This window comes from Mercenaria mercenaria, chromosome 17 (assembly GCF_021730395.1).
Source record: "Mercenaria mercenaria strain notata chromosome 17, MADL_Memer_1, whole genome shotgun sequence".
NCBI classification, from domain to species: Eukaryota; Metazoa; Mollusca; class Bivalvia; order Venerida; family Veneridae; genus Mercenaria; species Mercenaria mercenaria.
Genome location: NC_069377.1, coordinates 7,277,015 through 7,421,193, shown reverse-complemented (window position 1 = coordinate 7,421,193; position 144,179 = coordinate 7,277,015). Strand labels below are relative to the sequence as shown.

General features: G+C 35.3%; 5 protein-coding genes across 12 annotated transcripts in view; 2 read left to right on the top strand and 3 right to left on the bottom strand.

The window, feature by feature from the left end:
- LOC123537423 (carbohydrate sulfotransferase 9-like) overlaps positions 1-2,592 on the bottom strand; it is an 8,891-nt gene extending 6,299 nt beyond the window's left edge. Inside the window, exon 1 of the mRNA XM_045321137.2 lies at positions 2,460-2,592. The gene's annotated coding sequence lies outside the window, so the exon portion shown is untranslated. The remainder of the gene's footprint in view (positions 1-2,459) is intronic.
- Positions 2,593-7,870: 5,278 nt separating this feature from the next.
- LOC123536859 (carbohydrate sulfotransferase 9-like) lies at positions 7,871-11,896 on the bottom strand. The gene is made up of 3 exons (XM_045320338.2): positions 10,591-11,896; positions 9,835-9,968; positions 7,871-9,225 (listed from the first exon to the last, which is right to left on the bottom strand). Exons 1-3 carry the CDS (start codon positions 10,691-10,693, stop codon positions 8,164-8,166), a joined length of 1,299 nt encoding a protein of 432 aa, XP_045176273.2. The 5' UTR covers positions 10,694-11,896; the 3' UTR covers positions 7,871-8,163.
- Positions 11,897-33,152: 21,256 nt separating this feature from the next.
- LOC123536648 (carbohydrate sulfotransferase 11-like) lies at positions 33,153-70,428 on the bottom strand. 3 transcript variants are annotated; one of them, XM_053528904.1, is made up of 4 exons: positions 70,228-70,428; positions 35,616-35,755; positions 34,629-34,783; positions 33,153-34,219 (listed from the first exon to the last, which is right to left on the bottom strand). In XM_053528904.1, the coding sequence occupies exons 2-4, from the start codon at positions 35,716-35,718 to the stop codon at positions 33,158-33,160; spliced, it is 1,320 nt and encodes a 439-aa protein (XP_053384879.1). In that variant the 5' UTR covers positions 35,719-35,755; positions 70,228-70,428; the 3' UTR covers positions 33,153-33,157. The 3 variants fall into 3 exon arrangements, with proteins under 3 accessions (XP_053384879.1, XP_053384878.1, XP_045175919.2); XM_053528903.1 differs by lacking the exon at positions 70,228-70,428 and adding an exon at positions 48,550-48,689; XM_045319984.2 differs by lacking the exon at positions 70,228-70,428 and adding an exon at positions 42,515-42,669.
- Positions 70,429-73,296: 2,868 nt separating this feature from the next.
- Positions 73,297-85,619, top strand: LOC123536455 (uncharacterized). The gene is made up of 2 exons (XM_045319653.2): positions 73,297-73,418; positions 80,868-85,619. The coding sequence occupies exon 2, from the start codon at positions 80,897-80,899 to the stop codon at positions 82,295-82,297; it is 1,401 nt and encodes a 466-aa protein (XP_045175588.2). The 5' UTR covers positions 73,297-73,418; positions 80,868-80,896; the 3' UTR covers positions 82,298-85,619.
- A 4,470-nt stretch (positions 85,620-90,089) lies between these two features.
- Positions 90,090-141,971, top strand: LOC123536193 (ETS-related transcription factor Elf-3-like). Of its 6 annotated transcripts, none has more exons than XM_053528901.1 (8): positions 90,090-90,221; positions 137,979-138,124; positions 138,570-139,188; positions 139,384-139,632; positions 139,999-140,223; positions 140,417-140,689; positions 140,945-141,137; positions 141,410-141,971. In XM_053528901.1, the coding sequence occupies exons 2-8, from the start codon at positions 138,101-138,103 to the stop codon at positions 141,528-141,530; spliced, it is 1,704 nt and encodes a 567-aa protein (XP_053384876.1). In that variant the 5' UTR covers positions 90,090-90,221; positions 137,979-138,100; the 3' UTR covers positions 141,531-141,971. The 6 variants fall into 6 exon arrangements, with proteins under 6 accessions (XP_053384876.1, XP_053384874.1, XP_045175091.2 ...); XM_053528899.1 differs by lacking the exon at positions 90,090-90,221 and adding an exon at positions 109,240-109,419; XM_045319156.2 differs by lacking the exon at positions 90,090-90,221 and adding an exon at positions 112,371-112,510.
- The last annotated feature ends 2,208 nt before the right edge of the window (positions 141,972-144,179 follow it).

Sequence of the window (144,179 nt, the reverse complement as noted above, 5' to 3'; positions counted from 1 at the left end):
GCAAAATACTGAAGCTGATGTAGCCGCTGTAACTTCAGACAAAAAGTAAATGAGCCGCGCCATGAGAAAACCAACATAGTGGCTTTGCGACCAGCATGGATCCAGACCAGCCTGCGCATCCGCGCAGTCTGGTCAGGATCCGTGCTGTTCGCTAACGGTTTCTCTAATTGCAATATGCTTTGAAAGCGAACAGCATGGATCCCTGACCAGACTGCGCGGATACGCAGGCTGGTCTGGATCCATGCTGGTCGCAAAGCCACTATGCTGGTTTTCTCATGGCGCGGCTCAAATGCTTCATTCAACCGCAGCCACACCCTTTAAAGGAGTCTTAACGACTAAGAGAATAACAGTCTGTAAAAGTGCGAGAATGTTGTCGCAAACCGAAAGAAACAGTGCTACTATGCCCTAAAGAGGATCACATGAGGATATTCAGAGAGATGGACGTAACACATACTATTCAACATCCGGAAACTCCAGAAAAAAACCAAGATATGAAACGACATCTTCGTTTTTGGAACTGCCTGATTCTTTAGAAAATGAGATGATAAAGCGAAATTCCATTTTCAGTTGTCGCACAACTGCCATCAAGTAAAAGAAAAACACTCTAGTTTACTTTTTTTGCATATTATATTGTCTTACTGCCAAAAGAATGCATACAACGCTATGGCACTTAATGGAACTGACCTGATCGCCATCAACTAAATGAAATGATTGGTTGAGATGTTAGTTTTCTCACTGGTGTGAATGATATATCAATTGCAACTGGGTGTATTGATTATAACATCGTTACAAAACCCAGAGCCTCTGACACAATAACTGAACAATGTGTATTCTTCATTTACTTCCCAAAGGATTCTAGCATTTTCATTGTTTAAAAGGCGGTCACGTGGTAGCCGCCTATATTTCTGTGAAGGGTCAGTAGAATTTCATAATAATAATCTTTATTAAAGTCTCATCCATATACATTCAAGTTATAAATAACATTTCAAGACATGGACAGTGTACATGGCCATTCCAATCGGAAATACAAGAGACTATGATATACAAGTATAAAACTCGTCACATATTTAAAATATCACAAAAACTCTCATATTTCATACAATATACATCATTTATATTATGCACATAATTACAGATAAAAATGAAAAGTCAAAACTAACTTAAGAAGTGTTCTAAAATTACTGCTCATCCCCAGTTAGATCGAGGATAACCACATTAGCAGTTACTTCTACAGTATAATAAAAAAAAGTGTTAGTTTATGTAAAAACAGAATGACTATTTACATAAGTAAAATTGTCTTCTTTGAAGAATTAAAAAACAGGTTTTGGCTAAAATTCTTGATAAACCATCATTTGTGAATAAATATTTAAGTTTGTCACCACTAGATATGTTAAAAAAATTTGGAGCAGAAACTTCAGCTTGTTCAAAAAGGGTATTTCTCAGATCATTATACAAGCCGACTATCCCTTAATACCCTAGTCACACATACGGCACGGATAGCTACGCTACATTCTAGTAATGCATGACTTTCATTTTCAATTGTATTGACTACAAAATGGACAATAGCGTCTGTCAACAGGCAGACTTTCGTATCTCCCTGTCTCAATGCGTAGTGGGGCAACTCCACACCTAAATTTACACAATGCAGATCTATGACTCCTAGACATAGTAGATGTGCAGTAATTCTCTACACAGTATTCTTGCTTAAAAGTACAGTAGTTTCTAAATTTATTTCCGCCTCTACCAGAGGTATCAGTATTAGAGTTTATTTTATCTAACCACTCAACTTTGTATTCATTAAACATAAAACTTTCAACACGTTTAACAATATCATGCTTAGAGATCAGTCTAGTTAACTCGGAATAATGAGCAAGGTCACAATGAAATAGCTGTTTACGTACAAAGAATAACCAATTTTTACAACTTTTTCATGTCCGTTTAAGTTAAAAATAAATGGTCGATAAAACAAAACAATTATCGGGTCCTCAATGGAAATATATAGGGTCAGTATGATAAATACGATCACTCGGCTAACGTCTCGCCCACTCTCCACATTTATAGTTTCAGTGGAGGGTCAACCCCCAACCCCCAACCCCCTCTCCCCACATTTATCATGTCAGTGGAGGGTCTCTAACAAACCAAGTTAACCAAGTAATTAATAATAACTGATTGACAGTTCAAATGAAACACCTAATAAAACTAACAAAGACAGATCCCGGAACCTAAATGGCGTTGGCAATAAAGAAGTTATTAAGACGAAACGTTCAAAATTTACGCCTTGGTAGTTGGTATATTTTGAAAAGTTTTTTTTTAAAGACTTATACATAAATAGATTTTTTGCTGTTAGAACTAATTTTATCATACACATAAAAGACTGATATTTTAAACAAACTACTCTACCATTTGCTTAGTAGTCATCTTGATTCATGCCCTTATAAAACGTAAGATTTAGCACCTACCTTTTGCTGAAATAATCTTTTTTTCAAGTTTTGCCAAATTTCGAAATCTTCGATCACATTCACCTATGAATATATGTAGTTGTACATGAATTCTTCAGCCGTATGATATTTACTAGTCTGAATGAAATATACGTAATTTGCTTGAAGTAGTTCAAACAATTACAACAATTTAAAAATCGATACTTCTTTTTCGAATAGGGAAGATTTACCTGCGGAGAGCACCTCGGTTAAATACAATTATTATCCCTTACCTTTGGTGTATGGTGGCTGATTTCTGCCATTTCATGTTGGTGTGTTGGCGGGGCGAAAACACGACAACACGAAAACACGACAAAATCCTAATTTGTCGAGTTTTAGTGTTGTGTCGTGTCGGCGGAAAACACGAAAACACGACATATTTTACGCGAAAACTCAACGTTTAGAGGGCGACGACACGACAAATTTATCTGTCGAGTTTTCATGTTGCCGGGTATAGATATGTCATGTTGGCGCCCTTTATTTGTCGTGTTTTCGTGTTTTCGCCCCGCCGACACGAAATCACGACAAATACCTTATTTGTTCATGAGAGGTAATGAAATGTGCAACACCTCTCACGCCCCCTAGCACCGGCTTAAGCGGAACTCTATTACACACATGTTGAATGGACTCCATGATCCCAAAGGACCAGAAAATATAACAAAACGAAACAGATCTGTCCTTTAAATCTCTAAGCCGATCAAAAAAAAACGATCATAGTTTTTGTTGTTAATATGACTCACGTGATGTACATGGCAACATAACGAACTTTAAATATGCAGCAGATTGGCTATTTGTTATTTTTTTTTATTTAAAACTGGATAAAGTAAAAATTGTGATGGCTGCGCTAATTTTTTTTAGAATTCTCATTAAAAAAATAAATATTTCTGTCAGTCATTCGTATTATTTTATTGCTTCTTTCATTTGTGTTATTTTATTTCTTCAATTATTTGTATAATGCGGTACGCAAGAAAAAGAACATATCGCTTGATATTGTGCAAGATCCGCGTTACCACATATTAATCAGTTACCCTCAAACAGAACCTACAAGCAGTGAAAAATCCTTATACTTCAGGTGTCAAGACAGGGTAGTCCCTGAAAAAAAATTATAAGCTTATTCAGGAACTTCCTGCTCATGTGAAACGTACTATTTGACCAATAAATTGCTTTCAGTTCTAGCTAACAATTTTAGCGTCCAACATAGATATGAGTATCATACTGGCATAGTAGATGTCAGTAAAATACCTCTGTGAGGCTACGGGTGAGTTGCAAGAGAGATACTCGACTTAAGTACAGTGTTTATTTTACTTTTCTTGTCAACTGAGGAAGATCCTTTATCGAACATATCAAACACTAATAATACTTACGTATTCATTTTTATCCATGTTTGACGTCGTGGGAGTGAAATAAATAAATTTGATAATACACTAGTGTAATAAAGCCTTGACGTTGACGTTGACGTTGACGTCGTGTATTGATTGGAGACGTTGGTCGCATTTACATGATCTATAATAGGTAAAGAAAGAAGAAATTTTGATGTTCCAGCAGGAAAAGCTTACATGTGATAAAAAGAATATTACATTTGTGTCTTTCCACACTGAATTTATTAAACTCGCAGAGCCTCGCATTTTATTATTTTATTCAATTCGTTTAATAAATTCAATATGAAAAGACACTCATGTAATATCCTCTATAAAACTTTAGATGGTATCAAATTCGATTGCGGATTTGGCTCATTTGACTGATTGAACTATATTTTTTACCTCTAAAATACTTACAGTACATCTAAGGACCCGTTGCGTTCATATATGTTATGATTGTTGTAATCAAACAAAAAATTAGAAAAAAACATATTTCTATCTGACAAGAACAATTTAATGACTTTAGCGACACTAATATCTTCTTGCAAATTCTGCAGCAGGATATCATTCTTTTATATGATAGCAAACCTTAAATCAAATCGTAGAAAATTACAATAAAAACATGATAGGATTATGATTGTACAGCAAGTGAAAGTGGAACGGCACACATCGTAACACCTTTATAGTCATACACACAGCGTTTTGTTCTCTCTTTCACAAAATACTTCCTGCACTCTCAATGCTTTTTTCTATTGTCGAGGGATCCACTGCGCATATACAAGTGATACTAAGTATTCTCTGAGCTACAACTGCAGCATCCTGTATTTGTATGCTTCACGTCGGCGTTCATGAAGAATTGTGTCTTCAGTACTCCACATTCTACACAAAATCTGATAACTTTGCGGTAAGCCGCTTCTTCTTCCGACTTCGTCAGTTTTACAGGTTACTCCACATTCTACACAAAATCTGATAACTTTGCGGTAAGCCGTTTCTTCTTCCGACTTGTCAGTTTTACAGGTTGCGTTGAGCTCTCGTATGCATGAAACGAGTACTGTTCAACAACTTGAGATGCCACTTACTTGTAATTTCGAAGCATGACGTCAGTAAAATTTACGCTGACTTTAGTGGAAATATTTCCACTATGCGTAGTTTAATACATTGTTGCGCCGTATGGCTTGCGCCGGATACATAGATAGAACCTCCATTAGAAATTCAAGGAGTGGAGTGTTTATAGATTGAACTTGAGCATGTTATCGGCCGCCTTATTCTGACTCACATTAAAAACTCTGGAGGACTAGCGTTTGATACTAATATCGCCGACAGTCTGATATCACTGGCGATTTAGATATTAACCATAAACACAAAAATGTTTAGATTATCATTACAGTATAATGTGACACAGCTTATCGGAGAACCAACCCAATTCACGGAAACTTCACATCTCATTGATCTGCTCTTGTATGATCCTCAACTTGTGAAGTATTCGTCTGGTGTAGGAGAACCGTTCCATGAACACAACTTGACGTGTCCTTGGCCCAATTTCTGCTGTCTGAGATGCTCTAAAACCCGTCATAAATGCTTTAAAAATGTGATTTTGGCTTGAGCGCGATGACTTATAAGAGCCTAAAATAAGGAGCATATACTTTTAATTGTAAATCTCTCTTTCAAGAAGATAGTGATACTTAAGCCTCACACGTAACACAAGAATACTTAAGGAACCAGAAAAACCCATACCACATAAAACACTGAAAACGGAATTCTGGCTGAAGGTCAGATTAAATAATTATTTCCATCTCTCAGAAAGCCATATTCTTTGCTTTTGAATTGCTTATAAATTTGATATATGTCATAACATAACACTCTTTCTTCTTTATTAAGAAAGAACATCATTTTCAATAATTTTTCAAATATTAAACACTGCTGAAGAATAGTGGAATATTCATTGAAAGTATTGAAGGTGTATGGTGTAGACATATTTCAACGGATGAACAGTAACCTTTTACTGTATGCATAAGTGCAGGGTGTTGTGGGAGGGGAGCACCACCTTTTGAGTGTATTATATGTTTCCTTCTTATTGATAAGAAAACATAGATACTTTTATCCTAAAAACTCACTAGAGTTCTGCATTTGACTTTTGAAATAATCATCGATGGTGCCACTTCCTACATGGGTCTACCACAATATTGAAAACTCCTACTCAAAATATTTTTTTTCAAGGATAATTGGACATGAACATTAATCCTAGTGAAACCGACGGCCATATTTTAAGTGTTGAAATCCTCTTAGAATTCGGGATTTCGCATGATTTTTCGGGGAGGACCCCGTACCCTCCTCATACAGAAAGCTTGCTACACTTTTCAAAAAATAAGATGCCCATTTTATTGATAACAGTTCTCAGACAGACAGAAAAAGTGAAATAGTACTATTTATATTTTTGAACTCTTTATAATAAAAACAATCAATTAAAATACATATTTTCTTCTGGTAAAAAATGCAAAGCACTTGACAACAGAGATTTCTTTCTCTTAAAGTTCAAATGAATGCAGGATTAACCCGTTTGAAATACCAACACTCTGCTGGATGTGATTCCCCTTCTCGCAGTCTTCCCCCCCCCCCTCATCCTGACCCCCCCCCCCCCCCAACTTTTAAGAAGAATCCTACCCTCACCCCACACCCCGCACAAACACCTCATGTTATGCTGTCCATACACTATCTAATTCAGGGGTGCACCAACGCACCAACCTAATTAACGCAAACATATATTTTGGAAAGCCTACAGTTCAGACCTCTGAGCATTTAAACCTAATACCAGTGGTTTTGTATTAAAGGTCCATTACTAAGAGAAAGTGAGTTGGCAATTTTTTTCATAGCCAGTCAATAGACTTCTGCAAGACACTAAATAATGAAGATTGGCAGGTCAAAATTTACAGAAGGTCTTTGGAACTCAAAGAAATGTATGTGTATTATGTTGAAATTTCAATGAATCGACAGAATGACCCCCCAGGTCTTTTTAACTTTCTTCATACTTCATAGAAAAATAATTGTACATATACTGCGATTTATTTCGAATTTCTACATACCAACTTTCATTTTCCAATAAAATGAAATAGTTTCTGTGCTTTTTAAAAGAAATTAAAATGTTCACTTTCCTTAGTATTGGACCTTTAAGCTGAAGTCCAGGAGACTCACTGTCTGTTAGTTATACAAACTATTTTGCTTCCTCTCCCTTTCTCTACCCACCAGACTGCTTGTACTTTGCGTGGAGTCTAAATAGTTATGACTTTTGTTTTACCTAAATGCAATCATTTAAAAATATAGTTGAACCTTTATCAGATATTTGTTCCTAAATTAACATCAGATAAGCCACACAAGTGCGTACGGGATGCTGTTTTCATAATTACCTATCAGGTCCAAAGGCCTTGGCCTGCACGTGATTTTCACAGGCATAATTTATTATATCAATATTTCCAAAATGGGGGATTATATCTTAAAATGTACATCAAAATGTACCAGAGCTCTAAGAATCTCCCGGGGAAGCATTCCACCGAACCCCACAAAATTATCCCCCAATATCCATATTTTGGCTGACTATGCCACTTATAGCTCATTTATCTTTTAGGTATCAATCATATAGTTTGTGTATATGTGCATAAATAGTAGATTTTAACCATTTGCTAAAGTAAGCGACTGTGTGCCATATTAGAAACTATAATTTTGATTGAAACTGCTTCTTATTAACAAATGTAATCAAAGACACTTGCATTAAGCTATTTCACGTGTACTTATTCAAGCAAATTACTCAATACAAAACATATTACTTTATCGTTTTTATTAGGTTTTGAACAATAACAAATATTTGGAAAAAGTATTTTCTTTGGTTTACTCTGAAAAAAAAATTCTGACCTCCAAGTCAGAAAAAATCTGACTTTCATAGAAAGCGGAAAAAATTCTTCTCTCAAGTAAAGTCCCAGCCTCCCCTCTACTCCCCCAGAAGTTCAAATGGTCGCCCCCCACCCCCACCCCACTAAAGCAATTCATCATACCAACTTCAAATCATTGAATGTTGGATTTCATACTCTCTTTGATAACACAAATTGCTTCAGATACCAACGTTACTTTTAATCACAAACTTTATGACAACAATAAACGACTTCCACACATGGATCTCAATCCCAAGCATTAAAACTACAGAGGACGAAGAAACATTAATATTGAAATCATTAACATAAGGTAAGGCGTCTTCCACGTTCGCATGTATGTGATCATCAACGCTTGATTTACGCTTATCTATACATGTACATGGCTTAATTGCTTACTTTTTATAATTTTCAAGAAGCTACGTTCAACTGAAATAATATAGAGGGACTTTTTTCATAATCAAAAAGTTCAAAGTCTTTCGCGTAAAGCTTTTGCAGTTTCAACAAGTCATTAATAGGCACACCGCTCCAGAAGTATTTGAACATATCATTTTTTATTTTTTTCCGTTGAAGAGTCGTGGATGACTGTCTAGATTCCTTTGCACGCAAAATAATATCGCTAAGTTTTGTTATCTTTTCGTTAATTAATGAAACATCCAGAGTATCATTTCCAATGAGACCTCTAATTTGTAACTTCTGCCAGGCACGCAGTACAGCGTCTTTAAAAGACATGCAACTTCTATATTTAGAACGAAATGAAAATGGCTGACTCAGCGTATCTTTTATTGCATCTTCAGCTGCAGCGTTCTCTCCATTTTCCCAAAGAAATGACGCCATCTTTGTTAATCCAAGTTTATTTAGAATTTGCGAAGAATCTTTTTGAAAATCTTCCATTTTTCCAACGAAATCATACTTCATTTCACATGGATAACAGTTTCTTTCCATTTCAATCCAATGCGGATCAATATTTGTTCTTGTCTCAAGTGTATGAATAACGTATTTAATAAATTCGAGAAATGTTATGTCATGACCACACACAGTTTTAAGTTTTTCCCTCCGAATTCCTCTCGTCAGATAAGCCACTTTAACCCCAACCGATTTCCAAAAATAAGGATTCGGGGCTAACATCTTGTCTACAAAGAACGAAAACAGTCTATTATAAGGATCTCGTGTGAACATTACTTTGTATGATGTTGTAGTAACATTCCTTTTCCATATAAATTTTGTAGCTGGGTAATCTTTGTCGAAAGGAAGTTCATATGGATTTACAAGTTTTGAGTATTTCTTCTCCCTGTCTATCATAAACACTCGTCTCCAAAATGTCGTTCCGACCTTATAGATAGGACAAAAGAGTAAGGTATTGTTTCTGTTAAATCGCGTAGTAAGTTGGATCTGCTGTTGTAACGAGTGATACTTATGACAAACACTTCTTATTCTAGCTGCATTTCTTTCTCCATTTATGCTGTACTTAATCTGAAAAAAAATCAGTTATTTAAACAAAACGTGATAAAAGCAGATCCTTTACATTATTCATTAGGACAAGAAAGTCAGCACTATCTATGATAAGATTAATCAGAAAGTCACTTTCTTTAATTATTCTGTGGTAAAATAACTCAGAACTTGTTGAATACGGTCAATTTGTTATGATAAGTTTCCTACGGCAATGTAAAAACGAACATAAAAATTGATGATGTTGTTAAACATGTTTGATCAGTTTCCTAAAATTGTGCAAAGGTAGATGCTGCTTTCATTTATACTATTATTTATGATAAGGTAGCTTTACATGTAACACCAATGATCAGACTTTACGAAATAGTTTTGATATCTTTAATAAGAGGAAGTTGATGTTAATTTCTGTTAATCATTGGACACTACATGCGTGTGATGCTACATTAATACGCATTTGTTTTAAAGTTGCTTTAATTAAAAGATGTAAAGAGATGAGACAAAACAATTATTTATTAATTGTTGTGGCTTCGTGCATGTAAAATTATTAACATGTGTTAAGCATACTATTACACGTTTCATAGTAAAAGTCTACTTTGCGGAAAATTATAAAGTTGAGAAATTAATTCCACTCACAGAATCTGCCAATGTTGATCTTACTGTTTCTGGAAGTGATGTTACCGTCATATTGAAAAATGCTACTTGGCGAAACTTTGTGGACGAAATGCGTCCTAAATTTTGTAGTTTACGCACGGGTGTCGTCATTTGATCTAAAATGGTAAATGTGAAAGAAATTTTTACATTTGCTGTTAACATATTAAGCTTAGAAATGACAAAGATTTACAAGTGAATGACTTTTAGGAAGCACTGTCTTGTTGACTGAAGTGTTGAAAGTTAGAATACTAGTTTGACAAATAAATTAAGTAAAATAACATTCCATTTACGGACATGCAATTTTTATTTCTAACAAATAATTCATTTTACAGGGGTGCTACAACAGATAGAATGAGTTGTCAGTTATAGTGCCACAGGAAAATGGTAGGTAGATCATTTATTACTTTTGGCGATAAAATTTTATGTCATATCGCGATTTCTGAATGTTGATGGTGGAGGAAGTCTTCAGGTGCCTCTCAGTATTACTTCAGACAGTAGAACTAAAGACCTACTTCAAGATAAGCGGATACTTTAATGTGCGACTTACAGTTGTTTCTTATAACAGAATCTAGTGAATGTAGAAAATAATCAGTCTATTCTATCAAAAACATTTCTGGTTTGTTCATTTTAATGTATTGTTTTCTTACTTATCATTGTACTTCCATAGATATTCATAAACATTTATATGTATTTTCTTAGTTATGAATATTAGTTTGCTAACATTAGCATATCATTTACCTTGTGCGATGAATATAAACGTCAGTGCGAAAAGTAACAGGGGAAACAACTGTTTCAATCTCTTCACCAGTAATAGACAAACCTGTATGACTTCTCTTCCCATACTTCATACAAGTTTTGTCCGGTTTTCTGAAAAATACAAAAACGCAATATTATTGTGTCATGCTGTTTAGTGGAAATGTAATGTAGGGTAACATACGAAAATTACACACGCAATTAATAAATAATGAAAAAAAATATACAAAAGTCATACTATAATTTTCGTGAAAATATCTTGATATTTAAGTAGGCACACAGGGCTATATTTTCTGCTTTTTAAATATATTTATGGATCATTTTGCCACAAACCTCTAACACCTGGGTCTCTTCGAATTATACATGACCCCCCTCCTCCCATAGTTTTTTGTTGAGTGTGCGGCTTTGTAAAGTCATTTGCTTGGTACGTTGAATGGCATAACAGGCCCGAACTGATCATAGCGCTCGAGTCCGTTATACAAATTTTACAATCAAAAATGAAAAATGATGTAATAACACAAATACTTTTTTTGCAAACACAATGTCAGTGTTATGAAATTATATTCTCCTGCACTTGCATTAGACTTAATCATTTGTTTTCCAAGTAAGTTATCATTAAGATGTTGGAATATTAGTTGTGTGTTTAGGCTCGGAATTTCTGTACCTGGACATGCCTAGCACTTATGCATTCTCCTTATTTTATATAGAGCATGTATACTTATCATGGAAGCATCAGCATCATTGCTTGGTCTATTTTGTTTCTATCGATTTTAGTTTATATTGATTTTCTTGTCCTGCTGTCGTGATGCTTATGTTTCGTACAATATGCAATGGTATTTTAAGAATAATCTATCGTAATATTTCAATAAAGTCATGGCATTATGTCATTTAATAAGCACTGGGTCGGAAGCAACAGATCACTCGTACTGAAATAACATGATTGTTCGTATTTCTGTCCTACTCATAAAATTAAGATACCTAGGTAAATTACATGCACATTGCTACAATGTGGTCTGTGGCCAAAAACACTGTAACATGATCATGGGAAGCTCTGTTACTTTATGCTCTGTCAAAAATATACCAAGTTGCATCAACACCTCTCAAGTACCCTCATCCCGCCACTAACTTTGCGCTAATTGGTGTTAACTGGTTTTAATTCAAAGTTAAAGAAAATGAAACATTTGTCATATTGAGATTTAAATGGGAATAACTTTATGATGTTAAAAGCATGCTCTAAAATTCGTGAGTTCATAAACCAAATGTATAGTGAAAACTAAATGATATGATTTTGTTGACAATTAGTGGCCTATATGTTCATACGGGCTATCTTTTGTCAACAAAATTACCGAGTTTTTACGATATAATGCTTTCGAACGTATAATGATGAATATCCTGCACGCATGTTCCGAAGAGTGAAAGTTAAAAAAGGTATTGAGTGTATGAAAAAGCTTTTACGTTTACTGTCATCGATTCTGGTTCATTGTTGTACCAACTATAAAAGTGTCCAATACCAATGGCAGTAAAAATATCAATTTTAATTCCAATATCAATGTGCAACTTAAGCAAACACTTAACACTTACAAAGTGTATTGATTAACAATGACAGCGCAAATCCTGAAACATTTCAAAAGAAAACTAACCAGTTTGAACCAGATTTTATAATAAATTCAGACATGTGAAATTTTCAGTTTTCTGTAATTTTGCTAGACTTAAACTGGCACAAAAAATGTTTAAAAGAGTATGCCTAAATGCCTAAAACAAAACTGCAAATAGTGGGTAAAATGAAAATAAAGATGATAATGTTATCATAATATTAGTTAGTAGAAAATTATTCTGAAGGTTTGTCAACCAAACACTGAGTTGTACGTTCCTCTTGTGTTTAGAGTATTATAAAGCTATAAGCTGACTGACTTTTAAATATGCTCCGAAACATTCTGCAACAAATATGCAAAATCGCTATTAAAGTACTTGACCCCTTCTACATTCTGTAAACAATATATTTACATATTTGCAATACAGGAACTACTGAAGCACCATTAGTATTAGATTCTGTAGTTCATTTGCATACTGGAATTATAGGGATTTCACAGCCCCTGTGTATCTGACTTTTTTTTAATCAGAACGTGGTGTTTTATGCTGTTTTCACCTTGGACATTTGTATAGTTATATATCTTGATCATGTAATAACAGCAATTAACTCCTTAGAAAAAATTGACATTTTCAGACATTGCGGCGTAATACGAATTCAAATTATTTGCATTTGGAAACCATTTATGCTCTGCAATATAGTTTATGAGTATTTTGAGACCTGTTTAGTCCAGAATTGTGGAAATAAAAATCCATAATACCACCATCTTTGACAATTATAACAATGGGATGTAAATCGCAGTTCAGATTGAATATTGATTTATATTAGGAATACACATGTTAGTGAAACCATTTTTTTAAAAGTGAAGATGATATTTCATAGCTGAGACTTAATGGTAAATCATTTTCTTTGGCTGGTGACTTATTTTAAATTAAATTTAAATGTACTGGTTGAATTTTTTAAGCAACCCGTCTACAAGATTTTTCCATTACAGCTTCTTTTAGTTGTGGACCTATTTTGCAAATGTTGGTTGTGTCCAGTGCTTCCAAAGGATCTTCTTATAGATTTTATTCTGACCTGAACAATTGTGACTGTTTGTTAGATTCTGTTGCTTTAATTTACAATAGTATCAATGTCATGTGCAATGTAGAGCTATCTGATGATTTAAATACCCGTACACCCGCAAATCCAGACTACTGTACCTTCATAGCCGATTTTACCTTTGATCCTGCGTGATGATGTTGTTTATCGAAGCGTTGTGTACCCACGTTTGCGTCTCTCAGGCTATGATCTGATGGATCATATAATTGTATTTGAGTCATTGTATTTTAAGCCTTATACAGTTCATGAGCTAAAAAGTTTTCATCAGCCAACTGTGGTATTGCATTTACTTTTGAAAAGATTGCTACACCTCAACATGAAAATGGTTCTGATGATAGTGACCATGCAACGCCAGATAGTAAAAATATATGAATTAATGATCTTAAAGATGACAGATAACAACTGACAAATTATTAAGTATTATAGAAAACATTGTTATCAAGAATATCAAATAACCATTTAACTAGTTAGGAAAATCGGTATGAGTATCGCAGATAATATATTGGAATTGTACGTATATCTTATTACAGGTATGATTAACAATTGAAAGTAGCAATGTTGTAGTGCTATTGATTTGAGTGAAGCATTTGATAATGTAGAAAGAAACAAATATTTTGGTAGATAAACTGATTGAAATTTGTGTTAGAGGTAAAATGATAACTGTTATTAAAAGTATGAACACCTATCTGAAATCTCGTGTTTGATATAATGACCTTTTCTTTTTTCTAGGTATTTGAATGATATTGAAAAAAAATCTCAGTTTGAACAACAATTTAATGCAAATTAGGTACAATGTGGCAGGCTTTTAGATAAAATACGATAGTTTTAACTTTAAGACTTCCAAGGTCTTTTATACAAAATAAGCCATGATACATCGTTTGCTAGAATACAAACTTCGTTGATATGTGTATTTCATAATCTAGCCATTGATGTTACTCCTGTGCCATGAATACTTGTGTACTTTAAAACGTTTCTGAAAAATCACAGACAAATAATTAAATTCTCCGCAAGAGCTATCCCAACACAATTGTCCTTCTATCATAATCCCATTCTATCTTATCTTGCGGCATTTTCTTGTCATATTTGGCGCCGCGCATGTCATTTATGAAAACTATGTGGTATGTTTTTGCCAGTTACAATATCATGAAAATTAACGTATACTACTCTTTAAATCTAATACTTAATTTAATAATTATTATCTATACTTATCTTATGAAATACTTATCTATAATTGATCTAACTTTACCTTTTGCCTTTCTTTTTAGGACCTATTTTGTAGCCTGTTTTGGTAAAAAAAGTTTCTTAACCCGTCGTGAACCATCCAGCAATATGTAAGTACTATTTGTATAAACAATCGCTTATCCACAAGACTGTACTGGCGAAATAAAACGATATTAATATTCTTATTAATATGAAATTAAATTTAAAATGTGAAAAGTAATTCCATATCAGCACAATATGATTGGACACTATGCACATTTCTTCCTGTATCACTGTGAGAAATGTTTTATTTTGCTTCTGTTTTATCCAAAACAAGTTCCAGTGTTAAAGTTTTAACTCCCATGGTATTCTATTCAATTAGTTAGTCAGGAGAACACAGAAGGAATTTAATTTCACACGAAGATTCATCTGTCCTGTCGTGTCTCAATACAGCTACAGAATCTTAAACGACGAAAGCCTGATCGATTTTGAAGATAGAGTTTGTCTTCTATTGGAAGCACTAGCAGTTTTGTTCAATTATTAAATCAACCTGACGGGGGAAAAAGATGTACATCACAATAAAAGTCAGTAGCTTTTCATTTCGATGAAATAGCGTCATTTTAACGACAAGGATATTGAATTTCTTGGTAAGATAATTGCTAGTTGTAACGAAAGTTGCTTGGTAGATAGATATAAATACTATTATTCTTGTATGCCAGACATGGTTTTCTCGTGTCTTGCCTTGTGCTGGAAAAACTCATCTGCCACCACGGGATGTAAGATGACTCGTGCGCAATAATTTATAAATGAATGCATTAATTCATACTCTACAACAAAAATATATTATTTTACTTTATTTTTTTCTTCTATTAATTGAAGAAAAAGGCATACAGACGCGAATAGAAATGTCTGGCTTTCGGGTAACTGTTTTGCTGTAACCGTGACGCCTAAACAGTTACTATCGATACAGATATTTCCATCCGTACCTTCAACCTTCGAAAGATTCTATAAGATGCGAAGAGTCCGTGAAATTAATACAATGCAAAATACGTTCTATTCTTTGTGATCAAAAACTTTGCTTTTTAAAATATGAGAAAGTTGTTGTATCACTACTATCACACGAACCAAAGATTATATTAAGTTTCCATCCTTTTCCTAAGATTTATATGATAATACTTCTATTCTACTTCTAAAAAATCCACATAGTCTTTTTATCAAGTGATTTAGTTTCACCCTCTGTTGCGCTGCTATTATACCAAAATTATGATCGGAACGAGTATTTCACCATGTGTTTACACAGTCGTCAAATGTTTGAGCCAAGTAAATAGACTTACTACATTTTCAAGTGGACATGTTGTTTACTTATTAATATAGTTTTCATATCTTGATCTATTATAAGAATCGATGATGCAAAAGATCAGAATTATGCCGCGTTACTGAATTGTTGTGTGACTATCGTGCTAAGCAATGTAAATTGACATATTCTGGCTTGCGAGTAAGACTTACCATAGTGCTTTTGACAATTACTGGTCGTGTCAATGAGGAACATTAGCTTGTTACTTCCCTTGAAAAGTTGTAAGATAAAGCGCAAGGATAACGAAATATTACACTGGTCCCTTTCAGTTGGATTCCTCTGACTTTTTTGTTATAACCTTTATCCAAGATGTTGCGGTTGGTAAAAATAAATATGCTTTTTATGTGTAGGTTTCTAAATAAAAATGATTAATCAAACCTAAATTAAGCAGAGGACCACTAAAAGAAAACCTGTCCTTAATCATTTTCCAATTCAATGAAATTTAGTATAGATATTGCTTTTGAAAATTACAAAGAAGTCAACGATAAGAACAGAGGAAGGACCAATCTACTTCTTGGACATAATCAGGGGAAGTAACTGACTAATGTTCCCTATTATTTATTCTTTCAACTGCGTCTGCTTTATGTATAGTTACAGATCAAAAGTAGGACAGAACGCGTAAGCACGATGAAAAAGGGAAAATGTTGACCTTACTCTCCGCAAATTATACAAGCTGTGTTAAACACGACAAAAAAGGAGGCATGTCATAATTTTGTCATTGAAAATTAAAATCATTGGAAAGTCTCCTTTCTTTTGATCTTGAACTGAGACAACGAGAATAGCCAGGTTTAGACCTAAGACGATACTGATGAAAAATAGGGAAGTGCTAATATTTTATGAAATAAAATAATTGAATTAAGAATATGCTATTAGGCGTAAACTGTACTACAACATTTAAATCCTTTTTGTTCCATTAATCCCACTTCACAATTACAACTTTTTTAAAAATCCTATTTTTCCTACTGAAGTCATGTCACCAACTACAACATCTAAATTCTATTTGTTCTACTAGAACTATATCACCAATTACAACATTTAAATCCTAAAATCAAGGATAAATTTCCAACAGGGAATGCCTCCCCAAATAGCAATCGCAACCGTGCACACGACCAACGCATACAAAGAAAGCACACGGGGACAAAACGAACAAATGAAGGAACATGGAGGGGGGGGGGGCAAATACAAACCGTTTTATGGTGCATATCTAACCTCACTCTTACCCCCACCATGTTCCAAATTCACGGGACAATGTAAATGAAAGTATCTCCCATTAGTTGAATCCGACTAACACAAGCAATGGCAACAATAGGCATGGCATATAGAACACAAAAAAATATTCTTGTAAATTTATATAAAAACCACAAAAAAACGCATGTTCTAAATGTTTTTGCAGGAGGCAGAGCATCAAAAGAAACACCTTCGGGCCGGACAAAACAAGTCGGAAGACAGAAATCAAAACAGTTCAGTCCCGGTAGGATTGAACACTTACCTTTCATATAGTCCCCCACCCCCACCTTCTTCCGTCAGGCACAATCAATGAGGGAAGCGTAGCGTACAACTATATAAGGTTTGAGCACTAAATATACGGTGTGTCAAAACAATTGCGTAACAGCCTTGACCCAAAGCCACTGAGAAAAAAACCTATATCATTTAAAGTTTACGAATGATAAGACTTAGTGTATTTTTCATGTAACTGATACAAAAATAACCCAACTGCAAATTATATTATATTATTCAGAAAATGTAATTGAACAGCGGTGAATTGAACTTATATATATATTTTAATATCCCAGGTCCATTTTTATGTGGTCCATTTTCATGTTATGGTATTATTATTGCTTTTACCAGAGTAAGTAAGTATAATTTGTTTTTATGTCTTGTATTTTCCCTTGAAAGGTAACGGCTGGTGAATAAATTTGATCATACCGTTTGAAAATAATATTTACATATCCACTATACAATACTTTGATAACAAAACAGTCTCTGCTGTACATTTAACATAAGTAAATACTGTAGACAATGTATTGTATGAAAAGTGTACATATCTAAAGGGTTTAAACAAATATTCGTTGAAAGCGTGTACTATTAGATAATAACTTTTATTCATAGGTCGCATTTTCAGCTATGTGTTAGTCCAACAGTATTTAATGGAGCGATGTTTCCAGGCGTTGTCGCGTTTTGTTGGTTAATATCTACATTGACAGAAAGAAAAAGAAACTTTTATTACAAACAAAAATGGTGTAATAATATCAATTGTAGCTTTTCTCTGCACGCGCGATCTAACGTCAATCGAAAAAAACTTTAAAAAAATAACAAAAAAAAAAAAACGCCAAAAAAAAAAACAACAAAAAAAAAAAACAAAAAAAAAAAACAAAACAAAACAACCAAACAAACGAACAAAATGGCGTTATTCGAAACGTTTTTTTTTCTCAGCTGGACACCCTAAATGTCAAAATAAGAAAATAAGACTACTAAATTTATTTAAAACTAAATTTTATGACGTTAAAAATCAAAACTGCATCGAACCTCTTTTATGTTTTTCCTTGACTTAAATACGTTTTAATAAAAACTATAAACTGTATTTTTACCGAAAGGCGAAATACAATTTAACGTGGGCGAGGTTGTTCTATTTACATGTTGAAGATCGATATTCTAACCTATACTGACTTTTTATTTTTATTTATATTTTGACACTCATGCAAAGCAAACCATTTATTTTTTTTAGCAAGCTGTTGTAAATATTTTGTACGACTGAATGCTGTTTGTGTGTTAAGACAGGTTTAACCATACTGGGGCTTCTTGCGAACAATCATGAAATCGCTTAGCGCGATTCTTGGATTTGCAACACGTCCCGATGTATTTTATACCCATTTAAACATCTTCAGACATACATTTACTTCCCATTCTCGAAGCCGCAGCAAATAGCTCGAATATTCCTTTGTCATAATTAACATAAAAGAAAATTTGGCATTAGTCATACTTTCAACTTCGGAAGATATTCCTTGTAACTGTATGTCCTCGTTCTAGAGAGCTTATAATATAACACGTTGGACAGTGTGTCTATTAAGGGACGGGTTTGGTTTATTCCTGGAATAATAAATCCACAAACTTTAAGATTTAGAAGGAACACTCAGAATCGGTAAGTCACACTTGACTGAGTAACTGACCTCAAAAGCTGTTGTCATTACAAGCTGGCCAATCAAACCCTGTGACATTAGAAATAACCTTTGACGTTAAAATGTTTCTTTCCTAATTGATGCGACTCTGGCATTACTAAACACGATGGTAGGAAAGTGGAGTTGTTGCAACATGACAAACATCTCATTTGTCACAAAGTTTAACATACGTCGTTACCTTCGAATGCATGTTAAATATGAGAAAACAAACCCCATTGCGACCCTCTCATTGTGCGCAACAAATTCATGAATCGAATGCCCGGATGTCACATTCAATGTGTACAGCCAGTGTTTCTTAATTTTAAAATTGCCGTATTTACTCAACTCATAGTGGTAACGGATTTACACTGTTGTTGGATTTAACAACTTATGTCAGCGTAAATACTGTGAAAATAGCGGACTTTACATTTTTTCAGGCAGTAGAAAACAACATGGTACTTTTTCAAAATTTTAGTGTTTTTTTTTATAAACGCACGCTTTGTGCAACATGTGACGCCCCGGCGCTTAAATGGGGGGATACGAAATGCCAATATGGTAGAATGATCTTGTCATTGCGTCCAATCCTAGGGTTCCACACACTGATGACCAATATTTAAAACAGACATCGCAACCAAAATTTTACAAGATGATCAACATATATTTATATAGATGTGCTCTAGAAGGAACTTTTGCTATGCTTTAGCTTGTAAGTTACCAGCGAGCAAAATGTGTACAATCAATATATAATACAGCGAAATAACAAATTTCATTCTGCAGATAATATGAAACTAAGACATTGCAAATATTGATAATAACATTTATATAACAAATATTGCTTTCTGTCTTGAAGAAGAGCTTAAGATGAAAATAATTGAAATTGCAATCTTATCCTAGTAAAACATAAAGAATCGAATATAACAATTGCGGGGAATATAATCATTAGAACAAATAAGAATGATTTATGAAAAGAACTCACTCTATGCTGTGAAAGGTAAATGAACCTTTAAATAGTGAAAATACAGTTATGCTATTACTCACATTTTATGCAATTATGAATAAACTAATATACAGTAATACATGTTCAAAACAGTTTAATCATTATCTATTCACATATAAATCAGTTAAAACAATCTAGTCAGTTGTAGATCTAACATTCTATCAATACATTACCAAGAATTGTTAACTTAAAAAGAAGAAATTTTTAAATTATATTTCAAATGTTATTATGTAAATAATTGTATTTTAACTTCAACAATAAAATAAATAGAGAAACTTGACATACCTAGAATAATAAACCCGCAAACTTTAAGACTGTAAAATCACAATTTATTAATGTAGTATTTCGCCAAAGTTACCAGCGAGCAAATGAAACTTTGACTGTAAATGCAGTCCTTTTATGGAAAAGCTTCCAGGAGAGTTACTCAACTGCCAAACAGTCCAAACAATAACAAGAAGGAAATTTAACCGAAAAAAAAAAAAAAATCGTAAGTAGCAGTCTGCTATGTTGCCCCAAAAGGCTTTAGTTCATTTTAGAGTGATAAGATTAGGAGGAAATGTCAAAGGTGCTAAAAACTAAAGTCTGACCAGCTATCAGTGGTAAACATACATGTTGGCTTCTATGTGTGATAAATGTTTAAGCTTGATTTCTACAACAAAGATGTTTGACGGATGTTTGTTTGCTTCACAAAAATACTTTGATTGAAATAAATGCAAAAATGTGTAAAATGCAAAGCTGCATACATGTCTACGATCTTACTTTATAGTTGAAATGCTTTGCATGCTTTTTCTCAAAAATCACACGGTCAATGATTACGACACATTAATTTATATGTCTGACCTAGTAACATATTTACGGTCATTATAATTCTACACAGAAGCGCGTGCAAATATCCTAACCAATCAAAAACTTAGATACTGAGTGAGGTAATAAAATTTTCTAATTATAGACTAGGTTACGATGAATAGATTCTGAACAAACTTAAACGCCGATTCCTTCACCTTTTTAAATAAAAGTTGTCCTCTACTGATCACGTGTTTTTATTATTATTATTATTATTGAAATGTGAATCTCATGTTTATGTTACATTATGTACTAATAAACTTTGATAATGTGGCAGTTGACATCAATACAATCGATACTGTTTATTTTCCAATACAGGTAAAGCCAATACTTGCTTTATAATGGATCTATGACGGATTATCTTTGAACACCCCGGGACTTATTCGACTCAACTGCCACATTATCAAAGCTTATTAGTACATACTGAGAATTTAATAATAAACTTGATTGATTGATTGAAATGAAAAACAAAAGAAAAGGAATTATTACATAAAAAATACATAATAATGCATGAAATTTCATAACAATTTTCTGCATTATAATACGTATACAAGTTATGGGATTTCAACAGCTTTAAAGTGATTATATAGAGGATATTTGTTTGTTTTGAGTGAATATGGCATATATATAGAAGTGAGAAAATTCAAATATTTTCATGAGCGCGTGGCATATATCTCACTGAGAAGTGAGAAAATATTTAAATGTTCTCACTTTGAGGTGAGATATTCTACATTCACAAAAAACAAACAAATTTTCTTTTTATTTATTTCATGCTTAATTACGTTGAGGTATGCATTTCGCAACAAATTTTAATCTCAGCGCGGAAACAGACGCGCTTAAACGAACATGACGTCAGACGTGATGTAACGTTAGAAAGACGCACACGACATAAAGTTCCATTTTATTTTATTTCTTGCTGCATAACGTTATGAAATTCTCATTAAGTAAAATAAATTGAATCGAGAAATATACTATAAAGAACAAAGAGAGACTACAATTTTCATCCTGTTTTATGCAAATAATTTAAATTAAAGTAGGGTTATATCATTTACAGTGAGTGATAGATCTATGCAGCGAGTGATATGGATTATATCTCACCGATAAATCACAGTATTTCATCAGTTAGCATAAAATATTTACATTCGCCTAATTCTTTTCCATTGAAAATTATGACGTTCATTTCGTATGAACAGCAAAAGGAAAGGCGCGAAAGTTACGTCATGGCTGCTTAGTGATAACCGACCGCTGTTTTGACGACGTCCGCGTGTAGTCAGGGAGAACGTTCCTTAGATGTCGTCGCAGTTGTTCCGTCTGGTGAACAGAATGGCAGGGAAGCTGATTTTAATGTTAAATGCCACAAAATATGGATTTGCCGATCAAATTCTGTCGTTCAGCGCGATTCATGGATTTGCCGATCCTATTCTGGCGTTCATTTCGCATGAACACCGAATAAAATCATTTCATTTCTTAAAAAATATAGACTATAACAAACAAATCCCTTCCCTAACTGCTTCTTATACACATTGGTAGGATAAAGTGAATGATTTACTTGAAAGTTAACAAAACCGCGATGTTTCGACTGGCAAGCTAACTGTTTATGATACATATCGATAACTGTGACAGATTTTTGAAGAGCGCTAACACACCAAAACGACAAACTAGCGCCTCAGTACAACAGCTTCAAAACAGTGAAATTAATAGAACAGATTAAATACAAATTTAATTTCAACCATTTTTTTTTCAAATTCAAAGTTTCTAAGGCTTATGTCTTGATGTTTGGTTAATGTCGACAAATTTTAAGTGAGTCCCATATCGACAAAGCGCGGTCTTGTTTTGATAAATATTGCCTTATATCTTGTAAAAATAGGGCAAGTGTAACATTTTAAGGCCTATGCTTTTAATCATTTATGGAGTATTAAACTCTATTCCCTTCATTTGATTTTGTGCAATTTACCTTATACATGAAAAACCTTTTCCAGTGCAGTAGTTATTTCGAACGGTCATGCCGTTTCATCCATTATCATCCGAAGTCCGCTTTTTGACTTTAAATAGACCCACCTCAGTTCATATAGACTCTGTAGGAAACGGATAAAAAAAACTGACTTTTTCAAATATAACAGATAAAATGAGATATTTTCCGCAAAAAATCAAAAATTCGATACCCCTAAAAATGTAGAAAAGTTATTAAATTTTCGTTATGTGCAATTTGTTTTAAATTTTATAATGGTTTGTTTGGTCCTTTTTGCATTTTAGTGTGTACAGTGAACATTTCTTAAAAAATTCTGGCATTTTCCGCCGTTATCCGTAAGTACTCGGAAGCTGTTACGGAAAATATTGTCGTCTGCTAGTCTGACTTTGGCGGTACAAATTGTTATAGATTGTAGGCAACTTCACATTGACAAAAAAAAGAAGATTGTAATTAGAGAATTTAAAACAAATTAATTGTTGAACTCAGAAACGCCGAAACCTAGATCCGCTGTCGTTTAAAATAACCCTATGGAGGATTTAGTCTTCAATTCGCAATTATAAATATACAAATGCTTTTAATTTTCATCGCAAAATATACTTAAAGCAACTAATTCTCATGTGTTTCCGTAAAATATAGTCTGTCAGTAAATGAGTTTCAAAGCATTCTTAAGAAATATAACGATGATTAATTTATTAATTTCCAGATACCTATATTATTTTTTGCCGAACGATCTGGAGACTTTTTATTGCCGTGGCGGTCCGGGTTCGATCTCCGACGCGGTCATCTTTTTTTCTTCATATGGGATTTTTTAATAATTTTTAAACAAACAAACAAACAAAAAAAAAGTCATTTTCTATTATTCATAATATGACCAAACTTTAATTTGAAAGATAGCCTTGATGAACTGATAATTCTGCTTCTTTCCGAATTCTTTGTATATATTATTCTGTATTCTTAAATTAATGCATGTTTTTGGTACATTCTTTAATCATTCGTTTTAAAAAATTGCGATATCTATTATTTGATTTAATTGTAACAAATATCTTAAAATTACCCTTTGACTTTTATTGTGTATTACAATATTGCTTAGGGGTAAACAATATCCGGTCAGTGTTTTTTCAAGGCGGGTCATAAAAGATATGTTACCCCACTTATTATAAGTGAGAGCTATTTTTATTGTTTTATGGTTTTTGCGTTGTTATATATGTTTTTCACTTTCTTCTGTCTTTATATAGTCTTTTCCCTTTCTTTCATGAAATTTGTTTTTACGATTTTTACCCTTATTTCATAAATCGTATGACAGTAGGAAGAATCAGTACAAATTTAGAATTCACATCGTTAATAGAGTTGTTCCGTAAATATTTACTGAGTAAAGCTCTTGGCCCAAGTTTCACGAAAAAAATTAAGTTATTACTTAGTTAAGTCTGCTTTTCTAAAATTGAGATATTGATGAAGTTATTGTTATTTAATGTTGATTATTTCCTGTAACAATATATTTATAGTTAAAGTATACTATGGTAGTAGTATTTTTCAGCAGTACTTATTCATGTCACGCAAATATGATATTTCTATTTAGGCACGAAATAAGAAACTAAATCCTTACCATGCTAAATTACAATAATGAACTTGTCTATCTTTCAATTTGGACATTACTAATAATTATGAAAAGGGTGCATACCAAAAAGTTACTGGCTGAATGGCAGACAGTGTAGATCATGATCAGTCTGCACGGATGTGCATGCTGATCATGGTCTACACTGATTTCAAAGGAAGAACCAATCGTGTTCAGCATGGTAAGGGTTAAGTATTTAGTTTTATTTCTATATTTCTTTTTCTTTAAAGCGACCGGCTTCCAGATCGTTCGACAATAAAATACTTTTTAGATGTCTTGAAAAAAATGCTATATTTCTTATGAAGGCTTCAAAACTTAATTACTGACAAACTTTATGTTATAGAAATACATGAGAATTTGCTGCTTTTACTACCTTTTGCGATGAAAATCGAAAAACGTTAGTGGTTTAGAATTTTGAAAATATTTTAGAATCAAAAGCTCATATTCTAATGTTCATAATATGTGAAAGAAAGCGCGTATAGAGCAAAGAGCTAAAAAAAATAAATTGTATTTTATACTTCTTTGTATAGAGGAAGTATATACGATGTTTAGATAACATATTCATATTCTTGAATATTTATTTTATTTACAGACAGTTTCTTGTGCGTAAATATTTCTTTTCTGTACATAGATATACGTTAGCATGATGTTTCATGTATTAAAAAGAAAGTAAATCTATGTGTTCGATGTATAAAATGTAACGATTTCATATTCTTAAATATATTACTTTTATTTGACAATTTATAAAGTATTATATAATTTTTCGACTTCCGTATTTATAAAACAAAGCTTAATCAACTTCATTTTGAAACAAAAAATATTATAATTGCTTAAATTCTAGCAAGGATATCCCAGAATCTGATCTGATTTCCACTTTAATAATTACCAAAGCTTCATTCAATTCAAGTACATCGTTTAGCAAACCGCCCGCCTGTAAATGCATCAGATAATGACCAAAGATGTTGATTATCGATTTTTCCCCCGTGTTACTACAACAACAACAATTAGTACGGAAATCAACGAATCCGTCCGATAGCGATGATATCGGATTATTGGTTTTATTGATTTTTATGATGGGTAGATCTGTCCCGCTTTATCGGTTTCGAGATGTTACTAAAAGCTGGTAATGCAGATCAAATGTATACCATAACCCCGGTGAAAAAAGATATACTCTGCATGCCCATGGCGGTGTATTGCTGAGCTTTATATATATATAACCTATACTCAAACGGACTAATTAACTGATGTCGTGCGTGGACTATTGTCATATACAACCAGGATGTGCTTTCTTCTATAAGTATTGTTGCATAATAGATAGTTTATTCGAAGTGTATTACACAGTGTAACTTTTACGTTAAATACTGTCTATCAATTAAAAAACGTTGATACTTTATTAATCTTTAAAATATCTCATTTTCTTTAACATGAATTTATAGATCAATAAATATCGAAAGTGTACATTATACCAACAAACTTTTAATCGTCTAAATATTTCCTTATAAGTTAAATAAAAATAGAATAAACCTTTCTGCATTGAAATGGATAGCTTCTCACTGCCATTCAAAAAATTTACTTTTCGGATTATCCTCTACCGTTGCTTTTCATGATCTGATATTCACCCTTTTAAGAATGAGATTTTAATTAAATACTAGTACCCTATCATAATGTCCGGCTATTACATAATATTGTTTTCTAAATTATGTCAAGACTTACTCCCCGCGAATAAGTGGTATTCCTCAAAGTAATTATTAGAAAATTTTTATCAAAAATAATATTGTTCGTTTTTGATAATATAGTTTTATACTATAAATCATCCTTTAGTTCTTTGTTTCGTTTCACTTTATGTGATGTATTTAAATGTATTTCCATATTTTATATAAAATATGTAAAATGATATAATACAATTATATAGAAATGTTTCCTAGAGTTATGAAATTTCGTACATGTAATGTAGCGTCAATGCAGCTTTTTCATAAGTATGCGCCGTTGAGTGAGGAGATTTGAACACTTTTTCGGCGTTAATGTCTGAGCCAACTTTGACCTACACAAACAACCAATAAAATTTGTAAATTTATAATTCTTCGATCGATAAAACAGCGGGACTGGACAGAAATGAATACATGTATACTTTTAATTGGCTGAAATTAATACTGTTTCACAAAAAGTTTCGTTACATTTCAGCAGAGTATTACATATATACTGTAGATACTGTCGCTAACGACATTTGTCGGAGATGCATAATAGGTTGCTATTCATATACGTAATATTGGAGTAAATGTTTTAGCGACACGAATCTTGAAACTACAAATTTGTATAACTATTTATGTATATGATAAGTGACGGTCAATGTTAATGAGCATAACCTCCTCCTCCCAAAGAAACAATCCGCTTATAGACAGTTCAACTCATGCACGAGTCTGCTCTACGATTTGCTTTATAAAATAGAACGGCAAGAGGTTACAGCACTAATAGCTATAGACCTTAGTGCTGCGGTCGACACGGTCGACCCTTACATTCTCATTGATGTGTTGAATATTCAATATGGCATTCGCGGTTCAGCATTGAACAGGGATGATTTGTACCTGCGACCGCGTAGCTGATGTGTAAGGGTGGAACAAACATTGTCATCTCAACGTGAGCTGAAATGTAGTGTTCCGCAGGGAAGTTGTTTGGGCCCCTGGCTCTATCTGACCTATGCGGGAACACTTTTTGATATTTTGCCACCATCTATCTCCTTCTTTGGATTTGCGGATGATCACACGGCCCTTACACGTTGCAGACCAACAGCAATCCCAGAAGAGGCTGTAATTCACCAACCTCAAGATTGTGCTATTGTTGTCGGAGATTGGATGAACAAAAATAAACTAATGAATGCATCTAAAACAGAGTTTATCATGTTTGGCAGTCGCCCACAATTGAGTAAGTGTAACACCAAAGAAATTGACATATGTGGTGGTAAAATTTAATTACAGAATTGTATCAGATATAAAGGCGCTTTTCTCGATGATACCCTAAATTTCAAGGAGCATGTAAAAAGAACGTGTCAAGCTGTAATCTTGAATTATTTTAATTAAGATCAAAGGTATTCGTAAATATTTAACTAAAAAAGCCACAGAAGTTTTAGTTCTTTCATTAGTGATTTCCCACCTAGATTATTGCAACCTTACTCTCTATGGAATCACTCAGAACGAACTAAGTAAATACCAACGTATCCAGAATATGTGTGCTAAACTTGTTCTCGGAATAGGTGTGATAGTGTATGATCTACACTGGTTACCCATCAAGGCAAGAATTAACTTTAAGATTCTTACTTAGAATAGAATCTATGTGTACAACTGTTCTGTTGTAAATGCCCCTCAATACCTGATTGATCTGTCGTCTAGTAACGTCCGAAAAAGCACACTGCGATCTTCAGAATCATCAGCAAGTTGCTATGTTGTTCCTTACAAGAGAAAGACATTCAGTGACAAGTTTCAGCACTGTCGGAGCTAAGCTCTGGAAAGAACTGCCTTTGAACCTAAGACAAAGTGTATCAATGAACATCTTCAAGAAACATTTGAAAACTTATTTCTTCAGAGATTACTTTAAATTACTTTAAAATTATAGAATCTAGTCACAATAGTGCAAATGACTATAAGGATCTTACATGCCTGCCTGTGTAAGACGGGGTTTTCCCTACCCGAGGGACAGTGTGGAATGGAAAACCGAGCGTTAGCGAGGTTTTTTATCCATGCTGTCCCGAGAGTAGGGAAAACAGCTGTCTCACACAGGCAGACATGTTAGATCATTTTTCTTGCCTATCATGTTCAAAATAGACCGTTGAGACAAATAGGGTTTTGGTATTTCCTGACATTATTTATAAAGTTTATGACGTCACAATGGTACCAGTACTATGTGACGTCACCTTAGTGCACGCTATTTCAGACAAGGTTTTTCCTTAGGGAAAGACAGGAATATCTATCCCCAGCGCGTGCTTGGATAAATGTATACTTTCCAGGATAGGTAGGCAAGAAATTGACATGAATCCATAAGAGTTTTTGTCGATTAATTTGATGTGATGTCTGTCTATTTTTAAAAATCACTAGCATAAGGATAATGAATTTCTGTAAGTAATGTACTATAACAATATGTTTTGTATTTTAGCTTTGACGACTGATTATTTGAGGAGGCTTGCATGTGTTTTAATGTAATAATTGTTGATTTATTATCATTGAACTGTTTATTATTGTACAACGTCGCTGAGAATGATTTTATAGGTAGAAGTAGGCGTTTAAGCAAATAAACAAGTTTCAAGTTTCAAAATCCTGACGCTTTACAAAAGAGTTCGAATATTCCTTTGAAATTTTGAATTAATAATGCATTTCTGACCTTTTTCGGTAGTAATCCCACCAAATAGACGGCATTTTATGATTCAAAGTCATATCAAACACATGCATTTATATTTTGGCAAGAGGTAATTCCTTTGTTATGAAAACAAAGCGCGGGCTATACGGCAATCCAACATTTTCAATAGTATTACATTATATCCCTATCAACGCGGAAATCATTTTTGAAGATATATACTGTTTGATGTACAGATGTCCATATCTTAAAAGCCACTGATTAAAAAATTATGCCTGGACCAGTGGGATTGCTAGTTCCATTTCATTTATCTTTGCCGCATTATGTGAAACCGCAGTTATACGACATCGTTTATAAAGAAAATTATTCAGTACAAAAATTGGATTCTAAATTATGAAAATAAAAAACTGAAAGTATAGTTTGGTATTCTTTATCAAATAATATTTAGAAATAAATCACGCCGTCACTTGAACGCTTGTTTGGTAAAAAAAACTTTTTATTTAACCTTATTTTTTATTATTCTTTCATACACAACCAGATAACATCATACTATTATCAAATAAAAGATTTCGGTCATTACATTGAAATGGATATATTGTTCGACTTTTCTTTAAGGACTCCTGTGAGTACATAAGGGATTTAAAAAAAAAACCCACCTATATATTTAAAACAGAAAGAAAACATAATGTCCTAATAACCGCATTGTGAAACTGGTATCTCAAAGGGATTGCGCCCTGTCCCTATTACGATCACAAGTGACCGTTGCATATATGGAGGTTCGGAAAATGTTAAGGTCACAAACCAGATATCAGCAACAGAAACTACAAACAAAATCTGCATGAAAAACCCACAGGAGATAAATAGCATCAAAAACGATTCTAATTTTTTTCTTTTACGTATAAGTTATCATAGTTTTGAAAACAACTTGTATACAAGTTTTAGTGAGATTCAAATCAAAATAACATACAATCTTTCGGCATTTAGAAAAAAAAATAATCTCTTGAAAGGTTCTTCTTGAGCGTTCCAGACTTTCAAGAAAGAATTTAAATAAATTAAACACAAACTACGCGTAAGTTTGACTTACGTACCTTTGAAAGTTAACAGTCGTCCCAGAAGTTAGAATTCCGTCGACTAGTTTAATATATATCATTCTGGTATACGTTCTTTTCAATTTATTTTCTATCACGTAATTAAATGTTTATAGCATTCGAATCGCAATATTTGATTTGTATTGAATGCGATTTTATTAGATATCCACTTTGTGAAATGAAGTTTCAAAACATTTTACAAAAGACCCATTAACATTAAACCAAATAGGTTATATTCAGTTTTGTTTGTGTTGGTTTAAATAGATTTTCACACTGCTTCAACACGAAACGGCGGTCAGTTTAAAACTACTCGCCCACTGTTTGAGTGAAAATTTTCAGCATGTTCATTTTCCTCCAAATACGACAAAGAGTATATAATATGGCACCGCAAACTAAATATGATAAAGTGAGTGAAAATAAATGTTAGATAAGCTAAGAATAAGCTAGAAAAATGTTAATTTTCTTTACTATTTCAAAAACGTTTCTTTCTGTAAGTGTTTGAAATTATATAATAGATATTCAAATATCGATCTTTAAAATAAACAGAAGAACGTTAAATCTTTATTTGTCTTCCGATACAACACAGATTTAGAATAACCTTAAATCCAAACAAAAACGCATACTCGAGAAAAAACAACTAACATTGAATGTTATCTTTTCTTATAATCTTGATTGTTTCAATGTATTTTTAAGGTGGAATAGCACTTTGTAACACTATCATATTGTAAAGTTTCGTCCTTAATATTATTGCACCAACGTTATTTATAAATAAGAAAATAAACTCTTTTTTTTCTTTTCTACAAATATGCATAGTGGATGTATATATTATTAGCATGGTCTTATTATTGCATGTCCACATGTGTGTGTGTATATATATATATATACACACACACATGTGGACATGTATATTTGTTTTGCAATAATAAGACCATGCTAATAATTTCATCCTAAAACATACGGCTTTTGAAATAAGATACCGGTATCACATTATAATACTTTCTTCTTCAAATGTCATCATTTTATAACTTAGGATATAAAAAATAATTGACGGCCATATTGTCAGTGTTAAATTCCTTTATGATTTCAGGATTTGGCGTTCGATTTAGCCATACAGGCGTGTATATGTTAGCCAAAAGCATCGCTACCTATTTGGCCGAAAGGCTCGGATCCTCACCTGATTTTCACAGGCATAATTTATTACACCAATAATCTGAAATAGGGCGGGAAGATTATATCACCAAAATATACGTCAAAATGCAGTTTTGTTCTGCATAAGGCGATTTTTTATAATGTAGAATGTTATAAAAAGAAAACAGACAAAAGGTTTGCATTTAGCTATTTCATGTACTTTAGCAAAATGCCCAAAACATAATATATATCCTTTCAAAACATAATATATACCTTTATCATGTTTATTAGTGTTTAAATAAAAGAAACTGAGAAAAAAAAAACAACACAAATATGGCCCTCTTATTCTGAAAAATCTGAATTTCATACGAATCCAAATGATTGCCAAATAATTTGCACTAAGAAAAATCCCAGAACGCCATTCCATCACCCAGGATTTCTAATGGTCGGCCCATTATTCACACACTGTGTATTTTATACAGTTTTGTTATGCAGTGTGTATACCGAGATGTTGTATTTTACTCCATCAACGTATAAGAGTATATCTTTTTGTATCAAACTTTTTTTCCCCCTGATAGGCAAGAGGGCAACATAATGCAACACACGTTTTGTTGGAGGATTGTCTATACTCCAACGTTCCAAATCCTTGACCACAAATTGACAACCACTCAACAACTGCTACTTCTATGCAATGTCTTAAACCCTATTTACTTGGATGAAAAAGCCTGTTTATAGGTGAACATTTTCGAGTGAATACCGCTTCTCATTTTTTCCCTGTCCATGGTATTTCAATGCAATGGAAAAGAAATGTATTTATGTTACCTGTAATACAGGATAACACAGTCGTGCATCTAAAAATCCTCAAACTGTTTTTTGTTCAATCTTCTCATATTTCTAGATATTCGTCTCATTCTTTAACGCATGTATACATATGGACAGCAGAGACTTTTCTCTTCCCATTACTTTGCTTTACCAACATATTTCACCTTTTGAAATTCTTTGCATTTTACCTTTACTAATACATCATCAGATTTTTTCAAATTTCACTAACATGTTGCAATTTCTTAAAGGGAGTTTCTTGATCTTAATTTTGCATATTTACATTTCAAATTGCTGATCACTGACAAATTAAGTGTCTGCTTAAATACGTATGTTGTAATTATGTGTACTCTTTCCTGATAGGGGTAAAAAGTGCATTGTTTACAGGATATAAGTACATGGTCACCTAAACATACAATAAATTCCTAGCGGAGTTGTCTCATTTCCCCCCAAATATTTTACCCAAGATCATTTTGTTTCGGCTCAAATAACTCATTTTCAAGAAACTGATCATGTCATTATTTTTTCAGATGGTGCACTTTGCAGTTTATTTCACATACCGGTATATCTGAAATAAGTTGTGGCTACTTTTTAATTTTAGTTACACTGTCAATTCCTTCCAACTTTTATTAGTTGCAACTTAAAATCTGAGAATAAGACTGTTGCCATAGCTGCCATTGGTATTTCCGATCAAATAACAGATAAAATTGCATATGTATGCTCTTGTTCTTTTTTGCTGTATGTGCTCCGCAAATTTTGTCATATATAATTATTGTGCAATATCAGAGTTATGTGACCTAAGGATCCGAGTCTTCCGGTTCGCATGGATATGATCACTATTAATTAATGGCCATCCATGGACATTTGTTGGGGTCAGTATGAAAAATGGAGAGCGAGACGTTTATTATACGTAGTACACATATTTCGATGGATCTAATTATCGATACGTTTAATTGTCCACTTCTTTTAAGCAAGACCCAATATTACAGGGGCCAACATTTTACCATCTTCAACCTGTGAAATACTAGAATCGTGTGGGAGGTAATAACCGTAATATGATAATATGATTTCCAAATTTTTGATAAATGTCCAGAGCCTAAGCGAACGGCAATGCCAAAAGAGAATCAAATTATTCAATTTCGAAAGACAAGACCAAGACTAAGATGAAGCAACCAATTAGCTTTCACGTTCAAGTCAATCTCTTGTAACGAAGAAACATACTGCGTTGCTAAGATTTGCTCTAGAAAATGTAAGGATAACTAATCATACTTTTACACACTTGAGCAACATTTGCTGATATGCTTAAGTACTTTCATATGTTTGCTGTGTACGTATGAAGATGAATTAACATCGAGTCTTAAGAATCTATTTGCGACTGAAATAATATAGAGGGACCTTTTTCATAATCAAAAAGTTCAAAGTCTTTCGCGTAAAGCTTTTGCAGTTTCAACAAGTCACTAAAAGGCACACCGCCCCAAAAGTATTTGAACATATCATTTTTTATTGTTTTACGTTGAAGAGACGTGGATGACTGTCTAGATTCCTTTGCACGCAAAATAATATCGCTAAGTTTTGTTATCTTTTCGTTAATTAATGAAACATCCAATGTATCATTTCCAATTAGACCTCTAATTTGTAATTTCTGCCAGGCACGCAGTACAGCGTCTTTGAAAGACATGCAAGTTCTATATTTAGCACGAAATGAAAATGGCTGACTCAGCGTATCTTTCATTGCATCTTCAACAGCAGCGTTCTTTCCGTTTTTCTCAAGAAATGACGCCATCTTTGTTAATCCAAGTTTATTGAGAATTTGCGTAGAATCTTCTTGAAAATCTTCCATTTTACCAACGAAATCATACTTCATTTCACACGGATAACAGTTTCTTTCCATTTCAATCCAATGCGGATCAATATTTGTTCTTGTTTCAAGTGTATGAATAACGTATTTAATAAATTCCGGAAATGTTATATCATGGCCACACACTGTTTTAAGTTTTTCCCTCCGAATTCCTCTCGTCAGAACAGCCACTTTAATCCCAACGGTTTTCCAGAAATAAGGATTTGGGGCCACCATCTTGTCTACAAAGAATGAAAACAGTCTATTATAAGGATCTCGTGTGAACATTACTTTGTATTGTGTCGTAGTTACATTTCTTTTCCATATAAATTTTGCAGCTGGGTACTCTTTGTCGAAAGGCAGTTCATATGGATTTACAAGTTTTGAGTATTTCTTCTCCCTGTCTATCATAAACACTCGTCTCCAAAATGTCGTTCCGACCTTATAGATAGGACAAAAGAGTAAGGTATTGTTTCTGTTAAATCGTGTAGTAAGCTGGATCTGCTGTTGTAACGAATGATATTTCTGGCAAACACTTCTTGTTCTAGCTGCATTTCTTTCTCCATTTATGCTGTAATTACTCTGAAAACAAATTAGTTGTAATTTAAACAAAGAAATATTCAAGCCTTCATAAAATATCATTTGTCATGCTCAGAAAACAGCGCTATCAACAGTTAGATTTAAAGATTCAAAAGTTGCTGCAAAAGACAAGTTTTGAAGATACATTTCTTGCAACAGTGGAAAGGGTAGTTTATAAAGTTTCTATAACTTGTGGAAAGCTACTTGCTGAATAATAACAGAATCAATAAAAAGATAATAAGATACGTGACATTACTGTTCGGTTATTGACAGTTAAAGGGACAGCAAACATACTAAGTTTAAGTAATTCAAAATTGTGCTTAACAGGAAACAGGGAACACACCACTGCTTATTTCAAAGTGAAAGTCTAAACTGCTGAAAATTAGAAAGATGAGAAGTTAATTCCACTCACAAAATCTGCCAGTGTTGTTCCTGTTGTTTGTCGAAGTGTGTATGCCGTCGTGTTAGAGGATGCTACCTGAGGAAACGGTTTGAGCGAGTTGTGCCTCTGTATGACATGCGCTGACTTTCTTGTTTTGAATTTACGAACGGATGTCGTCATTTGATCTAAAATAGCAATGGGAACATTAGCATCGTTTACATTTTACAATGCACTCGTTATCAATGTGTAACAGTCATGCTACAGTGGTGTTGGACAGACAGTTAGTAACTGAAATTTTGAAAAAAGATCAAGCTTACATATTCACTCATTATCAAGGTTAACAGCCATGCTACAATGGTAATAGAAATACCGAATGAAGTGTCAGTTACAAATACATTAGCATAATGTTAGAGCTTACAAATGAAATCATTATCAAAGTGTAAGTCATGCTGAACTGATGATGAACAGGCAGAATGAGGTTTCAGTGACAGTGTGTGCGTGTGTGCGTGCGTGCGTGCGTTCTGGTTTAATGTCTTTTTCAACAATTTTTTCAGTCATATAAACAACGGTGTCTTCTTGTAATAGTGAGCACAATGTCCAACTTTATAGTGCTGCCTCACTAGAATATCACGCCGTAGACACGTGGCATGGTACCCCACCCAGTCACATTATACTGACACCGGGCTGACCAGTCCTAACACTATCCCCTTAATGCTGAGCGCCATGCTACCATTTTTACGTCTTTGGTATGACGCGGCCGGGGATCGAACCCATGACCTCCCGCACTCGAAGCGGACGCTCTATCACCAAGCTACCGAGGCGGTTTCAGTGACAGAGACATTGGAATAAGGTCAGAGTTTACTAATGGAATCATAATCAGTACTTCAGTCTATCGAGGTATGTTTGAATATGCAGCATTTTTTCGAAAAATGATTTATTTTATTGAAAACATTTTCGTATACATTTACATGTTTTTCAGAATTATGACCATTAGCATTTCAGTTATTGCAGTTATACCTTGTGCGATGAATACAAACGACAGTATAAATATCAGCAGGGGGAACAACTGTTTCAGTCTCTTCAGTAGAAAGAGAAAGACATGGATGATCTCCCTTCTCATACTGCATACAGGTTATGTCATCTAGCAAACCACTTTCCTGAAAATACACAACGCAGATATATTGCATAATAGTTTTATTTTTATGTTGTTTAGTTATCTATTGAAAAAGGGAAGGTTAAAATTTGAAAATTTCACTAGAATATAACACACTAATTTCACTGCTCTGGTTAGAGGAAGTGTTGTGTACAAGAACCATGAGGCGTAAGAAATTTGTTTGTTTCCGGTATCCCGACCTACCCTAAACTTTCGGCCCGACCCTAAATGTTTTATGTCCTTGGAGAATTTTTTTTCAACTTTTTAAGAAAAAGTTGCAAAACTGCACTTTTTATGCTTTAAACATGGTCAGTAACGTTAAAAATCAACTTACTGATGATTTAAAGGCATATTCCCTTATTTGTATTCATTTTTGACACAAACATAATTTTCGAAAAGTTTCACTTAATAAAAAAATCCCCCCAAAATAATTCCGACCTATCTACCCTATTTTTTTAGCTTGTCACCGGAAACAAAATTTTTTTAGGCCTAACTCTGCCTTGCTGATGTGAGATATCTCCCTGTTTTGATTTGATCATAACACTTTTGGCTCGACAATAACAACTTCATACAAAGCAAGAAACCATTGACCGGAAGTACATTGTACAAAAATCACAACTTTGTATTGTTCACTTTCTAATTATTTCATCTGGTACAATTTAATCTTAACCCTTTTGTTCGAAGCATAACTCCAAACCTTTTGCAGGGATATTGTTAAAAACAAATGACATTTAGAGAAAGTGTGCAAGAACTAAACCACTACCTTGCTTACGTTTTGAATTGTATCCCTATTTTGATTATGACTTAAAACTATTTAATTGACAAGTCATTGAGAGAAAGCGTACTATACAATAACCATAACTCTACCTTGCTTACTTTTTGAATAACCACCTTTTACTCAACATCTTCATTTCACACTTTCTTTAACTTATTACAATGAGGGGACACTGAGAGGAAGTGTAGTTTAAATTTCCTGTCAACATATGAAAGGAATAACAATCATGGTAAACTGCAGTCTATTTACATCATAACTATATGCGTACAAACTGAACACCGTATGTTTGGATAAAATCTGTTCTTTTCTGTAACTAATATACATAAAGTTCATTATCTCAAAATTATTTTCTTGCCAAGATTTACAAGAAACATTTGCTTCGGCAGGAGAATGGCCATGTCCTGCACGACTTTTGTTAATATATCAATTCTATTTGCAACAATGACAAAGCGGTATTGATTTCATAATTACTGGACAAAGCCTGAAGAATTACAAAGTAAATAATCAATTTGAACTGGTCGCTTTGTATGATGGCCTTCGAACACTGACAGGTTTTATTTTGCTCTAAGTGTATTCGACACGTTCGAAAATCATGCGCCTAAACTGTATACAAATGTCCAAAAAGCGTGTCTGAAACAAAACTGGAAAGAGCGTGGGTTGGGGGGGGGGGGGGGGGGGGGGGGGGGGGGGGGGGTTGGTGGAGAGAGAAAATGAAGACATTGCATTTTGAATTGTTTCTAAAAAATTGCAGAAAGAAGAGTTAATAAAACATTCACAACAATTAACCTAGCTATATTGTCCCTTCTATCCCAGTACCATCTCATACTATTCCAAGACGTAGGTGTTGTAAAATATTGAACATAGTGTGCTCATTAAAGTATTATGAAAATAGACGGATATTACTTGGATTTTCTTGAATTCATCTTACTTCAATTTTCCTATTTTTCTAATGTACCTTTGGCGTAAAACGTTTCTTACCAAGTCTAAATGTCAAAGCATTGCATGCAGTAAAACCTGGAATTAAATTTGTCTTTTAAGCACTCGTTTATCTAAACGGGTCCGTATTATGCTTGTTGATACAGGAGAAAATAAACAAGAATCAGTTATAAGTATAACATATCCAACTTTAAGATATAAAAAGTAATTCCATGTGATCACAACACGGTTGGACTAGTGTATTTGTCCTGTATCATTTGGAGAAATGCAGTGTCAGTTTCTTCTGTCATATTTGAAAGAAGCTCCAATATTTAATTTTAATTCCCATGACACTCTATCTAGTTAGTCAGTAGATTACACACAAAGAAAAACCTCCCTTTGTTTAAATTTCACACAAAATTTCAGTCCTGTCCTGTCCTGTCTAAATTCAGCTACAACTACAGAAACTTTATGGACGAAAAATTGATCGATTTTGAAAATGGAGCCAGTCTTCCATTGGAAACAAAATCACATGCAGATTTGTTCTCCTAATATTGAATTAACGTTGACAAGGAAAAATGATGTACATCTCAATTAAGAAACAGCCTTGAGGTCTTTCTTTTAGGTGAAAAATGGGACTTAAAATAGTGTGTTACTTGTAAGGATGATTACTTGTTATAATGAAAACTGCACAGCGGATAGGAATACATTCTGTGTAGATGTGTTGCATCTCGATAAATTGAAGAAATTGCAATGTTTCCATAGAAAAAACTAAAACGTGACTAAAAGAAAACGATTATTTATGTCTTTCCGCATTTAATTTATTTGCATCGTTGATTAAGGATAAAATGCTCAGCAGAATTTCGTTTAGTACTATTCTACTCAACTTGAATTCAGTATGAAAAAAGATTCATTCTCATATAATATTCTCTATGAATTACTTCTATTACAGCAAGCAAACACCAGATTATCCAATATGAAGATAAATTATATCTAACGTTTCTACATTACAAAATTTCTACTTCGTCACTTTGTTTTTTGCAATCGATAATTAGACTTAATGAAACCCCATGAACCTGAAACTTGCAAAGACAGATTCCACAAAAAAGAGAATAAAAATGAAAGAAACACAATGTGTTACTATTTTCACAAACATATGTTATCAAAAAAATCTGTATTAAGATGTTCAGAAAAATACCAGTCCTCTTTGAATCTAACCTTAACTGAATTCAGATACAATGAATATACGTTTTGCTGACCGTAAGGTTGGAAGCCAACTTGTTCAAAATTCTAAGAACACTGTAACAGATAAATTGTCAAGCCCAACAATACAAAGTATTGTCGCCAAATGTTTGAACCAAGTAAATACTGACGTATTTGTTCAGTGCGTAGTTATCGAACTGTCCGTTGTTAAATGATCATAATGTTTACTTATATAAAAATGTTTCGTGTCAATGAAAAGAATTGATGATGAAAAGGATCAGAATTACGCCGCATTACTAGGCCATCAAGCTAAGCAATGTTTACTGACATATTCAGTCCTAAAGGACAGACTTCTCCGGTTTCTTTGAAGAGTGTTTTAATATTACAAGCCACGTTAAATTATCTATCTGATCATTACTTGAGTTGTACGTTGATATAGAAAAGATTGGGAAATATTTCGTTAATGACAATGTGATAAACAACATATACATTAGAATCTGATGATTTTGTAACTTTTCGGAAACGAAATATTTACTTCTTGTATCAATAAAATTAGCTCAAGCGAAATGCTTTTGTTTTGTTTGTTTTGGGTTTAACGCCGTTTTTCAACAGTATATCAGTCATGTAATGGCGGGCAGTTAACCTAACCAGTGTTCATGGATTCTGTACCAGTACAAACCTGTTCTCCGCAATTAACTGCCAACTTCCCCACCTGAATTATCAGAGGTGGAGGACGAATGATTTCAGACACAATGTCTTTTATCAAATCGAATGCATACCGAATATGGAAAATATTTTACCATGTATGCTCGATTTCATCGAAATCGGTTGATTATTGTAAACCTTTTCATTATAAGTATTGAAATATGTTTTAATGTTTTTTGAAAAGAGTAATATCAGATACTTTTTCCCTTTGTCGCAAATTTCTGTAGCCCATATGTCATATAAAGACTTATTTTCAAACCAACCCAAATATGATTGTAATTCAATGCATAACATAATTGTATGTATGTTTAACAGTGACCAGCACACCTGTTCTACGTAACTTCCCCACATGGATCAATGCCGGATGAAAAAACATTTCTGACAAAATATCTTTCATCAAGTAACATACACCTCTCCTTGGGATCGAATTATCCTTACCAGCGCTCTTCCTTTGAGCTATGTGGCCGGGTTAAATAGGAAAGAACACGAATACAAGAAAAAGAAATGAGTTTTGCACCTTTTCACCAAATCATATTAGCTGAACTGAAGTAACACAAATTATTTTGTCCCTGCAAATCAAAATCGTTAATATGTCGTCCTTCTTAGAAAGAAAATACTAATATTAATTATCCTCTCTGCCATTAAAACCATGGAGCGAATTACGGTAATTGTTACTACAAAAAAGGGGGCTGCCGACTCTATTAACAAACTAGATAAATTATTAACAAAATAATGTAGACGATACGTTTGATAACTTTAGATACCCTGCTTCTCAAAGACTTATACCGACGATAATGATAATGATCCATGCATCTGGCTGTAATTATGTTATTATAATTGTGCAATATGTAATCTAGAACAGGATATTCTTTTTTTAAAAAATAGAGCAGTTGTTACGCGTATGCTGATATTTCTGCGAATATACTCATTATCTAATTGAGCTAAATATAGTAACAGGTCATACATAAATTTGTTTCTCCGCTAGTTCGTTGAACAACTCAAATTGAATCCAAACTTTCGGATGATTTAAAGGCTGGGGAAGAACTATAAAAAGAGTTCAGGTAGAGAAATGGCCACTCTTTTTGTGTACAGTGAGCAAGCAACATCAAAGGTTTATATCAAAATTTCAAAGAAATTAGAGAACAGATCTTTTTGAAATTTTGCACAAGTCTTCTTCAGCACCATTGTTATAAGTTTTGAAAAGAATATGTTGAATGATTATCTAGAAGTGTACTTTCCAGAAAAAAAATATGTGTTGTCTGCTACAATATTTGAATTTACCTCTCAGATGATTGGCAGCTTCTCCATTGGCTGAGAGCTAATCATGAAACAGCAGTTGTATGAGTCACACTCTCTACGTATCATTTGACATAAGCATGGGTGAAAGTTAGAAAAACTGAAAATACTGAAAGAAATATCTGGGGGCCAGGGGGCCGATAGGCAAAGCCCTGGGTAGGGGTCCAGGGGGCAAGCGGCCCCCGGAAGCTCCTGAAATACGGCAATTTCCAAGTACTGTACAAAGCTTTTCCTGATAAGTAGAGTCCTCTGTATTTCAGTTTTGGAGACTTCTGCAAACAACAATTCAAGACCTTATTTTTCAAAAATTAATTTGTAATTTTTTTATTTCCACACTATTTCACAATACACAATGCGATTACATTCAAATTCTTATTATTGTTATTGTTTGTTGCCTCACTGGTATACAGTGATAAGATCTGTCCTATAAGATTTTTCTTCTAACTTTTGGCAATGCTGTGTGTTTACGTATGTGCCACTGGTTATGGGATGTTGTTTATCCACCCTGTCTTGCATAGATTCAGTGTTCTTAGTACCACTAGATAAGGCGGGAAGTTTTCACATGTTTATGAACATGTATTACTGAATTACATAGAAAGCTATATTGTCCCAAAAATTATGGCTTTCAGGAATGGAAATTAAACAGCTATCTTCTCATTTATTGATAAAAATACACAGCAATGCACTAAGTCTTGTCATTTTTTTGTAGAAAAATTTAAACATTTAAAACATACTTTTTTTAATGGAACCAATTAGTAAATTTAGCCTATTCCACCATCACTTGCACAGCATTTTGTTTACCTTCCATTTGTCAATTGAATGGCATTTATCAAAATTAAGGGACATTCTTTTCTGCTGTGTATCAAGTTATTTCTGTATAGATAGGGAGTTAATACATTTACTTGAGTATTAAAGAACACAATGCAACGTTTTTGCAGTTACTTGGTGATGTAGATGGGACTTAAATTGTTACAGCAAGGAAAGAAAAGAATATGAGGCAATAACTACATTATACATGTAGAAAACATTTTTTTGGAAAAAATCACATAAATCCAGTGTTTGGTAAAAGAAAAAACAAAACTGAAAAACATGAATTAGATGCTTTTAGAGATCAAGCAGACGAATTCTGTGTTTACATGATCAGATTACAGTCGTCTGCTGACTCTCTCATAGGTAGTAAAGCTCCTCCCCTAATGCATATATGCTTAATTGCCTGCCGGCCGGTAATTCACTAAAAAATTCCCGGCCTTTAATTAGCTACGAAATCCTGTGTGGTAAGATTTTTAGTTGTTGTGAACAGGTCAATGGTTCCGTTATATAACAAAAATATAATAAATACTATATAAAATAAAAAATAAAAATACCATTAAACTCAAATGAAACACTGCTATCCACCTTGTGGAAAAGAAAGGAGAAACAACATGTTATTCGCATAGAAAATCGAACTAGTTTAAAATCAAGCGCCTGAATAAACTTATACTTAATATTTATAAGTTTCACTGTGAAAATACATGATATACTATTGCATTTTTAAATTACTAAACCAAATAATGAGCAACCAAACTTCGTAGTAACAACACACCATTTCAAGTTGTACTGCATTATATAGCATATTCTGTCGATAAGCCATCGTAATTTTCGAATAATGTGTGTACTTATAATCTAATATAAATAAACATGTTTCTAGAGCAGAAATTCTTAGATTCTTGGTATCTAGGTATCTCGTGTAAGACCGAAACCGCTTAATCGCTTAATTTTCTCCCTCCTATACAGATTATTATGTTATATGTAAACTGTGCTGTAAGAAAGTTACAAAACCCTATAGCAGAAGCACTTAATGAGAATATAAAACTGCAAAACAAGTCTTACTCAAAAATCCACTTCCAATAATATCCAGTTGTATTAACTTCTCTCACATGCTACAGTAACACGTATGCTACATAATGGTTGAATGCATCTGCTAAATTCCACTTTATCTTATAAGAAACAGACGTTTTCTGTTCTAGTTCTTTCCGCTTGAACTGAGATCACGGAAAATGATAAAAATCAGAGTTATGTTGATAAAACCTTGGAAAGATAAGGTATACATTTAAGATAAACGATAGTTTGAATTCAACAATTCTAAGAAGATTAAACCCTTGCTTCATCTTTCTACTGTTCTTAAAAGTCAACTGAAGGTAAGTTAGATTAACGACTTGTTAATCATTAATGGCATTGCCTTTTTAAATATCTCATAGGTTGAATAGCATATTAATAAAAAATATCGGCAAAAAAAGTGATCAATGTATTTAATCCTTTTCCCTGGACAAAGCCTGAAACATTACAAAGAAACTAATCAGTTTGAAATGGTCGAGTTTTATGGAGACCTTCGGACACTGAAAGGTTTCCTAGAAGCCTTTTCTCTGATCATATTCGACACGTGCGAAAAACCGCGCATAAATCATGCGCTAAAATTGCATACAAATGTTCTAAAAGTGTGTCTAAAACGAAACTGGAAAGAGGAAGGAAAACGAAAATGAAGACGTTGCATTTTCAAATGTTTCTCAAATATTGCAGAATGATTAGTTAATAAAACATTCACAAGAACTAATCTAACTATATTGTCCCGTCTATCTCAGTACAATCCCATACTATTCTAAGATGTATTCTTATCTTCTCTGGTGTTGTACATTTTTGAAAACTGTGTGCATGAAAATAGACTGAACAGATATTACTTGGATTTTCTTGAATTCATCTTACTTCAATTTTCCTATTTTTCTAATGTCCATTGCGCATAAAAAGTTTCTTACCCAGTCTTGATCCATCAAATCTGACAAAACAAATGTCAAAGCATTGCATGCAGTAAAACTTGGAATTTACATTTGTCTTTTTAAGCACTCGTTTATCAATCAGTCTGTATTGTGCTTAATACAGGCGAAATTGTTTAATAATTAATTTTAAATATTTTGTTAGCAAAACATTTCCAACTTAAGATACTAAAGTTGTTCCATGAAATCACAACATGGTTGAACACTATGCGTATTAGCGTCAGTTTCTTCAGTCATCCCAATATTTCATTTTAATTCCCACGATAGTCAGTAAATCACACACAAACACACACGCACACACGCACGCACGCACGTACGCGCGCACACACACACACACACACACACACACAACTCCACAAAATTTCACCAGTCCTGCCGTGTCTCAATTCAGATACAAATACAGAACCTTAAACGTCGAAAAATTGATCGATTTGAAAATGGAACCCGTCCTCCATTGGAAACATAACCACATGCAGTTTTGGTCTCCTAATAATTAACATTGACAAGGAAAAATGATGTACATTACAATAAAGAAAGAACAGTTTTTGAACACTCGAAGTATTTCTTTTAGCCGATTTAACGTTTTTCATGGGACTTGGGATTTGGAATAACTTGTTAGGTTGAGTGCTTGTTATAGTGAAAATTGCACGGTGGATATGAATACGTCTTGTTTTGATGTGATGTGTCCCGATAATGTAAGAATTTACGATGTTTCACCAGAAAAAAAAGCTAACATTTGATAAAAAGAATATAAGATTTGTTTCTTTCCGCATTTAATCTATTAGTGTCGTTGAATAATTTTAAGAAAATTACCAATCCTCTTTGTATGTAACCCTAACTGAATTCACATACAATGAATATACGTTTTGGTGACTCTCAGGTTGGGAACCACCTTATTCAAAATTCTGAAAATAATATAACATATAAATTTTCAAGCCCAACAATACAAAGTATTCTAAGTATAGTCGCCAAATGTCTGAACTATGTAAATACTGACATGTTTGTTCAGTGAGTACTTGGTGGAAAAAAATATCGAACTGTATATTGTTAAATGATCGTAATGTTTACTTATATAAAAATATTTTCATGTCAATGATAAGAATCGATGATGAAAAAGATCATTACTAGGCCATCGTGCTAAGCAATGTTTACTGACATATTCAGGCTTAAAGGACAAACTTCCCAGGTTCCTTTGAGGAGTGTTTAATATTACAAGCCACGTCAAATTATCTATTTCGTCCAACTAATTATACCTTGAATTGTATGTTGATATAGAAAAAATTGGAAAATATATGCGTAATGACAATGTCATGTTTGCAAATAAAACAATATATACATTAAAATCATTAAAATCTAACGATTTTGTTTTCGAAAACGAAATATTTGCTTTTTGTATCAATAAATTTGCTCAGGCGAAAGGTATACCGAATATGTAAAATCTTTTGCCATGAAGGGTCTCATTCATCGAAGTCGGTAAATTATTGTTACCTTTTCATTATAAATACTGAAATATGTTTGAATGTCTTTTTGAAAAGAGTCATTTTTTCTCTTAGACGCAAATATGCCAGATAAATAAAAAGTGGAAAGCAACAGGCCGCCCAACACGACATAAACGAAAATGTTGCTGGCTCAGTTTGATTGAGACTGTTCAAGTGAAAGCTACCGTCCACACCCTCTAGCCTCGGGTTGAGCACAACTCAACATTTACACATGTTACAAGTACCGGAAATTAATTTAGAGACATCCGCAGATGTATTCATACGGCGGTGCACATGGAACCTTCAATGATGGTCAGAGTAAAATTCCATGAAAAGCGGGGTCAGAGTAAAATTCCATGAAAAGCGGCGTATGTTCCCCAGATAAAATAATGGCTGTGCCCTAAACGAGAAAACAATTGGCAGAACTAAACAAACTGGAACTTAGAGAAGGGAAAGATTTAGTTTCAAACCAACCCTAATATGATTTTAATTCAATGCATAACATAGTTTTATGTATGTTTTTCTAAATGCGTTCAATATATTCATACATTTATATATAGGAAGTGGATGAAAACGTTTAAAACAAAAATGTCGTAAATGCAAATAGGAAGATCGAAGAAAGAAATGAAGAAAAGACAATGCAAAAAATACGGATAGGAAAAGCAAATAACAGTTGATTTACAATTCGAAGAAGGAAGGGTATATTGTTTTGCTAATGTCGCTCGGTCTGTATGTAGACCGATCCGTTTCCGGATGATAACTCAAGAACGCTTGGGCCTAGGATCATGAAAATTGATAGGGAAGTTGATCATAATCAGCAGACGACCCCTATTGATTTTGAGATTAGTAGGTCAAACGTCAAGGTAACCGTGACCCGGAAGAGTTGAACGGTTTCCGGATAATAAATCAAGAACACTTACGCTTAGGATCATGAAAGTTGATAGAGAGGTCGAACATGACCAGCAGTTGACCCCCATTAATTTTGAGGTCAGTAGATCAAAGGTCAATGTCACAGTGATACAGAATAGTTAAACGGTTTCCGTATGATAACTCAAGAATGCTTGAGCCTATGATCATGAAAGTTGATTGGGAGGTTTGTCATGACCAGCAGATGACCCCTATTGACTTTAGGTCAGCAGGCCAAGTCACAGTGACCCAGAACAGTCAAACAGTTTGAGACTGCTTGGGCCTAGGGTCACGATACTTAATATGGAGGTTGGTCATGACCATCAGATGACCCCTATTGATTTGAGGTCAGTAGGTCAACGGTCAAGATCACATTGACCCGTAGCAGTATAACTTTTGTGTATAGTGACCAAATAATTTCTTTTCCTTGTGCAATTACTGAATGCTTCAGGGGTGGGGTGTGTGTGTGGGGGGGGGGGGCATTTCATGTTCTACGAGCTCTTGTACCCGATTAAGATATTTTGCAATGTAAATTATATCTTGGGCAGTTAAGCGATTTGGCATTGTTTTTAGCATTCGTATAAATTCATTTTACTTTTATCCATCAGATGCAAAAAAAAAAAAATGAATTTTAAAGCTCAGATATAAAACATTTATGCAGTACATACTGTAAACATTTGACATGTGTTTACAATAACACCTTTCAGAAATGAATAGCCAGGATGGTATTTCTGGACCATCAGCTTAGCATTGGATTTTCTGAATCTCAATGATAATAATGGGGTCATCCAAGGCTATGGAGGGAGCGTTAATGGGAGTTTTACTGTTTTAATGTATCCGAAATAATATGAGTGATTTTCACCCGGTAAATATAACTGACTTTGACTGACTGTCCTGGTCAAGAGACCTAATTTTTGGAAAATAAGTGTTTATAATGTTCAAACGGTCGACCTATTGCATAGAACTGAAGAATGAAGTAATCTGATTTCTTGGTAGTTCTTGGTAGAAAAATAGAGCAAGTTCAGTCTTTGCTGAAACAGAAGCCTAAGGATACAGTTCATATAATACATTTCCTTCGTGTTTTTTTTTCATAACAGAAATTCACAACTTGGTGATTCAATTCCTCTATTTATGAAGGAAATTGCATAAAAATAGCATTCTGTTTCTTTGAAGGGTGGTCTATAAAAGTGTGTCGCAGTTTTGTAATGAATGAATCTATTCTTGAATTATATCACTTTTAATTAATTTTAGTGAGAAAAGAATTGGAGACTCAAAAATAACTGATGTCTGTGTGAAACTCTGTTTTGGACAATGTAGACAAAACTTGTGACACTCTTCGGTTGTTCATGGGACTCGGACTGAAGATCACATTGCACAATTTTGGCTCCGGTGAAGTACTGATGAGAAATTTGAAACTGTTTGAACATAACATGAAGATAACAGTAGAGTTTTACACATTTTGCTATCTCAGCATAATCTTGATGCATAAAATCTTCTTAAAATAGTTGTGATAATTAAGTTAATGGCTGCGGTTAGACTTACAAAGTCTGTTGAGATCAAATAATCTGTAATAATGTTATTTTTTTCCCTTAATACTGACACTAATATTTTCTCAGAAACCTATTTTCTCTCTAGGCTCATCTCAACACTTGGAGTCAGAGATAAGAAATATTGTACATTTTTCAAGAAATTGCTATAGTAAAGAGGATTTTATTGTAGAGATATTTGCTTTAAAGGACTCTAAGGACTGATGCCAGTCTAGGCTGCGGTAAATTGTTTTTTCTGTTTTGTGCCTTTTTTCAACAGCTTTTTAGTAATGTAACAGCAAACAGTTAAACTTACCAGTATTCTTAAATTCTATACCAGCACAAACCTATTCTACACGGATCAATGCCGGAGGAAAAACAATTTCTGGCAAAATATCTTTCATCAAAGAACATACACCTTTCAATAGGATCGAGTTAATCTCACAAGCGCGGTGGGGCTAAATAGAAAAGAACACGAATACAAGAAAAAGATAGCTGAATTATAATAAAAAAAACTAACACATATCATTCGGTCCATGCAAATCAAAATCATAAGAAAGTCCCTCTTCTTACTAGAAAAAGGGGTCTATTAACAGATACGTTTGATAACTGCTTCTCAAAAACTTAAATACCGACGATAATTATTCATGCACCTGGCTGTTATTATAATTGTGCAATATGTAATACTCCGACAAAAGAAACAAAGTGGGTAGTGAGGTGAATTTTATATTATTCACAAACTCGCACTTCAGATAGTTCTAGACTAGGTTGTACTTTTTAAAAATACACTAGTTGTTACGCGTATGCAGATATTTCTGCGAATTTACTCATTATCTAATAGAGCTAAATTTAGTAACAGGTCATACATAAATTTGTTTCTCCTCTAAGTCGTTGGACAACTGAAATTGAATCCAAACTTTCGGATGAAGTTTAAGCTCCGAAATCTGTTGTAAGGATTTCGGTTGCTGTGAACAGGTCAATTGTTCCCATAATATGAATGAATATGTTTTAGAGCAGAAATTGGTAGATTTTTGGTATCTAGGTATCCCGTATTAGACCGAAACCGCTTAATCGTTCCATTTTCTCCATCCTATACCGATTATTTATGTTATATGTGATCTTAACTGTGCTGTATGAAAGTTACAAAACCCTATAGCAGAAGAATTTAATGATCATATAAATCTTACTCAGAAATCCACTTCCAATAATATCCAGTTGTATTAACTTCTCATACATGCAACAGTAGCACGTATGCTACATAATTGTTGAATGCATTTGCTAAATTCCACTTTATCTTATCAGAAACACGTTTTCTGTTCTAGTTCTTTCCGCTTGAACTGAGATCACGGAAAATGATAAATATCAGAGTTATGTTGATAAAACCTTGGAAAGATAAGGTATACATTTAAGATAAACGATAGTTTGAATTCAACAATTCTAAGAAGATTAAACCCTAGCTTCATCTTTCTAATGTTCTTGAAATTCAGCTTAAGATCTATGACTTTTTATTCAAGGCTTAATTGTCATTTTAAATATACCATAAGTTGAACAGAATAACAGCATATTAAAAACCATCGGCGAAAATATGATCATAAAATTCTTAACAATGTATGTAATCCTTTTCCCTGTTTGTGTGTTTAAAGACCGAACGGATCCCCTACTTCTCTCTCCTCCACCCCTCCCACGTAATTCAGCAACTCCCACTCATGACACATATCAAAACTTTAATTTTCTCATCTGACCATGACATTTTCAAATCTTAATGTGCATACGGCAGCTGAGCTGCTATGTGGAAAATGTGTATAAAATTTAATACTCAGAATTAATGCTTTATTATCGTGTCTAGGACGCATCTGTCTAGGGATCATACCCCGCTTTTCGCATCTAGGGCGCTTCAGTTGAGGGATCCCACTTCGACCCTTGCATCTGCGGCGCATCTGCCGATAAAATCCACCTCGTATCTCTCGTCTGGGGCGCATCAGTCGAGGGATACCACCATGCATCTCCTATCTGTTGCGCATCTGTCGGCGGAATCCACCTCACATATCTCATTTTAGGCGCATCATTTGAGGGATCCAAACTCGCATTTCACGTCGGTGGCGCACCAGTCGAGGGATTCCACCTCGCATATCTCGTCTTGGGCGCATCAGTTGAGGGATCGCAACCTGCATTTAATGCCAGTGGCGCATCAGTCGAGGGGTTTCACCTCGCATCTCTCTTCTGGGCGCCTCATTCGAAGGAGTCCACCTCGAATGATACGGAAATCCTCGACTGGTGCGGCCCAGACGCCAAATGCGAGGTATCTAAGAGAATGCCTCCATTACAACAGCTTACTCTTAAAACCAATGTTAGACAACAAAAAAGTATGCATTACCATTTTGATTTATCATGTGGGATCTTTCGAATATAATATGTATAGTTTTACATACCTCTATGTAGAAAGCGACTACCGGTACTACATTTACACAATGTTTTAATAATTCCACATCCACAAAACGAAAAAAAAAACACACAAAAAAAAATAAAATAAATAAAAAATAACTCTTTCTAGCATTTAATAATGTACAAAAATAGAACACGTAAATTAAATGTTTTATAATCTGTTTGTTTACATGAAATGATATATTATGATTCTCTAATACATGTTTACATGTATACTAGATTCTATGTTATATTTACTTTAAGTGCTAGCGGAAGAATATACAATACAGCGCGCTTAATTTGTACAGATGTGACAGTGGCCCCATTCAGAATTTAATCAAACAACTAATGGCAAAAGTATTAATGCAAACAGATGTTTGTAATTATAGGAATGGCGAGGTGTTGTTTTTTTTACAAAAGAGTCCTTTATATCTATCAGATTTATTCTAAAAATGAGCCGTGCCATGGGAAAACCAACATAGTGGCTTTGCGGCCAGCATGGATCCAGACCAGCCTGCGCATCCGCGCAGTCTGGTCAGGATCCATGCTGTTCGCTAACAGTTTCTCTTATTCCAATAGGCTTTGAAAGCGAACAGCATGGATCCTGACCAGACTGCGCGGATGCGCAGGCTGGTCTGGATCCATGCTGGTCGCAAAGCCATTATGTTGGTTTTCCCATGGCACGGCTCAAATATAGAATTGATATATTCTACTGACAGTATTTTATTTACTATTTGTTCAATGGATGAATCCTAGTTCAAATTACATGTATATCTTCTTTACAGTGAACTTTTTTTTCGTAAATTTATGAATGATGTTTATCGTTTTACTAGTCTAATTAACTGGTACTTAGAACTGATTCAGGTCTTTAGTTTCTTCACTGTTTATAAACATTGATATATATAAAAAAAACTTGTTTTTTTCAAGGTCTTTTTTTTTTCAAAATTTTAACTTTCAGCCATTTTTAAACTATATACGATGCTTAAAGATTGAAACAGCTCCCAATTCCAAGCAAAAACACAATTATCATTTCTTTAATCATGTGCAACATTAACTAAAAATCCTCTTAGGTTTAAACAAGTTTAAACATTACAAGTTGTAGATATTGTAAATTGTCAATTTCAGTATACAGCTGCCCGAGATCACGTGCTTATATAACACTTATTCAATATATGGGAGAAAAAATCCATGGCAGAATGGAAGCGAGTTTCGGTCATATAACGCATAGTAAAAGCAAACATTGACAGCAGGAAATAAAAGAGGCACCAAGTGCAAAAAGTGAAGCTTTGATGATCACCCTATATCGTCAAAATATGGACTGTTAACAAATTAAAGGTTACATGTTTAACTCTATCGTAATGAAACTTGGTTTGAACGTTTTTGTTAATGATATATCGGAAGAGTTTGGAGTTAGACCTGTAGAAAACCCTTGCTTACACTCTAAATTTTCTACTTGATCTACATCAAACCTCAACAGAATGTTTGTCTTTACGAAATCTAGATCAATATGATTATCTAAAGTAAAATACTAGGTTACTAGGTCAAGTTCATAGAAAACCCTTAATGGCATGCTTCTAGAAGTCATATTTCTATTTTCACTTTTCAAAAACTTGTTGGAATATTTGTCTGCAAAAATCTACAAGGAGTCTGAAGTCATACCACCAGGAACCTCATAATGAATACTTTCAAGACCGTATTTTAAACCTGATCTGAAAAGAACCATGTTAGAGATTTTATCTTTATGAAGCTAATTCAAGTTTAAAACTAGTACCTCTTGGATCAACAACTAGGTCGCTATATGCAGGTCCAATCTTTGAAACTCTTGGTTATACACAATATCTGAGCCATATGAAACCTAGCCAGAATGCTTGTTTTTACGAAACCTAAGAGAAGAAGCCAAAAACTGGATAATCTGTGTTCAAACACAAGGTCAATAGGTCAAGTCGTATGAGGGTCTTGTTAACACAATAAAAGCAGATGAAGGTTTAAACGTTTTTCGAAACCTAAAAAGGAGCCAAATGGTATCGGTTCCCCTTGTTATTTTAACAAAAAAATTTTTTTTATTTGGGTGTATTTGTCAAGGTAGCAAAATATTTATGATTATCTCAAAAATAATTCTAAGCTCTTTTTAAGTTTTTTTTTTCACCTTGGCCTTTTATTATTCTTTTTTTATATTTGCATGTATAATGTTAGTGAATGGTTGAGAGGTGTTGTGTGTGTGTGGGGGGTGGGGGGGGGGGGGGGGGAGATTGGTTCGGTAAACAAAGGGGAAGAGATAAACTGATATGATGTCAATCTTAGGGGGAATCTTCATTATTCGCAAAAAAACTTTTCTTGGGGAAAGAGGCCAATAAACAGCCCGTGTTATAAAATAGTCCCAATCAGCTCGTACTTGATATTTCATTTCTAATGTACTCAGAATAGGTCTTGACTTGTAGTGTCAAATTTATGTATAAACTTAATCCATTTATGCTTTTATATCAATCTAACGAGATACATACTTGTACTTTGTCCAGAGCACTTAGGAAGTTATATTAAAATTATCCCTCTTTATAAACTAACGTATTAACCTTTAGCCTGCAGTCGGCAAGTGGTTCTGCCTGTGCGACCAGTGCAGATCAAGATCAGGCTGATCACGGTCTGCACTGTTCGCTATTCAGTCAGTAAATTTTACATGAACATCCCTTTGAATAATATGTGGTTCTGCCCAAATTGAATGATGGACTAGTCTGTTTTTTAAAATTTAGCAGACTAAGGGTTAATTTGAATAAACTGCTTCTTCTTGGTCTTATACGATGATGTTAAACTTTTCTCATATTTGATTGACGTTGTGAAAAAAACTGTCACTTTTGCCTTTTTAAATACTTTATGATATTTTATTTGTTGTTTTAAAGACTTTTTTCTGCCTTTCACTGTCGTTGTTATCCTGTTTCCTGTCTTACATAATAAGCTGAAACAAAAATTTCTCTCTTTCTCTCATCAGTTTGTGATTCTTCGTTATATTCCCTAAAAAGGAAAATGGTAGAAGTAGTGGTAAACAGATCCAGTAATAGACAAATCGAAATTCGCATAAAGCAGCCGCTCAGTATATGGTATTTAATAGTACATATGTGTACGTATTATTAAATCGAATACTCAGTATTCAAACACAGCAGTAAAGAACACTGGCACCAGACCAGAAAAAATGCCTCTGTACATTTTATATCCTACCTCTAGGTATTCTATAAGAACCGGTTCTTATAAAATACCTAGGGTTAGGGTATAACATGTACAGAGGCATTTTCTTTCTGGTCTGGTGCCAGTGGTAAAGAAGATAAAAATATAGATCTATATCAGTCGGGTAAAATATTAATTCAGACATTCTATATTATCATTCAAAATTGTGTTAAGATTCTGTTTAACAGGCCATAATGAACACTTTTCAGAACTTTGCATTTTCTGCGATACGAACATGGTTCTAGTTCCCGGCAGTAGATAAGATGTTTAACTATCATAAAAATAGAATCACACTGCCCCGGATGGGCTTGCGGATGAGTTCCGGCTTACCATCTCCGGATGGCTCCGGATGTGACAGATAAAAAAGACGGTTATGCAAATTTGTTAAGTTATAAATCTCTAATGCAGCCGTAACAGAACCTTAATTAAGGCCTATTATAACCAGAAAAATACCGTAATAGCTCGTATTTTTTACCACAGCGATTGTCTTCCGGGCAGTTGCGATCTTTTATTTGTTACGATCTTTTCAGAACTGTTATGAACTTATTACGGATTCCTTACGGATATATTATCCGTTTCAAAATTTTGAGCATGTCCAAAACTTTCCCCCAGATGCCTCCGATTTCTGAACGGATACACCGGATGATTTACGAACGAGGAAGGAGTTCTACGGATGTGTTACGGATCCTATCCGGAATTTATTCGCAAGCCAATCCGGGGCTGTGTGATTCTAGCTTAAGATAAAAAAAAAAACGGTATAGGCATTTACGGAACGGATACGCCATAATACGTTTTTCTTGCAACCTACTGTTTATAAATTCTGTCAAAAATACGGCTTATTTTTTATAAGTAAATACGAACAGGCAGACAAAAATCCATATTGTACCTTTCGTATTGCATGATACCGGACTACTTTCATTTAATATGCATAACCTTACAATATCGCATATATTTTAACATCGATAAAACAAAAAGACAAACAAGAAGGCGAAAGTATATAATAAAAGGAAAGTTATAGTAGTTAGATCTGGGACGGATGGATGTTCAGATGTATGAACAGGAACAGTATTGCTATATATGCCTTCCAATATCACGGCAGGGGATGGGGGAATAGCAAAACATTCTCAATAAAGACAAAAGAAACTGAAGGTTGCACATAATTTGTATTTAAATATCTAAGAATAAAGAAAGATAGTTTTATCAAAATGTCAGTAGGCGACTGGAATTATGATAGTGATCAAATGTGAAATATGATTGACTTATGACTGTATTTACTAAGCATTGAAGCTTGCTCCTGACAATCGCAGAAAACATTTTATTTTTTTTTATATTAGGGTAAATATATATATATAAAAAAAAAATAAACTAGAATGCGTCTGTAGAACACAGGGTGTGCCTCCCACTGGTACATTTGTCACAAATAAGGGGAAATAATTCAAATGTTTGCAGTCTTAATGGGGTATAGCCTAAACAAACATTTTATGAAAAGGATTATTTATTCTAGCCAATACTTTTTGAGCTATGAGCATCACAAACAAAAAATCAACTATTTTGACTATTTCAAGGGCCATAACTCTTTAATAAGCGCTAAGATTCTCAAGAGGAATGCCAAGTGTGCAAGGTAACATTACGATAAAAACTCTAGCAAGGTTTCATGAATTCACATCAAATACTTTTTTCAGCTAAGCACATAATAAGGTGAAAATGTGCATTTTTTACTATTTCAGGAGCCATAACTTTAAAAATAAGAAAGAAGCCAGCCAAAAAATAAGAGATGTGCAAGTTTATATCATGATAAAACCTCATGCAAGTTTTCATCCATTTATATAATATACTTTTGAGCTAGGTGCATCACAAGATGAAAATGTGCATTTTTGACTATTTCAGGGGCCATAACTCTAAAAATAAGGGACGGAGGCAGACAAAAAGTAGGAGATGCGCAAGTTCATATCATGATAAAGACTCATGCAAGGTGTAATCAATTTATATGCAATACTTTTTTAGTTAGACGCGTCACAAGGTGAAAATGTGCATTTTAACTATTTCAGGGGCCACAACACTGGATATAGGGGGCTGACCCACATGAAAATAAAGGAGTTGCGCAAGTTCATATCATGATAAAGACTCATGCAAGGTTTAATAAATTTATATTAAATAATTCTCAAGCTAGGCGCGTCACAAGTGAAGATGTGCATTTTTTACTATATCAGGAGCCATAAAATAGGGGGCAGACCTTCATATCATGATTAAGACTCATGCAAGGTTTCTTGAATCTACATCAAACACTTTTTGAGCTAGGCGTGTCAAAAGGTGAAAATGTGCATTTTCGACTATTTCAGGGACCATAACTCTGGAAATAGGGGGTGGAGCCAGACGAAAATTAGGAGGTGCGCAAGTTCATATCATGATAAAGACTCATGCAAGGCTTCATCAATTTATATCAAATAGTTTTTTGAGCTAGGCGCGTCCTGAACTTCGGACGGACAAACAGAGACACGGACGCACAGACACACCAAATCTATATGCCCCAACCACTAATGGGAGCACAAAGATGTATAATTTCATCAACATGACAACGAGAGTTATTCGTCATTCATTTTGCATTATCATGGGAAAGAGATGAGTGAAATTTCAATCCGTTGTTATGAGTGTTACTGAGACTATTACAAATGTAATGGAACTTCTGTTGCAAAGTATAACTATTTTATCTACTCTTAAACCGGATGTCAGTGTCGACATATTCACTTTTGTTATAAAATATTTGAATATTGGACATAAAACTGAAACAACACAAACCATATTAATTCTAAAATAATCTCTTATGTCAATGTTTCAAACTGTTAAAGGAGGACTACAGACGACAGAGTGTATCGATCTGACGGACAAATAGGTTCTTCCATCCGATGTAATGAGCTATAGAGTCGTTAGTAAATCGTAATGCAAAATAGATTGGGACATTATTGTTCTTCTTAATTAAAAATATTGACATAAAATGGCAAAGCCATTAGGGAACGTATATATTGAATACAGCCGGTGAATCGAACGAAATCGCTTCAAATTAAACTGAAGTTCTGTTTAATATAATGAAATATTTATACCCTGGTGTAAAAACTGTGACCGCGAATATTATAGTCAAGAAGTAAAAGGTTTTAGTTACAAGTAAATTTACTCCAATCAGTTGGCATGCGAAATTCTTTAGTGATGGATTGACGAATTATCGTTTGTTAATTCACCATTATACTGATATCAACCTTTTCAGTATAATTTTTGTATCAGGCGATACTTATCTTCAAAATTAAAATAATATTTTTAAGTTATTAAACTAAAACAATATCCAGATAACGTGTTGTAAAACTTTCAATTTTCTTCATACAGCTTTACAAAGTCTTATGCGTCACTCCCAAAACAAAGATCAAATGAGCAGCACCATGTGAAAACCAACATATAACATTTGCGACTAGCATGGATCCAGACCAGCCTGCGCATCCGCGCTGTCTGATCTGGATCCATGCTGTTCGCTAACGATTTCCCTAATTGCGACAGGCTTTGAAAGCGAACAACATTGAGAATGGATTCTGACCAGACTGCGCGGATGCGCAGGCTGGTCTGGATCCATGCTAGTCGCAAACGCACTATGTTGGTTCTTTCACGGTGCGGCTCATTTTTTTGTAGTTTAACTATATAACGGTAGTATTGCTCTATTAAGTGACAGGCTTAGTTACAACTCTCGCTTGGCGTTTAATAAATGTCACAAAAATATGACAAAATAGAGCAATTTCCATATATTCCTTCTTCATAAGTTATAAAGTCACATCTGAAATAAACCCATAACCATGTTAATTACAATAATTCATACGTCGTTTATTTATATATTTATTGCCAGATGGAACGTAAAAACGTTGTCAGTTAATAAGCATATCCAATTAACATGTTTTAAGGTTAGTTACAACGTTATGATGATGCGTTGCCACGCTAAGGTTACTTTACTGACAAATATAAACGTTTGATAAAAGTGGCGAGATACAGTGATCAACCTCAAAATATTACCAAGTTAGAGGGTAGGAGTTCATGTTGACAGTCCGTGAGCGCTTTTGTTATGTCAACGCATGCGTGCATGCGTATGTGCATGCTTTCGTGCGAGCATTTATGTGTGCGTGCACATGTTTGTGCTGTTTTTTCCAGTAAAAAAACTTTGTTGTAACCTATCCCACAATCATAATATTAGTAAATACAATAACTTCCACGTACATTCTTGTAGTTTCATCTTTATCACAGAACTTTAATAAATTGAGATATTTCGTTAGCAGTGACTATCTGATTTACAAAAGACACATTGATACTATAACAGTGGGGGAAATTGTCCGATCGGGCAATTCGGGAATTCCCCTAACACCTTGCCCGATCTGGAAATTTTGCATCAAAAATTGCCAGATCGGGCAAGAAAATGGCCCATTTCTATATAACTTAGAAAAAAATAACCTGTGCATAAGGATATTTGACCTAGAGATGATCTGAATGCACGTTTCGTATCACAAAATGTATATCTAAGATCCTTCAATTCAAAATGTTTTTAGTTGTCCAGATTCTGAGATATTCAGCCTTAAAAAGTACCAATCCGGTCAGTTTCAATGCATTTTGTTCACTTTCCCGTTTTGGCAACTTACTTTCCATATTTGGAAAGTGACTTTCCCAATCAGAAAGGTGAATATATTCTTAATTGTGGGAAATGGCTGGCAGATTCACTAAAAATGTGGCACTGACATTATGCATACTGATTGAAAAATTACAAAGGAAGAATGCATTCCTGATCAACGTAATATTAACAGTAAAGACATTAAAAAATTAGACAAAATTTACAAAAATGAGCAATATGCAACTACTATGTCCTACCGTCGAGGGTGTGTTTCTTATGTGAAGAATTGTAGTGAATGTTATCGCGCATTAAATGAAGCTCTGCCTAAACAAATGATAGAAGCATCTTGAAGTACAGATGACACACACTATGATGATAAATGTAAAATCGACATAAGAGGTAATATTATGCATACACAATGAACATTTTTGGTAGATCTAGTTCAAAATAATTATTTTAAAATACAAATCATAAATTAAAATTCTTGATAGCAACGGACATGAATTTGAATCGCTTGATTTGATATTTGACTATTTAAAGAAGCATGTTCAGGTAAAATGTATATAAACCGCCTCGGTAGCCTAGTGGTAGAGCGTCCGCTTCGAGTGTGGGAGGTCGTGGGTTCGATCCCCGGCCGCGTCATACAAAAGACATAAAAAATGGTACTAGCAGCTTCCTCGCTTGGCGCTCAGCATTAAGAGGGTAGTGCTAGGACTGGTTAGCCCGGTGTCAGTATAAAGTGACTGGATGGGGTATCATGTCACCTGTCTATGGCATGATATTCTAGTGAGGCAGCATATAAATTGGGCATTGTGCTCAGTGCTACAAGTAGACCCCGTCGTTTAATAGACTGAAAATGTTCAAAAGATTAAAACGGAACACACAACCACCAACACAATTTAGAAGTAAAATCATTGTGATTTAATAAAACAATAGCCAATAAAATAGCATATGAGCCGCCCATGAGAAAACCGACATAGTGCATTTGCGACAGCATGAATTCAGACCAGCCCACGCATCTGCGCAGTCTGATCTGGATCCTACACCTATGGATGGAAATTAGAGGCACTCTTAGTGAACAGAACTGATCCTGATCAGCCTGCGCCGATATTTCAGCATTGTCACAGGTCCTTCAGCCTAGTTCGCCAAGTCAACATGAAAGAGAAGGTTCAATCAGTTACGTACATTGTATCTGCCCTTCACCGCCTTAAGAAAATAATTGACGACATTCTGATAAGCACAACATTTAAGTATCCAGCTATACACAACCAAATGCACATTACTGTAAGTACAACTACACCATGTACACTGAAAATAAAACTGTTTTACTCACTCTAATTCAATTTTGCACCAATTTGCATATGTGCAAATGTTTTTGTTCATATTTGCAGATTGAGCGTTCTGGTGATAGAACACCGCCGAAAACTCTTGCGACAATGCCTGGTCAAACCATGAACTATAATGAACCCATTTAAAAGAATAAAACATTTATAGAAACTTACAAATTGTTTTGCTGCAAAATACTCCCTGGAAGTCACTTTCCTGATTAGGAAAGTTAATAAATTTCCCGATCTGGAAAGAAAGTTGCCAAAACGGGAAAGTGAATTTTTAAGGCTGAATATCTCAAAATCTAGACAATTAAACAAGAGCTGTCACTAATGGTGACAAATGCCCCCGCAGCGCCTTGACCTTTGACCTGGTGACCTTGACCTTTGACCTGGTGACCCCAAAAGTCAGTAGAGGTCGTGTACTCAATAAGTACTATCAGCATGTGAAGTTTGAAGGTCCTGGGTGCACTGGTTCACGAGTAAAGTGCCTTCATGCAAAAAGTTAACGTTGTGACGAACGAACTAACGAACGAACGGACGGACAGTTGAAAACTAATATGCCTCCCTTCGGGGGCATAAAAACATTTTGAACGGTAGGATCTTAGATATACCCTTTGTGATACGACACATGTATTCAGATCATCTCTAGGTCAATTATCCTTATGGACAATTTTCAAAGGTATATAAAAGTGAACCATTTTCTTGCCCGATCTGGCAATTTTTAGTGCAAAATTTCCCGATCGGGCAAGGTGTTAGGGAATCCCCTAATTGCCCGATCGGACAATTTCCCCCGCTGTATAATGTATTACAAAACTATTTTGGAGTTGTTGAGCTTTTCTAGAGTTGTTTCACACGAAACGGCGGTCAGTTTAACAACCAGTGTCTGTAGTTTAAATAAAAGCCAGCCGTCGGGCGACTTTAGATGAATCCCTTGCAGTCAAGACGCACGCGTCGCTCATATATTTCAACTACCTGATGAGCCAATTGGGCCGATTTGTTAATGTGATTAAGTACAGTAAATGTAACAAAGTACTCACGTTACGGTATCTCTGTATCAATGCAGTTTCCCTCAGAAATGTAATTCCATAAAATAATATTTAATCTCATTTCCTAACTAAATTGTGAATGTTTGAATGCTTGTCCTTTTTTTACCATACTGAAGAATTGGGTGAAAATCGATTCTATTATCTTTCCTTGTTTATCGAGACAAATGATTTTCCATCCTCGGCCTGTGGCTTACAACCTCTTATATGTCCCAGTAGCTTTTTATACAGTTGTAAGAGGATTTAATTGCTCAAAAATTTAATCTTTAGCATTTTAATTTTTGATCCGTAAAGTTGCCACACACATTAACATTTAATGCACCAACAAAACCAATGCTGAAGTTAAAGATTTTTTGTTTCGAATAATATTATCAATCTTTCATAACATTTAGCTTTGCATTTTTATTTGAAGTAAAATCAGTCGGTATGAGATGCGCAATGATTTCTCTGCATAATATTTCTGCCGAACACAGTGATATGTCCAGTCGGATATTCATATCTTACCGAGCGTAAGCTATCAGACTTGTATGTCAAGATTTTCAAACCTTTTCTTTCATCGATGTAACTCATTGCTGACTTGGAGCGGTCTTCTGCGCATGCCCGAAAGTGATTATCCGTTCTAGCGCACGGCAAAAATTTGCATATTTTTGCATGTCCGCATGCATTTAGTGTACAATATGCATACAATACTGACTGAAGGTTAGGGTTAGTATCACCATGGTTACAAAATATATACATTTAAGATATTTTCGTTCAAATTTAGTTAATCCGGTATGTACCGGAGACTGTAATTTATACCGGCGCTCCAAGTCTGCATTGAGTCACAGTCTTCTTTCATTACTGATGTCCTATCTAACCTTAACATAAATAAAGCAAACGGGTCGGATGAAATAAGTCATCGCATGTTAAAGGAAACACGTGAAACAGTTAGTGTACCATTAACTATTATTTTCAATAGGTCAATTCAAGAAAACATATATCCGGATTTGTGGAAAGGTGCACATGTAATGCCTCTTTTTAAAAAGGGTGATAAAAATATTGCATCAAACTACCGTCCTATATGTCGATTAACTGGTAGACCGTCGAATGGACTGGAAGAAAACCTGACTGTTTATCATACATTGCTCCGTTCTTGCGATAATCACTATTTCAAAAAGTTTAACATAAAAGTACACTAAATACTGTCTAAAATCAATGGAAGCTGACAACCGATAATGTCTCACTGTCGTCCACTAAACAGAGTTTTAGCCGTTAGTGACAAAAATGACTTGGAGAGCAATGAAATATCGACTGCGGCAACATTTGTTCATTGAATTGTTCCATATTGACAGAAATATCATATTACCCTTGATTGTACTAAATTCTGTCACCACTAGCCTGCTGACTAACGAAAAAAATGCTGCTTAATCAAAAATATTTTGTTGCATTTAGCGATCATAATAAAAGATGTGATATATAAGCACGCTTTATAATAGAAACAAATCTATAACAAAAATGATCAAAATACTATGTACACTCTACTAACATATCACAGCAGATCAATTCTTGTAAAGCGGCTAATGGCTACAGTAATAAATAGGAGAATTTCCATTGTGACTATCCAAGGTATTTAGATTAACGAACACATATCGCAAGTCATGAGTATTATTTATCTAACTTTGCATTTTTAACGTTTCAAAAAAAAAACAAAAACAAAAAAAAAAAACATTGTTTTGCAATATGCAAATTTACAAGTTTTAGTATTGTTATATTTTCTGGTGAAGAGCATTCAATTTCCCTGTAACAGAAACCGATTGTGAAGGGTGTCATTACCTCTCGTAAACAGACTCGTGGAATTGAGTCTGAATTTATTATACATTTAACCTTCAGAATAATTTCTAAGAGTCATGAGGACATTATAAAAACAAATTTATGTATGAAAACTGACACGATAAACTACTCTTTACCATATTAAACGATGCCATTATTTTTCATTGCACTAACATTTTTCTTGCCCATTTCCCCGTTTCAACATCTAGTCTTTGAAAAAATACTCTTAATTAACCTTGTAACATTTTAATACTAATTAAAACTTTGAGATTTTTCTAGAAAAAGAGACTCTGTTAGTACCATAAAGTCTTCCAGGACAACTTTGTACAAACTGATCTTTATTAGTTTGTTTGTTTTGGGTTTGTTTTTCAACAGTATTTCAGTCACGTAACGGTGGCCAATTGACCTAATCACTGTTCCTGGATTTTGTACCAGTACAAACCTTTTCTCCGAAAGTAACTGCAACCTTTCCCACATGAATCAGAGGTGGAGGATGAATGATTTCAGACACAATATCTTGTATCAAATCGTCACAGTAAACATACGGCCCGCCTGAGGATCGGACTCATGACCCCGTGATTCATGAATAGGCGCTCTCGCTATTGAACTTAGCGGGCGGGTTAAACTGATCTTTAGTTAGTGTTTCATCACTTGTATTTCTCATGTTTTGAAAGCGCAAACCATCATAAAATCAAGTGGATCCGTCGCAAAAGCAAAAAAAAAAAAAAAAAAGAAAAAAAGTTGGCCATATATTTACCAGGCAAAACGTCGGCACCGTTATTTGAGAACTAATCTCGAGCTAGCCCGAAGATCGCACTTTAAATTGCGTAAAACATAGTTTCAAAATACAGTATTGAGCTGGCATATCATTTAACGTTAGAAAAGATCCCATGTCGAGCTGTCACGACTTACAACATTCAGCGTGGTCGAGCTGTCACGACATTATAAATTTTTGGAATCCAATGTCCTGGTGTTCTACTGGTTTCAAAATACATTAGGGGAAGTCCATATTGATGAAACGTGTTACTGGCTCACGGTGAGAATAATTTTCCAATAGAAGACTGAATCATCATTTTAAAACCTGAATCCATGTTTAAATAAACAGTATTATGCAGAATAGAAGCTTAAGTAGACACCAGTAGATTGGCTCCAGCAAACCATATGGAATTTGCAGACATCAAGTATGTGGGCAGTAGGCTGTATCCTTATAATTATGTAAAGAGATCGGTCGAAAAAGAACAAATATGAAATTAATATTTTTGCCAAGAATGCAAACTAGGACTTAGAAGTATCCCCATTGGCCCGGTATGGGTTAACATGTATTTGGGAGGGGCAAAGGTCATTGTCTATTTAACTTGCAGATATATATTGGATTTATGTATAGTGCCAGTAGTATACATAACTCTGCAATGCCATCGATATGGACTCTGCTTACGGGTTCCATGCTTATCCCATTTGTAAAATCCATATATTTTTCGAAGTTGGTTCAAGCATGTTGCTATTCGTGGATAATGTCATTTTACATTATGTATGTACATTTGTAACGTATTTTGGCAGTACAATTTCAGAATGCATTCTGACCACTGCCTAGCGACCGGTTGAATTTTTGATACTATCACCAAACCTTGCAGCGTTTATCACAACGCGGTCGAATTTGTGTACTGTCACCAACCGTGGCAGAATTTCGATACTATAGTCTTTAGTATCAATAAACTTTAGTTCCATTTTGTGGTGTAACAAAGCTAAATTTCGACCTGGCATTGAAATTCGAGCAAGTTAGAATTTAAAATCGGACGCGCAGTTCGTGCTAGCTCGAAGTACAAAATTCCAGTTTTCCAGCGAGCTCTAACTCAAATTAAAGCTCGGAATTCGGTGTTTTTATGCCCCCGAAGGGAGGCATATTAACTTTCAACTGTCCGTCCGTTCGTTAGTTCGCCACAATGTTAACTTTTTGCATGAAGACACTTTACTCGCGGACCTTCAAACTTCACATGCTGATAGTACTTATTGAGTACACGACCCCTACTGACTTTGGGGTCACCAGGTCACAGGTCACCAGGTCAAAGGTCAAGACGCTGTTTGGGCATTTGTCACCATTAGTGACAGCTCTTCTTCTTCATTATTTCATTTTTTTCTTCGAGTTTGCTCAACTTTCAATGTCAACGTAATATTTGAGCTTTAGAAAATTTAAATTTCGATCTTCGTATAGGCCCGACATATTATACAACCTCATAATTCAACTTTTTTAAAAATATTTTATATCGATCTTACGACAGGCTCAAAATTTAATTCAAGCTCGCACTCGTCTTAAGTTACTTAGAGGAAACCACTTCCAGTCTCGAGGCACCTTAAACCTTGACCTTTGATTTACTGACACCAAAAACAAAAAGGACAAGCAACAGGGAATCATTCTATCAAGCTAGAGGACTGTGTACCTATGTAGGGATAATAAACATTTGTTTTGTGTATTAACGTCTGCAGAAGCCCGCGGGATTGTTTGTGACCGAGACCGAAGATCCAAGAACAACAGAATGGTAATTAAAAAAATGTACCTGAATCGTAAAGTCATCACATATGAAAACAATGCATTTAGTCGTGGTGTAATGTTTTTTATGCAAGAATAGCGACAATACACGTTTGTTTTATATATTAACGTCTACAAAAGCCCATGGGATATGTTTGTGACCTCGACCTTCGGTCTCGGTCACAAACAATCCCGTGGGCTTCTGCAGACGTTAATACACAAAAAAAAAACGTGTATTATCCCTACAAGAATATATTCTTTACGTCTAGTAGTTAATGAACGGTCATTGTGACCTTCATCTTTGACCTAATGACCATCGCAACAATAAGGCCATGAGCAATCAAAGTTTGACAACTGTAAGTCTAAATTTTTTTAATTATTGCGCAGTTATTTGCGGAAAACAGGTTTTTAATGGTACAGAATCCAGGAACACTGGTCAAGTTAACTGCCCGCCGTTACATAACTGAAATAATGTTGAAAAACGGCGTTAAACACAAAACAAACGAAGAAACTATTCTGTAAATCATGATTGTTATTTACATTCAGCATAGTGTACTGATACAGCCTTGAAATGCAACGGCAGTGTTGCGCTATTAACTGACAGTTGTAGTTAAAACCATCAATTTCATGTCATAAAATATGCATAAAATATGCAAAAATAAGTTTAGATAGTCACTTCTGAAATAAACCTTTGATTATTATGTTTAGGCAATGGACACGAAATTAAAATCGCAATTTTCCATACGTTTACATACTACCACATCTTTTTTTGACCTCCTTCTGCATAACAGTAATTTGAGCCGCGCCATAAGAAAACCAACATAGTGCATTTGCGACCAGCATGGATCCAGACTAACTGCGCATCCGCTACTCTTTGACTGAGGCTTTTCTACGGTGTTCCGTTAGAGCGATTGTTTTTTCGTCCTCAGCCCTATTATGTGGTAAGATGTGAAGACGTAAAGACAAGATACGAAGACGCGATGATACGATACGTAATGGCGATGGAAAGACGCGATATCAATATCGCAATTTCGCAAACACGCGTTTGCGTTTTCGCATTTTATTATCGCACTCTGGTACCTCCGACATACGGGCGGTTTTACGAAGTTACGATATTTAATATTTTTTCATCACGAATTCGAGTTTTCAAATCATATAGCATTTTCATTACTTCGACCTTAGAATGATATTACAAAAGTCCAATAGAGCGATTGTAAAATCGCTCTTTTGCATCATATAAATCAGATGGAGGGACAATACCGCAATTCTTCGGTGCGAAAAACACAAAAACGCGATGCAAAAATGCAATATTGATACCGCTGCCTTATAGTGTTTTCACATCGTTTTATTAGCTCATCTGATTTTTTTTTTTAAAGAAGGATGACATTTTGTCATCACTTGATCGACGTCGGCGTCTGCATCGGTGTCGGCGTTGCCTTCTTAAGTTTTGTGTTTAGGTCTGCTTTTCTCCTAAACTATAAAAGCTATTGCTTTGAAACTTGCAACACCGGTTAAGCACCGAAAGCTGGCTCTGTACAGCAAGAAACATAGCTCCATCTTGCTTGTTGCAAGAATTATGGCCCTTTCTGGACTTAGAAAACCAGATTTCTTGGTTAAGCTTTGTGTTACAAATAACAAAAATGGCCGGCTGAATGTAAAATGGATGATTACTTAAAATATTTTTCAACGAACAGTTCGTAATAGAAACGAATGCAGAATAATATCTGATTTTCACTACTTACATTGTACAGAATTCCAATCGTATAAAAAGACAAATGGCAGGAATAAATGCTATAATTTCCTCTGTCGCACGATTTGCATCATTATCCAAAAGGACACAGTTGATTTGTACTTAAGTCTTGCTTAACTTTTAATCCTCAACGTGGTAAACTAGTTATTTTGTTATTTGTTTCCGACTGTTTTATATTTACATTATACGCTGCAGTGTTTCTCTATTAACTGAGTTAGACGTGCATCATTGTGAACATCTGTTCCCTGTTAGTAAAATGTCACAAAATAGGCGAAAATGACAGAAACAAATGATTATTATATGAGCCGCGCCATGAGAAAACCAACATAGTGGGTTTGCGACAAGCATGGATCCAGACCAGCCTGCGCATCCGCGCAGTCTGGTCAGGATCCATGCTGTTCGCTAACAGTTTCTCCAATTCCAATAGGCTTTAAAAGCGAACAGCATGGATCCTGACCAGACTGCGCGGATGCGCGGGCTGGTCTGGATAGGATCCTTGCTGGTCGCAAAGCCATTATGTTGGGTTTCTCATGGCATGGCTCATATGTAGTTATGTACATCATATCTGTGATAAATTTGTAATAATGTAAGAGTTAATAATTTCATTCTCAAATTGCGACCTGGGTCATAAGAATTAGCCAATAATCAATTATATCAAATTAACATATCTTAAAATTTAACGTAAATGTCAATAACACAATTTTGATGTACTTATATTATTTTCACTGTACAATAAAATATTGCTAAAGAAACAATGATGCCTATAAGTTGAAAAAAGGGGGATGCAGTATTGTTTTAGGACCATTGTGTCTGTGTATCTGTACAATAAAGTTCCGCTAAAGCAAGGGGCTAGGAGACTTTGCTGTGCTGCACATTTTTGTAAATCTACGCGAATATACTTTTATTTTGCTTGGTAACGTTCTATGTGATTACATATTCGAGTATGTTAAATCGGTCCCCTTCGGCCCTAACGGAAAATTGATTTTTAATAACGTAGGAGAATGCCGAAACCTCATTTAGAGGATGCGTAAACAAAAGTAAATTGTTGATTTTCTTTACTGGGCTCATTACCTTGATAATGGCACACAAAGTGTTCAGTAAAGGTCAGTAACAATCAGTAACAGAATGTTAATTCTAATATGCTTATCTGTGTTAAAACGCTCTTACCAAGAATGACGTCACGTTAACGTGCGGTGACGTCAATGATTTTGTTGCGACCAAGAAAGAGCGCTTCTATATCTTATCTACAGTTCTAGATTAAGGGCATATTGGAATCGAAATAATTAATTTATAGCAAAGCCGCGTTTTAACACTATTTATACACCCGAGCGGTAATACGTCGTACAAATAATTTTACGAGGGCGACGCCCGACGTATAACCCTCCATCGTGCATAAATAGTGTTAAAACACCTTTTTTTTGGCTATAAATTATCACTTTTCCTTTCTATGCAAGATCATAAGACACTTATAGACAAGTACAGCATATGTAAGTATAGGGAAAGATAACTGATATAACAAGAAAATATACAGCTTTGTCAACATGTAAATAACTATGCAATAAATGGAAATAAATTGCACGCAATTGCCTTTATCGAACAGCGACAACATTACAACGAGAATTATGGATTTTTTGTCTACAAAAGTGTTACAATATATAAGGTATTTAGCATCATCTGGTAATAATCGATATACAACTTTACGGTCATAGCGGTGTGAGCCTCATAAAAGATGTATTATTCTACTAAAACACCAACAATGTCCGTTTGCATCAAGAACCGCAGACTATACAAGCCGTCTGTTTTGAAATTTCAATGTCATATAATATTATGTCCGGAGCAGTGTTAATTTATATAGAATGAACTTGCATGTCAGTTATAAACTCATCGAACACAGTTTGACGGATTTTGCAGTGTCCTAAAGAAGTGATATACAGGTTTTGTAAAGTAAAAGCTTTTGCATTGCATGGATTCGAATTGCTAATTGTTTGATTTATTAAGACACAACAACGTCCGTTAAACCCACATTACCAGGAAACATAATCAATTTATACAAATGCAAACTGTAAAAAATACCAAGTTTTGTTTGTGTGTGTGCAAAGTGTGTAAGAATTGTAAAATTAGTTATTGTTATATATGTAAATGGAAAATAAAACAAAACGCTGTAATTTCAACTATCTAGGTATCATGGAAAATGGACACGTATTTTGTACAATATTTTCATTTCGGCTTATCCTATCTAGGTTGTAAAATTGAACGTTTCAGTTTAAATAAAGAAAAGGATACCGTTTGACTTCCCTGATTGACGTGGGTTCGAATCTCACTCGGGGCGTTGAATTTTTTCATGCGAGGAAGCCATCCAGCTGGCTTACGGAAGCCGGTGGTTATATCCAATTGCCCGCTCGTGATGAAATGTTGCACGGAGGGGCACCTAGGGTCTTGCTCCACCATCAAAGCTGGAACGTCGCCATATGACCTATAATTGTGTCGGTGCGACGTGAAACCCAACAAAAACAAAACAAACAAAATCTTTTGACTAGCCTCAATGCCATATCAACACTTGTTATACTTTTAACAAAAGAAGATAAATAACATTTTATAGCACGCCATTTTTAAAAACTTTTTACTGTTTACTTTTTACAATTCGTTTCGAAATATTATAGGGCATATTGAAAAGTTAACTCAAATTTCCTTACTATTTATCCACAAACAATCGCCTTCAAATTTTAATGTTGAAAACGCTATCTTTGTCATTATTTTAAAAGTCAGACATGTACACACAACGAGATGCATTATAATAAAAGTAGATTATCTGAGCACCAAACTTAACCTTTGCAGGAGCATTGACAAAATGTTCATTAACTACGTTTTTCAATGCATTTTTGTGACAGTTTGCATATTTAATATTGTATTACTCTATCTGCAAAAAAAAGGATAAAACTTCACATAACATATAATTTTCCTGTTTTAAGACAAGTGAGAGGAAATTGCGCTGCGTAATGCAACGACGCATATTTTTATAATGCAAAATATTTTGACAAGTTGACATTGAAGTTGCGCGCGCAATTTTTTAACACACACACACACACACAAAAAAAAAACAAAAACAAAAAAAAAAAAAATAAAATCGGTATAACAAGTCAACAATTCAGAATAATATCCTACCTGTTGATAGCGGTCTATTCGTTTAATTTATAGGGTTTTAAAGTTAATATGATATAGACAGAATGAAAAAGAATATGTCGTTTACACTTGCATGATGGAAACTGTTCGGTCATTTCTCAAAAGGTAACAGGTACTAGGTTTTGAAAAATGTTGTGGCAGATACGATGTGATATGTTAAAAGTACAGAGATTTGGAATTTGTGAGTCGGAGGTATCGGCACATATTTCAGACATGCTCCAACTAACCACCGATGACGGGTAACCGAACGAAACTGCCTCTCTTCTCCTTCAGTAGCAAAATCTTTGAACTGTTAGGCAACGTACATAAAGCATCACTGACAAATGTTCTCAATTTCGAAATGTTTGATATAAAACTAATCACTGAGAAAATTTCAAAACACTCTTTAAAATTAGGTTTTTATGGATCAGAGTTCAGGGACCATAAAGTGAGGTTTGGCACAAGTAAATTAGTTTACTTATTAATCTTTCAAGATGGACAGCATCATTAACTGTTAAAAGAGGTGCTTACTAAAAAGATACTGACTGCAGATCGTGATCAGACTGCACGGAAGTCGCAAAGTCAGAATTAATCGTGCCCAGCATGATAAGGGTTAAGTAAGTTTATAATCACAGAGCACTGGCATAAAATCCCGCCAACTATAGTGCATTTTATTTGATCTGGTAGGGCGGGGTTTCGCGACGCTATACTACATTATTATGCAAGGTATGTAGAATTTTAGTCGTTAGTTACCAAAGATTACGGAATTAAACAATTATATTGCTCTACCTATCTTGCTCGTATTTTTGGTATTACCATTGTTTGCATCAGTCAGAGATTAACTCCGCCCCGCCAGGTCGAATAAAACGCACAGTAAAAATATAGGAAAATTATGACGCGAAGATATAAGGAAAAATATTATTTTATGAAACCGTACATATAAGAAACAAATGCAGAAAAATAACTGATTTTTCCTACTTACATTTAACCGTTTTCTAGATTACACATATCCTAGTCGGTTGGAATAAATGTTAGAATTTCCTCTGTCGTGCAATTTATATCATTATCCATGGTATTTAGATGGAAAATACAACTGACTGACACTTAAGTCTAGCTTAAACATTAAATTCCTATGGTGCAAAATAGATATCTAGTTGTCGAGTTAGTTTTTTTTTGTTGGTTTATATTCACATTATAACAGCAGTGCTGCTCTATAAACTGGCATGCATCGTTACAACTTTACGTTCCCCGTTAGTAAAATGTCACAAAATAGGCGAAAATAACAGCCAGCAATTTCCATATTTTTACTATAGGTAATTATATACATCACATCTGTGATAAATATGTAATTATGTTAGTATTGATAATTCATTCTCTCTGGTTAGTACTTGTATTTATTGCGACCTAAGTCATAAAAAGTTAGCCAGTAAATAATTATATCAAATTGACATGCTTAATAACTTAACATAAAGGTCAGTAACATAATTTCTTTTTTTGTAAAATAAAGATAATGATACAGAAACAATGCTTCCTATAAATTGAAGAAAATGCAATTCAGGGATGTTATTGGAATCATGATGTCAAGTCAAACTCCTATGCAGTGATCTCCCTTGCAGCTGCACCAAACGAAATTGAGAGGTAAAACATATTTATAGCGAACTAAACAGGCAGAGGAACTTTTAATAGGTGGAGGCGCCAGGGTTTATATTTTTAAACTTTTGAAACAGTTTTAACAATTATATTCTCATAGCCTGCAATTATTGTTCTTGAGATCCGGTGTGTTTGACGGTGTTTATACTGTATTGTTTTCATGCACATATATTTATGCTTTATTTAGTTGCCTTTTCAGTGACAACAAGCTTACGCTTAATACGGTATAAGGTTCAATTGTTGCACATGAAATAATATCAGTGTATAGGTGTTTAAATGCATCTTTTCATTCTAGTTAAAAAATGCAGCGGATAATTATGACAATCTTGCGTGACATTTGTTTAACATATCCAGTGGTATTTAAGCGTTTTTGTTCGCATATTTTCACTTTTTAGTAAAATTCTGAAATGAGCCGCACCATGAGAAAACCAACATAGTGCGTTTGCGACCAGCATGGATCCATACCAGCCTTCGCATCTGCGCAGTCTGTTCAGGATCCATACTGTTCGCTTTCAAAGCATATTGCAATTAAGAGAACCCATTAGCGAACAACATGAATCCTGACCAGACTGCGCGGATGCGCAGGCTGGTCTGGATCTATGCTGGTCGCAAATGCAGTATGTTGGTTTTCTCATGGTGCGGCTCAAATGTCTAACTGACAGGTAGATCTACTCCTGTTTAGAGTGGTGATGCCATATTTTTAAAGATCACCATCTGACCTATTGCAAATAGAGATTCAGGAAAAAAAGACTGTGTAAATCAATTACTTATACTAGAGAAAGTGATTTAAACTTTGTTTCTTACTTATTATGAGTGAATCAATTACTTATAAATAACAGTTAATGTGATCTAAACAGTGTTTCTTACTTATTATGAGTGAATCAATTACTTAAAAACATTAAGCTTCTTTTTTTCGTCGCACCGACACAATTATAGGACATATGGCGACTTTCTGGTGGTGGAGGAAGACCCCAGCTGCCGCCCGTCCGTGCATTAGTTCATCACCGGCTGGCACCTGGGTAGAACCAGCGACCTTCCGTAAGCCAGCTGGATGACTTCCTAACATGAAGATTTCACGCCCCGAGTGAGGCTTGAACCCACATCAGTTAGGGGCAAGTGATTTGAAGTCAACGACCTTAACCACTCGGTCACGGAGGCCCCATACTCATTAAGAGATTATACAAGTGAAAGTGATCTAAACTTTATATTTATATACAATACTTACAAAAAATGGTAAAATAATTCCATTACAATCGTACACAACTGTTACAGGAATATAACATAACGGGATAAAGTCAAAAACCAGTGTGCTTTACCTAGAAACCTCGTAATATTCACTTTTTTTATTATTCCCCTACAAGCTGAAAACCGTCTTTGAAAACTATAGGTGCAACGTGAATAGAGATCTAGATCCTTAGTTCATATTGTGTTGCAATGACTTCAATTTCAGATTTATTCAAAATAATATATGAGCCGTGCCATGAGAAAACCAACATAGTGGCTTTGCGACCAGCATGGATCCAGACCAGCCTGCGCATCAGCGCAGTCTGGTCAGGATCCATGCTGTTCGCTTTCAAAGCCTATTGCAATTAGAGAAACTGTTAGCGAACAGCATGGGTCCTGACCAGACTGCGCGGGTGCGCAGGCTGGTCTGGATCCATGCTGGTCGCAAAGCCACTATGTTGGTTTTCCCATGGCATATGTGTATAATAGATAACTAAAATCATACGCATGCAGTTAACATAAAACGGTTATACATGTAAGATAGGTATATAAATAAAACTAAGATTTTAATGGACACTGCACACTTCGTTTTCGCATATCAGGCATTCTCTCATGTTCTTTAATACCTGGAAGAGCAAATATATATAAAATACAAGCTCTTTTTTTCCATTAGGATCGCTTCACTTTAAAAGTAGCATGGGTATAATAACTATACAAAATTGGATAACATTTCTAAAAATCAAAGGTACGTCTTTTAATTGGCACCCGATATGTGGCCTAAGATAATACGGTATATAGGTCGCGCAAGGTGTGCATTTGGGGCCATTTTTGCCTCAAAATTTAGTGTCTTGACACCGGAGTTTTACTAGGCAGGCTGAAAATGTCACATAATGAAGTGCTAAGTATATGCAATACACCCATTCAACACTTCCCTCCCTGGAATTTTTTTATGATTTTTTTTTTTCGCACTGGTATCTCGGTTTTTTTTTTTGTTTTGTTTTGGGTTTAACACCGTTTATTAGCAAAATTAGTCCTCTTATATACTTTTCTTTAAACTCCATCTGTGAATTACGAAACTTGAATACTATGACACTTTTCTTGCTTATAAAAGATAAATTCGTTAATCTGAAACATGGGAAATAAGCATACCCATGTTCGTTTAGACAACGTATTTGTATTACGTCCCTTTAAGCAATCTTTTATCCGGGTCAGGGTCAAATTTGTAATATATTGTCGCAAGTTTAGATTTGATTTTTGTCGCATACAATGAGAATTGATAACAACTCTGTTAGATAAAAGGTAGGTGAGTTTAATCTAATTAATATGTTTATAGCAGTATTGAAAATATACGTTATGCAGGTATGTTTTACAGGTATACGCATGTAGTTTATGCAGGTATGCATATTGACAACAGTGTACATATGCATGCAGGTATGCATCAAAACAATGTCTTTGTTAATTTGCACTCATGCAAGGGATATTTTGTGTAACCTTTAGCCTGATTCTGCTTTTGCGTCCTATTCAGTCACCTTTTGAATAATTAATGGTACTGCCCAAATTGATAAATAGACCAGTCCATTTTAGATATTTAGCAGGTTAAATGTAGAATAAATACGTGTTGAATATCGGTTTTAGGGCAATCACAGGTGTGTTGCATAAATTTACGGTGGGTAGGCTAAATACAAAATACATGGCATATTTCACGTTCCATTACCGGCATTTTGTCAACATCCTGCATGGTAAGAAAAACTACGTATTTTCATTGGAGTTGAACGTTTTTTGAAAAGCGATAGAAACTAGAAAAGTACTGGCCAAAACCGCATAACCACCAGTGTGCCCATACCACGTGACTTTGACGTCACTTTATGGCTAAGACGGCAAGCCAAATTCCGTCGATTCGATTCTTCAAAGTGGCGTAAGTTCTTTATTTCTTGATCAAATATGACCAAATCAAGCGCAGGCTAAGGAAAAAAGTGAGTACTTCACTCACAAGTAAACGGTTTTATCAACAGATGAACAGTTTTGGCCTGAAAACGGGAAAACTGTTTTTTTAGAGAAAATGAGCATGGTAAGACGGCAAGCAAGGGCCCTTTTTGACAGAAAAACGGATGATTGTACACATCAGAGGTGTCGCACGTATTACCGATTCACAGGAATCTAATGCCGGCTCTGTTGGAGGCCTTAATTGACAAAAATGTAGCCGAATTATTTAAAAACTTTTTAAAAATCCAAAATATGCTAAGACGGCAAGTCCGCTAAGACGGCAAGTCATTTTTTTTAAAGTAATATCGTCTATGGAGTCGCACTTCTCTACAAGCGGTCACTGGATGTTTACCAATAGTAGATCATTCTACTTCTTGTCAAAACTATAGGAAAACGTCAAAGAACCGTTATATAAGTGAAGTCATATGATGTTTTGAACTACGTTACATGCTTTTTTTCTCTTTTTTTTTGTACAGCTAAATTGTGAGGCTTAATAGATAAATTAAACGAGAATTATGATTTGCTCTAGCAGGATTGGCATATAAGTGAGAACTGTTCTAGAAAGGTTAAGAATTCAAAAGCTACACATGTATACCATCTTGGATGTACCTCTGCGTGTCGGTCTTTAAGATTGAAGTATGTTAAAGCGTTTCGAAAACTAAAGAACAAATATACAGTTGGCAGCAGGCAACAACAAATAATACACATTTTTTTACCTAATCAATACTACTTTATATGTTCACAAGTCTGTTGTACATATGTTTGAGTGAATGTTTTCTTGACAAATCGTTATGTATTAAAATAAGGCTACTTATTAAGAAGAGCCATTTTGTCGACTTCCACAAATCAAAAACACAATTTTCAGATATATAGAATAATGTTTTGACAAATAAGAATCTTATGCTTAACTCAGTCTATAAGCAAGAAGACATGCTTTAAAAGGTATTTCTATGTAGCTGTGTTCAAAGTATTGAGTAGAATAGAAAAATCTTATTTTTTTCCACAAAATTTAACACGATATCACATATTAAAATAGAAATGGAAACTCCACAGGTCGCTCAACACAACAAAAACGAAAATGTTGCAGGCTCGGTTTGATTGAGCCTGTTAATGGATGGTAGTGGAAATGCATGCTACCGTCCACGCCCTGTAGCCCCGGGTTGAGCAGAACTCAACTTTTACACATGCTAAAATAACAAAAAACAATTTAGAGACATCCGCAGATGTATTCAAACGATGATGAACATGGAACCTTCACGTGATACACGTGTTGAGGCGTGTAATTCCATGAAGAGCGGCGTTTGGTCCCCAGATAAAATAAAGGGTTTGCCCCAAACGAGAAAACAATGGGCAGAACTAAACAAACTAGAATTTAGGAAGGGGATCTGAGGTTATGGAGCCTGCGTATCACAGGAACAGTCAAAAGACAAAATTTTCGTACTTTCACAATTCTTGGAGAAAGGGTTGTATAATTCTACACATTTCTGCAAAATCAACTTCTTGTTTAGCCGAGCCTAATAAAATAAAATGTACTGATGTCACGACTTAACGACCTGTTTTCTATTTTAAGTAATCTTGACACCAAAACGTTAAAAATGTTGCAACCCTACTTCTTTAATTCATGGGTTGTTGTCTTTAAACTCCACTACCTTGTTAAAATGTTTGTACAAACGACCGACCCTGCTACAACAACAGTAGAAGTTAGTGGGGTCCGCCAAACTGGAAACTAGACCTGTATCTATCTCAAGATCCTGCTGTTTCGACTTCCGTGCAGTTTTGAGATAAGAAAAAGAACCATACACATGAAAATCATCGAGAGAAGACGCAAATGCCCCGTTGATATGCTTTGATTCAATTTTGCTTAAAAGAAATCAAACAGTTTCATTTATCGGGCACACATACTTAGAAACTTCACATCAGGCAAACATCAACATTTGATATACTAAGATAAGATTTATTAATTGAGTCGGAAAGTCAAATTACAAGTAACGTTAGCTCTGATGAGATTTTTAACCGACTAGAAATTCTCGTTATGTACTGTTTTGATTCTATTTTGCTTCATAATTTATTTTAAAAACTCTGTAACTTTTACTCTGTTTTATTAACGTTTATCAAAATGACAACTTTCATGTAAATTTTTCAATTCAATAACAATTATAATAATCCGGGACTGAGGTAATGTTGTTAAATGTCATAGTAAAGTACCCCTAACATCTAAATGTATTCAGGACATGTTTCCAAGGAATGTCAATTATTTATCTTTTAAGTATTAATATACGTTATTACATTAAATATCGAGACAAATATGTAAGTTAACCAAACGTATACTTGCATCACGACCATTTTCCTTAAAGCCCTGCTCCTGTCCTACCTTTTAACTTGAATTGTCACTGAAAAAGCATGAAAATCCTGACTATGAACAGTGACGTCTGTCAAAATAGAGTCTATTGTATATGAAATTCTATATGAAATACCTGTGGTTTTGCGTGCTTAAGGTTGGCACGTGGCCGTTAACTGTTACCTATTGTAATCATGGGTTGCATACACACAAAAGAATTTGAATAGCCGCGGAGCAGGGCTTTTACCTGTAACGTGTAGCTTTCCATGTAACAGTGGAGCACTGTAGCAATTAATATACTACATATAAAATTATTTATAAAAAGGAAATCTTAAACAAATATTTTGACTCAGCCTTACAGAGATATTAAAACAATTAAGCAAAATGTTAAATAATAACTAATATGAATCAGTCGTTATAAAAGCTGTACAAAAATAAGGGTAAAATAAGAATAAAGGGAAGTAATTCAGAAAGAAAATCTATTTTTAAATTAAATAAAGCAGTTTATCATTTAACTTACTCCTACACAGTGATCTCCCTTGTCATTCGAATCAGGACAGGTAGAAAAAATCGCATACAGATCTATATCCTATACAACTAGAAAAAATGATTCAGATCATAATTATGCTGTTTTATTACTGACGAGTGCATTACGTATTAAGGCTAAACTAGAGAAATCTTTCTTATACGTTTTGAACTATTTTTTTCATGGCATATTTTTATGCGCTTCGGTCACGTCTGAGGTTTTTCTGAATTGTTTTAAAGGAATACACCTCCGCTTTTCAACTTAGTCATGCTCGATGGATCAACAGACTTAAAAACGTAATTTTAATACGAAATGACGCATTCTTTAACCTTATTGTATTTACACATGTATGAAAATATCAACCGACTGTAGAACAATGTTCAGAAAACATCAATAAGAATATCTGTCGATTAGCCCGAAAAAACGGGCAAAAACCTTACTGCGGATTAATGTCTTTCAGTGAAAATGGTTAGGCTGATATTTTTGCAAGTTCTGGAATACGGTTTATTATAGGTCTCAACCACTTCGTGGGTTCAACTAAAAATCAATTTAGCAACATCCGATGATGTATTCATTCGGCGATGCATATGGTAATTCCAATGATAGTGTGTAATTCCACCAAAACGGTGTATGGTCCAAAGTTAAAATAATTGTTTTGCCTTAATGAGAAAACAGTGAGGATAAACCGTTCATATCTCTTTTGCCCAGCACTAGTGATTTAAGGAGAAGATGAAAGATGATCAATGAATGTCACTGAACTTTTATGTAAGTGTTCATTGAAGGTTCCATGTTCACCGCCGTTTGAATACATCTGCGGATGTCTCTAAATTGCTTATTGTACTTTTAGCATGTGTAAATGTTGAGTTCTGCTCGACCCGGGGCTAGAGGGCGTGGACGGTAGCATGCATTTCCACTGCCCTCCATGAACAGGCTCAATCAAACCGAGCCTGTAACATTTTCGTTTTTGTCGTGTTGGGTGATCTTTAAAGTTTCCACTTTTCTCTATTTTATTTCACAAGCATTGATAAAACATAGTAAAAATGTTACTGACGGACGGATTGATAGAAGAAGGATGGACGGCCTGTAACCACGGAAGTGTTGAATTACGTAAGTTGGTGCAACCAGGTATATCTAATAAAAATGACTTGCCGTCTTAGCGGACTTGCCGTCTTAGCATATTTTGGATTTTTTAAAAGTTTTTAAATAATTCTGCTACATTTTTGTCAATTAAGGCCTCCCACAGAGCCGGCATTAGATTCCTGTGAATCGGTAATACGTGCGATTTCTTTGATGTGTACAATCATCCGTTTTTCTGTCAAAAAGGGCTCTTGCTTGCCGTCTTACCATGCTCATTTTCCCTAAACAAAACAGTTTTCCCGTTTTCAGGCCAAAACTGTTCATCTGTTGATAAAACCGTTTACTTGTGAGTGAAGTACTCACTTTTTTCCTTAGCCTGCGCTTGATTTGGTCATATTTGATCAAGAAATAAAGAACTTACGCCACTTCGAAGAATCGAATCGACGGAATTTGGCTTGCCGTCTTAGCCATAAAATGACGTCAAAGTCACGTGGTATGAGCACACTGACCATGGTCTGCAGCTCATACTGCTTATAACAATTGACTTCAATGAAAATAAGCAGTTTTTCAAAATTTTCTTTCCTCATTAATCAGAATATTGGCAAAATCAACAAGACTGTAACGATGTGGTATCTGTTAAACATATACGTAAGGTGTACCGAGACGGTCAAGTAAAGGTCACTAGCGTAAAAATCACCCATTTATTAGAATCCTTACAAATCTTAATGCATGTACTTTAAATCCACCTATTTTTTAAAAGGGTCATGACCTAAATATATAAATATGCCTATTAAAGGACTAATTAAGCTATTACCTCATTGTCCAATCAATACGTAGAATTTAAAGATAATTCTACATACTTATACAAATACAGTCAAACCACTTCATATATATGATCAATACAGTAAAACCTGCTTCTAAAGACTACTGTTTTGTTTTCGTTTAACACTGAATAGTGAAAACGACTGGATTTACTTGTGTTTAGCGACTGCCTTTCAACAAAGACCACGATTTTCCTTTTCCAAAAGTCGACCTTTGCACAGTGGGTGTGACTTAGACTAGCTCCTAGACTATGATATATCTTTTTACATTTTTATGATTGAATGTAGTGAACTGAGCCAGTCTATATCCTATGTCCACCATAATTTCAACATCCGTCCTGTGTGAAAATCTCTAAAATAGACTGGCTTTTGTCTCTATGAAATTGAATTTGTCAAAAAAGGGAAAAATCTAGAAATATAGTTATTATCAGTCTAGTGGCTAGTCTAGGTGTGACTGTAAATATTATTGATATGATATAGCAGGAGTTAGTTTGCAGATGGGTTTAACTGTAAAAATGTTTTTGACATGAAATCTGGAGTTACTTTGTTTATTTTCAGTTTCATTATGCATTAAAGTGTTAAAACATTTGAGCCACACCATGAGAATACCAACATAGTGCGTTTGCGACTATGTTGGTTTTCTCATGGTGCGGCTCATTTTACTGAACTTATAAGACACAAATTTCTTTGTGATCTACTTTATGCATGGTCACCTTTACCATATAACTGTTGTCTCCCCTGTTTCGATTTTCTGTCATAACGGTTTTGAGGTCTTCCTTCGAATCGCACGAAATGGTATAGGGAGAGTTCAATTCATTCTGAGGAATGTTAATGATAAAAACTGCTGCATGTTGTTTTAAAAAATAACAATAGAGAGTATTTTATCATTTTCAATAAAACGTACTGAAAACAAAAATCACGACATTATATGGGTTAAATTCGCCACTTTTATATTACGGTCATTTTAGATGTGTAGGCATCATATTTCTTGCTTGACCATACCTGTTTCTGACCTTTATATCTACACGTTTGTAATCGGTAATAACTTACAACATTTTATATTTGTTTTCTGTAAACTGTTCAATACTTGTTTGAATAAACAAGTTTAAGAGATCAATCATTATTAATAACGAGTTTTCGTTTGTTGATTCGACCCTTCTACATTTATAGTATAAACTCCGTAATTTGGTTTTATTGACAAGCTTTATTTTCAAAAAAAAAATGTTATGAAGTTGTCTTATAAAATTCTCTAAATAAAAGACAAACTATTAGCCGTTTATGTCGATATTGATACTCAGTTAGTAGGTTGTATTGTTGTTCACTAATGTTAGACATCAATTTAGGTTAATTTTGAGCTTGTGTTGCCAATAACTTTGCTTACCCCCCCCCCCCCCCCCCCCCCCCCCCCCCCGCACCCCCTCAGTTCTTTTTATTGTCCTAGACAACTTCCATCGTTGCATCGTTTCCAAATAGCTTTTTTTACTGTTATGTCTGTTGTTTTGTGTTAATTGTGCAAGTTTCACTCCTTTTACATTAGTTTCAGTATTACAAAAATATGAGCTGCACCATGAGAAAACCAACATAGTGCATTTGCGACCAGCATGGATCCAGACCAGCCTGCGCATCCGCGCAGTCTGGTCAGGATCCATTCTGTTCGCTAATGTTTTTTTTAAATTGCAATAGGGTTTGAAGGCGAACAGTATGGATCCTGACAAGACTGCGCGGATACGCATGCTGGTCTGGATCCATGCTGGTTGCAAATGAACGATGTTGGTTTGCTTATGGCGCGGCTCATATATCTTCTTGATCCGAACATTTGAAGCACTCCGTTTGCTATATCTTTGAACTACATGGTCAACTTGCAGGTCGTCTGCATTGACTTGTGTAACACCAGTTGCGGTTACTTTTACTTTTGTAATGGCCAGAATCATGGGGCGCACTTATTTGCCGTCAACGTGATTAGTTAACGCCGTACAATTTGCGTTCTTATTGTCTCTTTTCAGGGTGTAGCTTAACAGGTTAGAATACAGTCATGGAAAATCTGCAAGAGAACTTGGAATTCTTCTCAGATGACGTCAGAGACTTCAAAGACGCACTTAATCAAAAACTTGATGACGTCGAAACTAGACGTGCACAGGAACGAGACAAGATCACGCGCATGACGAATGACATGAAAATAACCATACAAAGAGTAGAAGATAAACTTGTTGCCGAAAACTATTTACTGTTTTCTCAGTATGAAGAGTATTTAAAAATGAGTATTGACTCATCATCACAAATGGAGAAAGAATTATCTGCCATCCGGTCTGAAGCAGAAGACGCTGTACTTTCAGGCACTAAGGATGAAACCAAAGAGGGAATATTACTTCACAAATACGATTCTTTACAAGATCGACTTGTTGCTCTTCAGAAGGGTGCTGTTCCGCCAGTGTTCAAGCCTGTTAAAGAAGATTTGTTGGTTGTAAAGAGCATGGATATTGGCACATTTGAGCATAACGAAGCACAAAGTGAGCCTCTAACAATAGCTTTTCCCTCCCAACGCGCTGTGGATGTTGGCCATTGTTTCCTCACGGGACTACTTTGGATCAACAATATGTTTGTCGTATCAGACAAGGCAAACAAGAAACTTAAGTTCTTCGAAGAAAATGGAAGTTTTCTTGGCGAACTCTTGTTTACAAATGCACTACCTTACGGTGTCTGTCATATTAAAGATAATTCTTTTGCCGTTTCATTGCCAAAAGCCAGACAGATATACATAGTATGCATACAAGATAAAACTGCCAGAGTACTTTCCAGCTTCCAGACATACGTGGGGTATGCTGGTTTGTGCAAAGGCCTTAGGGTAGGCTCGATGATTGCAACCATGGCTTCAAATACCCCAGGAGAATCGCACGTTGACATCATCGGGTTTAGAGGCGAAGTCTTTCTTTCCTTCAAAAATGATCCACAGTTAGGCCTTCCACTGTTCAAATTCCCGAGATACGTAGAAGCATTTCAGGGGGTTCTCATCATATCAGACTGGAGGAAGGATTGCGTCATTTTCTTGCATGTGACAACCGGAAGTATTCTGAAGGAGTATCGCGGAACACGTGACCACCCACTGATTAATCCATATGACGTTAGCTTGGACGAACGCGGAAACGTCTACATACTAAATGGGAAAGACGGCAGCGTTCACGTTGTTGACGTTCAGTGTAATTTGACAGACGTCATCAAGGAGACGTCAGAGCTGTTGAATCCCAGGCTTATCGCTTACGATGATGCAAGTGGACGTCTTGCTGTCACATACGGCGCAGGCGATATCAAAACGTATCATCACCGCGTTCCGGTGCCCGTTGAAGTAGAACCGGAATCACCGCCGCCGCATTCACCATCGTTTCTGTTGCCTCCAAAGTCGGATGCTCATGCCCGTTGTCCGTCTCCAGGATTTTAACATAGAAGAAGGACGTCAGTGAAAATAGGCCCAGAATCTCTGCAGACCTGTTTTTACGATATCAAGTTCAGTTTTTACACATGATGTGACAGATTATCTCCTTAATTAACTGCCAACAAGAGATTTCAATTTACAAAGACTAGCTACTTTTTTTATCGGTCTTTTGAGAAACATTCCGCTAGTCTGCGTCAGTAACAAAGACATTGAAGCCGCTTACAGTAACTAGTTTATCATTTTAAAAAAGAAAGTGGCAATGCAGTATTCAAAGATCATCTGCCAATGAAATCAACGATCTGGTGATCCATTATAGATCAAATGAATTACGTTGCCTTTTAAGGAGCCGGTTGTAAAATTTGATTCACACTGTAAAAAGGCTGCCGACAGTATAGCGTCTTCATGCTGAACGCTAAACACAGTGATAACAGATAACACAGCACAGACAGTACTAGACATAAACATATAAAAAGCAAGATACTTTTATAAATGAGAATGGCGCTGAAGAAATACTCATTGTGCTATTGATAATGTTATTAGTTTGTGACTCTTTTTTCCGGAAGCGTACAACTCCGCTTAAAATCGTTGTTTTATAATTATTTGAGCCGCGCCATGAGAAAACCAACATAGTGGCTTTGCGACCAGCATGGATCCAGACCAGCCTGCGCATCCGCGCAGTCTGGTCAGGATCCATACTGTTCGCTTACAAAGCCTATTGCAATTGGAGAAACCGTTAGCGAACAGCATAGATGATCCATGCTGGTCGCAAAGCCACAATGTTGGTTTTCCCATGGCACGGCTCATTTCAAACATTTGCATTTAAAATTATGTAGGTTTTTGATATACTGATTAAAGAAACGAGTTAATTCCTAGCTAATGGGACCAGTGATCACATACGATTTTTTTTTTCAAAAAGTTGTCTAAATGGCGGGATAATCTTTATTAGGGGGTTGTCTTAAAATGTTTTTTTTTCTGTATGTTAAAATATGCATGTCAAATATGTCCTTTTTAAAGATATTATAATAAAATCTTCACATTCTTTAGAAATACAAGCGGCTGGGTTTCAGATAAATTGCCAGTTACCATGAGATTTACTCATACATATTTTATGTGACAGATGAAGGGTTTGTCATTTTTCGTCTTTCACCACAAACAAAATGAACTATTTCTTTAAAAGTAGCTGTGAACATGTTTGTACATTTTGTTTTGATATTTGTATTTTTTACTAATCTCTTTATGCAAGGAGGTAATATTATCTATAAAGTTTGTGAGTATGCCATACGTAAGTTATGCCATACGCAAGTTGAGTGAAAGATGTGTAAGACTGAAACCACTGTTTGAACGATTATCAGAGAGGGGGCCGTATGTTCTAAGTTAAGTTGACATTGTACATATCTGGATACTGTATGTCAAAATCCTGGCCCGTGTTAACAGAACATTTTCAGTCTCAGCTGAGTTTGATAATGAAACTTTGTTTGTCACTTGTTTCTAAATAGCGAATGTCTATTCAGAATGAATTGATGGTCAGTCTCAGTTGGAAATTAATCTTGAAGTTTTAAGTAAAATTGATATGAAAATTTCAAACTCAGACTCAGCTGAGACCGAAAAATTAATCATTTATTCTTGTGTTTTACATATAGTCATATATACAACTATTCGCATGCATGCCTTTATTTTATACTAAGTCTTTATTATTGGACTTAACGTGCTGTAATTATTTCTGTGTTCCCCCCACCCCCATAATATTGGCCTAATTAAAGAGCTATATTGTTTACAAACATCAATATGTTAACTTTAAAATTCTTGTACTATATGTAGTTTATGTAAACATAGATTTTTATGCTCCCAGAAGGGCGAGCATATAGTTGCCACTTTGTCCGTCCGTCCGTCCGTCACATTTTTGTCCTGAGTATAACTTGAAAAGTATTAATGCCATTTGATTGAAACTTCACATGTCATATTGGCTATTGAGACAAAGTGCACTGTCAAAGAATCATAACTCTACCTTACATAGATTTTGAATTATCGCCCTTTATTATACAAAATAAGGCTTGTCCGGAGCATTGAAACTTCATAAAACGATAGAGGCCATTGACGGGAAGTGCAGTGTCAAAGAACCATAACTCCTTTTTTACCTATTTTTGAATTACCTCCCTTTATTATACAAGATAAGGCTTGTCCGGAGCATTACTTGAAAAGTATTATGGCATTTCATTGAAACTTCACAAAATGGTAGAGGCCATTGACGGGAAGTGCAGTGTCAAAGAACCATAACTCTACCTTACCTAGGTTTTGAATTATCTTTTTTTTTTATCATACAGAATAAGGCTTGTCCGGAGCATTACTTGAAAAGTATTAATGGCATTTCAGTTTTCTTCTCTTTATTATCTCCATTTTTTTTTGTTTCTAATACGTTATTCTCCATATTGGGACAAGCACGTGCATCGGGGAGCATCATTCGGTTTTACCGATTCCTTGTTTTGTATAATGACGTATGTATGAACAGTACTAAAAACATGCATTATAATTGAAACCGTACACTGAATTAATGTAAAGCTAATTTGCAGTATAAATGTGTGCTTCACTAAACTGACTGGAAGCTTTTTCAAACAATCAACTGTTACTAAATGGCATTTGATTATAAATGTAGATCTACATATATAATTAATTCATATATTTACTAGCAATATTAGTGAATTGCGGGCATTAGATATCTTTAAGTCTTGTCATTTTTGTGTATAAACAGTTTAGTGACATGACCACTTTTTTATTCTTCAGGACTTATAGGAAAACAATCAGTAAATGTGTCGTAGCGCAGTGGTAGCGCGTCCGCCTTGAGATCGAAGGGTCCCGGGTTCGATTCCGACCACTGCCTTGGCGGTAGTGTCCCTAGGCAAGACACTTTAATTCCACATTGCCTCTCTCTCTGCTCTTAGAGGTTGGTTCCATCGGGAATGAGTCTCGAGAGCCATTAATATAAGTTGTAAGAACTTGTTTGGCAATCGAGAATAAACAAATTAGTATAAACTAAATGTGTCGTATCAGCTATTCAATAAAATAATAGTGATAAATGTTTTCTAGTTTGAAGCATTTTGGGTACAATGATGTTTATAAGTAAAGAAGTTGGTCATTAATTTGCATTTCTCGGATGATATTTTGTCATGTATGTATCGTATGCATTAACATGTATTCTCCATACCTCATGTTTTTATTTCGATGTAAATGAGATATGGAACCAAACTTTGTAGTCCTGTTTGGCGCCATACAACCTATACTGTGTTGGTGCGCCGTAAAACCCAAATAAATAAATCAATAAGTATTCTCTTGATCCATGTGTTACAAATATTTTCTTTTTCATTTTTAATCGTTCTGTCTGTAAACCGAACAGCTGAACGTTGTTTGACTAGCATCGCAGATATTTAAACTTAAAGATTGGAAGGGTCCTTGTACTAAAACCATCAGGTTCTACTTAGTATTGAAAAAATGTATACTTTTGTATACTTGACATGTTACCACAGACCAATTATACTTTAAATGGTTTTGAACAAAATTCGTTTAATAGTTTTTAGTGTTATGAATGCACTTCTTTTGATGTTTGTTCTGACTTTTTGCCCCTTTTCCTTAAAGGCTGTACAGTAGTAAATAAATTTGCTATATGTTCTATACACAATTAGCAATATTTTGAGAGCTGTAACATATAGCCAGGCCCGTTTAAAAAAAAGAATTACTATCCTTACGTTCTTGTAATGACCTATAAACCACCAAAAAAAAAAAAAACACCAAGAAAAGTAGGGGTCTTCTGATAGAGATTTATTTCTTGTCCGACAGGTCAACACTATGGAATATCTTTCAAACTGACAGCTAAACTGTGGGTATGAACACACGAGCAATACAGTTTGTTTACATTTCTATAAATGCGAACAATCTCCTTGAAAATGCTACCAAAATGTCAAGTATAGGTCCACAATGAAATAAAAACAGGAACTGGCTTACATAAAACTTGAAAATGCCACTAAAAAAATTGAGATTTTTCCTTACCGCCATTATCCGACAATCCCGGAAGCGCTGCTTGATTACGTATTTAGTACTATTGTTTCTATATTAACCATGATGATTTTCAGTTCTTTGTGTATACACTGCATTCTTGATGTTAAGCTTAACATTTTCAGAATTATACGTATTATATATTTGTATACACCCGTCTCTGAAAGAGCGGGGCGTATTATGTGAACATCCGTCGGCGGCTGGCGTCCAGAAGCATGTCCGCTGTCTAAGTCAAACAGTTTTCATCCGATCTTCACCAAACTTGGCGACAATGTTAGTGGGCATAATATCTCGGTCAAGTTTGATAACCAGCCAAATCCAAACCCAGGCACTCTTGGATTACGGCCCTTGAATTACTCGAAATCTGCGGAATTAGCCTTGTATATTCAAACAGTTTTGATCCGATTGTCAATTTCATCCCACATTGAACATCACAAATACCTTGATTCCTTTTCACTCTTTTTGGGGGTTAACAAGGCATACAACATCAACATTATTACCTTTATGATACGTAACTGAATATTTAGACGGGCGTATTTTGTGACAGTCTGGCACTCTTGTTTTCATTATATTTATATAGTTTCGTAACGTTTGTCTTTTCATTCTCCAACCAAATAATTTCTAGGGACGATGCATGAATCTGCGCAATGGTGTCCCGTCCTCCCACGGTTGAACATCTCTTAAAATATCATTATAATAAGATCATTTAGATAATCCGTTGAAAGTCCAGAACGCAACAAAGTATAGTGAAAGTAGACTCAGTTGAAATGAATCTGTCATGAGTGGTAATGAAATGTCCAACATCCCCTACGCTCCGTAGCACCGACTTAAGTGCAATTCTTTCAAATATTGATTGGACCCTGTCCTCCTAAAAACGAAAAACAGAATATAGCAAAATTGTTTCTCATGCCAGCTCGAGAGAGGATCTTGCTGAATGTCAAAATTATTAATGTCGCGTCATTGAATGATGGTGAATTTTGAAGGTGGCGCAAGCTTGTCGTTAGCTTAGGCGAATGTCGAATTTAGCTGAAGTAAGACATTACATTTAGACCAATGTCATGATGTGGACGATTGGCCAATATAGTTCAAGCTCGACATTCGACTTTGGTGCATGTTGAGTGTCGTTCCAGGTCTACATAGGAATCTTGCGAATGCTGAATGCCGTGCCAGCTTCACGAATGTTGTATCAAATGTGTTTACACCACGCATCGTACCGTAAAAGATGCAATTCTTTTAATTACGTAAAAGATAGTACGGATTGTACATATATGGAAGCATGATTTGGCGCCGAGACATGTTACAACCTGGACCCAGTTGTTCGACACTTTACAGACGATTAAGCTAACATGCGATTAACTTTCAGGGTTATATTTCAACATTTTAGAAGACATAGAAAAACAAAGTCATGAGTTAAGGATTATAAGCGCTTAAATGTCTTTACGGTAAAATCAAAAAATCATACTAGTTTTTCCCATAAAGACAAATATTTTGAATCAAAATTTAACCGGCGGTTAGTTTAACAGCCTGTTAAAGTTTCGAACAACTGGACCCTGGTGTGTAATATGTCTGACTTAGTGCCATTATTCATCAGTATTCCAGGTATCAGGTGGCAGTTAAGCAAACCAGTTTTCCTGGATTCTGTATCAGTACTCGCCTGTTTTATGCAAGTAACTGCCAACTTCCCCACATGGATCAGAGATAGTGGACGAATGATTTCAGACGCAGTGTCTTATCAATTGTCACGGAGAATATATGCCTCGTCCAGAGATCGAACTCACGGCCCTGTGACCCGTAGATCTGCGTTCTCCATACTGAGCTAAGTGGGCGGACTCTAGGGTAAAAATGGAACCCATAAGTCCAGCAGTGTAAGTTTTCAAACTTAAAGATCATACGACAAGTTTACATGATATGTTCCATTCCTATGACTTGCTTGGACAAAGTTATTGCACTTTTGCGGTAGACCGATGTTCCAACACATCTCTAATATTTCCGAAACCTAAGTGTGCTTTTAGTTGAATCTCCATACACACCGCAAATTCCCATCTTTTTATCATTATTATGGCGAAGATATTCCCCTTTCGGACATAGAAAACGTGACAAAATTATGGCTTCCCTATCAATATGTCTAGAACCAATGCATGTAATGCATTGGTACTATAAGCCAATAGGCTGGATAACTGTATTGCATTGAAACATTTTATAATAAAATTTGCTTGACTGGTGTAGGACGTGGATATACTGACAAGTCCCATAACACTGAAAAATTGTTTCCTTGTGAAGAGTGATATCATAACAAGGTTATATGGTATTAAATGTGTCCGTTATTATTTACTGTATATGTATAAGCAATGTATTACATCTTTTATCCGCATTTCCAGTCTTTCATTTCTTACGAAACTGCGTTTGTGTAAGTAGACATCAGGAAATATACGTCCTCTGATTTTACACCCCCCCCCCCCCCCCCCCCCCCAAAAAAAAAGCAGACACTGGTTGGAGACAAGTTATGTTTCATAAGATCAGCAACAGACGTTCTTTACAGCCGATCATCGCAAGAACTTGTTGGTCCGAAACTGGTACGCTCTCGACCTACAACAGGGATATGAAACGCATACTAGTCTACTCGGCTGAGACAATTTGACACAATTCATTTCTAGATACAACATTTTCCTTGAAGAAAACCGTCTTTTTGTACTTCTGTGCCAGTGGCATGACTATTGCATCGAAATACGTAACATATTCAAATGAAAGCGAATAAAATCTTAACATCTTGCAAAGGAAAGTGCCATAAAAAGTGGTCTCTTAACACAACTCAGTTTGCTCCTCAACCTCATAAATAAGGAACTGAAAAAGAGTACCCTCTAGCAAATAAAGTAGTTCCTTAATAGAGGTCGATCTTCCGTCTTAACAGATGCGAGTAATATCATTCCTTTCGATGTTTGAGTAAGTTTTGTTGTAAATTGTGTTATGGTATCTTTCACTTTAACTTTATTGTAGTGACAAGGTTTAAGTTGAGCGTTGCTTTCTTTGATAAACTCTTGTGTACTCTTAACAATCTACGCAGAGCTCAATACTATTCAAACAATAGTTATCTGATGTAAAAGTACACTTCCCCCTTTCCATAATGAAAACAACTATATATGATAACATTGACTTTCGGCATTTGCAGTAGATTACAATTCGTCTGAAAAGTTTTGGTTTATTTCAACAAATATGTTCTTGCAGAATAATGTAAATACATGGACAGCCTTAATGGCATAAAAAAGCTAACGCAAATGACATTTTCGCATTGACCAATCAAACCACGCGTTACAAAAATCTAAGCCAATCAGTTTCAAGCTTCCGGAATACAATCGCTTAAATCTTTTGAACCGACTTAGTAACCTGTTTTGATGTAATGCTTATTCTGCAGCCGATTTATGTTCGAAATAGAATAAAACTAGAGAATTGTCATCTAAGGTCGGCAGTTAATCACATCCGTGCATGATGATTGTATAATATGCTTTCCTTATGTAGAGATTCTAATAAACGTCATTTTGTGCGATATGACGTGATAGAAACGTGATGTTGCCAACCAAAAAGCTCTTCATAAAGACATTCAAGCCGCAAAATAAATAAAAAAATAAAAAATAATAGCCTGTTTAAATACGTAATCATCATATCTTTATTGACGATATCTCTTCAATTTTACAGATCTATGAACATCCAAGAAATAGAATGCAACTGTTATATTTATGCACATGTGACTTCAACTGTGCGCTTTTAAACGCCAGAAAAATTTATATGAATATATAGTATCAGCTTTCATATAATACAGGAGGGAATTGTGATGTTTTGTACCAGCTTTCAAGGGACTTCCTTCTTCTTTATTTGAAATAGATATCTATCCGTAAGTAAAGTTTATTTGCTTTTCTTTCCACAGTTTAAAAATGACCGCTTAATTTGATTTTAACTCGTATCATATTACATGTGTCCATTTTTATTTAACTACAGAGCTATACTTACATGTTTGACTTTTACAGAACGCGGGGGCTATCCGCACGACGGTCGTGCCAAAAAGTTTCTTTATCCGCACGACCGTCGTGCCGATTACTTTCGTTATTCGCACGACGGTCGTGCCGATTATATCTATTATTCGCACGACAATCTTCTGCAGTTGATGAATTTAGAATTAATCAATTTAACTAACAAAAAGTTTACAATATGAAATATTATCATTTTTATAGTGCTGTTTTAGTATAGATCTTATAAACAATAAACATGATGCCAAAATCAGAAGCGCTATCGAAACCACCGTCGTGGGGATAAGGGTACTAATCGGTACGAACGTTGTGCGAACAGAAAAATAATCGGCACGTTCGTCGTGCCGATAGTCCTTATGAAGCTTAGCTCTGGAAAAATGCAAAAAACAACAAAATATTCAAATAAATAACAGTACAAAACATTTAATACACAGAGTCAAAGATAGAAGGAAAAAAGAAACGATTGGATTTTTTATTTGTAGATGTGTTTATTTTTCAAAAATAGCATAAACGTATGGAACGTCGGCTAGACAAAAATGGTTATTATGAAAGTGTTTATTACAAAATGGACATGACGTACCAAATTCTTCATATACTTTGCAAATATATTCATGTTAAATACGTATATCATTATATGCTGTGTGCATGTGTGTGTGTGTGTGTGTGTGTGTGTGTGTGTGTGTGTGTGTGTGTGTGTGTGTTTTTGTACTTATTTTATTACATTTTTTGTTGTCTTATATAGATGCATCCTTATATCATGCTTATTTAAGATGATATATGCAGACAGTATTATATTATGTGTATGTATGTTTTACATATTATTATGCTTCCAAAGATGGGCATATTAAAATCGCACTGTCCGTCCGTCTTTGCGTCCGTGTAAATTATTGTCCGGCCTGTAACTCTGGCATCCATAAAGGGATTTTGAAATAACCTGTCAAAAATGTTCACCATAATGAGACGACGTGTCAGGCGTAAGACCCAGACCCCTAGCTCCAAGGTCAAGGTTACACTTGGAAGTCAAAGGTTAATAGGGTCTGTTTCGTGTCCGGTCCATAACTCTGCCATCTATTTAAAAAAAACTTGGCATAAATGTTAACCATAATGAGTGTCATGCGCAAGATCCAGACCCCTAGCTCTAAGGTCAAGGTAATACTTAGAGGTTAAAGATTAGCATGGCCTGTTTCTTGTCCGGTCTATAACTCTGCAATTGATGAAAGGATTTTAAAATCACTTGGCAAATATGTTCCCTATATTCAGATGACGTGACCCAGACCCCTGGCTCCAAGGTCAAGGTCACACTTAGAAGTCAAAGGTGTTTCTTGTCGGCATTTATCAAGCGATTTGAAAATAATTTGACACAAATGTTAACCATATTGAGGTGTGTCACGCTTATGACCCGGGTCAAGGTCAAGGTCATGAAATGATGTGTGATATTTTGCGCAGACAACTGTAGCATTCTTGGGCACGCTTCGGAGGCATTTGTTACCAGTAGTGACAGTTCTTGTATGATACATGTACTGTATTATAATATATTGTCTCCATTCTGTGAGTTTTATCTTGGTCGTGTTTTAAGATTGTATGTTGTGCAGCTGTCTTATATTATGTCATTGATTTTATCTTATTCTGCAAATATTGTGTAATAGGGAATTGATCCTACCGATTTTGATCCATCTACGGTAACATGCAATATACCGAATTGAGATATATACTGTCGAATTAAAAAATGTGTACTTCCGACACGTGCTCAGGGCGTCTCTGACATCGGATTTTTTTTTTTTGAAGAATACGCATTTTCCTTTGCCTATAATAAGCGTCCACATAACTTGTCCGAACCGCAGCGTCATGCACATTAGTACAAATATGGATATATGGTATATATACACATAGTTTGCACTTGTATAAAAGCACCTAGTGAGCACAATTCATATAAATAAATATACATCTCCAGTGGGTGCGCCCACTGGCACCAGAGCAGAAAGAAAATGTCTCTGTACATGTTATACCTTACCCTTAGGTATTCTATAAGAACCATGGTCGTGAACGGGAAAATATACTAACCCGTTTCAATCGTAAATTTCTCAACTTAAACGCACAGTCCGGTGAATGGGTACCTAGTATATTGAACAAGCGATAATTTATCTTCCATCGTGCACCAGTCAGATTGTCTCAATATTCCATATTGCTGAGATTATCAACATATTTTATGCTTTCGTCAACGTTACAGAAAAAAACTTGCTTGACCTTCCCTAATGAACATCCGGTCTAGAGGTCACGGCAGTGTGCACATATTTGGCGAAATGTAAACAAACAAAAACAGAATTTTAAAAAAATCACATTTTTACGTTAAAACTCGAAATGATGAATGAAATTCATCTTGTATATGATCTTTAATTTGAAATCGTACATTGGTCTGCATCTGTTCTGTTTATTTTATTCATTTTGCACGTTTATGCTGCATTTTCACATTTTAGCGAACACGTGTAGTAAAATGACGATTGACATACATTTTCACATTGGCCAATCAGAATCAGGGAAGTTCAAGCAAGTTTTTTGTGTAACGTTGAAATAACTATAAACTACGCGTTGTTTTTCTAAGATAAGATGTATTGAAGAAATGTGACCGGTACACAATGGAAGATAAATTACCACTTGTTTGATATCCATAGTACACATTTACCGAACTGCGTGTTTTAGGTATGAAATGCGCGATTGAAACGGGTTAGTATATTTTCCCCTTCATGACCATGGTTCTTATAGAATACCTAGGGGTAATGTACATGTACAGAGGCATTTTCTTTCTATTCTGGTGCCAGTGGGTGCGCCTATCCAAGAGGCGGAAATTACCTGTAATACAATACAATATGGGCAGTGTTTTTTTTAATTCCAAAATCTACCTTTAAATTGATAGGGAATTTATCCTAGGCGTAGCGACGAAAATCGGGATCAATCCCTCTACGGTAACATGCGATATACCGAATGAGATATTTACTATCGAATTAAAAAATGTGTCCTTCCGTGCTGTCATATGACAGTTCTTTTCAAATGTTATGGGATGAGTTGAAGTCGGATCGATTCCCGATTGAGGCAGTGCCTTATTTCATATTATTTTGTCGTGACGTAATATTATATTGTGCAAACATTGTTTTTTGGTCGTGACTTTAATCTGGTGACGTAAATATTTTAAGCGGAGTGATATTCCGGCATTATATCGGAAAATGCAAACAAGTGCATGATGTAGAGTAAAATCTCCCTGTGTTTTGGAAGATTTCGAATTGTCTTATTGGAGGGCAGAAGACACGACAGCACGACAAGGCGACTTATAAGAAAGTGTCGTTCTTCCGTGCAGTGTTGTCGTAGGGGTAAAATAACGAAAAAACGACACGTTCACAAATAAAGGGCACCAGAACGGGATATTTTACCCGCTAACATGAAAAATCGACAACATTTTTGTCGTTATTTTGTGTAAAATCTGTCAATTTGTTGCGTTTAAAACAACATGAAAGCAGGACAAGGCGATAAATAGTGTCGTTCAGCCGTGCTGCTGTGTCGGCATACCACGACAATACGACTTTATATCCGTCACGTAAACTCAACAAAAGATCTGTCGGGCTGGCGACTTTCGCGCTCGTATTATCATGCCTTCGTCCCGCTAACATGACATGCTTTCTGTTTTCCTAGTTTACTTCTACCTTAAGACCATGCTCAAAGCTTACCCTATGAAAATTACTTCTAGAGTACTACATGATCCCTAGTTTTTACCATATATAGTTTACTTCAAAAAAGAGAGAAAACAAAAAAAGACGCAACATTATACCCTTTAACTATTCTTATCTTATCACACAATTCATCATTTCATAAGCTGTTAAATTGTCACATAAACTCGACTGTTTTTTTGATTTAACGATTAGACTGGTTAATCTGATTTCGAAGGACAACCCGACTGAACACATCTGTATACGTATGACAATAGTTTTCTGACCCATTTTTTTTCTAATGATTTACTCCATAAAGGAAGTAAGCCTCCTATAAGTCAATGGCCTCATCCAATAGTGTTCAACTATCGCTAACTTCCTGTATAAAATCTCGCTGATAACGTATCTGTAAACAATCGATGGCGTGCAAATAAGTACGATTTTTCAAAGCGACTACAGTAGCAATAGTATCGTCTGATTTTAGTCCGATCCTGTATTTAGAGAATGCTATTCAGTGACTGACCTAAGAGCCGGTAATCATGAAAATACTGTCATTTCATGGAATACAGTTTCCCACCTAATAAACAGATTGTTGAATACGACGTACTCAGTAACATTATCACGCTTTAAAGTATCTACGATCATTTGCTTAAGTTGCAAGAATTAGACATTACAAAAATACTGCGACAAGTTGCTTTTAAAATTAACCCTTTCTATGTATTGTTAGAATTAAACACGACGTAAATGACGTCGTTACAAAACACGTCTTTGAACGTTATGTTAACAAGGAGATTCTCGCGCTCGCGTGCTGTTATAACATCTTTTAATATATGCACGTTCCGTGGCAAAGCGTAAACGCCATTCGGCCCCAAAACGGATAATTCAAAACGAAATGACGTCAACGTAAAAAACAACTCAGACATTCCCGCGCATTTCGTGAAAATTTAATGACGTTGAGTGACAATTGTTCATTTATCAGTTTTTACGCGTTTTATGCAAGAATAGCGTTAGCGCATGTTGAGTTCGTGTTATAACATCTGCAGAATCCCTCGGGATTCTGCAGATGTTATAAAAACATGCGTTATCCCTACATTGTATATCAATAAATTGAGGATATTTGTTTGATTTGAGTGAATATGAAATATATCTCGAGCGAGTGAAAATGTAAAATTTTTCTTGCTTTGAGCTGAGATATTCTATATTCACGAAAAAAACCCAACAAATTTTCTTTTTATTTTATGCTTAATTACGTCGAAATACGCATTTTGGAACAATTTTTGGTCTCAGCGCAGGAAACAGACACACATAAACGGGCATGACGTCAGACGTGTTGTGACGTTAGAAAGACGCACACGACATAAAGTTCCATCTTATTTTTTTTTCTTGCTGCATAACGTTATGAAATTCTCATTAAAATAACTTGAATCGAGAAATACTAGTAAACTATAAAGAACAAAGTGCGACTGCAATTTTCATCCTGTTTTAAGAAAATAATTTAAAATTTATACACAATGTACAAGTAGATATCATTTACAGTGAGTGATATGCAGTGAGTGATATGGATTATACCTCATTGATAAAACACAGTATTTCATCAGTTAGCATAAAATAAGAACTCGTGCAGAAATGTTCTAAAATTGGTATTGTAAATAATGTAAATTGTAAATAATGTTGCCGAAGTTAAAATGTCGATGTTATAAAATGGCAACACAACATTAAGACTTGTAAATATCAGGTTTTTTTTACCAATTTACATAATTAATACACAATATATTCATATCACATAATGTGGCTAAACATGATAGTGAGAAAAATTGATAAATAATATTAATCATAATACCCAGAGACACTGTAAAATAACTGATATCATTGACGGAAACATTGCCATAGTCTTACTAAATAAAACGCCATAACATGATTGTATTCAGGATGCTATTATTCACACGCAAAAGAAAAGCAGCATAAAGTCAGCGAAAAAATAAAACAAACGCCAAGTGAAATAAATAAAGTGATAATTAGTGATATTCCGATTGACGGGGATCACCAAAAATCGTCGCCAAAGTTTCAAAGTCGTTCAATGTTACTTTCTACCTACGGAGAAGGCATCTTTGCAGCCCGAGCGTATACGCTCGATGTTCCTTTCTGCCAAAACAGAGAATCGATTCTTGTCTCTGATTTTGTTGAAAAATTAATATCCAGCTTTCAAGACTTATTAAGATACTGTTTAGCGTACATGCGTTTGCGCTTTTATCATCTTTGGGTTAGTATTTCAAAATATCTGCTCAATGCTGTATAGCCAGTTCATGATCGTAACAATAACAAATGTTTTGAACATTGTCCTGGCAGTACATCATCAGACGCCTGGAAATATTTCAGGTTCTACATGAAGCCTGAATGCCAGGGGCTCGGTCCTGTCAAGGAAAACCTTGATACTAATAGGGTTACTTGCAAAATTCTGTTTTAAAGTGCAAATAAATGAAGGTACAACATCCACGTCTTTTTTTTTTTTAAATTGTAAACGATTTTCAGATTTTATTTGACAGTATATTATTATACTTACAAGATTACAGATCTAATTCCAGATCAGCCAGGAATGTCCCAAGCCTATTTTCCATGTCAAATTGGGCATTGCGTCTAATAGTACTTGAATCACAGATCTTGGCCATGGAAGACATATCAATTCCAGTAGCTGTGTCATAAAATTCTTCACCAAATATTCCCTTAGAAGAGATCTTTGCAACCCGAATGAATGCATATGATGTTCCTTTCTGCCCACTTAGAAGGCATCTTCGCAGCCTGAGTGTATGCGTTCGATTTTCCTTTCTACCCACTGAGAAGGTATCTTTGAAGCCTGAGTGTATACGTTCGATGTTCCTTTCTACCCACTGAGAAGGTATCTTTGCAGCCTGCGTGTATACGTTCAATGTTACTTTCTACCCAGAGAAGGTATCTTTGCAGCCTGAGTGTATGCGTTCGATGTTCCTTTCTACCTACTGAGAAGGCATCTTTGCAGCCTGAGTGTATGCGTTCGATGTTCCTTTCTACCCGCTGAGAAGGCATCTTTGCAGCCTGAGTGTATGCGTTCGATGTTCCCTTCTACCCGCTGAGAAGGCATCTTTGCAGCCTGAATGTATACGTTCAATGTTGCTTTCTACCCACTGCGAAGGCATCTATATAGCCGATGTTCCTTTCTGCCAACTTAGATGACATTTTGCATCGTGAGTGTATGCATTAATTATTACTATCTGTCCACATAGAAAGCATCTTTTCGATGTTCCTTTCTGCCCACTCAGAAGGCATCTTTGCAGCCTGAGTGTATACGTTCGATGTTCCTTTCTATCCACTTAAAGGCATCTTTGCAGCCTGAGTGTATACGTTCAATGTTGCTTTCTACCCGCTGAGAAGGCATCTATATAGCCGATGTTCCTTTCTGCCAACTTAGATGACATTTTGCATCGTGAGTGTATGCATTAATTATTACTATCTGTCCACATAGAAAGCATCTTTTCGATGTTCCTTTCTGCCCACTGAGAAGGCACCTTTGCAGCCTGAGTGTATACGTTCGATGTTCCTTTCTATCCACTCATCGAACTTTCTATCCAACATCGAACCTTTCTATCCATTTCGTTCATGTGTTCCTTTCTGCCTTCCTAGAAGACATCTATGCAGCATGAGTGTATGCGTTCAGTTGTTCCTTTCTGCCTTCTTAGAAGACATCTTAGCAGCATGAGTGTATGCGTTCAATTGTTCCTTTCTGCCTTCTTAGAAAATATATTAACAGCATGAGTGTATGCGTTCAATTGTTCCTTTCTGCCTTCTTAGAAGACATCTACGCAGCATGAGTGTATGCGTTCAATTGTTCCTTTCTGCCTTCTTAGAAGGCATCTAAGCAGCATGAGTGTAGGCGTTCAATTGTTCCTTTCTGCCTTCTTAGAAGACATCTAAGCAGCATGAGTGTATGCGTTCAATTGTTCCGTTCTGCCTTCTTAGAAGACATCTAAGCAGCATGAGTTTATGCGTTCAATTGTTCCTTTCTGCCTTCTTAGAAGACATCTAAGCAGCATGAGTGTATGCGTTCAATTGTTCCTTTCTGCCTTCTTAGAAGACATCTAAGCAGCATTAGTGTATGCGTTCAATTGTTCCTTTCTGCCTTCTTAGAAGACATCTTAGCAGCATTAGTGTATGCGTTCAACTGTTCCTTTCTGCCTTCTTAGAAGACATCTTAGCAGCATTAGTGTATGCGTTCAATTGTTCCTTTCTGCCTTCTTAGAAGACATCTTAGCAGCATGAGTTTATGCGTTCAATTGTTCCTTTCTGCCTTCTTAGAAGTCATCTTAGCAGCATGAGTGTATGCGTTCAACTGTTCCTTTCTGCCTTCTTAGAAGTCATCTTAGCAGCATGAGTGTATGCGTTCAATTGTTCCCTTCTGCCCTCTTAGAAGACATCTTAGCAGCATGAGTGTATGCGTTCAATTCTTCCCTTCTGCCCTCTTAGAAGACATCTAAGCAGCATTAGTGTATGCGTTCAATTGTTCCCTTCTGCCCTCTTAGAAGACATCTTAGCAGCATGAGTGTATGCGTTCAATTTTTTCGTTCTGCTTTCTTAGAAGACATCTTTGCAGCATGAGTTTATGCGTTCAATTGTTCCTTTCTGCCTTCTTAGAAGACATCTTAGCAGCATTAGTGTATGCGTTCAATTGTTCCTTTCTGCCTTCTTAGAAGACATCTAAGCAGCATTAGTGTATGCGTTCAATTGTTCCTTTCTGCCTTCTTAGAAGACATGTAAGCAGCATTAGTGTATGCGTTCAACTGTTCCTTTCTGCCTTCTTAGAAGACATCTAAGCAGCATTAGTGTATGCGTTCAACTGTTCCTTTCTGCCTTCTTAGAAGACATCTTAGCAGCATGAGTGTATGCGTTCAACTGTTCCCTTCTGCCCTCTTAGAAGACATCTAAGCAGCATGAGTGTATGCGTTCAATTGTTCCCTTCTGCCCTCTTAGAAGACATCTTAGCAGCATGAGTGTATGCGTTCAATTGTTCCCTTCTGCCCTCTTAGAAGACATCTAAGCAGCATGAGTGTATGCGTTCAATTGTTCCCTTCTGCCTTCTTAGAAGACATCTTTGCAGCATGAGTTTATGCGTTCAATTGTTCCCTTCTGCCTTCTTAGAAGACATCTTAGCAGCATCAGTGTATGCGTTCAATTGTTCCTTTCTGCCTTCTTAGAAGTCATCTTAGCAGCATGAGTTTATGCGTTCAATTGTTCCTTTCTGCCTTCTTAGAAGTCATCTTAGCAGCATGAGTTTATGCGTTCAATTGTTCCTTTCTGCCTTCTTAGAAAATATATTAACAGCATGAGTGTATTCGTTCAATTGTTCCTTTCTGCCTTCATAGAAGACATCTACGCAGCATGAGTGTATGCGTTCAGTTGTTCCTTTCTGCCTTCTTAGAAGGCATCTAAGCAGCATGAGTGTAGGCGTTCAATTGTTCCGTTCTGCCTTCTTAGAAGACATTTAAGCAGCATGAGTGTATGCGTTCAATTGTTCCTTTCTGCCTTCTTAGAAGACATCTAAGCAGCATGAGTGTATGCGTTCAATTGTTCCTTTCTGCCTTCTTAGAAGACATCTAAGCAGCATGAGTGTATTCGTTCAGTTGTTCCTTTCTGCCTTCTTAGAAGTCATCTAAGCAGCATGAGTGTATTCGTTCAATTGTTCCTTTCTGCCTTCTTAGAAGTCATCTAAGCAGCATGAGTGTATTCGTTCAATTGTTCCTTTCTGCCTTCTTAGAAGTCATCTAAGCAGCATGAGTGTATTCGTTCAATTGTTCCTTTCTGCCTTCTTAGAAGACATCTTAGCAGCATTAGTGTATTCGTTCAATTGTTCCTTTCTGCCTTCTTAGAAGACATCTAAGCAGCATTAGTGTATGCGTTCAACTGTTCCTTTCTGCCTTCTTAAAGACATCTTAGCAGCATTAGTGTATGCGTTCAACTGTTCCTTTTTGCCTTCTTAGAAGACATCTTAGCAGCATTAGTGTATGCGTTCAACTGTTCCTTTCTGCCTTCTTAGAAGACATCTTAGCAGCATGAGTGTATGCGTTCAATTGTTCCTTTCCGCCTTCTTAGAAGTCATCTTAGCAGCATGAGTTTATGCGTTCAATTGTTCCTTTCCGCCTTCTTAGAAGTCATCTTAGCAGCATGAGTTTATGCGTTCAATTGTTCCTTTCTGCCTTCTTAGAAGTCATCTTAGCAGCATGAGTGTATGCGTTCAATTGTTCCCTTCTGCCCTCTTAGAAGACATCTAAGCAGCATGAGTGTATGCGTTCAATTGTTCCCTTCTGCCCTCTTAGAAGACATCTAAGCAGCATTAGTGTATGCGTTCAACTGTTCCCTTCTGCCTTCTTAGAAGACATCTTAGCAGCATGAGTGTATGCGTTCAATTTTTTCTTTCTGCTTTCTTAGAAGACATCTCAGCAGCATGAGTTTATGCGTTCAATTGTTCCTTTCTGCCTTCTTAGAAGACATCTGAGCAGCATGTATGTATGCGTTCAATTTTTCCTTTCTGCCTTCTTAGAAGACATTTAAGCAGCATGAGTTTATGCGTTCAGTTGTTCCTTTGTGCTTTCTTAGAAGACATCTAAGCAGCATGAGTGTATGCGTTCAATTGTTCCGTTCTGCCTCCTTAGAAGACATTTAAGCAGCATGAGTGTATGCGTTCAATTGTTCCGTTCTGCCTCCTTAGAAAACATTTAAGCAGCATGAGTGTGTGCGTTCAATTGTTCCGTTCTACCTCCTTAGAAGACATTTAAGCAGCCCGAGTGAATCCGTTCAATTGTTCCTTTCTGCCTTCTTAGAAGACATCTACGCAGCATGAGTTTATGCGTTCAATGTATCTTTCTGCCCTATAAGAAATCGCCTTTGCAGGCTCAGTGTATGCGTTCAACTGTTCCTTTCTGCCTTCTTAGAAAATATATTAACAGCATGAGTGTATGCGTTGAATTGTTCCTTTCTGCCTTCTTAGAAGACATCTACGCAGCATGAGTGTATGCGTTCAATTGTTCCTTTCTGCCTTCTTAGAAGGCATCTAAGCAGCATGAGTGTAGGCGTTCAATTGTTCCCTTCTGCCTTCTTAGAAGACATGTAAGCTGCATGAGTGTATGCGTTCAATTGTTCCGTTCTGCCTTCTTAGAAGACATTTAAGCAGCATGAGTGTATGCGTTCAATTGTTCCTTTCTGCCTTCTTAGAAGACATCTAAGCAGCATGAGTGTATGCGTTCAATTGTTCCTTTCTGCCTTCTTAGAAGACATCTAAGCAGCATGAGTGTATTCGTTCAATTGTTCCTTTCTGCCTTCTTAGAAGACATCTAAGCAGCATTAGTGTATGCGTTCAATTGTTCCTTTCTGCCTTCTTAAAGACATCTTAGCAGAATTAGTGTATGCGTTCAACTGTTCCTTTCTGCCTTCTTAGAAGACATCTAGCAGCATTAGTGTATGCGTTCAACTGTTCCTTTCTGCCTTCTTAGAAGACATCTTAGCAGCATTAGTGTATGCGTTCAACTGTTCCTTTCTGCCTTCTTAGAAGACATCTTAGCAGCATTAGTGTATGCGTTCAACTGTTCCTTTCTGCCTTCTTAGAAGACATCTTAGCAGCATTAGTGTATGCGTTCAACTGTTCCTTTCTGCCTTCTTAGAAGACATCTAAGCAGCATGAGTGTATTCGTTCAGTTGTTCCTTTCTGCCTTCTTAGAAGACATCTAAGCAGCATGAGTGTATTCGTTCAGTTGTTCCTTTCTGCCTTCTTAGAAGACATCTAAGCAGCATAGTGTATGCGTTCAATTGTTCCTTCTGCCTTCTTAGAAGTACATCTAAGCAGCATTAGTGTATGCGTTCAATTGTTCCTTTCTGCCTTCTTAGAAGACATCTAAGCAGCATTAGTGTATCGTTCAATTGTTCCTTTCTGCCTTCTTAGAAGACATCTTAGCAGCATTAGTGTATGCGTTCAACTGTTCCTTTCTGCCTTCTTAAAGACATCTTAGCAGCATTAGTGTATGCGTTCAACTGTTCCTTTCTGCCTTCTTAGAAGACATCTTAAGCAGCATAGTGTATGCGTTCAATTGTTCCTTTCTGCCTTCTTAGAAGACATCTTAGCAGCATTAGTGTATGCGTTCAACTGTTCCTTTCTGCCTTCTTAGAAGACATCTTAGCAGCATTAGTGTATGCGTTCAATTGTTCCTTTCTGCCTTCTTAGAAGACATCTAAGCAGCATTAGTGTATGCGTTCAATTGTTCCTTTCCGCCTTCTTAGAAGTCATCTTAGCAGCATGAGTTTATGCGTTCAATTGTACCTTTCCGCCTTCTTAGAAGACATCTAAGCAGCATGAGTGTATGCGTTCAATTGTTCCCTTCTGCCCTCTTAGAAGACATCTAAGCAGCATTAGTGTATGCGTTCAATTGTTCCTTCTGCCCTCTTAGAAGACATCTTAGCAGCATGAGTGTATGCGTTCAATTGTTTTCCTTTTCTGCTTCTTAGAAGACATCTAAGCAGCATGAGTGTATGCGTTCAATTTTTCCTTCTGCCTTCTTAGAAGACATTTAAGCAGCATGAGTTATGCGTTCATTGTTCCTTGTGCTTTCTTAGAAGACATCTAAGCAGCATGAGTGTATGCGTTCAATTGTTCCGTTCTGCCTCTTAGAAGACATTTAAGCAGCATGAGTGTATGCGTTCAATTGTTCCGTTCTGCCTCCTTAGAAACATTAAGCAGCATGAGTGTGTGCGTTCAATTGTTCCGTTTCTCCTCCTTAGAAGACATTTAAGCAGCCGAGTGAATCGTTAAATTGTTCCTTTCTGCCTTCTGAGAAGACATCTACGCAGCATGAGTTTATGCGTCAATGTATCTTTCTGCCCTAAAGAATCGCTTGCAGCTCAGTGTATGCGTTCAATTGTTCCTTTCTGCCTTCTTAGAAAATATATTACAGCATGAGTGTATGCGTTGAATTGTTCTTTCTGCCTCTTAGAAGACATCTACGCACATAGTGTATGCGTTCAATTGTTCCTTTCTGCCTTCTTAGAAGGCATCTAAGCAGCATGAGTGTAGGGCGTTCAATTTTTTCCTTCTGCCTTCTTAGAAGACATGTAGCAGCATGAGTGTATGCGTTCAATTGTTCCGTTCTGCCTTCTAGAAGACATTAAGCAGCATGAGTGTATGCTTTTCAATTGTTCCGTTCTGCCTTCTTAGAAGACATCTAGCAGCATGAGTGTATGCGTTCAATTGTTCCTTTCTGCCTTCTTAGAAGACATCTAAGCAGCATGAGTGTATGCGTTCAATGTTCCTTTCTGCCTTCTTAGAAGACATCTAAGCAGCATTAGTGTATTCGTTCAATGTTCCTTTCTGCCTTCTTAAAGTCATCTAAGCACATATGTATTCTTCAATGTTCCTTCTGCTCTTAGAAGACATCTAAGCAGCATGAGTGTATGCGTTCAATTGTTCTTTTGCCTTCTAGAAGACATTAGCAGCATTAGTGTATCGTTCAATTGTTCCTTTCTGCCTTCTTAGAAGACATCTTAGCAGCATTAGTGTATGCGTTCAACTGTTCCTTTCTGCCTTCTTAGAAGACATCTTAGCAGCATTAGTGTATGCGTTCAACTGTTCCTTCTGCCTTCTTAGAAACATCTTAGCAGCATTAGTGTATGCGTTCAACTGTTCCTTTCTGCCTTCTTAGAAGCATCTTAGCAGCATTAGTGTATGCGTTCAACTGTTCCTTTCTGCCTTCTTAGAAGACATCTTAGCAGCATTAGTGTATGCGTTCAACTGTTCCTTTCTGCCTTCTTAGAAGACATCTTAGCAGCATTAGTGTATGCGTTCAACTGTTCCTTTCTGCCTTCTTAGAAGACATCTTAGCAGCATTAGTGTATGCGTTCAACTGTTCCTTTCTGCCTTCTTAGAAGACATCTTAGCAGCATTAGTTATGCGTTCAACTGTTTCTTTCTGCCTTCTTAGAAGACATCTTAGCAGCATAGTGTATGCGTTCAACTGTTCCTTTCTGCCTTCTTAGAAGACATCTTAGCAGCATGAGTTTATGCGTTCAATTGTTCCTTTCTGCCTTCTTAGAAGTCATCTTAGCAGCATGAGTTTATGCGTTCAATTGTTCCTTTCTGCCTTCTTAGAAGTCATCTTAGCAGCATGAGTTATGCGTTCAATTGTTTCTTTCTGCCTTCTTAGAAGTCATCTTAGCAGCATGAGTGTATGCGTTCAATTGTTCCTTCTGCCTTCTTAGAAGACATCTTTAGCAGCATGAGTGTATGCGTTCAATTGTTCCCTTCTGCCTTCTTAGAAGACATCTAAGCAGCATGAGTTTATGCGTTCAATTGTTTCTTTTGCTTCTTAGAAGACATCTAAGCAGCATGAGTGTATGCGTTCAATTGTTCCTTCTGCCTCTTAGAAGACATCTTAGCAGCATGAGTGTATGCGTTCAATTGTTTCCTTTCTGCTTCTTAGAAGACATCTAAGCAGCATGATGTATGCGTTCAATTGTTCCCTTCTGCCTTCTTAGAAGACATCTAAGCAGCATGAGTGTATGCGTTCAATTTTTCCTTTCTGCTTTCTTAGAAGACATCTAGCAGCATGAGTGTATGCGTTCAATTGTTCCTTTCTGCCTTCTTAGAAGACATCTTTGCAGCATGAGTGTATGCATTCAATTTTCCTTTCTTGCCTCCTTAGAAGACATTTAAGCAGCATGAGTTATGCGTTCAATTGTTCCTTTTGCTTTCTTAGAAGACATTCTAAGCAGCATGATGTATGCGTTCAATTGTTCCTTTCTGCCTTCTTAGAAGACATTAAGCAGCATGAGTGTATGCGTTCAATTTTTCTTTCTGCTTTCTTAGAAGACATCTGAGCAGCATGATGTATGCGTTCAATTTTCCTTTCTGCCTTCTTAGAAGACATTTAAGCAGCATGAGTGTTATGCGTTCATTGTTCCTTTTGCCTTCTTAGAAGACATCTAAGCAGCATGAGTGTATGCGTTCAATTGTTCCGTTCTGCCTCCTTAGAAGACATTTAAGCAGCATGAGTGTATGCGTTCAATTGTTCGTTCTGCCTCCTTAGAAAACATTTAGCAGCATGAGTGTTGCTTCAATTGTTCCGTTCTACCCCCTTAGAAGACATTTAAGCAGCCCGAGTGAATCCGTTCAATTGTTCCTTTCTGCCTTCTTAGAAGACATCTAACGCAGCATGAGTTTATGCGTTCAATTGTATCTTCTGCCATAGAAATCGCCTTTGCAGGCTCAGTGTATGCGTTCAACGTTCCTTTCTGCCTCTTAGAAAATATATTAACAGCATGAGTGTATGCGTTAATTGTTCCTTTCTGCCTTCTTAGAAGACATCTACGCAGCATGAGTGTATGCGTTCAATTGTTCCTTTCTGCCTTCTTAGAAGGATCTCACATGATGTAGAGTTCCTTGCCTTCTAGAAACATGTAAGCTGCATGAGTGTATGCGTTCAATTGTTCCTTTCTGCCTTCTTAGAAGACATTTAAGCAGCATGAGTGTATGCGTTCAATTGTTCCGTTCTGCCTTCTTAGAAGACATCTTAGCAGCATGAGTGTATGCGTTCAATTGTTCCTTTCTGCCTTCTTAGAAGACATCTAAGCAGCATGAGTGTATGCGTTCAATTGTTCCTTTCTGCCTTCTTAGAAGACATCTAAGCACATGAGTGTTTCTTTCAATTGTTCCTTTCTGCCTTCTTAGAAGTCATCTAACAGCATGAGTGTATTCGTTCAATTGTTCCTTTCTGCCTTCTTAGAAGACATCTAAGCAGCATGAGTGTATGCGTTCAATTTCCTTTCTGCCTTCTTAGAAGACATCTAAGCAGCATTAGTGTATGCGTTCAACTGTTCCTTTCTGCTTCTTAGAAGACTCTTAGCACATAGTGTATGCGTTCAACTGTTCTTTCTGCCTCTTAGAAGACATCTTAGCAGCATTAGTGTATGCGTTCAACTGTTCCTTTCTGCCTTCTTAGAAGACATCTTAGCAGCATTAGTGTATGCGTTCAACTGTTCCTTTCTGCCTTCTTAGAAGACATCTTAGCAGCATTAGTGTATGCGTTCAACTGTTCCTTTCTGCCTTCTTAGAAGACATCTTAGCAGCATTAGTGTATGCGTTCAACTGTTCCTTTCTGCCTTCTTAGAAGACATCTTAGCAGCATTAGTGTATGCGTTCAACTGTTCCTTTCTGCCTTCTTAGAAGACATCTTAGCAGCATTAGTGTATGCGTTCAACGTTCCTTTCTGCCTTCTTAGAAGACATCTTAGCAGCATTAGTGTATGCGTTCAACTGTTCCTTTCTGCCTTCTTAGAAGACATCTTAGCAGCATTAGTGTATGCGTTCAACTGTTCCTTTCTGCCTTCTTAGAAGACATCTTAGCAGCATTAGTGTATGCGTTCAACTGTTCCTTTCTGCCTTCTTAGAAGACATCTTAGCAGCATTAGTGTATGCGTTCAACTGTTCCTTTCTGCCTTCTTAGAAGACATCTTAGCAGCATGAGTTTATGCGTTCAATTGTTCCTTTCTGCCTTCTTAGAAGTCATCTTAGCAGCATGAGTTTATGCGTTCAATTGTTCCTTTCTGCCTTCTTAGAAGTCATCTTAGCAGCATGAGTGTATGCGTTCAATTGTTCCCTTCTGCCCTCTTAGAAGACATCTAAGCAGCATGAGTGTATGCGTTCAATTGTTCCCTTCTGCCTTCTTAGAAGACATCTAAGCAGCATGAGTCTATGCGTTCAATTTTTTCTTTCTGCTTTCTTAGAAGACATCTTAGCAGCATGAGTGTATGCGTTCAATTGTTCCTTTCTGCCTTCTTAGAAGTCATCTTAGCAGCATGAGTTTATGCGTTCAATTGTTCCTTTCTGCCTTCTTAGAAGTCATCTTAGCAGCATGAGTTTATGCGTTCAATTGTTCCCTTCTGCCTTCTTAGAAGACATCTAAGCAGCATGAGTGTATGCGTTCAATTGTTCCCTTCTGCCTTCTTAGAAGACATCTAAGCAGCATGAGTGTATGCGTTCAATTTTTTCTTTCTGCTTTCTTAGAAGACATCTTAGCAGCATGAGTGTATGCGTTCAATTGTTCCTTTCTGCCTTCTTAGAAGACATCTTTGCAGCATGAGTTGATGCATTCAATTTTTCCTTTCTGCCTTCTTAGCAGACATTTAAGCAGCATGAGTTTATGCGTTCAGTTGTTCCTTTGTGCTTTCTTAGAAGACATCTAAGCAGCATGAGTGTATGCGTTCAATTGTTCCGTTCTGCCTCCTTAGAAGACATTTAAGCAGCATGAGTGTATGCGTTCAATTGTTCCGTTCTGCCTCCTTAGAAAACATTTAAGCAGCATGAGTGTGTGCGTTCAATTGTTCCGTTCTGCCTCCTTAGAAGACATCTTAGCAGCATGAGTGTATGCGTTCAATTGTTCCTTTCTGCCTTCTTAGAAGACATCTACGCAGCATGAGTTTATGCGTTCAATGTACCTTTCTGCCCTATAAGAAATCGCCTTTGCAGGCTCAGTGTATGCGTTCAGTTTTTCCTTTCTGCCCACTTAAAAGACATCTTTGCAACATGAGTGTATGCATTCAAAGTTCGTTTCTACTAACTGAGGATGCATCTTTTTCGGCACAAACACGATTACATAACAATTTTTTTGTGGTGTTCTCGTTCTTTCGAGGTTGCCAACACGACAAAAACGACATGGCAGAAACGGGCCACTATAACAAATTGTACAATATCTATGAAGGGATAGAGGCTGTGAATATAAGAAATAACGGGCCTCCCTTTTTTCTTGGCCTCTATCTTATGCTAGGTTATATCTAGGCATAAAGTGTTCATAACGTTATGTTTTCTTATACATTTATGACTATTTTAAACCGAACGCACTTTACTGTTAATACATTCGCATGTTTATTTTATGTTTTACTTTATTTATATTTTCCATTCCAACACTTTTAAGATTTTCTTTTATATGAACAAAGTATATATAACACGTTTCGCAAAATGACCTACTTTTGGGTATTCCGGTTTACTCCCACGTATTTAAAACCACATTTTACTCCAGATTAGTATCCCTTCCTGGTGTAATTCGAACGTGTTAAGAGTTGAAGTAGATTTTAGTTTTGCGTTGTTTGAATTTTTCGTTCAGATGCGTCTTTATTAATCACTCAGGCCTTCGGTCTTCGTGATTAGATTACAACTGAACTCAAACACGTGTTTTATTTGCCAACAAAGCACGCAAAACTAAAATCTAGTTCCCAATATTAAATGTGAGTCTAATATATCTTTATACATATTAAAAAAACTGCGTATACAATTTGAGAGATATACTTCTGGGCAATAACATAAATAATGGTCAATATAATACATTGTGCAAGCTTTTACATGACTCTGTATATAATTCGCCGGTAAACAGTTTGAACTCCGGGTAAGTAGTTTTGACTATTGATCGGCATGTCTCTCAAAAAGCGTTAAATACGTATAATTTTATAGGAGTCTTAATTCGCCATTTTAGGACCGGTCTTGGTTGACATCTTACAGTTCAGGAAATAGCAATTCATTTGATGATGCGTCCAGACTTTATGTCAGTTTATTTTCTTAATAAGGTTACATAAGTAGTAAATTAATAGCATTGGCAATAAGGAACATGTAGTTTCACAAAGAGAAACAGACAAAAATAATGGACGGACAAGGACGTGCTTACACTATCGGCTTTTATGTCGTTGACATTTGAAGTCTGCATGCTTTTGCACCGTACATATATTACATGTAAATAAACGCCCTTACGAATACGGTAAACGATTGTTGCTATATCTCGTGAAAATACTTCCGGTTAGTATTGTACACGTGGTAGATATACTGTTCTCATCTCCCACTAAAATGCATGTTTTATTTTAATAGATTAAACTTGGCTGAATGTACAAAACTAGTTGTGTACGCAATGTGAGGATACTTTTCGCGTCATTACATATTTTATACATTTCTTAGTTTTCTTAGGGAACAGTATTTTATAGTTAACCAACATTTTTAAAAACATACTAAGTAATCATCATCAATATTTTCAAAAAAAAATTTCGGAATAGTATTGGTCATAACAGACAAAGACATATTGCTGCGTGCGTAGTTTTTTTATTTAGACAAATACGGTACATTCGTTTCATATTTGTCCTACTGATTCATTCTGAGTCTGTTGTTTGAAACATTTTTTTTTTCATCAGGTATTGTCACCGCTCCTTACATATTTGAAATTCGTATAGCTCCTTCATTTTTCTTTGGATTTACCAGCAGCTTGTACAGGTGAGAAGAGCGAGAGTCAGTTGGATTTACGGCGGATCGGTACAAAAAACAACAACAGGGTAATGAATTTAAAATACGCATTGTACATCACTAAAACTCTTTAATTTTCTTTTCGCTTGGTACATTAGTTTTAGCTGCATTATTAACTGATTTTCGGTACGTATTTTTTTTTACCGACATTATCTTTGAAACTGCAAATTAATCCTTAGAATTTAAATTTAGTTTTCATTTGCTGTAGTGATCATAATAAAACGACCATAAAATCATTCAAGTATTTATAACTTTAACAAAATAGCGTACATATACGAAATGCAAAAATCAACTGATTTCATGTATGAATAGATGAAAAGGATCTGAAATAGATAACCAGTCAAAATAAAACGATAGGAAGAGCTAGTTTATTTTGAAAACTAAATATATATCAGCGGTAAAGTTTACGCCTGCGCTTTCCGTGTTTGTGGTTCAGACCTTGCGTGGGACGCTCTTTGGAATAAAGTAGTAGCCAGAAACAGAAAACACCAAACACTGTCCACAATATGGGGCTAACTTAATAAAACTAAGTACTGTAAAATCGGAACCTTTTGCGTGGGAATTTGTTTTGCTTAATTTGCTAAAACAAATAACCGCGAAAATGCTATAATTTATATAGGTAGCCCTTTATGTTTCACGAGATCGCTATATACCATCTATCTCTCGAATAAATTCAAATTTAAGAAACATTAAACATTTATCCTCGCGAAAATACATGATTTTACAGTAAGTACTTCGATCAGCAAAATGTAAGTAGGCGGCGCTGCGACCTCGCGAGGTGGTATTCACTTCCTGGTATGTAACGTAAGTCGTCTGCACTCTGCTTTTACAATGACACTATCGGCAGAATCTTTATTTGAAGCAAATTCTTGGAAATACGATCAATAATCTCTCTGAAAAGGTTACCTATCATTATTCAGCGGCGTAGCTGAGGAATTTCAAGTAGTAGGCCCAAACATAAGAACACCGAAGGTGCGATAAGCTAGGGGGTCTGGAGGTATGTCTCGCAGGAAGATAATGAAAATAAATGTTAAATTGTGTAATCTTCATATGCATTCTGGAAGTATTAGCGTTTTTTTTCGGGGAAAGTGTAGGCCCGAGCCAGCAGTGCCTACAGGATGCTACGCCAATGTTATTAACAGAAATATTACGAAAAAAGTAACTCGTTAATTGCATATTACCCTTTCAAAGTGTGTTGTTGTTATTAATTTGCTTCGGCGAGGTAATGGGTTATGGTTTAAATTGGTGTATTCTTTATTCAGAAATGCATTAAAAACATTCAGCGAAAAAGTAAGGGTAGACCCATATTTTACTGTTAAAGTAGAAAAGATGATTTTATGTAAATTATGGTCATGTTTGCTTTGGTCACAAAACGGTGTATTAAAATTATTAAATTGATAGTGTATATTGTAATGTTTGCAACATAGTTTTAGCACCTTTCCTTCATATCAAAGAAATTTGTTACTCGGCTACAATTACAAGACGTATCAGTATATGATACATGTCTGTGCCTACAATGACATGACATAATCACACCCTATTTGAGCTTTTTGTCATGTTGGAGTTGACGTCATTAAGGATGTGACGTCACTTTAGTGTATATTGTTATTTCTGACGAAAGGTTTAAGAGAAGGAGTGGATAAAGAATACGTCTCAATATATAACCCTGACTTGAACATTAACAAGTTAGAAGATTGCGTTTTATCTATCACCTTTCTAAATTGAAGTCTATAGAAAAATTTCCTTTATGATAAAAATGCGTGTCTCTTTATACAACCTTGTAAACAGATCATAGATTTCAGCTTTATTCAATTAAATGGATACACTATATCTTTGATTTATAAGGGCAAATTACAAACGAGTACTCGACGAAAGCCCCCTTAAGCTGATAAAATATTTACACAGATCAATTCATATATTATTATCTTTTACCCATGGCTTATTTGGGATAAACGATCAGTTTTTTATTTAAATATATACAATATTATATAGTATATTATTATAAAGATCCTTGTTGCATATCCGCGTATCTTCATATGCAGTGCGTAAATGACGACATAGTAACATCATGCTAAATTTTGTTTCAGTTTTCTCGTGCTAAGAGTCGCTTTCAGTACTCCATATTTTCTGCATACGATGCAAGCTTTGGCCGCTTTTTGAAGGTCATTCTCAGATTTAAACATTGTCTAATAAAGAAGCCTTATCACAAAGCCGGTAGTTGAAAATAATTCCTTGTTTTTATCCAAGACTTGCCTTTTTTTCGATAACAGCTTCTTTTTCTGGTAGTTGAAAATTTCACGACATCCCTCGCAATATATGCGTCGTTTTCATTGGTCTAAAACGAAGACGAATTAACCAATCAACGCTTAGCAATGTTAAGTCGCTGCACACTATAAGGAAGATAAAGTGGCCTATTTCATTGAATTGTTTATATCAAATTATAGACTTGAAACAGATCAAAAATAAGTATTTTTCTCCAGAGCCTTATTTAAAACCTGCCACACAAAGACTCTCACTATTTTTTGCTATTTACAATATCAGAATATCAATTCATGCTAGAACAGAATCATGTATAATTTCGTATCACAAAATATAAAAAATGACTTTAATATGAAGCATTATCATCAGCATAATTTTAATTTGTTTGTCAGGCTAACAATCATATTTATAGTTTATCATCATCATCATCATCATCATTATCATCATTATCGTTAGCAACAGCAGCATCACAAGCGTCAGCAGCAGCATCATCATCATCCTTATCATCATCATCATCATCATATTTAGCAGAAGAAGCGGCAACATCATCGTCATCACATGTCAACAATATCTCTAAAGTGTCTAAATCAGCAATCATCTTAAAATTTTGCGAAACAATTTTAACGGGAATATTCGTGATCCGAGGCAAGGCTATCTTTAGTTGAATATATGGAACCGAATAGGTTTGGAACATAATACATCACTGCAAAGCGCGCGTGCGTCCATAGTACCAAAAAGTGTCGTCTGCGTTTAAACTTTTCAAAAGGCTGTTAAAGCAGCACGTAAAGTACTTTTTACATTTTCTCTTGTATTGGATTTTCTATCTAACTGTAAGAAAAATCTGGAATTGAACATCTATAGGTAAGACTTAAATTTAATTATTGTAATATATTTGCTAATTGTATATCTATAATTGTATATATATATTGCAAATATTTTTTCTTACAAGGTTTTTAAGTAGTCAACCAGAGCATTAAAGTCACATGCACCAATATTTTTATTCTTAACATTAATAGTGAATAGTTTGATGGAAACGCATTTCAAGAAGCTTTAAGAATATAATGTTCTTTTTTCTTTACTTAAGTGATCTTTTTTTTTCTTATTTTGAAATAACAAGAATGACCGTTGGGTATTAACAAAAAAAATCAACAAAAAACACGATGGTGAACTTCACTCTGTTTTTGATTCATTACAACTATTTTGTCTATTTAATATATCAAACTATATTGTGAAGCAGATTTTCAAATTTTTCAAGTCAACTGTACATTTTTTTTTTAATTTTAGAAAAATGACCAAATGATATCAGCGTATTACGATATACGCATTTAAGGACTTCTGTTCTAGTCAGCATAGCTTGATTTACAGTGTTCCATTAAAAGTTGTATATCCATAAAATTTTGGTACATAGATAACAAACTTTCCTGGTCTTTTGAGTACCCTAATCCGGTATATTTCTTCCTTTCCTTCAGAATGCCCTGTGTCTATCAAATCATTAAAAATACTTGACCAGTACATCACCTATGCGGCATTGGTCATCGACAATTTAAAAGAGTCAGATTAAAATTTGGTCATTTAGATCTAGTTCAAGTCGGACGAGAAATAACATCCTTCTTTTACAAAATCTTTCTGTAACCTTAAAGATGATCGTATTAAGGTTAAAACACCCATGACCCATGACACTTAGTCTGTTTGTAAGAATAAGGAGAATACATATATGAGCCGTGCCATGGGAAAACCAACATAGTGGGTGTGCGACCAGCATGGATCCAGACCAGCCTGCGCATCCGCACAGTCTGGTCAGGATCCATGCTGTTCGCTTTCAAAGCCTATTACAATTAGAGAAACCGTTAGCGAACAGCATGGATCCTGACCAGACTGCGCGGATGTGCAGGCTGGTCTGGATCTTTGCTGGTCGCATACCCACTATGTTGGTTTTCTCATGGCGCGGCTCATATGTGCAGGCAGAAAAAATCCGTATAGTACCTTTTGTATTGTAAGTTGCCGGGCGATTTTCATTTAGTATACGTGACCTGACACAGTTCTAACATTAGCGCACAGCTCTTTTATTTTAACATCAAAAATAGACTTCGTTCGATAACAAAACAACAAAAAGATGGTAACGGTATAGACTACTCGGCGTATATCCGATCTAGCAAAATCAGCTCGAGCCAAATACGAATTCCCAGATCGAGCTAGATCTACTGTTATATTTACCCTTTATCTAGAATGGACGTACGTAGGCCAGATCGGCATGAGATCCAACTGAGATCGGCATGAGATCCAACTGAGAAAAAAATGCATACGTCTCTGATTCTATTTGAAAATGCCGTAATGCAGATTCATTTCGTATTAGATAGCTGTTAAACTGTCTTGTGTTCTTCTCCTGTTCCAGACAGTAGTAACCTGGAAAAACGTTCCTTTGTCTTCCGCATTAAAAGCTGAAAATAGATCATGTCGATAATAAATATTTATAAACACATGGACTCTAATGTTTTCACCCACCTTATTCCCTGTACGTTTTTCCTTTTTCTATGATGATGTGACGTCAGTGTTTACGTCATATTTTACTAATCGACGGGTTACAAGGTCGTTTGGGGGTAGTCATATATGATAAAATCATTAAAACAATCGATTATCTAGTACTCGTTTTAATGTTTATGTTTATGATAAACAACTCTATAAACGGAAATCACGTGTCTTAGGTGGTCACTATTATTACTAACCCCATAACGGCATTCGCCCTCGTGCAGTAGTCGTGCTAACAATCACTCAACCTGGATCAATCTTTTAGTAATGCAGTGTTTAATATAGATCTAGTAGAATGTGCAGCTACTTAGGTCTTTAAAATAAGTCAAATGGTATGGAGTTACATGTATTTACATAAAAACAGCTTTCGGAAGACAGCAACGTGCAACTATTCAGCCGCCTTGTCATTAAAGGAAGTTAATTGAAAGAATGCAAAGTGCCCGCCCGGGGATCGAACTCACGACCCTGCCATCCGTAGATCTTCGCTCTCCCTATTGAGGTTAGCGGATGGGTTGAGTGTTTAACTCTACCTATTCCTTTAAAGGCAGCATCTATCAGACTAGAGTTTAAGATGGATATGTCTTAAACTATATATTTTTCTACAGCTAGCACGTGTTGCAAAACAGTAATAGGTTTGGTTGCACCAGATTATTTCGTAACAAGTTATATATGCCAAGGTTGTTTTATTTTATGACAGATTGTGGCAAAAAATCAAAACCAGAAATTTAACACCGTAAAGGAGGCTTTAAATGGACACATAATTGGTCTGGTTTTACAGAGAAGAGAGCATGTAACATTTAATGATAAAACACTTGCACGATATGATTATAATGCTTATATTCAGCAAGAGACACTCGCCAGTCGGCACATAAATATTCAGTTAATCATTTCAGATTACTTGTTCAATACTCGTAATTGCGTTTGGTTATTGCTTTTAATTATGGTATGTTCACTAGTAATGCATGTTTAAAAAAATGCACACACATGGAGTGGTACTTCAAATCACTCAGGGTGTTAAATTCTTCATTTGAGGAAGCCAGCCGTGCAGCTGGTTTACAGAAGGTAGGTGATTCTACCTAGATTCTAGCCCGTGATAAAATAATACATCTGGAGTCCTCTATACCATCAAAGCTAGAAAGTCGCCATATGACTTACAGTTGCGCCGGTGTGACGTTAAACCCAACAAGTTTTAACACAGTTTTATTCCATTTTTAATAGCGAGTAATATTCATCCATACCTATATTTACACAACGAAGAGTATCGAGTGGGTTCGGGTTCTTCCGGGTTGTTGATTACGATCCGTATCAATTACTGGCATTATTTAGGTCTACGTTATTTTTTGTGTTCTGACACGTGTATAAATGAATTGAATAGAACAATGCCGCGCAATGAGGAAGTCTGAAAAGCAGTTATTGGACTAATAACGGATAAACAAACGTGACTTTTGAGATCAAAGAAATGTGCAGATTACTTTTAGGATTATAATTATATTTATCGGAAAGAAAATCTCAAAATATTGGACTTGAAATAACTGCGACAGTTTATTACGGAAGTGATCAAATTCTCAATAACAATAAAACAATAAGTCAGGAAACGAACAGATATAAGGTAAGGTTTTGCATTCATTTCTTTTATATTTTGCTAAAATTAATTAAATTAGAAAAAAAATATTAAAACATGTCAGTTTTAACTGAGAGCCAAAAGTGGTTCATATCAAAGAGATTTTGCGATTCTGTTTAAGCCGTAGAACACAAAGCATTCTAAAGATCTAAACATAAGAGTCATTTTAATTAATTGGACATAATGCAACAATTATAATAAGGTTTGATTAAAAAAATCCACCTGATAAAACTTATCAACGCCAAATAATATCAACATAGAATCTATGTATGCGCCATGCCATGAGAAAGCCAACATAGTGGGTTTGCGACCAGCATGGATCCAGACCAGCCTGCGCATCCGCGCAGTCTGGTCAGGATCCATGCTGTTCGCTAACAGTTTCTCCAATTTCAATAGGCTTTAAAAGCGAACAGCATGGATCCTGACCAGACTGCGCGGATGCGCAGGCTGGTCTGGATCCATGCTGGTCGCAAACCCACTATGTTGGTTTTCCCATGGCACGGCTCATATATACACACTCCTATTTACTCTCAGTTAAGTTACAGTGAAACTGGAAACGTAAATATTTTTTTCCATATTGACGTTAGAATTCAATATCGGGTGCGTAACGTCATTGTAATGTGTGTTGCTAAGTATATTTTTCTCTAATTTACGTCAATATCGTCAGTTTCATTCAGTCTATTTAAAAAATCATACTATTTATTTAATTTTACTTTGTGTAAATACGTTTGTCATTAAAAGATTGTTAACTTTGTGCTCGTTCTTCAGCGGCATAATATTGCGCTCCTAAAAGTCGCGCAAAATTTCCGCTGCAGAGCTCACGCATATCTATCGGATACAAAGCTAACTACCTTTAAATATACCGTATCTTTAACATTATGTAATACGCTACTTCAACATACTTTTTACGAGTTGTTAATTCAACTCGAGATGAAATGTGAATATTTTTTCTTCCTTGTGTTGCAGTTTAGTATTATTATGCAAACTACTTCAATATTTCCGACTACTGTACCATAGTGGATTTAATCATGCACAGCCAACCTTGTCCCAGTTGAGACTTGTATTTTTCCATTCATATGATGCTTATTTAACAGTCAGACACCGACAGCAAAATCACAAAAGAAGTGAAAAATCGGTACTTAAATATTGAAAGAATCAGATAAATAAAAAATGAAATAAAAAAATCATGTTGTTGAAAGTTGATTTTGCGCATCATTTCAAGTACCGCAGAAATTTTATTTTTTCTATCATATTTTTGATATTCAAAGAAAACACTGTGCCACTTTTCCATGAATTTCACGGCTTAAATAACACGACATACCGTAAAAAGAACAAGAGTGCATTATGCCATGATTTCCTGGTTCTAGTAAATAATATTTCCGCTGCAGAATTCATGATACATAGCTAACCTATGGTCGCGTATTGCAGTTAATTCAGCTCTCGTTTTTGTTGATTCCGTTCGTTATGGAAAGTTTTAATGATCTTGCCTTGAAATAGCTAAAAGTTTTTTTTTCGATATTTATATATGAAATATCAGTCGCGTGCATGTCTATGCGTGGAGTTCTGTACAAAAGGTTTCTGCCAACGTCGCCTTTTCGTTTTGTCGTCTTTTCGCTCTCGTCGCCGTATCGGTTTTTTTTTCTTTATAGTTTCGTTTTGTTGTTGTTTCATCCGCGACGATTTAGCCCACGAAACAATAAAAAGAAAGTCGACAAACCACAAAACGTCATAATTTCGTTGTTTCGATTTCCATACTTTCGTTCCTACGATGTTTCGCCCGCAACGATTTAGCTAACGAAATAACGACAAATCATAAAATGTCATAATTTCGTTGTTTTGCCTTTCGATAAACATGGTTCGTTACCACGACCTTTGCGTGCGAAGCCAGTGCATAAACCACTGAGCTAAAGAGTACTCTTCCTAATTCTATATTTTTATATCTACACTATAATATCACGCAAGTAATCATTGAAATTTAAGGATTAAAAACGCTTTTAAAAAGTACGATGAAATTTAAGAAATACTAAAGCTTAGTAGTACGGTGATACGTTACCGCTTTGCTCAATAGGGAGAGCGCAGATCTACGGATCGCGGAGTCATGAGTTTTACCCCTGGACGCGTAACGATTTGATAAAGACATTGTGTCAAAAATAATTCGTTTTCCACCTCTGATCATGTGAGGAAGACGGCAGTTACTTGCGGAGAATAGGTTTGTGCTGCGCACGAGAGAAGTTCGTATTTCATGAGCGAAGCAACGTTAAAACGAAAAAACCGTAAAAGATAAAAGTAAACAGCGTTGTCGGTAGAAAATAGTTTGCATAGAACTCATAGTGTTGATAGAAATATTTATGTTGCACTGAAACAAGAAACCATTTGACAGTCCTCCGTTTTGCTTTAAATTATAACTTGTATGCTTGCGAGGGGTGAACCATAAGTAATGTTGCTGACCGCGTTTTTCCCTGTATTGCACGTTATGCACATGGTCTTTACACTATTGTAAACTTTAGTTTACCATCGACATGTTGATACAAAATACAAGTGGATACCTGTATAATAGCTTTTACAAATATAGTAATTGATAGTTCTGCAAAATTGTAGGAAAAAATCAGTGTAAAAGAGAGTGCCGGGTGTGTATTTTCAGCTTAAGGTATTGGATCCTTTTTGAAGAGTATTCAATTCCTACCATAAACCTACTTTGACTGCAATTTTCGGGGGGGGGGGGGGGGGGGGGGGAAGGTGTAGGTTCAACCCCCACTGGGGCCAAAATGTTTTCTCCATATTTTCCTTTTTTAGTAAAGTTTTACTTCTTTCAAGACTTATTATAAGAAGAATTGCAGGTAGGTTTTACTTCTGCCCAAAGGTTATTTTTGAATGAAGTGAGCAAAATTCAAAACAGACCCGCAGGATTCGAACGTAATTTTTCAATGTTGGAGTTAGAATTCTGTCTTCTTAAATCTGTTTACTTGAGACACCCAAGAAAAAATGATATTTACAGTTTTATTTTGTGTTTTTTAATTGTTTAACAATAGTTTGATGTTTCTTTTATCAAAATTAATGCTGTAATGAATTCTCTGCAAATGTTTTAGATAGTGGCAATCACATTGAAATTTGTCTCTACTTGAGCTTGAGGAAATACCATAAATTACACAAAATTTACAAAAAAAAAAAAAACGGCACGGTAAAAGTTGTTTAAAATTGCAACACAGTGCGAAACATGGTCAACTTTAAGAATATACCAAGCAAATGTCATTTTTTAAACATTACTATTAGGGGTCCAATACCTTAAAACATCTACGATTATCAGACTATATATTTTTACATATATTAAATTTTGCTAGGTGTAAAGTCTGTATAACGCACAACATTAGGTAGATCGACAAGACCCACAGTAAGTTATGAATAAGAATAGAAAACTATCTTATATCATTATTAAAAAAAATATAGTTCAGAACAAAAAAACAAAACATATGTAAAAGATATATCAACGTCTTAAAAGAGGGTCGTTGTAGTGGGCCGCTTGGCGCATGTGCCGAACAGATATATCTGAAATTGTGAAATGCATATGGGCAGACTGAAGTGTGATTCATCGTCCGTCAGAAAACACGGTTCGTGGGTTTATCAGTTTGAAAGTGTATAAAGTGTTTTTCTCATTAGAAATTAGAAGAATTTCTGCAAGACGAATCTTTTTTTTTATTGCATACGAACAAAAACGTACTAGGGTCCAGACGGCCCAAAATAATGGAAAATGTATTTCGCATTTGTCAAAAACACTTTTTCAAATCTTGTTACTGGAGGATAAAAAGTTTTTTGAACCAATTTGAAGAGTAAACAACAAAATCTTCCGAACGTAAGTTTGTCGTAGACCATGCATTGCAAAAATGGCCACCATTGTGAAGGTAGAAATCTGTGTGATATATTTTTCAGCCTAAATACATGTCTGTTGCATGACAACACCCCTTTTCACAGTCAGCTTCTGTTATTGATTCTTTTTTAGGAGGAAAGGGTAATCGTTGTCTCGCATGCACCTTATATTCACCAGGCCTGGCGCCATGCCATTATTCTAAAATCAGTTTGTCTGGTAAACCTTTTGGCTCAAAGCAAGCGGTACAATCTGTTGCTTCCCAGTGTTTGATGAGTATACTTAAATCAACCCGCCTATAAAAATAGATAAAAAAATTGGGGGGAAAAATGACGAACACTTCACACATTTTGAATCAGATAACCTTCCATGTGAAACACCCCTTGCAGTGCAGGCAATCACAAATATAGGTCAGTTAACCTAGTAGAATGTACAGAAGTATCTACTCATAGTTAAAGGGGGAATTTTTAAACTTGAAGAGGAAGTTATGGACATTTATGACTAAAGTAGTACTTTTTACGATCTAATTTCTTTAATATTTAAGAACTTTGTACTTAGATTTATTACGGCGCCATTGTATACAGCAATATTTTTCTTATCTCGTTTATCTTATTTGTGAAATTTCCCGTTTGTTTTTCTGTAGTTGATCTCAAGTACAAAAATAACAGCCAAAGTTCTTCAGAAATTCATCTGTTACGTCATAATAAGTGAAGGGCCCCCCTTTTCACCAATTTTCAATAAAACGAATTTATTTCAGGATTGAATTTCTTAATGAAAATCTTTCAGTATAAGTTTTCTTTAGAAGTATCGTTTTAAAGCTTTTTGAATAAGACAAATACACCATTTTCTGTTCCTGTTTGGCTACTGTCAGACCTGTCTACCGTACAATGCCCGCGCAGTACTATAAAAAATCTGCTTATATATATATATATATATATATGTAGGCCTCTATTTTCTCTTCCTGTTAAACCATAAGAAAACTTGTAAATTTACCCGTGTTTAGGGACACCGACTTCAACCTGTTTTCAAGTTCCAAGGGAGGTCTTTACAGACAGGGTTGACTGTATTTTCACTTTGATTATTTTGTTGTTTCTCCAGGCTGGATATAAATGTTTTGTCAGTCAGAAGATATATGAAGATAATGAATAGGTTCAGTCTTTCTCCGCACGTGCAGCTTTATACAATTACTTTCTTACATTTTTACTTAGTCTTTTGGGGCCTCGATGGCTGAGTGGTTAAGGTCGCTGACTTCAAATCACTGGACCCTCACCGATGTGTGTTCGGGCCTCATTCGGGGCGTTGAATTCTTCATGCGAGGAAGCCTTTAAGCCGGCTTACTGAAGGCCGGTGGCTCTACCCAGGTGCCCGCTTGAGATATAGTAATGCACAGAGGGGACCTACACCATCAAAGCTGGAAAGTCGCTGCCATATGACCTATAATTGTGTCGGTGCGACGTTAAACTCAACAGAAAATACTACACAGGTTAGGATACGGGGTAGAGGCCATGATGACGCAGTTCGCCTTCAATGGTTCGTCTTCCTGTGTATGGTCACGGACCGATGCTCTTTCGAATGTTTTTAGATCAATTTTGCAGAGTATGCCCTATATACCGCCGCTTTTAATTTTTGTATATATTTTCGAGAAAAATGTTAACATGTTATCATATTGAATATATATGAGTATATATGATAGCCGCAACAAGTTGACAGTTCAATACACCCAAGGGCTTCATAAATATTTAGCTAGTTACACGTATTATAAGTTTGTAAACAAAATATATCTGCCAAGTATATAAGTCTTCAAAATAGTTTGCTTTTAACAGATTTCCAGTTGCTAATCATTCACAATGTCTTAAATTCCATGATGCTACGTGCATTCAAATAAGGATACACTATCACATATGAATGTGGTTTCATTACTGAATTTATTGAAGTAGTTGAATATTAATTAATATGTATATTAGGCTAGGTTAAGTGAATAAATTTACATTATCCTAGGCTGCGGTGCTGAGCATCATAAAGTTTTATTCAACGAGTTCATTAGATTTAGGCGGTGCCGGGCACGATACTCTACATTAGATTTAGGGGCTACCTGGCATTCTACTTTTAATTAGATCTAGGCGGTGCCGAGCATCCTGCTGTTAATTAGATTTAGACGGTACCGAGAACCATGCTGTTTTATTCAACGAATTCAGTAGATACAGACAGTGCCGAGCATCATATTATTTTATTCAACGTGTTAAGTATATTATGGCGGGTCCGGACATAAAACTGTTTTATTCAACGAATTCAGTAGATACAGACAGTGCCGAGCATCATATTATTTTATTCAACGTGTTAAGTCTATTATGGCGGGTCCGGGCATAAAACTGTTTTATTCAACGAATTCAGTAGATACAGACAGTGCCGAGTATCATATTATTTTATTCAACGTGTTAAGTATATTATGGCGGGTCCGGGCATAAAACTGTTTTATTCAACGAATTCAGAGCAGATACAGACAGTGCCGAGCATCATATTATTTTTATTCAGCGGGTTCGGTAGATTTAACAAGTGCCAATCATCATTCTGATAAATTATATTCAATGTGTTCGGTAGATTTAAGCGGTGCCGTGCATCATATAATTTTATTCAACGAGTTCAGTAGAAATAGGCGGTGCCGAGCATCGTAGTGTTTTATTCAACGAGTTCAGCAAATTTTTAAGATATATTCTGATACTTAATTAAACAAATAAATGACTTTAATGTACGAATAAAAAAAGAAGAAAAAAAAAACTTATAAAATGGGGAGTTGAATTAAAAATTTGTAAAATTATCCTTTGAATTCGTATTCTTCCGCATTTATTAACACACAGTGACATTGTATAATTGAATTATAATTCACCGATATATAAATAATCACCGAAAAACCCCCATTACTTTTTATACAGTGTCAAATAATCTGAATAGAATGTAATTTTCAATATTGCCTAAATTGGTTATGGCAGTTAAGGGAGGGGTAACTTTGGGTATATCTGCTGGTATTGCATAATGTTTGCTTTAAAATGTGCTGTAATGATATCAGCAAACTTGCGGCGCCACTGCTTAAGCTATGACTGTTTCATTTCATTTTTACCATAAATATGTTTTTTTCCGGTTGTTCTACGCTATCGTGACTGGTATTTTATGAAACCAAAATAGGACTTTGATGAAGGTAAACCTTTAAAGTTTTTGTTTAAATTACACCGAATCTAATGAAACCAAGTATATTTTTTCCATAATCTACGAAAGTCAAAATTTGTTATACACCATACTCATTGAGAATGTGATTTCATGAAACATGTAGTTTAAAGACTTAAGAGGATTGAGTATATACATGTATATTATGAGATACATATATGGCCACAGTAGTTAAATGCGTATTTATCCATAAGGTTGTCGGTGCAGACGGTTACATGTTCAAATACCCCGAGGCTCTATCAATATTTTGAAAGTTTAACGTATTTATAATTGATGTATTACGAGGTGTTTTTTTATAATCAAAAACGCCGGAAAATCTTGACATATAAAACTGTTTGATGTGTCTAATAATTTGTTTTTAACAGAAAAGACCTGTTTGAATATTAAAAAAATAATTCATCAAGTTGTCGTTTATCTGTCCTGGTATATTAAATTATCTATTCCACTTGTCGGGGGAGGGTGCGGAGAACGTTAAAACGGCATTACGTTATCTGACGTAACGGTAGATTTTAAACAAAATTGGCCAAGCTCTTGGTATTCATAACTTATACTGGTTATAATTCTTGATAAGAATTAAGGAAAAAAGATACTGTCCCATAGTTTGGGTTAAATTTATCAACGTTTACATTTCCACCAAGCTTGGTGTAAGATATTGGTAAAAAGGAATGAAGAACAAAGTTTTTTTCCCATTATTTCAAACGCGTTGCAACGGTATACTCGATCCTTCACAAAATATTTGGTACTTTTATTAGGATATTTTGCAAAAGTCATCTGTACCGCTGATCACTTTCACACTCAATTTTTAGGTAGTTTTTGAGAGAGAACAATTTTCGCCTAAAAAGTCGCAGTTCAGTCAGTAAATTATCAGTGAACACCCTTTCGAATAATAAATGGTACTGCCCAAATTGAATGACGGACCAGTTCATTTTAGGAATTTAGCAGGGTAAATGTTAACAGAGCAAAATCCTGCTCTCAAAAGCACTTTATCGTATTGTTTTGTAAAACCAGAAAACGTAAAACTACTACAAATTATATGTATACGCGACAGATAATCTCAATGAATCACAGCCGTTTTTCAACCTTAAGAAGGGTACTTAACCAAGAAGTTAAGGAGTCGATTCACCGGTGATATATTGCACTGAGAACGAAATGAACTATTAAAGAGGAAGACTATTTTACTATAATATTCCTTCAAGGTGAAAATGTCTATGATTATTTCGTCCTTTTTTTATTTCGGGATTCTTCTCAAAAGGAGTGAAGTGGCAATGGCAGTCCGACTAGTGAAGGTTAAATTATGACACTTAGCTTTTTGTATTGGAGTGATTATTAAAACATTTCTCTCAGGAAACTTTAAAATGTCAGTAACTATCTTAAAGATCACTTGTTTTTCTACAGGCATATATATGGAAATCTGAAGTATGGTAAATGGGAAAGTACAGGTTGTCTTTCGTATATCAGTACGTGCTATTTAAGAAGTAATATGTACCAGAAGCGTGTATTAATTATATAAAACATGACCGGGAATATATAAATCTCGAGGAATATTTTCACCAGGGCGTAGTTCTAGTAAACAATTCCGTGCTTCGAATGTTTAGTATGATTGGAACATACTTCTGCAACATATAATTTGATTGCTTCTTCTACGTCTCAAATCCGAAAATGCAGTACTCTCGGTCTCTAGAAGTAAGTAAGCGAGACGTCAACGGTACTGTGTATTTAAAAACATTTTTCGTTATATGAGCCGCACCATGAGAAAACCAACATAGTGCGTTTCCGACCAGCATGGATCCAGACCAGCCTGCGCAATCTGGTCGAGATCCATGCTTTTCGCTTTCAAAACCTGTTGCAATAAGAAAAACCGTTAGCAAACAGCATGGATCCTGACCAGACTGTGCGGATGCTCAGGCTGGTCTGTATCCATGCTGGTCGCAAATGCACTATGTTGGTTTTCCCATGGTGCGGCTCATATTAGAATTATTCAACTTCAATCTGCTGATGCTAACTTTTCAAGATTTAAGCAAATGAAACATTGACATCGAATAACTTTACTCATTTTTATACGCCCGTTTGAAAAACAGGACGTATTATTGGAACGCCCCTGGCGGGCGAGCGGATAGGCGGGCGGGTGGCGTCCACATACTTTGTCCGGAGCATATCTTCTTCATGCATAGTGGGATGAAACTTGGCACAATTATTCATCATCATGCGACGGAGTGTCATGCGCAAGAACCAGGTCCCTAGGTCTAAGGTCAAAGTCACACTTAGAGGTCATAGGTTAAATTCAAGAATGACTTTGTCCGGAGCATATGTTCTTCATGCATAGAGGGATTTTGATGTAACTTGGCATAATTGTTCACCATCATAAGACGGAGTGTCATGCGCAAGAACCAGGTCCCTAGATCTAAGGTCAAGGTCACACTTAGAGGTCAAAATATACAAGTATGAAAACTTTGTCTGGAACATTTCTTCTTCATGCATGGAGGGATTTTGATATAACTTGGCATAATTGTTCATAATCATAAGACGGAGTGTCATGCGTAAGAACCAGGTCCCTAGGTCTAAGGTCAAGGTCACACTTAGAGGTCAAAGGATACAAGTATGAAAACTTTGTCCGGAGCATTTCTTCTTCATGCATGGAGGGATTTTGATATAACTTAGCACTAATGTTCACCACCGTAAGACGGAGTGTCAAGCGCAAAAACCAGGTCCATAGGTCTAAGGTCAAGGTCACACTTAGAGACCAAAATTCAGATACAAAAATGACTTTGTCCGGAGCACTTCTTCTTCATGCATGGAGGGACTTTGATGTAACTTAGCACAATGGTACACAATCATGAGACGGATTGTCATGCGCAGGTCCCTTCTTTAGAATTACTTCCCTTTGTTGTTACTATTAATAGCTTATATTGTAACTTTTTCATTACTAGTCGTAGGGAAAAATCGAGACCACTTTTCTGTAGTACAACATGCATGTTACATCCAGTTTTGAGGTGTATTTTGACCTATCTCTGCCTGGTAAGGATTTTTGTGTGGACTTACAATTCTTTTTTTGGATTTTCTTTTAAAGATTAACTTCCCTTAGTTGTTACTATAAATAACTTATATTGTAACATGTTTTTTTTTATAATTGACCGTAGCCTAGGGAAAAACCAAGACCACTTTTCTGTGGTACAACATAGATGTTACTTTCACATTTTAGGTGTATTTTAAGGTATCTCTACCTGGTAAGGAGTTTTTTTTGTGGACTTACAAAAACAAAAGAATTACCATAATTACGAAACAACCACAAAATTAAAATTCCATTTGCAAATACAGGTGCTAGTGTAAAGAAATTGCTGTGACGGGCGTAAATTGTGACATTCTGGCACCATTGTATCACTTAATCCCACCTTTAAAAAGTCACACAAATAACTAAAATGTCTAAAACTTACAAATTAGCGATAAACGTTATGATAGAAGACTGAAGATATGACAAAAGAAAAACGCCATTGTCGTATACTATCGCGAAAGATCGTTTGATATTTTAATACTGTGAAATCATTAATATTTGTGGGGGACTAATTTTCGTGGATTTCGTGGTTGAGTCAATCGACGAACAAGTAAAATTCCCATTCATTTTATGTTCAAAAGTTGAAATCCACGAATTCATATCCCCTCGAAATTGCCGTTTTGACCCAAACCACGAAATTTCATGCCCACGAAATTAAATGATTTTACAGTATTTCATTTTATTGTAAAAATCATAATTTACATCTCTTTATTATAATAAAAGGTACTAAAGACATTTTTATGTGTATTTTTTGCCGTGATAGAAAAATGAATGAAGTGATATCTTTGCATATTTAGATATTCATGAAATTCTGATATGTTTTAACAACATGATGATACAAAAGTACTGAAGATATGAAATGTCAAAAAGTACATGAACTAATTTTAAAGATATTTGAAAAATGGTATCTGGCGGGTTAGTTGTTTTGTACGATACATTTCATTGCTTTTTATAAAATTATTTGGTCAAATTTACCAATTTTGTCATATCTGTTCGTTGTATTTATCCGTATTTATGTAGTTTTCGACACGTATAAAATGGCTACCGTCTTAGCTGAGGACACAGTTATACATGAACTTGCTCGAAATACTGTTCAATACACCCCAGGACTTCATCAATATTTTGAAAGTTTAACGTTTAATTGATGTATAGTTAGTTTTAAAACCGTCAGTATATGTTGACGTTTAAACTCTTTGAAGTGCGCAATAATTTGTTTTTAGCGAAAAGAACAGTTAGAAAACTAATAATTTAATCCATCATCTTGTCTTACAATTGTCTTGGTGCTGTATAGTATTATATTATTTTTCAAAACGTCACGCGTGACGTCATACTTGTAAATATACGTTCAAAAACGTTGCGTAATAGTTCAGTCCTGTCTGTTTGATTGTGATTAGTTATCTGAGCCGTGCCATGAGAAAACCAACCTAGTGGGTTTGCGACCAGCATGGATCCAGACCAGCCTGCGCATCCATGATGTTCGCTTTTAAAGCCTACTGCAATTAGAGAAACCGTTAGCAAACAGGCTGGTCTGGATCCATGCTGGTCGCAAACCCACTATGTTGGTTTTTCTCATGGCACGGCTCAGAACCTAAATTGACATGGTCAGACATTTAGTATTGACAATATTATTTGAACATATACACATTCACAAAATGTCACTTTAAAAATCAGTGTATACTATGCTTCAATGTATCATTTACTATTAGATGGAACGTTACATGAAAACATAAAAGAAGGCGGTGCCCCGCTGTGTTCCCTTTTTTGTTCGTTTTGACCTCGTGTGTTTTTTTCCTGTGCGTGTGTTTGTCGGTGTGTGCCGTTCTTGTGCACGCCAGTGTGCTGTGGGTAGTGCTTTGGCGAGGCTGCGTTTCTGGAACGTGGTTTTACCTGTTTGATATTCATCCTTGTCGTTTTTTGTTTTTGTTTTTTTTTTTTTGTGTACAGAACGAAAAACTTTCAAAAAATAAATGGATGATGTTATGATCGTGCAGTATAACTATGCCAAGATAATCTGTTCACATAATGCATTATTTACGACCGGGTTGACATGCATTAAATAGTTATGGTGCAAATAAATCGACTCCCATCATTCAACTTATAAAATTGATTCGTTATGAGTTCAGAAGGGGTCTTATGATTTTACTGAGCATAATTTTTGTTAAGATGACTAGGGGAGGGTCGGTGGGTGTGTTTCATAGGGATTTCGTCGTAACTGGAGATTCGCAAGATAATTTGAACTAAAACAACATGTTTTTAATAAAATTTGATTTAATCTGTGATTCAGTCAATAAAAATTGTTTCAATGTTATATTTGTTAAGCAATACAAAAAGTACTGGTATTATAAACCAGAGTACAAGGCAAGAAAAAAAATGTTACCCTTCATTATTGTAACAACATACACACTTTTGTACGTGATGCCTTAAAATGCAACCCAATAAAAGATACACTTAATTTGCCATCACAGGGTTGTTATAAAAGAAAGCAATAAAAATGTAATAATTAAGGGGTGTCATCCGAGAGGTTTATATATTTAAGGAAGACATTAGTGGTATTATTGCGCAATGAATAATAAAATTATGATATGAAAGTTTAATTACGATATGACACCAGAGATAACCATCGAACATTGACCTCGGGGGTGAAGGTCACGACCTCTTACATAGGGTTTATAGAAGAGAGTATTAGTAATATTAAGAAAGAATTAAATAAAAAAGGATACCATTAAAAACGAAACACTAGCCACATTAACTTTATCTAAATTAAAGACAAGCTTTAACTCACAGTCTTGATTTGAATCATATGCATTTCAAATAATGAACTATTTAGGGATTTCAGAGTGAACTGATGAAATGAGATTTGGTCTTATACAAAATGAGATTCTTAAATCTCAAATACGGGTATACTGAATGAAAAAGGTCCTCAAAACAAGTCACGGTTTTTGAATCCTCCGAATAATTAAGACAAAAATCAGATTTATGGCTAAAACATGAAAATTGACCAAGAAAAGGACTGTCAAATTTTTAAAAAAATATTGCAACAATAAAAAGTATTTAAAAAAAGTTGAGAAAAAAAACCCCAATTCAATGCTAGACTCAATGTAATATTTTATCCTCGTCTATTCAACTTCTCACATGTTTCTATTTAAATCTCTGATAAAATAGGTAGTTTTACATAAATATATAGTTAAAGTTTTTAAATTATATACACAGAAACATCTCCTCCAGCCTTTTGCAATAACCAGTAAAATAATAAATAAAGAGAAAAAGCCTATTTGAAAAGTGATTTGATGTCCTGGTTAAGATATTTCACTATGTCTGTTGTCAGGAACGTTCTTTCGTTGTCCAAAATTGTTCTTAGGATAAAAATGTAGGTTTAGTTGGCTGACCCCCTTTTCCCTCTCTTGCTCACCAACCCCCCCTCCCAACCCCCACCCCACTCACCACAACGTACACAAACAAGTAAAGAAAAAAGCGATTTTCCTTTAGTTCTATTTCGAAAAGAAATGTCATATCTGAAAACACTACCCTGTAAACATGAAGTCATTGGGCCAACGACGGAAAACCGTCAAAGGATAATCGTTGTTGGGCCACTGTTGGCCCAACAATGATTAATAAGTATTGTAAATACAGCTGTTGGGCCAACGTTGAACCAACTTTAAATTTCAGTCACAGATATCTCTGCATTGGCCCGATATTGATTTTCAGGGAAAGACTTATACAGAGAAAACATCGTTGGCCCAACGTTGCGCCAACGTTGGTCCATTAGAAGTAATAATATAATAATTGTATATTTTACAGGTCACTGTTTTATCACAAGCCCCCACAGGTATACACAGGTTGTGTAGCTGTAACATGCAATATTTAATTAATTATTAAACACTTTTCTGCACCAATTTGTAATCAGTTAAATTTGGGCTAATTAAACTAAAAACTTATCTGCAGCCGTAATGATATTTTGAACTATTTCAAATCTACTACCTTGAAAAAATTGTGAAAAAGGTATTGAAAAAAAACCCTTACTAACTCTATAACAAATATCTAATTTTATACAATCATAAAATGTTTACAATAAATCTGTGGAATATTCCAGAGCATGAACTCTCGTTAACCCGAGTTATGTAAGAAATCCCAGAAAATGTGGTTAATTTTACTCTCTAGGCCAGATTTCTAGCTTTTTAGACATGTGAAGTAAAGGAAACTATTATACATGTGATAGGTCTAGGTTTAACAAAAACCCAGTCTTCCAGCTATAAACTGTAAGTAGAAGTTTTTTTAAAAATATTTTTTGATAAAGTTATGGAATCTTATACAGAATTTCTTTTTATATATTTCCTGTATGCATGTTATATCCATATGACTTGAAGATATGTTAAATACTAATATCTAAAGCTGGCGGATGGTACTTGTGTTGAGTATTAAATTCTGTAAACAAAATAACTAATTTTCTTGTTAATTCTTACATATTTTTCTCGGTTAAATACAGACAAAAATTAATTTCATACATTAGTTATTGTTATCAATTTGACGTAGATGGTTTAATCAACATTATGATTTTTGTTTTTTACAGGGTGCTGTTCAAGGGAGTAATAATGGAGTGCCTAGCACTGTGGTGCACAGGAAAAAATAAAAATATAAAAAGCTGCAACTTCAGTGAGAAAAGAAAACAAACAAATAGAACTTGGATATATAATGAGTTAATATACAGACTGTAATTCACTTTAGTAGGATTTAATTAGTGACTGCAATAAGAAAAATATTTTATTACATTTATAAAAGACTGGAAACAATATTTTACATGTTGTAGTGTTGAAATATTCTGTTATATTTCTTCAGGAAAATTGCAAACACACTTTAAATAAATGTTAGATTTCTTTTTGTTAAATGTTAACAAAATCACAACTACTTGAAAATAAAACATGTATTAAACTATGCTAGTTTTAGTCTTTTTTCAATTTCGTAATCGTTGGGATAGCGTTGGCATCCATCTTTGGCCAACAAAGAAACAGAGTTGGCCCAACGTTGGACCAACCGTGATAGACGAAAAAATGCTGTTGGCCCAATGGAGGGCCAACGATGAGTGTAGGATATCAGTTGTCGGCCCAATGGAGGGCCAACGATGAGTGTAGGATATCAGTTGTTGGCCCAATGGAGGGCCAACGATGAGTGTAGGATACCAGTCGTTGGGCCAACGGTGTACCAACCGTTGGGCCAACGTTGCGCCAATTAGCAAAATGGCGTTGGGCCAACGTCGGAAATCTTCGTTGGGCCAACGAAGAGTCTGCCGTTGGCCCAACGTTGGGCCAACGCATGTCTGCTATCTGGGTAGCTTTGAAATATTGATCCAAAGAGACCACAGTTCGGCCTTTACCTGCAAGATCTGTATGGTTGCATAGACTAGATTACTAATGTGTATATTAATATTTACTTCAATAAGAAAGAAGGACCAAACATATTTCACAAAATTGAATTTTAGTACATGCAAACTGGCTTTTCGTTTTGGTAAATTCAAGGTCCTCGGTAAGGTGTCTTTGTTAAGAAAATAGACAATGCTGTTGATGAAGGTAGATTAGCCGTGGGCACTGATCTTGTACTGTGACGGCGTAGATTTGCTTAGAAAAGATAATTTGTCACATTGACCATAAATCAATATTTACTGGCTATACATGTTTTTACTTATATTATACTTCAACGTTAATATGTAAATTTATCAAAACATATTGACATTACAAAAGACAATAACCTGTTTTAGAGAAAACCGTGTATGACATGCTTCTGTATTTTAACATTTGATCAATCTATGGCGTAGCATTAACATTTTGTGTAAAAGACATAGTAACCTATGGTTTTTGTATCTAATATCATCAGTGATATTTAGAGTAACGTAGAATCAATATTCTAACACGATCCGATTCATTTTCTTATCGCATAGTGCGGCAATTTTCCTTTGATCTTTGCAGCATGTTATACATAGTAACACACATTATTACTACAAAACTGTGCTGATATCTTACAAAACTGTTGCGATATATATCAACACGGAAATCTCTATGGAGTTTCATAAGAAAAAAAGTGTTCCGATATATATCGGCACAGTAAAACTGTTCCGATATATATCAGAACACTTTTTCTCTATTGAGGTCCTATCAAGGGAGTATAATTTTTTCCTTTCAAAGAAAAGATGATTTTAGCTCCAGTTTACAGTTCACAGAGAAAGAATTGTCACAAACACCTACATTTATAAAGTAAAAGAATAAATAAACTAGAATATTTCAAAAACTTGATAGTTATTGCCAAATTCAGAAATATATGAAATTCTGAGATTTCTCAAATGTTTCTTTTTCTTTGATTTTTTTTACAAACAAAACAACAAATTTTACAATATGTCTGACCAATGAAATGCAAAGATTTAAAACCAATGCAGAAATTTGTTGGGTACTTTTATCTGGGGAACACATTTTCTAAAACAGAAGTTTTAGTGTTTCAGTCAGCGAGGCGCAGAAAGGGAATCAAAATAGTAAAAATGATAATAAACAAATTTAAATGAAAATAATATATAAATTTTAATGATAAACTATGCGATAAAACAGTTATAATATGTAGTGCTCGTGTGTTACCAGGATATATCAGAGCTAGGGGTACATCTCGGTATTTTTCTCTTCACATATCTGTCTCGGCCTACCGGCCTCGACGATATGTGCAGAGAAAAATACCCTCGATGTACCCCTAGCTCTGATATATCCTGGTAACACACTCTCACACATACTATAACTATTACCTATTAAACAAAGAAGGCTGGAAACAGTGAATTATTAAACAACAATTCACTGTTCTGACGTCACAACTATTACGTCATAGCGTCAAGCGGCGTAGCGGCGCGCTGGAAAAGAACCCGACTGAAAACGGGCAAATATTTAATGTATGCCGACAAGGGTGTACTTTAAAGTTCTTGATAACGTGTTAGAATCGAAATAATATATCTCATTCAGTGATTTGCTCTTGAATAAATCACTGTTTGTCGTTCAGATGCGTAGCATTATATCACTCGGGCTACGCCCTCGTGATATAATTCCTTCGCATCTGAACTCCAAACAGTGATTTATTCAGCGACAAATCACCGATGAGATATATTATTTCTTAAATTTACAGAAAATTATTGTCATGGCAAACTAGTTTCCAAGTCATAATAGCGTGTTACTGTCATAGAATAAGAAGAGCTTTCCTTTAATTACTATAAAAAATAAAGGATTGAATGAGTATACTCATTTAAGTTATTCAACAGAACACATTTTGCAAAAACTCTTGTTCAAAATGCACTTTATGGTAGCAAACATACACACTTTATTGAGGGTTTCATGAGCAAGATGGACAGTCTGTCTTCGGAGGGCTTACATAAAATAAACATTTTAGTCATGAAATAAAAAAAGGCGTACTAGTAAACCATTATTTCAGTATGAAAGCTCTTGATGTGGCGTCACTAGTTGAAAATACGATTTTTTTCATATTTATCTAAAGATATGTTTTGGGCTGTAATCATGTACAATGGCGGCATAGATATTCTTGGGAAAAACAAACTTGTTCAAGACGTGTGGGTCGCGTTTCGTTTAAAAAAGAAAAGCAGGCGAGATTTGATCCTAGTCACGATAAGCCGCGGGGACAGATCGTGTACACTGGCGGCGGAGATGTTCTTAAAAAAGATCATTTGTCAATCACTTTAACCATAAATCAATAGTTTCTAACTTGTTACAAAATACATGATTTGTACATATCTTTTTTGCATCATAAATTTGTACATTTATCAAATATATTGACTTTTCAAAAGAAATTAACTTGTTTTGAAGATACTGTGTATCAAGCGTTTTCTTTTGTTAATGTTATCAATGCATGACATTGATGAAATTTATAAAAAAAAATAGATAAATATAATATTGCACCAGCGAAATTTGGAAGAATGAGTTGTTTTTTCATTAGTCATATCAGCTTTAAAAGATTCTTATTAAATTATTTTACTTAATACTGACCAGGACAGACTACGCATTTTGTTAGAAAAGCAATAAAAATAGAGCTGTTTCGGTGATTATTAACATTTGAGCCGTGCCATGGGAAAACCAACATAGTGGGTATGCGACCAGCATGGATCCAGACCAGCCTGCGCATCCGCGCAGTCTGGTCAGGATCCATGCTGTTCGCTAACAGTTTCTCCAATTCCAATAGGCTTTAAAAGCGAACAGCATGGAGCCTGACCAGACTGCGCGGATGCGCAGGCTGGTCTGGATCCATGCTGGTCGCAAACCCACTATGTTGGTTTTCTCATGGCACGGCTCATTTATTCTACTCGGCTTAAAAATGCGCAAATATAATGCACAAAAGAACAGACTTTTCGGTGACATACAGACACTTTTGCTAGTGCCAGGTTTCCCAAAGTAGAAAGTATAGACAATATTGACAGTCTGTAGAGCCCTCAAAGCGCTTTACACAGTCACTTAAAATCAAGAAAAATAAAAGAAGAAAATTTCATAAAGATCAAACTTTTAGTGTAGCGTCCCTGTTATTTTCAAAAAAAATCACATGATTTAAAAAAAAAAAAGATTAACCCACTATAAGCCATTCCCAAGACCGTCAATCATAGCGGTGTAGACATTTTGCTTTAAGAAAAATTTGTTGTTCATATAAATTACTTCTTCATACAAATTACTAATATCCAATTTGGCCTAATTTTTATACATACTTCAATACAAAAAGATAAATTAAAACGTTAGAAGAACCCAGTATTATAGACCTGGCATCAATGAAAAGATAATTGTATGAAAGTGTTACAAAAATAGTTATGCATCTTATAAAATAACATCTTAATTTATAGTTTATACGTTTGACAAACTGCGGCCATGAAATAGCTTGTTCCACAAGCAGAATCTACAGCAACTTTCATCTACTTTTAATTGAAAAGTACGTTCATATCAAACGTTATTTTAGGGTTAATGATAATTCTAAAACTGTCTGGTTATAGAAAATCGAAGTAGGAAAATGATTGCACTTTAATGTCAAAAGTAAGACGTTTTGGAAACATACTTGCACTTCCGATTTCTCCGACTAGACTGTATAGTACTCAAAAATGCAAACAACCATTTTAATCAAGAAATAATAAAGAAAAACAGTCAGGGCAAACGTTCTTAAAAATACTTTTATTAAGCCTTTTCACGAAGTTTCCATTCCCATTTTTTTAAAGGCATGGATACTGTTTGATGAAAATCACGATAAGCCGTGGGCACTGATCGTGTACTATGGCGGCGTTGATGTTCTTAAAAAAGATAATTTGTCAATCATGTTGACCATAAATCAATAGTTACTAACTTGATACAAAATACATGATTTGTTCTTATCATTTTGTTGAATTAATCTGAACATTTATCAAAACATTTTGACTTTTCAAAAAGAAATTAACTAGTTTTGAAGACACCGTATATAGTTAATTTCGCCTTTTTTTACTTGTTTGATGATAAATACAAAATAATGGACAAATTAAATAATAAAAAGTTGACAAAAAAGGTAAAGTTTAGATAAAAGAAAAGTGTCTTTACGGATATCTAGCGTAAGTCCAATTTGAAATAGTATGAACTAAATGCTATTTTGACTTTGGCATTAAAGCATATTTGCAAAAACAAAAAGGATTTATTTCATTCTTTTACGTGACATATTACTATTATTAGTTTAAATAATTGACAAACAAATGCAGTAAACAATATTTTATGTTTCTCTTTGGAAATTTGTCAACAGATTTATCATAATGATTGTTTTCGTCGGATATATCACGTTTAGGGTTGCTCAGCTGCTTTTAAGATTTCCAGCGTTTTTAATAAAAGCTGCATCAAAGCGGCTTGTTTCAATATATGTCAGAATATTGTATTCTAATCAGAAGTGATTCCTCAAATATTAAATGCAACACTTGTCGATCAAAGAAGGGAGTTGTCATTAAATATATATTCTTCATTTTCATAAAATCATTTTTCTTAAAGTGCTTGTGGTAGAATTCGGCGAAAAGGTCAAAATGATTAGCAAATCATCAATTGTACGTGTATTTATAGAGGTAGCGCCTTCCTTCGTTTAGTTAAATGTGCAGTAAACTTCCTACCATTCTGGGACTTAAAACAACTGACATATAGGTAGAAAAAAATCCTCGCAGCCGCCTTAAGGGAATTTACAAGCTTTTTCAATTTTGCAAACTTTCTAAGAATTGTAATGGAAAACGTTCACTGGGGATCAGTACTAGAATAATTTATCAATGCATAAGATGCCAAAAAGTGTATATTTAAGTAACGTTTAAAGTCTGAAAAGTAAGAAGGGCAAATGTTCAATAGAAAAATTATATTGGTGAAATTGTCTTGTCTTTATGTACAGAATGCAAATTCATACAAAGGTTCATTGGAATCTGTACTAGATTAACAATGACAGAACAAAGTTTAAAGCCTAAGTCTAAATTTGAAACATAAAACGTCGAAGAAAGCATTACAAGTCGTCTATTAATTTTATTTGTAAACAATTACTGATAATTTCAAAGATATCGTCTTTAAAATAAAATGATTGAAATGGTAATTCTCCATTTACTAACTGTACAAGGCGGCTTACTTTAAAGTTTATAAAATATTTCAATTAATCATAAATTAAAACAACAAATTTAAAAAATCATCGGAGCTGTCTTTTCAAGACAGAACAATGACAAGTCACATATAGTACAAAAAAGGGGCCGATCTGTGAGACAATTAGTAGTTACTGGTGTATCATGACAATCCGTTAGAAAAAAACAACAACACGTGTTTTGATGGATGTGCCGTTCCCGCGGCCATCCATGGCCCTGTCTCTCTTTCCCTCGGCTCTTTGCATCCGCCGTGGACCTTCAAGCTAGACCATCCCTAGTTAGACGCATTGTCAACTCCTGGAGGTATATCTCCGTTCAATTATCGATTTTATTGATTTTATCTTGTCAATATTGATGGATCATATTTAACAGTATCTCACTTGTAACTTTTAATTACACGACTTCTTGACAATCAAAATTAAATCCCGCCCACTTTTGAAAATTGCCAGCAGCCCTTTTTGGAAAGCTCACCGCAAAAACCTGTATATAACATGTTAACACTAACTTTGCTCAAACTCAAATGAATATCTTATGAGGAAACATCCTCGGTTTTATTTAATAGAAGGAAACTTGTGTTAAATTTTAAATTTCTATTTCCTCGAAATATTTCCTGATGGTTGAAACACAGACACTGGATTTAGAATCAGGTAATTTTAAAAACCAGCTTCCTGATAAAGTTTTAAATTTTGACATCTAACCAAAACTTTTATATCTAACACGCAATTAATTTGAAAGTACTTTTATTTTGTTTATACTGTTCCATATATATTGACTTATATTAACAATGGAAAAGGGTTTATTTTTCTTTTGTTGTTTGGAATATGGAAAGTGCATGATATATATTTTTTTATGTGAGCCCCTCTGCTCCAAAGTACATTTCAGAGGGAACGTATTTATTTTAAAACAGTTGGTACATGTATAGTATATAGCTATCGGCACTGTTAACAAAAGTTACTAATTTTGAAAATTGCCGAATTGCCGCGGAAAGGACGAGCACCATCCTTTACTAAAGTAAATGTGCATGAGTAAACAACATTAATAAAGTAAATAATCATGATTAAAACTTCATTACTGTTAAAAGTAAATATGCATGAGAAAAATCATCATTTTGTAAGTTGCACAAAACTATAGTTTTAAGTAATCTGTGACTAGTTATTTAAGCTTAAATATTCACAAATTATAATGATAACCAATATAATGTATTCATCATCATCATCATTACCATCATCATCATCATCATCATCACATTTTTCATCTTAATATCTTACCCAAAAGAACATAGACATTCTACTGAAGCGAAATTATTTAGAGAAGATATTTAATAGAAAAAGACATGAATAAATATATTTTACTAAAGTAAAACTAGAACATAAATCATACAAAAAGGCAGAGCAGAAAAAGCAAGTTTCTATTTTTTTCTTTCAGCTGATGCTGACCACTTAGATCTTTTCTATCTCGTGGATTGTGTCCTAGATGAAATCGAACAGGCCAAAGCTCTCAAACGACAGTTTGATTCCGACGGTTCCGACGGTGAACAAGACGCAATAATGCCGGCGGCGGATTCTGAAGAGGTATACCATCGTTTTTTCTCTGCACGCACGTTTTTCTCTATGTTTCACACATTTCTATTTTATCTTTTACGTTCCTTTGATATTTTTCACTTTTTTATTTATTTTAACTTATTTTCTAGCTTGCGCTTTCGGTGAACTGGTTTGCCATATCAAAGGGTGATGAAAATTGTTTGCTATCTTATTTGTTGTCACTTTTAACCCTAGAAAACAAAAAAGAAAAGAAGTCCTAACATGTAGCAGAATACTTCACGTAAATTGTAGTCTACGTAAATAGGATCGATTGAGTTATGTTGACAAGTATTATGCCACGAAAAGGTTATCTACACAACCCAGCTTTTATTTGATGAATTTGAAAACTTTCATCCAATAAAAAGTTAAGAAGTTAGTTACTTTCACTATAACGCCCACCAACAGGGAATATAAAAATATATTTTGTCTATTTCAGCATACTGATCTAATGGATCAAATAGAAAGTGCTCTGTCACCATTCGAGGACGGAATGACTGCCTATAACTCTTTCTTTGAAAGTCCCTGTATGCAGCAGAGATCTTACCCGACCAATCAGCTTCCGTCGGCGGGTCACCACACACAGAGTATCGCCGACGATCTAGTAGAACAAATTGACATGGACAATGAATATCTTTCATTTGTTTCAAAAGACAACAAAGATGACTCTCAATATTCATCCGCTAGTACAAACAGTGCCTCATCATCGCAATATAATGTGCCTACGCGAGAATACGTAGTGCCTGAAGACATTTTACAGTCTGCAATATCATTGCAAAGCATTGTAAAAGACAGCTGTGATTCTGTAAATAAATGCACGGATGGTTCAAGCACACATAGTCATGTTAATGAAAAGATCCACACAGAAACCAATAAAGATTATATAAAACACTTTGACGAACTGAAGCAATATTCGGACCTTATACAGTTACCGGATATGACATCAAGATTTGTATCACAGCCGTCAACCTCATCGCAGAAGGAAACAATTAAATATTCACAAGCTCAGCAACACAACATCGTACAGACACACAGTTTTTACGATGAAGACTCAAATGGTATGTATCATGTTTATATGAAAGTTTACAAGAAATACAGTATCTGGAAAATATTTACAGAAAAATATCGTTAAGGAAACTTTTTTTCACTTAACTATTTTTTCATAGTTTGTCAACACTTGAATATGAAAAACATTTTACCTATACCTAAAAATGCATCAGCAGTACATGTTTATTTTTGTCTTATATTTATAGACACTACATCATCAGAGTTAATGAGCTGGACTGTCAAGCATCCAGAGAACTGGAGTGCAACGGAAGTGCTGGACTGGTTATATTACTCCGCTGAAAAACATGGCGCCGACTGTTCTTTACTTCGTGGTGAATCTTTTAGGACAGTTTCCGGGGAAATGCTGTGTAAAATGACTCCCGAAGACTTCAGAGCCTTGGACCCGTACTTTGGAGATTTTTTCTATAAATTGTTCAGACAACTGGTGAATGGATGTAAGTATATGTCAAAGACTTTATTTCACATAATATTCACTTTAAGAAGATTATAAAGATATTAAAGAAAGAACACAAACAAATTTGAATGATCTGATATTTCTGTTTAGCATTCTCAATAACCATATTGTCTGGAAATCTTAATATTATCTGAAGGAATTCAAGTAATCCATTTCATTAGATCCTTTCTTCTATTGAAGGGACAAATATGTTTCAAACGAGTAAAAAATGGCACGTTTTTTACGTAATTCAAACCTGTTTAAAGAAGCTAGCCGGTAAGGGGAGCGACACAGTCTTTCTGCTTGAAACAAGTTAAAGCAGTTGCCTTCTAAAATGAGCAGTAACTCATCGCTATTTTTTTTTCAGTACATTTCACCATGCCATCCGACACCAGTTTCTCAGAGCAATCCGATCTCGACCAAACTTACAGTTACATTGAATCTCGCAGTAGTAGCAGCTTTTCCATGGCAACAAGTCCAAGTGAACTTTCACACAGTCACGTGTCTAGTCCAAGTCAAAGCTCAACCCAAACTAGTCCTGATATGTATGGTCAAGGAGCGGAGAGACTTGTTCCCTACGACTACATATACAGTAAGAGTTTATATCAACGAAATTGTTTTCTCTTAAATAGATTAAACACATTTTAGCTACTATTTTGATAATAGATAATTGCATATACATATGGCAACGGAATTAATTAAGGCTGTTCTAGCAACAAAACAAACCACTGTAATAATTATATCTGCTATTTTAGATAAAACGGACATTTTTTTTCTATTTTTAGCAAACGGAAGTGGTACCCAGTCTTGCCAGTCTACAGACACCGGAAGTATGATGCCTCCACAAGCAACATTAAACTATTCTCTCGGTATCCAGTCTGTGAGTTATCCGTACGATTTCACAGCAACTCAGTATCATCTTAATCCGAAATCCCAGTACAAAATGTCCGCTAGGGAGCGCTACGATACGAATGGGACACCAAGACGTCGGCCAGGTCGGCCACGAATAAAAAGCATACCAACTGAAGAGGAACTGCAAGCGCAAAGAGAAAAGAAAAGTAAGTAGATCTATATAACAAGGAAGCAAGTCTTTATAATAAAACAATGAATTTTTAAGCTAACGCCATTTTCTTAACTTTTAAAGGGAAGTAAATCTTGAGAACAAATATTGTTATAACATCAAGGGAAGTAAATGCGACTGTTTTATTTTGCGAAGTGGAAAATTAACTTACTAAAGTACTGATCAACCGAAATTATTTTACAGGATTTTTAAAGCTATTATTATTCATTAATAATCTTTATTTATTTTTCAGTGAAGAGTCAGCACCTATGGGAATTTATCTACGACATGCTAAACAACCCGACATACAATCCTTCCATTTTGAAATGGGAAAACCAAAACGAGGGCGTCTTCCGGTTTGTGCAATCGGAATCAGTTGCGCAGCTATGGGGTACATTGAAGAGCAACGAAAACATGACATATGAGAAACTTAGCCGGGCTATGAGGTAAGCATACCGTGCATTTAAGTACTCTCATACAGTTTTATCATATAGTGTCGTTCACAATCAGTATTCATCATTAATCTGAAGTGACATTGATAACAAATACACATGTGTGTTTCATGGGAAAATGATATAACTATAATACAATTTATGATACAAGTATGTTCAATGAGATATATAACATTTCAACATAATATATGGAATGACTAATACAAACCTGAAACACGTCCAGTTCATGATAATTTACTAAAGCTTAATTCATTTTTTTCTTTCAGACATTATTACAAGCGTGGGATTTTAGAAAGAGTTGAAGGCAGACGACTTGTTTATAAATTCTCGATGGGAACCTTGGAAAGGATGCGACAGAGAAAACCAGAGAAAACTGTCGTCTGCTAAGACCCTTTCAGACAGAAAAAAACATTTGTTAAAGTCAAATGCCATGTGCCATAATTGATACTTACTACACCTAGTCAGTCGTTTTATAGTTTATTTACGATTTTGAAATCCACAGAAGAAAAAAACAACAACATCAAAATGACAACTTAACGGATTTTAGGGCAGCGGACGCTATATTTCCTGCTAACTCCTACCAGCTGAAGTAATGTAATTATTTCTTGGTTATGTGAAAACTACTTGCAACGCTCTGAATGAAGGGTATAATATACATGTATAATAAACCCAACGTGCAAAAATGTCTGTACAGTCCGTACAAACCTCGTTTTGGACTTGGGATACAGTAATAAATGTGCTAAATATCTAACCTATCATGTGATAATACTTTCCATTAATCCATGTTGTAAATAATCTTAGATAATTTATTAAATTATTTTGATACTACTAGAGTGTATCTTGTTCTTACACTTTACCTTATCATCCTAAAATGTATATTTGAAAAAAAAAACAGACGCGTATTTTAGTTATTTTAAGTAGAGGTTATTCCGTGTAGCGTGTGTTTAAATATACTACTGTTATGTTTTACACGTGAAATACATGTTCCCTTTAACAAGTTCGAACAACACTTGATAGACTCGTTCGTCCTCCACCTCTGATTAATCATGTGGGGAAGTTGGCAGTTACTTGCAGAGAACAGGTTTGTACTGGTTCAGAATCCAGGAATACTGGTTAGGTTAACTGCCCGCCGTTACATGACTGAAATACTGTTGAAAAACGGCGTTAAACCCCAAAACAAACAAACAAACAAACAAACGTTCGATGTCGTTCAGGTCTCTCAAAGTTTTAAACTAATATCTCCCTCATTAGTCTTTGTTTCAAAAAGCGTATAAAGTGTATCAAGATTCAAACAGAATTATTGTGCACGAATGAATTTGAACTGAGACACAAATTAAACCTCTGTTAAAATTTAATTAATAAGATAGTTATCATACACAGAGAGAACGTTTGACAAGCAAACTTCAATGTACTTTTATAAGAAAGTGCCACTCAAGCTGGTTCTAGAAGTCTTGAGAGGTGTTGCATTTTTCATAACCTCTCATAAACAGACCCAGACAGCCGAGCTTGTTATTAATTTGCTTTGACACGTTTGGACGGGAGTAAAAAAAGCCGTCCAGTACTTGGATTTGGAGTCATCACTATTTCTGGTCATTTGGAATCATGGAGTTCATTCAACATACTTTTCTAATAAAGTTCAGCTTAAGCACGTGCTTGGGAGCACGAGACAATTGGTCCAAGCTCGTGAACATAACCGAGTGTATCATTAATTTGAGCCGCACCATGAGAAAACCAACATAGTGCATTTGCGACCAGCATGGATCCAGACCAGCCTGCGCATCTGCACAGTCTGTTCAGGATCCATGCTGTTCGCTGACGGTTTCTCTAATTGCAATAGGCTTTGAAAGCGAACAGCATGGATCCTGACCAGACTGCGCGGATGCGCAGGCTGGTCTAGATCCATGCTGGTCGCAAATGCATTATGTTGGTTTTCTCATGGCGCGGCTCAATTTGCTTTGTTGCGTTGTATGCTTCATTCTTATGTAGGTAGAAACAAAACTAATTCAAGAACTTGTTTATATAAGAAGTATCATTTTAAATGCAATTGTATTGCACTATTTTAGACACATCATTTTTTTTATTAAAATGTTTAGAAGACTCCACCATTAATATAATATACACTACTGTAGGGTTCAGAAGCCAGGAGGCTCCATTCTTTTAGCGTGGCCTGCTATTGAATCTTATCCTTTGTTTTCCTACAAAATAAATAATGAATAGTAATAAAAAAACTATCAATATAAAAAGATAAAATATATTTTCAAAAACAATAATTTCTTTGGAAAGCCTTTCGTCTTTCGTATTTATTCTGCCGGGCCTCTGTGGCTGAGTGGTTAAGGCCGTTGACTTGGAATTACAGATGCGAGTTCAAAACCTCGCTAGGGATGTAGGGTTCTTCATATGTTAAAACTTTCTAGCTGGCTTAAACCTTTTCCCGCTAAATTTCTATAATGAACTGGTCCATCTTTCAATTTGGACAGTACCATTAACTGTTAAAAGGTGTGCTTACCAAAAAGATACTGCCTGAATGGCGAACAGTGCAGATCGTGATCAGACTGCACGGATGTGCAGGCTGATCATGATCTACACTGGTCGCAAACGCAGACTCAATCGTGTCCAACATAATAAGGGTTAAGGGACGTCAATGCTTTTACCTAGGTGTCAGCCCATACTTGAAACAATGCGCATGGAAGGGCCTCAAAAAGTCGCCATATGATATAAATTGTGTTGATGTGACTTTAAACAAAGCAAAAACAAACAACAGGGCCATGGTGGCCCTAGGTCACTCAGTCGCTCACCTGACCTTGACTATTTGACCATAAATATATGTAGGATAGTATTACACTGAATCATGAATCGTGTTTGTTTAATAAGAAGAAGCAATGTGCCCCTTTAGAATAAACTTTGGAGAGTGCCTTGTGATGCTATAGACCATGCGTGATGAAGATCCATCAAGCGGTTCATGGGAAAAAGTCATTCAAATATATTTCTTTCTATTTTTAACTCTATTGCCCCTTACACGGGGCCGTGTACCCCATT

Bases quoted from the DNA above. Each gene is read 5' to 3' on its own strand.
- LOC123536859 (XM_045320338.2), bottom strand. From the start codon at position 10,693: ATGGGAAGAGAAGTCATACAGGTTTGTCTATTACTGGTGAAGAGATTG. The intron at 9,969-10,590 runs GTAAATGATATG...TTACCATTTTAG, and splicing joins GTTTATATTCATCGCACAAG to ATCAAATGACGACACCCGTG. The intron at 9,226-9,834 runs GTGAGTGGAATT...ATTTTTTTTCAG, and splicing joins GATCAACATTGGCAGATTCT to ATTAAGTACAGCATAAATGG.
- LOC123536648 (XM_053528904.1), bottom strand. From the start codon at position 35,718: ATGAGAAGGGAGATCATCCATGTCTTTCTCTTTCTACTGAAGAGACTG. The intron at 34,784-35,615 runs GTATAACTGCAA...TTGCTATTTTAG, and splicing joins GTTTGTATTCATCGCACAAG to ATCAAATGACGACATCCGTT. The intron at 34,220-34,628 runs GTGAGTGGAATT...ATTTGTTTTCAG, and splicing joins GAACAACACTGGCAGATTTT to AGTAATTACAGCATAAATGG.
- LOC123536455 (XM_045319653.2), top strand. From the start codon at position 80,897: ATGGAAAATCTGCAAGAGAACTTGGAATTCTTCTCAGATGACGTCAGA.
- LOC123536193 (XM_053528897.1), top strand. From the start codon at position 137,167: ATGGTTGAAACACAGACACTGGATTTAGAATCAG. The intron at 140,690-140,944 runs GTAAGTAGATCT...TTTATTTTTCAG, and splicing joins AGCGCAAAGAGAAAAGAAAA to TGAAGAGTCAGCACCTATGG. The intron at 141,138-141,409 runs GTAAGCATACCG...TTTTTCTTTCAG, and splicing joins AAACTTAGCCGGGCTATGAG to ACATTATTACAAGCGTGGGA.